Genomic DNA, 144,179 nt, shown 5'->3' on the forward strand with positions numbered 1-144,179 from the left:
TTTTTTGTTTTTGTTTACCGGCTTATTTCCACGCGGAGATAAGCTGGGGGATATGTTTTACTAGAAATATATTGCCGAGGAGAGGAAAACAACAATAGCTATAAAAATAAGTAGATCACTTTATATATTTTTTTTTTCATGTGTTGGGGGAAAAATTCTAATCATCGATAAAAGTAAAAACATAACTGAAATTCTTCTGGATATTTACGAGCTATGAACAACACTAACCACGTACAGGTATAGGTCCGGGGCCCATGGGCGGATATACGGGGGGGGGGGCGCCCCCCCCCCCCCCAGCGTCAAAGGTGAAGTTGACTGATCTAATGTATATATGCATATATGAATTGACATCATCATCATCGTGCCGCCCCAGAAATGACGACCGTGCCCCCCCCAGACTTCCAAGTCTATCGCCGCCTATGCCGGGGCCGTAACTAGGTTGGGCAACCGGGAGCATTGCCCTGGAGCCCAATGAGGGCTTCACAAAAATGTACACTTATTTTGCACAATTTTTCCTTTTTTTAAGGGCCCCCCCCCCCTCAAGGAATTATCTGCCCCGAGAAGGTACCCTATAGCCCTGTATAGATCTTTCAATTCAATTAAACACCAATATTTTCAATATTAAATCTGTATAACTAATAACATTTTGTTCAATCATCGCAAAAAAATATGGATTGCAGTTCATTAAATTCTAAAGCATATGCCTCAAACGGTAATTAATACTTAAAAAATATTTTAGTATTTCTTAACGTTTCATTACACAAGTTTGATTCTATCAAAACCAAAACGAAATTCAAAAAATACAGGGTCAAAGAGAAATAAGTTCTCCACTTTAGAGAGCTCTGGAGCGAGTTCTACCGAACCAAATGAGACAAAATTTGTAATACAGATAGTTCAAACGATGCGCTTGTAATTTAAAAAAATATATTACAAAAATCCGTCGATCAGCGGCACTGGAGTACACATAAATATTGAATGTGCTTACACATATAAATATTGAAAGTGCTTACACATATAAATATTGAAAGTGCTTACACATATAAACATTGAATGTGCTTACACATATAAATATTGAATGTGCTTATACATATAAATAGGTAGCACTAAAACTGCCCAATATATCTTCCTTAATTTTGAACGATGTGCTCTAATCGTACAGGACAGCATTCGGTGCCACGTTCTGGCTATTTCGACAGACTCACTGCGTTCAGCTGTGGAGAAATTGGTTTTGCGATTAGAGCACATACTTCAAAATGAAGGCAGACATATTGAGTAGTTTTAGTGCTACATATTAAACATTTATATGGGTAAGCATATTCAATATTTATATGTGTGCTCCAGCACCACCTATCGATAGATTTCTGTATCTTTTTTCATTTAATAAATGGCAAGTGCACTATTCGAACTATCCGTACCTACAAATTTTGTCGCATTTGGAGCAGTAGAACGCATTCAGAGCTTTCTGAATTGGGGAACTTATTTCTCGCTAACCCTGTACATGAGGTGTTTTTTACGTCGATTTACTGAAAAAAAAAATATATATATTTTTGAACAAAGAATGGTCATATACGGAGTGAATAAACAATTATGATTCACTACATTCTTTCGTGATTCCATTGTTAGCAAATCGGAATAAGATACAATAGAGAAAGATTTTAAAAAAAAATACGAGTTTCATAGGTATTGAAACTTTTATATGATATATCCTATTATTTCACAATGTATTTCCTTCAAATTATTTTCCAGTTACATTAGAGAAATCATCTCAATAACCAGTGTAAAGTTTTTCATTGATGTTACTAAGAAAATCAAGCGCGTACACAGGATCGACCTTTGTAGGGGGCGCAAAATTTTTCTTCTCGATAAATTTTGAGTTGCCCCCCTCCCCTTCAAAAAGCCCTTCACAGAAATTGGTTAATATAGGATATAAAGGGTATTTTTCTTTCGATATTTCCATTTTTTTTCACCGAAATAGTGATTTTTTTAAAAATTTTTGATCGGCTTGGGGAGGGGGGGGGGCACGGGATTCCTGAGCACTCCCCTGCGTATGCCACCGTTGGAAACTGCAGTTATAAAATTGAAATTACAATGAAAAATAACGGAGAAATATAAGACAACAAAAAAGTCTTCACAGATTCCGGAATTAGGCCGGAATTACACTATAAAAGTTTTAGAAAAGTTCATTCCTAAAACTTGAAAAATTCAACCAATAAGGTTATCGGTTTCGTTCGAGTAAATGCAACCGATGCCCTTATATTGGTTGCACTTTTCAAGTTTTATGAAAGCACTTTCACCAAACTTTTACAGTGTAATCCCTGCCTGAGTCCTATTTCAATGAACAAAAGAGATACAGTGATACTAAAGGTAACAGCGATACTAAGATACCGTGATGCCTAAAAGCTAAGGCCGGCATTACACTATAAAAGTTTTGTAAAAGCTCTTTGATAAAAGTTGAAAAATGCAACCAATAAGCGTATCGAATAGATTCGAGCGAATGTAGCCAACGGGCTTATTGGTTGTTTTTCAAGTTTTATAAAAGATCTTTTGTCAAACTTTTATAGTGTAATCCCGGCCTTAGTGTTCAAAACCTATGTGTAGTGTAATGAAAGTGCTACAAATTAATAGCATTATATGCCGATACTGACGAAAATAGACATAGTGCCTTAATACCTCCGGTATACAGACAGGGTCGTAGCGTGCCTTCTCGGGGACCAGGGCAGACTTTTTCTTGGGGTTACCTTGGAAGGGTTATGCTAAAAAAATGGAGGGGCTTGAGGCCCTCATTCAGCTCGAGGCCCCAGTTGCCCCAGTCCAGTTACGAGCCTGCATACAGATGTAGAGGTACACATTCTAATTGTCATACTTGGTAGAATATATAAATAAAAGACAGAAATTAATTTTTTGTAGCATGCAATTTACAATACAACTTAAAAATAGGTTCGGGTTGTCATTTTTTAATTCGATTTCCCCAGCTTCTTGTTCCTAAACAGACTCGAGAGATTTCGAAAACTTAGAAATTCAATTCAATTTTTAAAATTATTTGACCTGGCGGAAAACCTCTTTCAGTTTTCGTATTTCCACGGTGAAATCGGCATTTTCAACATTTAAAATTTCTACATCAATCAACCGGTGCTTTTCCAACACCATCTATAGCAGAAGGCCTCCGCGCGAAGCTCGTGACGTCACTGAAGAAAAACATCTCACATATTGTAGCCATTAAAAGCTGGTGATGATGATTTTGACGTCTCTATTCGAAAAAAAGCCTCATACTCTCCTTCACTAATATTGAATTGATCCAACATACCGATCACGGCGAGAACTTGAATTGGTTGCAACGTTTTATCTCCGATTACTTGTGAGTAGAGCCCGGATTATATGCATTAAAAAAGTGGCAAAATATGCTCTAAAAATATGCAAATATGCACTTTTTGCACTGCAAATATGCACTTTTTGCACTGCAAATATGCACTTTTTGCACTGCAAATATGCAAAAGTGCAAAAATAAGCATTAAAATACAAAATGTGCACTTAAAATGCCAAAATATGCACTTAAAATGCCAAAATATGCACTTAAAATGCCAAAATATGCACTTAAAATGCCAAAATATGCACTTAAAATGCCAAAATATGCACTTAAAATGCCAAAATATGCACTTAAAATGCAAAAATAAGCATTAAAATACAAAATGTGCACTTAAAATGCCAAAATATGCACTGGGAATCCAAAAATATGCATTAAACACCCAAGAATATACACTAGAAATCTTTAAAAGTAAAAAATTCCGAAATATGTGCAAAAAATGAGAAAATATGCATTAAAAAAAAAGCAAGCAAGCAGATGTGTTTTTAAAATGCATCTTTTCTATTTCTTAGTGCATATGTATTCATTTACAAAAAAATATCCCCTCATACACATATACCGCATATGCAAATAACTTCTACATATTTTTTAATCCAGGCCTTTTTTTAATTTTCAGTTTGTTGTAGCTGCTCAATAACGAAAATACCAGTAACAAAAGAATTTCGACACTACAGTATTTCTAAAAAAAATTAAATTCAACACTTTGACATATCTCTAAAAATAACCTTACAATAAAACGGTTAATATTCGTAAAATACTTTATATAAATATGTATTAATTCACTAAATTTTACCGGCGGGGAAAAAAACCGATGTTATGAAAATATTGTGAAGAATATTTATTTGAAAATTTATAAAAAAAAAAAATAAACCGTCAAAAATATGCACTTATCCTGAAAATTCTTTGATTTTAAGCATTTATATGCATTAATGCTAAAAAAAAGGCCAAAATATGCAAATGCATATGCACATATGCATTTGCGCATAATCCGGGCTCTACTTATGTAAGTCATCAATGTATTTTGGTTCACTTTTTATTCACACATACACCTCCTAACAAAATACAACAAAGGATTCTAAATTCTTGGTATTTTGAGAAAAAGCGTTTCATTTTCTCCAAGTGCATTCGCACTGTTGTGTTTTTATTCCGGAAAAAAAAACCTCAGCTAAACAAAAGAAAATCGGATAAAACCAGTTCCTAGAAAGAAAACAAAAGTTAAAAAAAATCCCACTATTTTCTACTGCTGCTTTGAACCGAACCTTATCGATTTTAGAGGAACAATTTCAAGATTAGAATGTGTTTTTTTGCTGAGTTTATCTGAAGACGGCTGAGAGAGAGAGAATCGTAACCGCAGTCCGAAGGGAAACTAAATACCGAAGGAGCAACTCTGAATATAGAAGTCAAAAGTCATTTAGTGAGTAATTAGATAAGTATCTTATAATCCCAGTTTCTTTCAGTGTGCTGCCAATAGAAACCTACTGTGTATTATGATGCATCGGTTTGACCCAGCCACTCTTGCAGGACCAATTTGAAGATTACAGTTACTAGTTTTCTGTATTCACAAGGAAAAGGTCCCAAGGAGTGACTTCTTTAAAAAGTTTTGGAAAAAAAAAAAAAAATCGCCACTGATTCCTCTCATTTAAATATGAACAAATGTTTAAAAAATTTTGGCGGAATTAGTATGTGCCAATAAAAAAATTTAAATATTAGTAATTCGAACGGCAATATATAGGCCAAGAAGGAATTTAAAAATCCCCCAACCCCCTAAAGTGTTAGCTACTTCACCGCACACCAACTGCAGTCATATATCGCCATAGGGAAATTTCCAACCAGTGGAGTTGGGTGGGAAAGGTACCATCCATCGGTGGTCGCTAAGTAAAGAACTTGTTTCGGATGTTCTTTGGCTTGATTCGAACCCAGGGCCAAGTGATTTTTCTGAGGCCCTACCAGGTAAATTCCAGAAAATTTCAACCAAATCTCATTTTTGTGAGGCCCCTCTTCTCTTGAGGCCCCCGGGCCCTGGCGTTAAGACGGCACTGTTCGAACCCATGGACCTTGATGGCAACCTTCGTAGCGGAAGACGAGCGTCTTACCACTGCGCCACTCGAGTGCCGCCAACACCTTCTATAGCAGAAAGCCTTCGTGCGAAGCTCGTGACGTCACTGAAGTCGTCCATTTCACCTTTAGCCATTGGGTATAGCAGGCCGACGTATGCTAAATCTTTACCATTTTCTGCAGTATATTAAAGGACTGTAGGTGAAATGGACGACTTAAGTGACGTCACAAGCTTCGCGAGGAGGCTTTCTGCTATGGAAGGTGTTGACGCTACCCTAGAGTGTTAGAGTGATGCCATTCAAACAACACATGATGAAGTAACAGCACCGACAAAGAAAGAAAAAAAAAAGAGAAACAACTAGTTTCTATTGAACAGAGAAGCTAGAGAAAAGAAAGTGAAAAGAATTTTTTTTATATAGATATCACTAAGAAACGCGAGAGGTGATGAGTAGTCGACTGTTATCATTTTCAATAATTATTTTGAGGCTTTAATAACTGCATTCCGCCTCTAATTTTTGTATTTTTATGTGTTTCTGGGTGAAAGGATGAATGTATTTGAATTTCTTCATAACTGTTTGGGGACGATACCTTGGGACCCTTCCCTTGTCAATGGCACCTTGCTATGTTCATAGACATGCTGACATAATTACCGAAAATTTTGCGTTGCATGCTCTAATTTAATCGCTCTACACAGGGAATATTTTTGGTGTCAATACCAACTTTTTAATCACCTAGTAAATGACGTTTTTCAGGTCCTACCATAGAGGAAAATTATCTTCAACTTCGATCATCCTTGACTACAATACAACACAATAACTAAAGTGCATATCAATTTTATTAATGGGTTATTTTTCTGTTTATCACGAGTAAGGTTTTATAGAATAACGCGTCACACACATCTGTTTTCGCTTCACACCTGTTGTCAGACCTACTGACCTATATATCTTCGCAGATATTCATTCTGCAAAGCATTAATTCCTTATTGAAGATCTGACCTTTTCAGGGTAAAAAAACAATGTTTTATTATAAAACAACAAGTTTTCATCCATCTGAACAAACTCCCATTCGATAAAGATTATTCAAAATTACGCACAAACCCGATTGTTTTACGGAACGCCAAATAAGAAAGTAAAAATACATTTAATTAATTCGTTTTTTCTGTACATTAACTCATCAGCAAATTACAGTCTGATGATCAGTCTATTGACTGAAAAGCATGTATACGGAAACGGTGATTGAGAAATCGCACCAATGGAAATAAGGAGGTTTAAAACTCCTTTAAGAACTTGAAGGCAGGCAAAGAACATCAAAATTGAATCATATTTACAGGGGTGGCTCAATCTTATCTGCAGCCTTGTTGCCAAGTCTGATTTGCTGCCCTTAAAAACGACCCTGGCGGGAGGCTGACGAGGCTTTGGCCCAGTTCACCCTGTGATAAACCTGATTTTTTTTTAGTACACAGCTTCACACCAGTGTTTACTGAATAGTTTACACATGACCATACGTCCCGCCTTTAAAGTAATGTGTCCCGTATTTAGCCTCAGGATTATTTTGCCGCTATAACGGGGCCCGCCAAAAATTCTAGCCGAGGGACCCCTGCACGCCAAATAACTTTATCCACATCACAGCTCTTATTCATGAGCCATCATTACCATGGCTCCCACACCCTGCAGCAGGGGTCCTTTGGCTAGGATTTTTGGCGGGCCCCTTTATAGCGTGAAAAAACAAAAAAATGGCCAGAATCGTCTGGGGTTGGAGCCTTATCAGTCCTGCCCTTGTGGGGCAGATGGCCCATGATAATTACTTACACTTATCACGTAAACAGGGGCGTCGGAAGAAATGATAAATATTAGTTTCAAGTACCGCAATTACGTTTATTAGGTTATTGTAATAATTAATTTTCAAACTTTGATTTGGTTCCTCTATATATCTACTGACGTTATTATCCGATTTATAGGTATCTTAGATTATTGTTATTATTTTTATAACTTCACAAGCTTTCATTTACTCTCGGGGTGTGAAAAAATTTAAAGTAGTTTAACTAAAAGGGCTCTTAACCTATGAGTTTTCTGTTTTTTTTAAAGAAAATAATTGTTTTTTTAAATATAAAATAAATAAAGTATTTTAAAGAAAGAATAGTTTCAAAATTTGAAATTAATGATAGAGAAATATGTACATAAATCCATAATTAATGCAAAATAATGCGAGAATCGGTGAAAGAAATTATTCGAAAATTAATAAAAATCCAGAATTGAAGATAGAAATAATTTTAGAATAAATGAAAGCCTTCCACCCTAATTTGGGGCCCTTTTTTGATTTGGGGCCCTGGTTCCATTCCCGTTCACTTATTCGTTAAGACGCCATTCACTGACTAAAGAAATTTGGAAACCAAAACATTTTATCATTTAGAAATATATAATGAGCACATTTCAAAATTCGAAATAGATCCAGAGGGAAAGTTGATGAAAACATCCAAAGTTTATGTTTTTTAAGTCGCGGCTAAAACAAAAGTTAAGAATATCTAATTTAAATTTGAGATTAAAAACTCCAACACACTAGAAAAAAAGCTTTAAAATTGATTGAGGGTTGTGGAAAGAATTTCCATTATCCGAATGTCTGAAGGTTTACAATGAGACTGTTTAAAAAGAAACACCCTATTGATTAAATCCAGCCAACTCTGTATTCATAACTTCACGAAGTATTCAATGTATAGCAAGTGTTCCGTGGACAATGTGCTGTACTTTTCGATTATAAGATCACGAAAGATGTCCAAGGACAAACGATGTTCAAAATGCAAAGTATAGGAGACATTTCGTATCATGAGATTATCACTAATTTCATTTAAAACCAAAAACCATCAAATCTATACATATGAAATAACATGCCCTGACTGACTGACTGATTCACTGATTCACCATCGCCGAACCGAAACCGTTGAAGCTATAAGCATGAAATTTGGTCAGTGGTTTTATTTCATGACGTAAAGACTCACTAAGGAGGTGATTTTCGAAATTCGACCCTTAAGGAGGTCATAAGGGGGTTCAAATGTTACATAGAGAAATCAGGCCGAGCACAAATCGCTGAAGCAACGAGTATGTAATTTGGTCAGTAGTTTTATTTCATGGCGTAAACTCTCACTACGAAGAGGTTTTTTGAAATTCGACCCCTAAGTTCGACGTATGTAGGGGGGGGGGGGGTCATAAGGGGATTCAAAGTTTACATAGAGAAATCACGCTGAGCCGAAATTGCTGAAGCTTCAAATATGAAATGCGGTCAGTAGTTTTATTTCATGTCGTAAAGACTGACTAAAAAGTGTTTTTTCCGAAATTCGAAGGTTACATAGCAAACATAGGGGTTATATAGGGTTACATAGTGGCGTTTATTTTCACCCAGCTAATGATAATACATAAAACTTTCACAGCCATACTGAACCAAGTCCATTCTTGAATAGAATTTTGATTGCCTCGTTACTATTTTTCATTAGATTAATCATTTTCAAGTCAAAATGAGTTGTGATTTTGAGTCTTCTGGAGAGGAATATGTTCCTGATTCATCATATGAATCATCGGATGATAATATTGTCAATGGTAGGTACCTAATATTGCAACTTAGCTGGGGACGTGTTTATAGACGTTTGAATAAGGATTTCATCGCATCAGTATACAGGCAGACATTACCCATGGAAACAAAATTTGCATTACAAACATTACTGATCACATAAAGTCATTTCCAGCCTATCAAAGCCACTATTCCAGGAAAGATAATCCTAATAGAAAATACCTTCACCCTGATCTTTCGATTCGGAAGATGTATGACATTTATGTAGAGGAATGTGCGGCAAAGGATAAGATCTCAGTGAAAGAGAAATTCTATTCTAAAATTTTCAGCTCAAAATTTAATTGACACTTTAAACCAACAAGTACAGACACATGTAAATTATGCGATGAAATCATTGGAAAAAGTCTTGAAACTAAACGAGAGCTCCACTTGCGGAAAGCACAGCAGGCTAGAGAGAAAATGAAAACGGATAAGGATAAAGTGGATAAAGCCTCGAATGACACATACTGCTGCACATTCGACTTCAAAAAGCACTTCCTTTTTTCCTAAGCTTTCAACATCCGTATATATAGCTTATTTTTTATAAACGCAATATATGTTTATAAAAAAAAAACTTGGGGTACATTCCTTCAATGATAATGCTGGATACATGTACGTTTGGGATGAAACGGAATGGGAGGGAAGAAGTTCTGAAGACATTTCTAGCATTGTTGTGAGACACCTGAGAGAGAAAGCTTCTAAATATATGTAACTTATTCTATATTCCGATACATGTGGTGGCCAAAACCGGAACATCAAAATGTTCTTACACTGTTGTCGCCTGTTCTGGCCTTGTATTGTATTTTTATCTTAATGAAAGAGTTTGGAATTGAGAGCAAAAAAAATCAGTTCCAATATTCACAATTAGAGGATGTTTGCTAGTCAAATTGTAGTGCACATGCTAATTATTTTGCGAAAATGTGTCCAAACTACTATCTGAACATCTGAACAGAATAATTTACATTCTCATTTTTTCATTATGACGTTGAGATTACAAGAACGTGCTCTCTCTGCTGGTTAAATTACTTTACGAACATGGGATTCCGTAGCAAAAAATATACACAGATATTTGGTCTTAAAAAAACAGCTTTGGAAATTCTCTCCATAACTTCATTAATATGTTCCTTGAAGTTTCAGTTTTTTAATATATAGTTGAGACTGCAGACAGCTTAAAACATGCCAACTTTGTTTTTTTTTTCTAATTTAATACATTGTCTAATTTAATTCAATAACTATGGAATGTTAAGAACATGACGCACAGAGACGCTGGTCCATTTCTTCTACGGGGTGGGCAAAATGTCCGTAGAAACTTTAAAAATGAATAAACACCGAAAAAATAACCGAAGTGAAAAACGGTTTGCAGGGTTAGCATCGCTAGGTCACGGGAATTTTTTCAGACAGAAAAAAATAACTGAAAAAACAGCCGATAGGTGGTGCTGGTACGAGTGACTTCGGTGGAAATATGCAAATGAGACGGTTATAAGAACTTAATCCACAACCAGCTCACCGTTGTTTGTAAACCGTGTATGTGGACCTGCAATGTGTTATTTTCTGTGGTGGTGGTCATGTGAAACACATACTTCTGTAATAAACAATTTGGAGGCATTCTGTTCGCTATTTACGTATCTTTTCTTTGACTTGTGTACATCAGCGCCACCTATCAGCTCTTTTTGAGTTTTTTTTCCTGTCGTAAAAAAGTTCCCGTGCCCTAGCGATGCTAACCTTGCAAACCGTTTTTTATTTCGGTTATTTTTTCGGTTTTTATTCATTTTTAAAGTTTTTACGGACTCTTTGCCCACCCTATATAATCTATAACTTTGTATCAAGACCTCATTGTGGATACTGTTTGGCATGATTTATTCGGAGAAAAGATACATTTTCAATGATTATGACACATTATATAGAAACGAATTTCAAAATTCAAGTAATTTGATATGTATTCTGGATAATTTGCGAACGTTTAATCGTGTAATCATTCCGCATCTTCCGAAAATTCAAATGATATTCCTCGGCTTTGAAGTCTCTTCCAAAGGGATGTCTTAGCAAATGCGACGCCTGGAGTAAGAACACCACCACTAAAAAAATAAAAATTCATCACATTGAATATTACTGCTTAAAGTTACAGAAAACAATTTTACACGAAAGATAACTTTTTTCTGCAAGAGATTTGCAAAATTTTGAAAATAAATTTCAAAACAATAGAGAAAAATATATGGGATCAAATCATACAATAGCGATCCAAAAATTCATCCACTTTAATCCCCACTCAATACAACAAAAGAGTTCGTATCCGTGAACACAAAGAGTGCGTACCAAAATCTGTGCGAATGTACAGCTATAAAAATACAATAGAATATTCCAAACCGATAATGTAATAGACTCTAAGGCCGAACACACATAGTGCAGCGGTGAGATAAGAGGTAGAGAGAGGCGAACGGCGAAAACAATTGTACTGTTTTGTTCTACCCCTCACATACTCGAGCAGCGAGACAAAGAAGAGAAAGAGGTGACTCAACGAGTTAAGGGAGTGGAACAAAAAAATCTGGTTTTTACCGCGAGGTAAGGCATTTTGCTCATTGGTGATTGGTCCGTTTTTTCCCTTTTTTTTTTCTCTCCCTCTTCTGCGGAGGCATCATCATCATCAAACCCTTCCATTTCAGAACCCCTCTGCTCATTTTCGCTGTCCGTCGCCTCCTCTAGTATATGCGGGCACCTCTACAAACACCCCGATGCATTTTCTCGAGGCTAGCCGCCCTCTTATCCCGCCGCTTCACTATGCGTTCGTATCGGCCTAAGCCAGGGCCAGAACTAGAGGGGGGCAAAGGGGATAACTGCCCCAGGCGGAAGAGAGTGACAAATTTACGGAGAGAACAAAAAAAATTCGCCATTATAAAATCATTGAATTTTATAGGGGACGCGACGAAACCATGTTCTACCCCACCTCACACAAATCCTAGATACTACTTGAAGCACTCGAATTTAATTTCTACTTTGATCTGGTACACGGGTGAAAATTCAAAGTACAGATATGGCTTGTTTTTGTCTTGCCGTGAACAAACTGACTCATGAGGTGAGGAAGTGAGGTTAAGGCATCGAGACCATGCATGGCCTCCATAAGGATGGGGATGACAGGGCTCCCCTGAGGTTTGGGACAATTACTATCATTTTTTGTTCTTCATGCTATAAATTCACTATAGAAACGTCCGTGAAGAGTTTGGTTTGGGGCACTAAAGATTTCAGCCTAGGGGCCCTGCTCAAGGATGTGGGGGGCCACGTATCCAACTACGTTAAAAACGCAATTTTGGGAGAAAATATCGACCTTTTTTTAAGTTCTTATGAAAGCCCTATTTCTTATGATTCCAAAACAGCCAAAGAGAGCAACAGACCTACAAACAGTACAAATGTAATTAAATCATAACGCATCACTCCACTTCTGAAATATAGATGGCAGCACGGAAAAATCAAACACAACACTACATACGCACTTAGACTGTTAGGTACACACACAGTTACACTTCCGGCACAACTCACTACGAAGTAAATCGCCCATAGATGGTGATAGACCTGGGTTGTGCTCGGTTTGAAAGAAAGAAAGATTCTAAAACAGGCCTTGTGTTTTGTTTATATGACGCTCAGAATCGAAGTTACGTCCACTTCAGTATTGCGTTTTGATATAAAAGTAATCCGTGAATAACAGCTTTAAACGCGGTTAACGGAGAATGCTATCTTTGACATTTTACTTGAGTTTGAAACAGGATTTCTAAAAATCTATTCATTGTATCATTATGAAATTTTAATATGAAATTCTGCTGTATATTTGTTCTTCAGGTTGTGAACTAAAACCTAAGGTCTGTCACATATTATATTTGTCTAATTACAGTGTTTTATAGACGAAATGTAAAATGAAATTTGAAAAAAAATTCACACGTGCATTAACAGATTTGAGTGTAACTTATGAGCATATCATACGATCCTTTACATTTTAGTTCATAACCTGCATCATACCAGTTGAATAAACAGTGAAAATAACAAAACATTCCCTTCATAGGATTTTTTCCAATCGTAATTGAAATATCACATGAATTTTGCTTAAAATTTGACATAAATATGACTTTTTCATAAAAAATGACATAGGTAGTCCAAAATATATTAGTGTCAGGGCCGTCTCAAGCGCATCATGGGCACCGGGTCAGGGTTTCTGAGGCCCTACCTGGCAAATTCCCGAAAAATTCAACTACTTCTTATCTTTTTGAGGCTCCCGGGCCGTGCCCGGGTGGGTCTATGCGTTAAGACGGCACTGACTACTAGAGTCTAATAACTACTAACTAGTCACCATTTTCCGTCTAGTTACTAGACGGAAAATGGTGGCAGTCAAAAAAAATCGCAGTGGATATTTTGAGAATATTATATGATTTTCGTTCACACTGTCCACTAATCTCAGAGTACCAGATTCGAAAACTGAAAAGGGAGGACGTTTTCCCGTGCCCCTCGCTAAAGTCACTCTTCCCAATTTCTCAACAGATGGCGCCACTATTCTAACAAAAAAATCTGCCGATACCATAATTTTTCCCAACAAGAACCATTAAACAAAAGGGGAAAAACACATACCAATTTCGTCTTTGAGGTTTAATGAATTGTTCACACAGTCTGGTCAGTTTTATTACTTTGCCTAGAGCAATTTTTCCCAATCTTTTCGATGTCACGGACCCCTTATAGTAGGGTTACCAGACGTCCTCCTTATCATTTCCAGCCACTGAGCTATAAGTAAACTTACTTATAGCTCATATATATAGTTTACTTATAGCTCAATGTTTCCAGCTCGTCCTTCTACGTTTCGGAAAATTCGTTCTTTCGTTCTCCGCTCTCTCTTTAGGGGTTTCCGGGATTATTTTTCTTTTTTATTTCCTCAGGAAAAGTTTTTTCCCACTTTGAAACATGTATCTCTCCATTAACATGAGTGTTTTTTCGGTTTTTTTCCATTGGCCAATAGCCTTCGGAATTCCCAGAATTTTTTCTGTTTTTTTAGTGGTTCTGTTGTTTCGACCGGTTTTATTGGTCAGAATAGTGGTGCCATCTGTTGTGAAAATTAGGAAAAGTGATGTTACCAGACCAGACCAGACCAGACTTAGAATTTTACGATGGTGTCTGGCCCTGGCGGTGAGGGCCATTAGCCAACAAAAGGACTGGGGCCCCTTGGGGACCCCCGATGAAGGGATAGACAAGTGAGTATCTGTATGTGTGAAGTGCTAGTGAATGTATGTGAAGGGAAGGGGTGGCGAAAAGGCTCTTTTTTTTTTTTTTTTAAATTAGTTAACCTCTTATAACGTAATGTATATAAGAGTGGTCGTTGGTCTGCGATTTTAAAAATTTCATAAATTCGTTGTGATCGTAAAGATACGTTGCAATGCGACAGGTAAAATGGCGGCACAACCTCACGTGTTAGTAGTTAAAAGCGAAGTGAGATAGCGAAGAGAGCTGTGAAGAAGAAGCGACATCTTGCTGATGGTGGTGCAATGCGATTGGTTTATTCATGGCAGGGCCATGATTGGTCGATGGTGAAGGGTGAGGGAGAGAAGGAGAGAGAGCGGGAGAAAAGTGTTAGTATGTTGGGGGGGGGGAAGGAGGGTGACAAAGGAAAGGAGGAAAGACAGTGGAGTACTGGAGTACACATGAGAGCAAGAGTACAAAAAGACAACAATACAAGTGGCCCAGTTGGGCGTCTCTCAGTAAGAAATGGGTGTTGAGATGTCGGTTCGTCTGAGGATACGACACAGAAGAGATGAGCATGAAGGAGACGTGATGAGCTGCCATCTATCGGGCAGTTCAGTGTTTAGAGTCTTTCCCAGTCAAGATCGTTTATTTGGAGGGCTCTTCGATGCGTCCATTTTTCTGCCGGATCGTAATCTATTATGTCCCGCAGATGCTGGTGTGCAGATGAAGCCATGCGTTCAAACTGGGAATTATTTAATTTTTTAATATATGAAAAAAGATGGGGTATGTCGAGGTCAGCTCGAATATTAATATTACGAATGTACCAAGGTGCCCTGAGAAGCCTACGGAGAATTTTATTTTGTTGTTTTTGAAGGGTGGCGATGTTGCCCTTACGGGCGGGGGTCCAGACGGGGGATGCGTAGAGCATCGTGGGTCTCAAGATCGATTTATAGAGTATAGTCTTATTGTTAATCGTGAGTTTTGCACTGGGGAAGGTAATTTTATTGAGCATTCCGAGAATACCGTTTGTTTTATTTCGGACTATGGCAATGTGTTCCCTACCAGACCAGACCAGAATTAAACTTTTACCTCCCGGGCCTGGTTCAAGGGAACCATCTGCGGGCTTACAAACTGTAGCCACGGGGACTACGTATGAAGAGAAAGACAAGGGAGTATGTGTAAATTAAAAGTGCATGTGTAATGGAAAGTTGTCAAAATTGGGAAAAATGATAAGGTCATGGTCCTGTTTAAATTAATATTAAATTTAAACGAATTTTGCAGGTAAAATGCCGGCAGCAACCTTCTTGTGTTAGTACTATTACGATTATGCTTCGCTGTGAAGAAGTTCGGAAGCGACAAGGTAACTTCGCCTCTGCTCGCACGGGATTGGCTGGTGCGATCTCGATCCCTGGTTGGCTGGACCTGAAATCGATATAGATTAGTAACAAGAAGAGAAAATTCAGAGATAGAATTAGTATGTTATTTTTCAAAGTTCAGAAAATGGTAGAAGTCAAAATAAAATAAAAAAGCACAATTTTTTTTTTTTTTTCCACAATTTTTAAGTTTTTTTGAAGAAGGGTTTTTTGATTTTTTGACAGAAAAAGATGGTGAAAGGAAATGAAGAATTAGAAGATTTTCCGATAAATAATTTTTAAGTTGAGATGAAGTCGCTTATTTTATGAGTATGTTCCCTGCTTCAGTCAGGAACTTATCCAGGATTGATCTTTTATCCTTTTTTGAAGCGCACTTCATAATGTCCTCCATGCAAGACTTAGCGAATTCAAACATGTCGTAAGTCGAATTTGAACTGGCCGCCGAGTCATCCGAGAAGGATATCATTGTGGAGCCGTCTTGGTCAGCTTCCTTGGCCGGCATCTGGGTTGCCGGTTTGGCGGAGGTCAGTTCTGCATCGGAGGGAATTTTTTCTAAGTTTTTCCTGGAGTCCGTAGATTGATTTTTCACCAAGTCCGTAGAGCGGGACTCTGTTTTTTCTTTGGGCGAATTTTGTCGGCCCTTTTTTCCGGGTTTGTCCTGCTTTTTTGGCGTAGGATTTGCGTCGGATTTCGCGGACTTAGATGACGTCTCGCTGATTTCTTTATCATTTTGCAATTTCCTGTGACTTCGGAAATTTTCCCACACGCTACGAGGAAGAAATGTCGTGTTGGTGTAGACTCTACCAGACTTTTCGTAGGTGGCAGTCCGCACTTCAACGCTCGATTTCTTGTGTCTTGGTTGAGCAATATTTCTGTCGTGGACATCCAGAGGTTTCCCGTATATTTCCGCGTGTATTTTTCCAAGAGCTTTCTTGTAGGCGGCACATCCACGGTAGTTACTGGGGTGACCAACCGTCCCGCAATTACAGCATTCTGGTTGATCAATCCCTCGCACCTTCTTACACGTCCGAACTGCATGAAAGTCCTTACATTTGAGGCAGCGCTGAGGTCTGTCACATGGGTTCCCCTCACATTCCCATGACTGGCACCGATAGCACTGTCTCGGCGTAAGTCTATTGGGGTTCCTTTTGAACCTAGAGATGGTGACAGCTACGAAGGCTAGCTGTTTAAGATCGAAGATGGCCTTTGACTCTTCGTTATCTGGCAGTTCAATTTTCCAAAGCGGGAGGTTTCGCATCCGGGCACGTCTCCTTCTAGAACGGAGTTGTTCGATGGATTTTGCGTAGAAACCCGCTTCCGCTAAGTCGTCGCGTAAGTCCTCTGCTGGTGTCTCCGGATCCATTCCTCGAAGCAGAATGTAGAAGGAGTCGGCACCAATTGCAGATTGTCTGCTCACCTCAATGTTGTTTTCTCGGAAAAATTTTAGAGCAAGATGACGGTCACCATCATTTTGAAACCATATTTTGTGTTGACCGCCACTAAATTTGACGCGGAAGTCACTTTCACAAATGCCACTGATTTTTTTCCCGATTTTTGACCACTGGCCATGGCATCGGATCTCAAGAAAAGATGTCCCGTATGCTTTTTGTGATGTCCCGTATGCTTTTTCGTGTTTACTCTCCGGATCGGGTGAAGGGGGTATCTCGTCCTCGCAGATCCATTGCGATTGGGTGATCAGGACGTCAGTCTCCGTCGGGGCGGGGCTTTCGCGGGCAGTCCCGTTTCGGCACCGCTCTTCTGGATTCTCCTTCCCGTCCCCTGATCGCTCAGGAGCGGCAGACGTGGGTACCACTTTCTCCGTCGAGGAAGGTGGGTCCTCTTTGGTGCTCTCGACGCGTGATTGGTCGGTTGGAGCTTTGGCTTCAGCATGGGCGGAGCCTTTGGGAGACTTTTCCTGGCTGTCTCTTGGGCTTGGCTTGGGTCCCTTTTTTCGTTTTTTTCCGGGAGTCTTGTCCGGGTTTTTCGCAAGAGAGTTCACAAATCTTTGGCACAACAGGATGTCAAGTCTGTGGAAGAGTGATGTCGTTTCAGTGAGTTTGCATTTATCGTGGACCGAAAGATCCTTGACAGTTTTCCATATCTTGTGGTTGTGCTGATCCCTTTTTTCTATGACGGGGATTTCTTTAGTCAACCAGATTAACTTGTCAAGGATGTTGTCACTGGAGCAAGGCTTGAACTTGTTCTTGCTGGTTTGTAGCAATCTATAGAAGGCTTGGAAGTCGTGTTCAGCTATATGTGTCAGCTGTTCTGCTGCTGCGGCTATGTCGTCAGCTTTGGCTTCCTTGTCCCAGCATAGCTTTTCCAAGTCGATCCATCTCCAGTTTTGGGGGTCCAGAAAAATGTCGTGAAAGTAACAATTAAAGTGGGTTCTATTACAAGTCATTTCTTATATTAAGTTATCCGACTGAGTACGGATTGTGTTTCAAGCTTAGACTGAAAATTATTTTAATTTAAGGATGGTTATTGAAAATTTTTTAAGTCCGATATGCTTGGCATCGGAGCGATTTTTTGCGTGACCGTCCCGTTCAATGGCTGGGACCTCTGTCTGTGTTCCCTGAGTGCAATGTGTTCCCTGAAGAGCAATTTCTTGTCAAGGGTACACCCAAGGTATTTGACTGTGTCTGCCGGTTGGAGATTCTGATTTCCAAAACGAAGGGGGAGCTGTGGAAGCTTTTTCCTGTGCGTGAACCACATAAATTTGCACTTGGAGAAGTTCATGATGATATCTGATTCACGACACCATTCTTCGATGTTCGCAGCTTCGTCTTGCAAGTTCCACAGAGCATATGCTGGATTTCTTGCCCCACAGAGGGCGACAGCGTCGTCGGCGAAGAGTGCAAGTACGAACGAACGAACGAATGGGGATTTCTGGCAGTACCTGTCATAGATGACACTAGCTGCCCTCATGCCAGCCCGCGGAGGGCCGATGTGAAGAGTAAGGCAAGGGAGCAAATGTATGTGTAATTGTGAAGTGCATGTACTAGGTCAGAGCCGGTAAATTTAGCCTGTTCCGGGAACTACGGTTTCAACATGTCCAGACCAGACCAGACTTAAAATTTTGCGAAGGTGACTGGCCCTTAAAACGGGCCATTAGCCAACATAAGGGCTGGGGCCCCTTGGGGACCCCCGATGAAGGGACAGACAAGAGAGTTATGTATGTGTAGTTGTGAAAGTGCATGTATGAGGAGGGAAGGTTTGGGAAAAAATCCTCTTTTTAAAGAAAAATGGTCAATTAATGGTCTGGCGATTATGTAACTTTTAACGTCGAAAAAATGCCTGAACTGAACTGAACTGAATTAAAGTTGGTTTGCTGGTCCCGCGGCACAATTTTTTATGGCCGTTCTACCAGACTTATCCGCGGGCCACGAAGTACGTGACCTAATTTGGCTCGTGTGCGTGAATGTGTGAGTAAATGTGTGTTAGATGTAGTGTAGAGTCAAATTCGGGATTTTAAAGTTCAAGTTCCAGCCATTTCGAATTTTCCCTCAGGTAAAATGCCGCCGAGTCCAACCAGCATCTAGAAGAGAAAAAGAAAAAATGCCCCGTCCAACAGCGGGTGCCATTGGCCAAGGGCTCGCCTGCGCAGGATTGGCTATTGACCTGTGGAAGAAAAAAAGTCCAGTGGTGAAAAGGAAAAAGAGAAGAGATAGGGAATTTTTTTTTTTCTTTTTTCAAAATTTTTGGAATTTTTTTTTTTGGGTTTTTGAAATTTTTTGCCTAGAAGAAAAATAAAATAAATAGAAATAGTAAAAATAACATTTAGAAGGGGGACGCTACAAAAGAGAAGAGAAAAAAGAAAAGAGGAGGGTCCGGCCGGAGACGAGTTTCCAGGAATTAAGCGTTGGAGTCCTTCAACGCTTTTTGTTGACGGTGCCTTTCCTGGGCCCGTCGGCGCGATTCAGCCAGCTTTTCTCTGGTGCCGGGAGTTGCTAGGATGGCCGCGACGTATTCCTGAGTAGTAAATAACGTCATTCGGACCTCGTTGATTGCATCAGTTCTGGAGTGGCCGTCGACCTCAATCAGTTTGATCATGACGTCTTGGTAGGCTAATTTAAGTTTGTCCATAGGGTCTATGTCTGATTCGTCCAGACTGGTGTCCGGCGAATATGAAGTTGACACCTCTGCTGTTGACGGGATTTCGGCTTCAGGATTAGGCTTGGGAGTTGACATCGCTGCTTCCTGGATACCCTTCGTGGGTTTTGTGCGTTGTGTCTTCTCTGCCTGCTTGAAGTTCTTACTGTAGGGAGAGAAACTGCAATTTTTGTAATTTGCAGTATGGAATTTTTTGCAGTTTACGCACTGGGGTTTATCGACCCCGCGTACGTTCGTGCATTGCTTTGTGGCATGAGGCTTGATGCATTTGACGCACCGCTCGGGCTCGGAGCATCCAGAAGAGTGGTGGCCCCATCTTTGACATCTAAAACACATGATGTGTTTTGCTGCTCCGCGAGGCCGGAATTTCTCAACCTTGACTCGGAGATGGTCAAGCGATGTCAGGTTCAGGATCGCCTCGGAGTTCTGAGACTGGGGCATGTCTACCCTCCAGATGGGTAGTTTTGCGCCGTCCCTTCTTCTACGTAGCTGTTGAACCTTGACTGCTATATGTCCGCTAACCTGCAGGGAGAGAATAATGTCCTCGTCCGAGGACGAGGGGTCTAGCCCCTTAATGACATATCTGTCAGGGGTATCAGATTCTAGGGTGAACGAGTGATACTCGACACCCTTTTCCGTGAGGTACCTAGTGACGGTACGATGGTCATCTTCTGTGGTTGGGAAGACCAGGACCTTCCCGTTCTGAATCTTGGCATCAAATGAATGACTGCAGATAAGATCCAGTTCTGCAGCTAGGATCCTCCACTTTCCATTCGCCGAGACGAAGATAGGAGGGATTTTGCGTCTTTTACGCGTGTGGTTCGTCGTGGTTGGTCCGCTCAGATCAGGAGGCGGGGCTTCTGCGTCTCCCTCAGGGGAAGGCTTCTCAATTGGCTGTTCTGGAATATTGGGCGGAGTCAGCGTTTCATCTGATGATGCCGCGCTTTCCTCGAGCAGCGTCGTATTTCCCGATGGCGGGAAGGGGACCGGAGAGAAGATCGGGGCACCGGCATCCTCTGGAGGACTTTCCGAAGCCTTTTTCTTATTTGGTTTCGATCGCTTCCTGACGACTTCGCAATGGGTCGCGTCCGCGATCACAGTCATGAGATAAAAGTTATCTATCAGCTCCGTTCTTGCGTTGATTTTCTCTGCCTCGGATGTCAGCTTTTTGGACTTCTTGAAGAGTTCATAAGTCGACCTAAAAAGGGAGAAAGTTTTGCAGGAGCGTTTGGTGGTAGTTGTATCCAGAATTTCCTCTATCTGTTCCTTACTCAGCCCAAACATGAGCTGAGCGATTGCCTCAACTAGTTCGGTGACTCTTTCGTTTGGCTTTTTGTCTTCGACATATTTTCTGGAGATGTCACCAAGGTGTCTCCAGAGGGCCTCCTTCTCCGGGACCAATCTAGCATGTAAGAGGCAGCATTGTAGAACGCCGCTCTTCATTATCCCGGTTAGGACAGGCTGCTTGGCACGTACGGGTCCGTGTACCTGAAAATAGAATAATAGGAAAATGCGGAGCAAAAGAATATGCGACCGCACTCCACGAGATGTACGCTTCCGAAAAAATGCCGCCACTGCCTTGCGTTATTAGTAATATTAGCTTCGCTGTGAAGAAGCCCGGTCGGGCAACGCTTAGATGTTGGCCAGGGCGTCTCTCATTGGCTGAGACGCTGACTCGATTCCCTATTGGCTGGAACCTGGAGAGATACATATTTCATACAGTAAAAAATAAGCAAAGACAGGGAAAAGCAGAGATAGAATTAGTACGATTATTTGGTTTCAACATGTCTGGACGAGCATGTTAGTAATTTTACTTATTAGTTTGGGCAGGAAAAGTGATCTGCTTCGTGACGTCAGCTACCTCGCGCCATGGTCTCACCTCATTGGTCGGTTGAGTGCCTCAATTTCTATTGGCTGAAAAAATGAAAAACATGAAATGCATTTTATTAATTAAATTTATTAGTTATAAGGTGAAGAATAGTGTTAGTAGTTTTAGCAGTTCAGAAATGACAGAAAGAATATTTTTATTTGATTTTTGGAGCCATTTTTAAATAATCAGAAATGCCTCGGTTTTTTATTTTTTTTTTTTTGGATTTGGAGAAGATTTTCTTGAAAAGGAGGGTAAAGGAAGGGGAGAAACAGACAGTAAAAATAAGTAAATCCGGAATTTTAAGTTTCCGGTTAAGGAGTTTTAATCCTCCGTTAGCGTAGCTCGCTTCTACTAGCAAGTTTGGTTCCAGCTTCTAGCACGCTAGAATAGTTCCAGCTTCTTTTTGAAAAGCCTGGAGAAGAGCTCTTCTATCCTTCCTCGAGCTTTTCTGCATGATATTTTTCATGTATGTTTTCGCCATATCATACATTAATTTAGCGGCCTCGTCGCTAGTACAATCGCCTGAGTCCTGTTCAAGTGCCGCTGGTTCGCGCGGCTGTTGTTCGGACTTCTTGGCGACCAATTTCGCTTCCGTGGCCGGGGCGCTAGTCATGCCGTTGGATCTGTCGCGATGTTCCGGTCTCGGGCTTTGCCTTGGGGTGCCGTTTGTCGTCCCGGTTTGCATCCTGGCTACGTCGTGCTTTTTCCCCGTGCTTGGTCGCTGCTCGGTGTGTTTGGCACTGAAGTCCGTAGAGCTGGACTTGTAGTTTTTCGCTGTATCGTTCAGTTGCTCTGGAACCGTAGCAAAGTCCGTAGTCAGATTCCGACCAATCGCGTTTGTGCTGGTTTTTTCAGCTGTTCCCAACGTTATGGCGATTTTTCTGTCATTATACCTTTTCCAGACGCTGTTGGGTAGAAAAGACGTATTTGTATATTTTTTCTTGGATTTTTTAAATGTTGCAGGCTTGATTTCTGGCACTTTTTCCAAGTTTTTTTGGGTCGGTGGTTTGTTGTCCCGTAATCTTTGGAGCTCGCGTTTATACACTTCGCATCCGCGAAAAATACTTGTATGATTTTCCCCACAATTACTGCAGGTTGGGGTATCAATTCCTTTGATGTTGCTGCAGATTTTCACATCATGCGGACCCGCGCAAACCATACATCGTTGGGGGTTCTCACATCCATCACCTCTGTGTCCCCATGTTTGGCATCGATAGCATAAATTAATCGATAGTCTGTTGGGGTTTTTTCGATATTTCTCGATCGATATATCGATTAGTAGAAGTTCGGTTATTTCGAATATTCGCTTCGAATTTTCATCTCCCGGTAGGTCGATTCTCCATAGAGGCAGAATTCTACCTCTTGTTCTTTTTCTTTGAGAACGCAGTGGCGAGATAGTCACGGGAGTGAATCCCTTTGCTTGGAGTTCGTCTCTCAGGTCTTCAACAGGGAGTGTTGAATCTAACCCCCGTATTATTACGCAAAGGGTTTGTGAGTCCGGTGAGGACTGTTTAGTGATCGTGGCGTCACTTTGCTCCAAGAATTTAAGAATTACTCCGTGGTCCTCTGCATCATAAAAGTCAATTCGATATTCGCCGCGCACAAGTTTCACTCTAACTTTCCCATGGCACGTACGTTTAATTTGATCAGCCACGTTTCGCCAGAGTCGGTCAGCCCGCACCGTGACCGAGTGCACGCGGCCCTGGGTTCGTGTGGGTGCCGGCTGTTCGTTGCTCGGCTCTCCAACGAGATCGTCCTGGGCAGGCGGGGCCATTTCTTCCCTGCATGCGTGCGATTGGTCCGCTGATGCTGGATCAGCCGGCCGGGCGTGGTCATCCTCCGGGTTGACGTTTCCGTCGGCGCTTCCTCCGATGTTTCCATTTTCCCCGGCTTCAGTCAGGGTAGCATTCGGCTGCTTTGCGCTGAGTTCACCGTCGGATTCATCCGGTGTGGGCGGGGCTTGTTCATCGCAGCTCCCGTACGATTGGTCGTCCGGAGACGAAAGATCTTCGACGTCAGATTCCTCGAGGATGGCTTCTTCGGCTGCTTGATGGTCTTGGGTCTTTTCACCTTCATCCGTTCCTGTTTTTTCCTGGATTTCCATTTTGGGAGCCGTTTCCGCATCATTTCCTGGTTGTTCCCAGATTTCCTCAGTGGTATCATGGTTCAAAGCGTCCTGTGTTGGTTTACCTGGTTCAGCGTTTGGTTCTTGCTGTTTCGCCTGGCCAGCTTCTTCGTTGCTATTTTGGGCTTCAGGTTCAGCTGCTGTCCGTTTTCTCATGTAGATTGGGATTTCATCCCATTTCTTGGCTCTTTTCCATATGTGGTTGTTGATTTCTTTGCAATATTCGAGCCAGATGCCCTCGTTTTCCTCTTCGTTAAAGAAGCAGTCTTTCCCTATTACGAAAGCTTGGCTGATGTTCCATCTCAGCTGCTGCTTGAAGAGTGGTGTCTCTGGGTCATCTGGTTTGTCCGTTATCTTTTGGTAGTTTTCCATTGCTTTCCGTAGGAACTCATCCCCCGTGCAGTAGTACACCTCTGTCTCCGGGCGTCTGACTCTTGGGTGAGATAAGTTCCAACAGTCGAAGTGGTCCTTGATTGAGTCGAGAAAGGCTATGGCAGCTCTGTTTAGGTCGGCGTTTCTCACCTTCCTTCTGCTGAACTTTGTTGCCAGCTGATGCCAAGCTTCATTCTCATTGTCATCTTCAAGGATCGCCTCGTGCAGGAAGCATACTGGCTGTTGTGTATAAGTTTTCCTGTGGGCCATGTTGCAATATTTTAGTTAAGTTTAGTTTTTCCGCTAAGTCCGACTGAGTACGGACTGTGATTGCGATAAAAGTTTTATTTACTTTAACACTAAATGAGCATTGCTGCCTTTCTATTGCATTATCCGACTGAGTACGGACTGTTGAAATGCCGTTTTTTCTAGCATCTTTTGGTTTATCCTAGCATGGTGATAATATTAAGAGCTCAACAGAGCGTGCTTACTCTCTCGTAGCTCGGACGAGAATCCTTAAAAAAAAAAAAACAAGAGTGCAAGTTTTCCGTTTCGGGGTTGATGTTATTAAGAGCGCGCTCAGCCGTCCTCCTTTCTCAGTTTCCGCGAACTTTGTAACCTTATCTTATAGTAAACGTCATTGGCGTACGAAAAGTGCGAATCAGGTGCGACCATGACGACGAGATGTCAACGTCACGAAGCAGATTACTTTTCCTGCCTAATATATTAACAAGTAATATGACTAATATGCTCGTCCAGACATGTTCAATTTAAAAATTCCTAGTTAATTAAATGAAACACTTTAATTAACTGTGGGTTCCCCACTAGACAGTGCTCCCAATTTCTGACTGACATACATGCACTCTACACTTACACACACAATGCTCCCTTGCCTTTCCTTCACACTGGTCCTAAGCGGACCTGTTTTGAGGGCGGCAGATGTCTGCAAACAGATAGGCCCCGCCAGAAATTTTTCTCTTCAAGTTCAAGTACGAAAAGAGGGGGTTTTGGGGTTCTAACCCCCCTCTTGAGCCAAGGTTATGGTGTTATTTTGCAGGAAAAAAAAGTAATCCCCCCTCAGAAGGAAAAAAATCTGAAAACCTCCCTCGAGAAAATTTTGCGTGCGCCTACGGGGTAAAGGTCAATGCTCCGCGGACCCACTGTAGCCTGTCAATTTTGACGCTACTCTCCCATAAAATCAAAAATGCATTTTTTTTTTAAATTTGCATAACCACCACAAAAAATTTAGTTAGAATTTCATGCACAAAACGTGTCATTCATGTAATGGTAGTAAATAAAAATGGCCTCGCGGACACCTTACTCCGGACCACAGATAGGGACCAAGATAAGAGATTAATGAAATAGCCTCAGAATGTTTTTTTTCTTTCGGAAGCGTTGCTTTTTTGCCAGAAGCGATTTTGCCATAGTAATCAGCATTGAATGTTGTTTGCATCCTCATTTCTTTATGGAAGCTAATGCCACTTTATTACGCGGCATTAGCTGTTGGTGAGCAAACAATGGTGTTCTCAAAATAGATATTGTGGGTTTGTTCTTCCAGAGCTGTTTTTCAGACTATCTTTTCATATTATCCTGGAGCAAGCTGGACCACGGTTAAAATAGCATTTGCCCTGCTTGGAGGCAGCTTATTGGTTCTTGTACTCTGGGAATTCCAACGGCTATTAGTCGAAGCGTGTGAAAAAATTTGTGAAAGAAAAACCAAAAAACGATATGTTTTTTATGAGTGAAAAAAAAAGTTTCTTGTCTTTCTCTTCATCGGGGGGACGCAAGGGCTCCCAACCTGTATGGTGATAAATGGCCCGCTTTAAGGGCCAGGCATCCCCTTAAAATTCTAATTCTGGTTCTGGAAAAATTTCTCCAGTAAAAAAGAAAAATAATTTCAGGAACCTGAAATAAAAGACGAAAGGGCAAATTTTCTAAAACGTAGATGATAGATAGAACCACTTACAACCAGGGCCGCAACTAGGTGGGAGCAGGCGGGCGTCGTGCCCGGACGCTGGACCAGAGGGGGCACAAATTTTATTCTCAAACCTCTCCTTCAAAATTACTAGTTGGCACCAAAATGTGCACTTGCCCCGGGTGACCAAACATCTAGTAACGGCCCTGCTTACAACGCCGGACTGATGCAAAACACCTTACTTCCGTTACCTTAAATGAGGCAGAGTTGTGTCGGAAAAGTGAGCAAAGATTTATAGCGGTGGTTCCCCTTGCCCCGTGCTCACAAGTTTCGAATCACTCGCGTCGTTCTCCCCATGAAGACAGCCAACCCGATGCAATGTACAAAACATTTGACTAAAACGTAGGAGGATTCTTGAAATGACATCAAAAAGGACGTCTGGTTTTACTTACTTTAGAGGATGTGTAGGAATGAAGAGAGGGAAATGCTATTTTTTTGGTTCTGACTGTCAAGATCACGTGACCTATAAACGCTCTTTTTCCCCCCCACGGTCATTCTCTATGTGTTTACCATAGCCTTTCGCAAGTGCTGTCTGTTCAGTGTTGCATTATTTTTGGTAATAATGGTGTTTTCATGCAGTACCTATGCTTGTTATGGAAAGCATGTAAAGAGGGGACGAATAAAGTTTTACAAGAATAAAAAATTGCTCATTATTTTTATATTTTCTGGTAGATATTAGTTATTACAGTTTGCGATGCAAAGGTACGTTCATTAAAACTTGCGTTTTCCCACTAAATAAGCTGCACAGTCTTGCTAATTTTTTAATAAATATTGAAATTTAGTTCAATAACCAAGAGGTTACAAATATTTCTTCACTTTTGAATAAAAATTTAGTAAAATTTTAATCTATTTGTCTTTGTCTTTCGCAAGCATATTCATGAAAACTTATAAAAAAGTAAATTAAAAAATCTATAAGTTATTTCTTTCGAAAATTCTGAATTTTCATCAGGTTGTTCTGGAAACGTTTTTCATTAGTTCCGAAATTATTTCTTTCATTGATTCTGAAATTATTTCTTAATTCTAAAATTAATCGACTTTCATTGTTTACATTTATGTTCTGAAAATGATAGGTGGGCCTTGACATAAAGCTCTGAGAGCAGGACCGTAGCTTGCCTTCTCGGTTCATAAGGGCAGACACTTTCTTGGAGGCGTTTTGAAAGGGTTATAATTATGCAAAATAAGTATACATATTTTGTGGTGTCCCCCATTAGGATCGGGGCAGTTTCTCGGTTGTCCCAGCCTAGTTACAGGCCTGTCCGAGGGCCTAATGACTAACGCTTAGAAATTCTGATGATCTTCGTTACAGCCAGAGTCAAGCACCTGTGACGTTGTGAAGTGTACCTCCTGCTGCTATGTTTGGCAACTTATCGCCAAACCCAGCGTGTATTAACGATTTCACTATTATTTTGTCATTACGTCTCATTTGCAATGATATAATTTAACAATACTATAATATTACGATCATAATAATAATGATATATGTTATATAATAATAATTATATTGACATGCAATAAATACAGTGGCTTGCCAAAACACAGGCTCTATGTTTGGTTTTCTAATGAATCTATTATCATTATTATTCAATAAATGATAGCAGGGCCCAGCTTCGCTGGGCGCTCGCTTCGCGAGCCGTTATTATTGTCAACTTGATGCAAGTGAACCACATTTGGATTAAATCTTGGACTAAATTTTTTAGTGATTCAATAAACGATAACTTATTGGACGAGGGTGCCCCCCCCCCATTCCCGTGCATCTGACAATTTGTGGTGAGTTATAATATAATAAATCATATTTATATTCAACGGTTAAAAGAAATTCAATTTTTCAAACGAAGATGTTAGGAAAAAAAAATTGATGGGTTCGAAGGGACTCGAACTCATAACCTTCGTTTTAAGAGTTTCGTGAACTTCCCACGGTACCAATCCTGGTTGTCGAGCTGCAGTTGAATTTAGTATATCCATTATGAAATGTCGCCAGGAAAGATTTTGGCGCCAAATGGATCAAAAGTTGCGGTAGCCTCGCGGTCTACCGTGACGTTTCTATGACGTCACAGTTGACTATAGTTCGTTTCAGGTTAACTTTGCAGTGAAGAGGAAGCTGCGAGGGAACCGCATCACTCGTTGCTATGACAACGAAAGCCTCTTAACCTATGTATCGATGCGCGGCCTCGGTAAGGTATGGCTGATTCTCGCCAATCTCACAGAAAAAAATATTTTTTACGTATAACGTAATGCTTGTAGAAAAAATTGCAGTCAGTTAGTAACAATTAGCTAATGGAAAAAAAAAACCCATCGTAGATTATTTTCAGAAATTAAAGTGCGGTTTTTGAAATCTTTTTTTTTTAATTGAAAAGTATCTTAGTAATTCCTATTAACCCGGTTTTCACGTTTGAATTTGGGTATAGCCCCAAATAATAATAATAAAAATGATAAGGAAAAATTTGGAATTCTTTTACTCACTTTTCTTGCCGAAATTTCCGTCGCTCACCCACCCGAACGCATATATGTCGAGGCCACTTGTTATCACTACAGTTTTAGTCATTTTTTACGGATTCCCATTCTATGGAATCCTCACTTGAAGTTGTAGAACTATCGGATTCTCTATTACTTATTAATTTTTGCTTCAACATGTGTTCCATCAGGCCATCTGCAATCCAAACTTCCTTCCTTTTCAATAACGTGCATTATGCATTATTGCCAAAAAGAACGGAGAACGTTTTAGCGTGTTTCTATCTCTGGTGAAAAGAAAGATACAACTGTCACAGAAGGAAAAAATACACTGCAAGCCTAAACCATTGTGGGTCTCTCTCTCTCTCTTGCTTATTTATATTTATCTGGAGAGATACCGAAGGGGCATCTGGAGGAACAGCCTCTGCTGTGGGGGAGAAGATGGCGTGTTGGTGTGGGTGCAAAAGAGACATTACTTATGTCAACACCCTCCGCTATCGGCCGCTAGGCCTATAACTACATGCAAAACTGAATGAAAAATTGTATCTATTGGAAAATTCAACAAAATGACGATATAATATATATATATACATATATATAATTGTGCAACCAAAAAAAAAAGCACGACAGTGATATTGGCGGGGAAAATTTCTTGGAAATCGCGCCAAAGTGTTCTTGAGCTCGCCATGGATTTTTGATAATGGTAACCCATACTTTTTCTAATTTAAAAATTTTAAACGAATATACATTGGTTCAAAACGGTATTTTTTCAGTATCTTTTTCGAAATCATAAAAAAAATTTAAATATTCTATATAAATGATCATCAGAAACCTCCGATGTATGGGAACTATATTTAGTGGCGAAGGAATACACTCTCTACCTTTCTCTTCACTGCAAAGTTAACCTGAAACAAACTATAGACTCTGATTGGCTGGTAATGTTAAGATTGTCAGAATTTCTAAGCGCTATAGGCCTAATGTCTGAAGTAAGGTGTACCAAACATGAACTCGCGAAATTATGAATCGCATAAGATAACCGCCAAACATGGCAGCTTTGCCACTATAAGTCACGTGTCTCACTCTGAATATCCAGTCGGAAGAAGGCGTGAATGGTTGCTCCTACTTCCATACCTCCTCTACCCACTTAAACGCTGCTGGTTTAAGTGCGCCATCTGTAGGTAGGATTTTATACTAACACCCGGACAGCTTCCTAACTATTTTTTTTTGGCCTGAATTACAAATCCGCTGCCAAAATTAGTGGTTGTTTAACACCAATCTCTCTCAGTCCATTTCTAAGATACACTATAAATACTGCTCTGATAGGAATAATCCTAGGCTTACTTGAGAGGAAATTTATCGGTTTCATCGAGAATAGTCAAACCACAATGTACCATGCAGATGGAGGTCAAGAGATAAGCAGGTTCTGAAAAACAACGTAATTGAAAAAAAATCAAAGAAATAATTATGAAAAAAAAATTCTATGACGGCTGAAGAAAAATGGCAATGGCATAAAAATGGCTTGCCGAAAATATAACAATACTGTTAAAAGCCACCATCACCTGGTCCCTGAATGACAAGTTTCATTTCTTGATCAGGTGCTTCAGGGTGTTGATCTGATGGCAGAGGCAGTTTATCTCTCCAACCTTTAGCAACAAGAGTAAATTTTGTTGATCCCATTTCAACCTGGAAGAAGGTTAAGGTCAAAATTGTGCAAAAAAAATTGTGGTTTTATGAAATTTAGAACTTTATATTTCCACTAATACAGTATATCATGAAGTTAATCAAGATCATTGAAAACTAATCAGAGAGATTTTGGTTGTCCTCTTGTGTGTGGGATAAAACTCGCTAGAAAACTTTCATATTGAGCCCACAGCTTACTATTATCAGCTTCTCAAAACATTGATAAACTAGTTAGCTACAGAACGCATTTCTAACATGTTCGATGATTGATACTTGCATGTCTGCGGAATACGGCCTGTGAAGAAGCAATATCCCTTCAGTTGTGATGGAAAGATGGATGGATCATATTTTTGATATGTCAGCGGGCATTGTCCTATTGCAACGTTTCTCAACTTTTCTGAGCACTAAAAATTTCAGAGATAATTTGATGGTATATGAGCTCAAGTTTTTATTCGAACCTATCTGGATATCAGTAATATTAGTTATATAAAATCGAATAATTTTCATTTAGTTTAAATTAAATTTTTAAGTCTGCCTGCTGACCACCCATTCCATCTTCACGGAAAAACCTCTGGTCCGTGGACCATAGGTTGAGAACCACTGTCCTATTGGAATCATGCTTCAAAACTGATTTGAAATAAATGGTTCTATTTAGCTCTCTACAATGTCTTTGACGCAGTGGTTGCCAGCTGCAGAAGCAATGCCTTCATTCAGTCACCGACCTTCAGATTTGGATATATCAAGATCTGGGTTAGAATCCTAGAAGAGGCATGGGTGCCTACCAGTTCGCTATCGTCTCTGAAAACTAAAGGTTTTCTAGTCTAAACTTCTGTATTTCATTTTTTAATAAAACACCGACATTTATATGATTGTTACGAGAACTTTTATCTCTCTCGCAACTTCTGTAATAAAATGTCCACTAAAAATGTAGAGTCATCAAATGTATTATTTTCATACCTGTTTTCTTGTGGGTCCTTCTTTCGAGAAGATTCCAAAAAGTAACTGAGAAGGGTACTGTAAAAATAAACCACAGAATTAACGAAAGGGAACGTAGGCTTAACTGACATGTAGAATAAATATTGAAATCTCACCTTCTTAACAAGGTATCTTCCCAATGAGAAAAACGACAGCAGAAACATAATGAAATAAACGAATATGTTAAAGAGAAATGATGTATTACGAGGGTTCTGTATGTATTCTCTGCTGTGTACCTGAAATGAGAGAAAATCGTTGAATATTTTGTTAAAATAAAAAAATTTCTTAATACAATGAATCAAGGCTAGATTTTTACGATCCATGAAGATGGTGGTTTGTGGTGAGATGACTATAAAGGGAAGCGGACGCATCCGCACTTTTGTCCAGAGTCGATGCGAATAGAGTTGTCACACGAAGTACTGTCTCAAGAATGATGCCCAAATTTAATGCAAGATTAGGATTTATACATAGTATCTAGAATGATAACCAAAAACAGCGCGATGGAAGAAGCTTATTTCGAGTCATCCGATGGTTACTGAATATTACTGAAACTATTATTATCATCAATGAATGTTTTGCAATAAAACATTTTCAAGTCTCAAACCATGAATGAAATAGGTATTTATAGTTGCTCTAGTTTGTGGTGGCTTTTATATGTAACTAGCTATAATATCCAGCGCTGTCCGGGTTTTCTTCAATTACTGGGAGGATTGAAAAAGTGACAAACCATTATAAAGGCATAAACTATTATACTTAATACTGGCAACATTAAAGAAGTGACAAACTATTGTAAAGGCATATGCATGTCTGAAACGCATTGCTAGGGAACCACGGTAACCAAAGTAAACATTCCGAAAGTGATTGTTGAGGCCCAGGAAACATTGTTCCCCGACTATTTTTTGCCCATTTCGGGCATTTGACCAGCTCTAACAAACTTTTAAAGTAGCCTATCGTTCAAGACGGGCCCCGTTTGCAAAATTTGCAAAATTTATTTGCATATGCAAAATTTGGCGACGATCCATCTAAAATTGTAGATTTGTATAGAGAACATACACACACAGATAGAAAATCAATTTTATAAATATAAAGAATCAAGCAGCATGAATGAACGCCAGAACTTTGTCACTGGACTTATCCCGTTACCGAGATCTCTTCCAGCCCAGCTTCGTGGCAGAGTCCGGAAAACTTTATTTTGAGTCAAAAAAAAGAAAAAGAAAAAATAATAAAAAGCATACACACACAATTTTTACAACATATTTTCCCCGGACAATTGGGTACTGTCGCGATTAACAAATTTTGTGGTGATTACAAACGAGATGGGGTTGGGAGTTGGAGAAAAAAACAGTTTTGGGGTTTCTTTAAGAAGGATGAATGTACATATATTAGAATGAAGGTATACTTTAGAAGCAATTGGAGGGGGTCCATGCCATCTCATCTGTTATCTTACACTTGTCATATTATGTACACAGGATACAACAAACATACACGAAAATCTTATTGCAGAATATAAAATATCCATCGGAGCGAACCATCTCGCTCAACATATTGCTGGTGAGCAAGTGGGTTTGATAAATTGTGGACCAGCATCAGTTTTAATGGGTTGAGTTCCCTCGCTCCGGTGGATCTGATGAAAATATACAAAATAAAAATATTGTGTGGGGTAATATATCCAATTAGGGATCACCCGCGCCATCTCGCTTAGCACCTTATTCGGCGAGCAACATGAATACGACAATATGAGTACGCACGTGTGTTGTGGACATGAAATGCATGAACAACTTGAATAGAGGAAAGAGAAATACCCATATACATACATATATATAACTGCCAGGCCGAATCGTCTCGGCCTATCTACATAACAGGACACGGCCCATTCCCTTAATATCTACATGAGCGGAAACGCCACCGAACAGACAAATGTGCCTGCGGAATGGTGGGTACTCCAGTTCACTATGCCACAGAGTGCAAATTTACAAAACATCTGCACATGTACAAATATTCCGAAAACAATAGAAAACAATGGTTCACTCAAATAATCAAAAACAAAAACACAGCAGCAAATTACAAGCCTTGTCAGATATATACACGCCAACGAAAAACAAAAATCTGTCCACCAGATTTATCTTATACATAAATGTGAAAGTATATATCTATGTTTGTTCTTTGTACAAATCAACAATTTTAGACCGATCGTCGCCCAAACAGGACCGGGATTGAACCATAGGCTACCTTAAAAATTCGTCAGAGCTGGGCAAATGTCCGAAATGGGCGAAAAACCGTCGGGCAACATAGTTACTGGGCCCCAACAGTCACTTTCGGAATGTTTGCTTCGGTTACCGTGGTTCCCTAACAATGCGTTTCAGACATACATAGCACATGGCTTTACAATGGTTTGTAACTTCTTTGATGCTGCCAGTATTACAGTTTATTCTCTTATAATGGTTTGTCATTTTTTCAATCCTCCCAGTAATTGAAGAAGATCCGGGCAGCGCTGGGTATTATACCTAGTAAAATTATGTTTTTACAAAAATAAGGGAAAAACAGAAATAGATAAAAACAAAAAAAAAAACAAAAAAATCACATCCACTAATAACTGCCACTACTAATAAAAAACCATTGCGTGTACTAACGGGACCAAAACAAGAATTTTTATGATGTTCCCGTAACAATGATGTAAATGTGATAACCACAAGTGTCCTCCATTCATCTCTTCTAGCGGGTGCTAGGCGGGAGGGGACACGAATGGTTTCATAATAACCATTACATGTAGTTTTTATTTTATATATAATATATTGTTCCTTTTTTTTAATTATAAATATAACCAGCGAGAGCGAGTCAACCAAAACAACAAGACCGAAGCTAATCCTTAGCTAAGGCTCTCTCCAGACAATCCCCCATTTAAATTAATCCTACATTGCCCACCAAAATAAGTTTAGAGAATCAAACAGCAGTGATCGAGCAAATTATTTCTTGATTATGTGTTGAGGGGCAAGAAACTTCGAAGGTACATCACAGGGTTAGCAAAATGTTCGAAAGTGGAGTTTGAGTTGATAAGGTTTCAGGGAAAGGGAGGTTTCGGTTATTAAAGTTGGTGAGAAACACCACTATGTCCAGAAAGTTTGAATCAATGCCGTAGTGAACGAGGTTGATAAAAGTAAGAATATATTACTGTATACCATAACTGCCAACTTTCGAGAATAAGAATTTGGGAGGTTTTCGCGGGGATCCGAATTCCGCACAAAAATAAATATAAAAGGGATCTTTTGAAAACATTGCAGGGATTTTTCATTATTAAAAGTGAAATTATGAGTTCCGCCCCCCCCCTTACAAAAACGTGACACCGTGCAAGCCATCGCCAATCATGGCCAACCAGTTAAATTGCATGTCATTACTACTCTCAAAAAATCAAATCTCGCCAACCAAAAAATATCCATCGGGCCCGAAACGAGACGTACGGATTCTACGGAGGATATAGTCAAAGCAGATACACGCGATCAGGCCAGTTTTGGATGTCGAAAGGCAGATTATCGAATTCTGTTTTCTCCGCAAAATGAAATTTATTATATTTTTTGTGACTTGATGCAATAGTGACAATTTACACAATGCTTGTGACGTCACTTCACGGATCAAAAACGAAAGCAACGAAAAACGTCTTTTTTTTCGGGTAAATTCTTTGAGAATAGATTTTTTGCCCCACATATGTAGGGATTTTTGGAATCACGTGCGGAGAATTCAGGAGATGTAAGCATTTTTCGGGAGTCCGAAAGATTTATTAGAAATCCGGGAGACTTGGCAGCTACGTTATACGTAAGACGACTTCATATACGTGTATTAAGGAGTTCTAGTTGTACGTAGTTGGATTGTGGGTTTTGGGCATCGTGACATTGAATCAAATTTTTTCTGCACGCATCGAGAATGAACTCCAGCCTTGGCTCTCGCAACAGCGTTCGCAAATCGTCTGTAATAAATGGTTAGCATTTGGCTAGCTTATTTTCAGCATAACAGCTCAATTTCTCAATAAAATTTGCATCAAGTACTGCTATCAGATACAGTGATACCTGTATGAAATAGAACGTCAAGAGACTAAAATAATATTTCATTTCAGACAGGTTTTCGTTTTAGTTAAGCATTAATCATCGATGATATATTTTGATTCCGTTCAAGACAGGTTTCCTTCCAAGGGCGTAGCTGGGAGGGGGTGGGGGGAACTTGGGGGTCTGCCCCCCCCCTCCCCGAAATGTGAGAAGATAACCGAAAAAAGGGGGGAAAATGGCCAAATCTATTGTTCTATCACTTTGGTCCCCCCGAACGAAATAAACAGTTTGAAAAAATAAACAGTGATTTTAATGGAGTTCGCATTCTCTTATGAAATATTGTTTAATTAATATACGTATCACAATGTTATTTACGTAAACACGGTATGATAAATTATTTTTTTAATTAATTCCTGAATTAATTTATTTCTTTCTGAATTTTTATTAAATATTATTGTTCTTTCATTAGTTTTGACTTTTCGTTAGCTCTAAATTTTCATTCATTATGGAATTATTTTAATATCAGAATTCATTATGGGATTCATTACTTTCGAAATTTTCATTGATACACCAAATTCTCATTAATTGTGTGAATGTTCAAAATTCTGAATTGTCATTAATTCTGAATTTTTATTAATTTTTATCCATCCAGAATTTTTTATTAATTTTTAGAGAAAAAATATCCACTTTATTTTTTTAATTAGCCTACGAAATAATTTTCATTAAATTCATGAATTTCGCTTTAATTCGGAATATTCATTAATTATGATGTTTCATTGATCGATGGAGGGATTATTTTTCATTAAGTCTGAAATTTAATTAATTTCACTAATTCTGGTGTTTCATTAATCTAGTTATTTTTCATTATTAATTTCACTAATTTTGGTGTTTCATTAAATCTAGTTATTTTTCATTAAATATGAATTTTCAGCAGTTTTAGAATTATTTATTAATTTTAAATTGTGACCATTCCTTTCATTTGTTTCGACTTTTCACAAGTTCCAAATTTTCATTCATTATGGGATTTTAAATTAATTTCGGAAGTTTTCATTCATCCCAAAATTTCTATTAATTATATAATAATATATAATCTTTATTCAATTTTATTAGTTGTGTGATTCATTCTAAATTTTTAATTTTCGTAAATTCTATAAATTTTCATTAATTTTCGTAAATCTTGAATTTTTATTAATTTTTATCCATCCTAAATTTGCGTTAATATTTATATCCCTCTTCAATTTTTACTAATTTATGTAAATCTACCTTTAGTTTTTTAATTACGGAATAATTTTCCTTTACTTCTGAATTTTCATTAATTATGATATTGCATCAGTCAAGGAATAATTTATCAGAAAAATCTGAATTTTCAATAGTGTTTTAATCATTCACCAATTTCGAATTGCCATCTCAATCCTGATTTTGTATTATTTTTTGTGTTCACGTTTTTATATACGGTATTTTAATAGATATTTTTCAGCATTCCCGTACTTTATATATTTGGGAAAGAACAGCGTTAAATGCGGGTAAAACGATTTTTCCGCATTTTCTGGAAACTTTTTGTAATTGCAAGTATACCTCTAGGATCAACGGTTCGCCAGTGAAATGCCATATCCCTGTTTGCTATGCGCCCTGTATAATTACTGAATAAAGAATATTGAAACTTACGGGTCTTTCATTGAAAAATTGATATCCAAACATCTGGCTCCTCATCAGTATACGAGAATCTGGCATGAACTTATAAAAGCTTCCGCACCAATCATCAACTTCACGGCAGTAAGAAATAGGCATTCTAAAAATTTTGTAACAATTATAATAATAAAAGGGTTACAGAAAAACCCATGATTCATATTCAAATCAATATCGATTCAGATGGATATTTTTAGCTTAACAATAGTGTGTGTAAACTATTGATCTCATTAATATCATTTTTATCAAAAGAAATTTTTGACATAACAGTGGGATGTATTCCATCTTCCAATTTGAATTGAAAACTGTCAAAATGTGCTCGCGCATAGATGTCCCAAGAAGGTCTTCCTGATTTTAAAATGTAATAAATCGGAAACGGCGATCGATAGAAGAATGAAAGAAGCGGTATGTTTATTCTGAAAGCCGTAAAAATCGTATATAGAAGTTTCATAATTAGTTACAAATATTGCCGACAGGGGCACTGTATGCTGTAGTCGAAGTATAGAGTCCGAAAAATAGGCTACAAAATGTCCTTTGCAAGCAGTCATTGCAATCACATCACATTATTCAAAAATGTACACCTTTCGCAGCACAGAAGATGGCGCAAACAATCACTACTGAACGGCACGTTGCGGTTTTGTAACAGTTTTCATCTGAGTTGGAGGATCCACGATGCATGTGCGTTCATTTCCGTTGAGGCACTACAGAGAGTGACTGAAAGTTTCATTCTCGTTTGCGTCCCCTTTGTACTGCGAAAGATGCACATTTTTGAATCTATTGTGATGTGGTTGGAACCATTACTTGCAAAGGACATGAATGAATGAACGCCAGAACTTTGCCATTGGACTTATCCCGTTGCCAAGATCTCTTGCAGGCCAGCTTCGTGGCAGAGTCTGGAACACTTTATTTTGTGTCAAAAAACAATAAAAAAAAAACGAGTCCTCCATACCCTTCCAAATTGTTTGATTTCCAGCTTTGCTATTTCATTCAGTCTTTTCACTTCTAAAATTTAACAGCTCCGGACTATATCCTCTTGAATGCTCTGAAGAAGGTAATTCTTGTGCATCGTTCACTGACGATTATGAATTAAAGATTGCCGTAACAGTAAAATAGGGGATATTTTACATTAGAGGATATGTTGAGAAGCGTCATAGAAGCCTTTCCGCATTAGAACAGCGCATTCAAGCTGAAGAAGACATAATTTTCAAGGCGCATTGATGCGTGTGTTGTCTATATTATGTATTTTATTAATTGCCTATGTGTGTGTACTCTCTTTTATTATATATATATATATATATACACAATGACATGTCCTGACTGACTTGATTCACTGATTCATTATAGACGAGCCGAAACCACTGGCGTTATGAATATAAAATTTGGTCCGTAGTTTTATTTTATGACGTAAAGACCTCGCTAAGAAGGGGTTTTTCAAAATTCGACCCCTAAAGGGGTCATAGGGGGGGGGGTTCAAAGGTTATACAGAGAAATCACGAAGAGCCAAAACTACTGAAGCTATATTTATGAAATTTGGTCAGTAGTTTTATTTCATGACATAAAGACTCACTCTAAGGTTTTTCAAAATTCGACCCTTAAGGGGGTCATAAGGGGATTTAAATGCTATGTATAGGGAAATCATGGCGAGTGAAAACCGCTGGAACTACAAATTTGAAATTTGGTCAGTATCTTCATTTTATGATGCACTCGCTATAAGAAGGGATTTCTCAAAATTCACTCCCTAAAGGGGTCTCAAGGAAAAATTTTCGGATTACCAAATTCACGCGAGTGAAGCCGCGGGTAACACCTAGTGTAGCCATATAAATTTACTACAGTCAATAACTTATTTTCAGGTCTTGATATGAATCTGGTGCTCACATAAAATACGTGCCACCATGTAGTATAGAACATGGCGAGTCTTTAACCCTTTATTTGACAGTGTTGCTCTCAAAAAAGCAACATAAGTTTCTTATACTTTTCAAAAGCATTTTTGTGTATATTTTGAGCTCGTCTCGGCATTGATGCTTCCAAGCAACTCTTAAACATTCGATTTTCACTTGTGAGCTGTCTATGAAATTTCTATAATTGCCAGCAAAATGGTTCAAAGGTACACGTGTCTCCTATTTCTTGGCAAAAACGATTTTTGACTCTTCCACTCTTTCATTCTTCAACAGTGATAGAAAAGTTATTTGTGTGGCAACAAATGACATTTTTATACGATTCGAATCTATGTCAATCATATAAATACAATGTGTTCCCTGAAGTGATATTCCATATTTTTTTTAAATATTGACAATAATTTTTTTTGACATGCAATAGGATTGAGGGTATCTACAGGGTGATTATAAAAAAACTATCCCGACATATGGGCCCCTAACTATCATACCATTCACAGAAACTGAATGAAATTTTGGCATAAGATATTTTGATGTATGCGCTCAAGAATGATATGGAAAACAACAGTGTCACTCTAACAGTTACGGCTACAGTGAGAAAATTTCGAAAACATCAAATGGCAACACCAAGTTTTTTGTATTGGAATGTGATCTCCATTGTGAAAAACCCTAATTAGCGTTCGAACGGCAACTGTAGCATGAAAATCACCGGCGGTAGGTAGGCTAAAAGTGAGGACAACCAATAAGGACAGAGAAGCAGCATAAAATAAAGCATTTTATTGTGTTTCACAAATTTTCCACATGACCTTGTGGAGGACTAATCAGGCTGGGATCTCAGCCGAAGAAACGGTGTGACGAATGAAACGAACATTAATGCTCTGGTGCACGGCAAAGTCCTTTTTACTTGCCTAGCTCCGGGGATTTTCGTGCTACAGGTGCCATTCCAACGCTATTTAGCGTTTTCCAGTATGGAGATCGCATTCCAATACAAAAAACTTGGTGTTGCCATTTGATGTTTTCGAAATTTTCTCACTGTAGCCGTAACTGTTAGAGTGACACTGTTGTTTTCCATATCATTCTTGAGCGCATACATCAAAATACCTTATGCCAAAATTTCATTCAGTTTCTGTGAATGGTATGATAGTTAGGGGCCCATATGTCGGGATAGTTTTTTTATAATCACCCCGTATATCTCATTTGCTTAATATATAATTCCTCAAAAATTTTCTCCTCCGGATATTTCAATGTTTTCCATGTTTACCAATTAAAGGGTTAAAATGGATTAAAAACTCTGATATGTAACATTATGTCGGGTGTTTTTTGGAAATCTTTTTAGCCAGCACGATCGCTAAACCTCTCTAACGGAGAATCTTCAATAATTTGTGTGCACGTGAAGGACCCGGAGAACGAGAACGAACTATGGAATTTCGTCGGCACCCCAAGGTCGATCTACAGTAACTCACCATTGTGCGATAGTGTGGTCATCATGCTGGGCACTCTGGTTCGAGACCACCGTTGACGGCATAGTGGTGGTCAGCTGAAGATGGCTTACTGCGGATTTCCGAATTCGAGGCTCAAATGTGAGACCCCCCCGTTCTCCATTCAATTTTTCCCCCAAAAGGTCCCAATTTCTCCCATTTGAAAAAGTTTTCTGCATAGAGAAGCGGACCTATAACATGATATTTACATAACATGAAAATTCAAGCCCTTACCATGTTCAATTAAAAATACACAAGATACACGTTTTTTTTACACAGATGAGCACCAGTAAGAATAGGAAATAAGAGCAACTCTCACAACATCAATACGTTAGGGGCCACACATACACTCAGAACACACATTCCGGCATGTACCCATTCGAAGGACCGTCTTAAAAGCATCAGAAGCCCTTGGGCAAGTTGATTTTTCTGAGGCCTCTGACTTGGCTAGAAATAGCTGCCTACCACTTTACATATTCACTATAGAAAATTATAATCGGATCTCGTGAGACGCCCGGGTGAGCCCATGTGTTAAGACGGCAGAGCCGATTCGTTAGAAATTCCGCAGAGGAATGTGTACGAGGTGCATAGCTAACAGGGATTATGATATTTTACTGGCAAACCGTTGATCCCAGAGGCATACTTCCAGTTAGAAAACTTATCCATATAACGTGTAGTACTCAGATATGTCATTCATGTTGCAAAGGATTATAGTCATTAAAATATAACTGTTAATTTTTTATACGAACATCCTCTGCTCAAGAACCAATCACAAAGTTGTTGCCCTGTCTCGCTTGATGCCAACAAAAAAAAATTCCCGTTTCTAAGTGCAATATTGACTGAGATATTCAAATTCGAAAGAAGGCGAAAAGTTGGGGAAAAACAGCGTTAATTGCGGATAAAACGGTTTACCCGTATTTTATGCTTTTTTTCCCCCAACTTCCCTCCGTTTTTCGAATTCAAATATCTCAGTGAATATTGCACTTAAAAACATGGAATTTTTTTGTTGGCATTTAGAGAGGGCAACAACTTTGTTACTGAGTTCTTGAGCAGAAGGTGTTTGTATAAAAAGCTAACATTTATATTTTAATTATTATAATCCCTTGCAACAATGAATGACATGTCTGAGTACTACACGTTATTTGGATACTTTTTCTAATTGGAAGTATGCCTCAAGGATCAACGGTTCACTAGTAAAATGCCGTACGCCCTGTTAGCTATTCACCCTGAATACAGTATATACTGTAGTTAGCAAGCAAGGCTAGAGAAATTGCAAAAAAAAAAATGTAGCCACCAGAAACATTTTTAGGCACCAAAATGTTTTTTCCCGAAGAAAAAGATCCAAAATAATGCTTCTTTTGACTTTTTCACACATAGTAAACCTCTTACATGTTGGCAGTTAGGCTGCTATAAACTCCAAACATTTTGTGCTGCTCTCAGCCTGCAATTTAGCAACCACACAAAGAACATTTTTAGTGCCAATACCAATTGTTTAGTCGCTGTAGGAATCTGGCTCCTAGGATTTGTCCAGTCCTGGTAGTACCTCATTATCATAACCATTGTGGTGTCTCATTACTTATTAATCTAAATTCATGGAACAAACTTTAAGAGGTGACAACTCTATAGTCTAATACTCCTAAACAAACTTTTTTGGTTATAGAATGTGTGGTTCAATCGCAATAGCAAAGGCGGTAGTGGGTGTTTCTAGAGAGTGCACTACACCAAAAGCAAACGTCATATTTTTCTGACGGATTTGCTGCAATAAGCACAATCAACCAATCGAGGGTGCAGGGTAATGTAATATGGTAGCCCTTTTTATGGTGCAACCTGGGTAACGCAAATTCTACAAGTCATTATACCACTTGATCGTCGTCTGGTGCAGCATAACCTTAATGGCCCTTGCACCAATAAAAAGCAAACTCTAATCTGATCCGAAGGTGCATATGCACTCCAATGGTTGACAGCACATATCGCAGCAAATCCGTCGTAAAAATATGATACGTATTTGTTTTGGGTGTGAAATGCTGTTATACAATCTCTAAAAACAATCTGTACCGCCTTTTCTATTGATTCGACTGCACATTCTATGATCAAAAATGCTTGTTTAGCTGTCTTATATCACCTTCTAACCCCTTCGCGTACAAGTTGCTGGCGGTAAATTTGAAATGATCTGTATTACACGTATAGGCGATAAATGTGGTAGCCTTGTTCCACGTTAAAAAAGGAAGAAAGGGGTAGAAAGAAAGAAAGAAAGAAATGAGGGTGGGGAGGGGAACAGTACAGAGATAATTGTATAAGAGAGTATTGCTTTTTCGCCCTTACCTACAAACTTGTTTTGTATTTTTTTACTTGTTCTCTTTCTCACTTCTATAAGCAGTATATATTAGAAGGATTAGATCTGAGGAAGATATATATTGTATGTATATATTATATGTATCTGGGGGAGGGGATGCCGTGGAGAGCGAGAAAGGCGGAAATGCTGAGGAGAACCGCCACCAACGTTATCTCAGTCGCTTGTTATCAGTTGATCCCTATCTCGTTGCGATAACATGATGGTGGTGAGAGAAGCGGGGGGGGGGAAACACTCACAACTTTGTTTCATATGGTTACAATAAACCTTCGCTATGGGGAAAAAGAGGTTGAAGAAACAGTCAGATAGATCGAATTCATTCCACTGGCGTTTGGACGCAATATTACGTCCCTGATCATAAAGTGGTTAATCCCTATAGCGGCAACCTCGAGATATCTTGTCTAACTTGATCCGCTTCATTTTGGCAATCCCGAAATATCTCGGCGCTTTTATATCTTAAAACACTTTTATTTCGTCAACCCCGACTCAGATACCACTGTAGGTTCTTCTCCTGATAACATGCTTTCCTTCCTGCCCTCGTCCTGTCAATCGACTGCCATTGGACGGAGTCAGCTTTTGTTCAAAGTCTGATAACAGAAGGGGAGAGAGAGACGATGTTTTTCTGTTTCCCCCGAGGTAGTATGTGATTATTGCGTATAGCAAATATAACAGATAACGATAGCTTTTTTCCTCTTCCTTGTTTCTTTTATTACTATTTTCGGTGTTGGGGGGGGGGTGAATTATTTATCAGTTCACGCCCGATCAAAAAAAAACTTATTTTTCAAAATAGGTGGCAATTTCTAGAAGGTTTAGGGATTTCTACTGTGGCAGTTATAATGCAGATCAGGAAAATGTTAAAAACCGCTTATCACTAGAACTTAAAGGGTTAATTTTGTCCCATGAATTTAGAATCACTCTGTATTTGGCAGACAGGCGATTGTAAGATTTCAAAATTGATATCACATGCTTGGAACGTGCTGTCCGCCCTTCACAAATTTGTTAATATGGTCAGGAATTTTCGATGTTAGGCACAATACATCAAATAAAGTACATGGAAGCTATATTTTATAAAAATATCAAATTTACCTATATGGTATGTGAAATGAGCTGAAGGGTGGTGTTCGAGTATAAATGTGTTTCACGATGTCTTTGAACCGCCATTGGAAAAAAACATCAGGGAATGAATCCACGAGAGACTCCATTGTTCCAGTATGTAAAATTATCCCCTGAATAAATGAATATGTAATAAGAATGAAATTACTATCCGTTGCCAAATATTGAACTATACTCATGCTCAAAAGTTAAGCAACAAACTGATAATTTTTCATTGTAACGGTGTGATGATCTGGACGGAAATTGCTTTTGGCGATCGCATCGCGACCATGTCTTCATTAGAGGTTCAGAGACGGTAGTGCACTATCGAGATGACGTTCTTGCACCCTATGCTCGCACCATTTCTTTCTGTCACCGGACCTGATCAGCACCTCCTAGAGATAGAAGGCCTCCGCACGCTGCTTGTGACGTCAGTAAGTAAACCATTTTCCCTCAGAATATTCAGGGAAAAAATTCCCTACTCGTGCCAGTATCATCGTTGTGCGGAAAAGAAATTATCGGGCTCAGAATTGGCGATTTCTATGCCCCACATCCAATCACTATGCGGTATTTGTGAGCCAATTAGGAAGATTCTACGGCAAAATAAGAAGAAACGAAATAGAATGCTGTGTTTCCAAATGTGGCAAACTTGCTAGGTAGTCTGAATGACGTTTATGGCAAACAGTGCAGAGGCCTTCTATCTCTAGGAGGTGCTGACCTGCTGCCATGTTTATGGCCGATAATGCAATTGTACGAGATCAGTCTGAAACGCTGACTCGTATGGAATAATGACCCATTGCTTTTAACTTGAGACCAATAGAGCAGAGTTTCTCGACCTATGGTCCACGACGATGGCATAGGTGGTCCACAGGCAAACTTGATAAAAGTATTCACACGTTGTAATTGATGTTAGTAATATCCATATGGGTTCAAATAAAATTATGCCGTTATACTTAGTTTCACCATACATCATCGAGAAAAAAGTAGAAAATTGCGATCCCAAATGCGGAATATCATTAAATTTTGCCAAAAATTGCAATTTATTGCTGTAAATGCAATTTCATAATTGCTGCTAAAATTACTGAAATGTGTGGAAATAAAGGGTTGTTACAGATCCAGTGAACAAAAAAGTGTATTTTACGAAAAAAATATTCAAATCCTCTGATGACCATATTTCACTGATATACGGTAAACAGGGATCTTAAATAATTGTCCGTAAAATACGGGACATAACCAATTGCCATCAAAAACATTGTCAGAAGTAGGCACAATCACCAATCGTAATTAAAATTCCAAAAAAATGCGGACAAAACGTTAAACCTGACAAAAATGTGAGCTGAATATTTATAATTTTTGCCATTCAATATAATTTATATTATGGAAACGCTGTGTATTCACACGAATTTAGTAAATATTTATCGCTGACAAAACAAGACAAATGTACGAGAAAAATCGGAACAACGAAAATTACAGGAATGTCCCGTAATATGGGATATAAGTGGTAAGTCAAATTGTTTCAGGCATTTTACTGGTCCTTGTTTTCAGAAAGGTTGAGAAACACTGATATAGAGAATATATTAGACATCCATGGGAAAACATACAACTGCTTTCCATGACCCTTCCGAAGCTGCGAACACGTCTGTCGCTTAAATAGAGCCCGATACCGCACCATCGATAATCTTATTGCAGTAGAACCTCTCGATAGCGGACACCCATGGGAACCAAAGATTTTGTAGCTAACGGGGAACGTACACTAATGGGGAAGTACGATATACAGTGGGGCCTCGTTTATACGACTTTCACATTTGGACGGCGTTTCGAGATGCAATTTGTCCCTATATATTTTAATGTTAAAATGTATACGTTACTGCGTGCGTAAAAGGCATCACCAATCGTCTCGATATATATAAAAAAAGTTTGATGAAACTTCGCTACATTTATCACTTTTGGGATTGTGCATAGTTCTCAAATGAAGGTGGAAAGTTTGATAAATGTTGGAAAATTTATAACCTTTCTTCTCTTCATGAAAATAATTAATTATTTTTACCCGCGTATTATACGTGCACTACACATATTTTGCAATAAAAATCAAAATAAGTGTGAAGAAGATAAAAACAGTTTCATAATAACATTATCAGTATTGCAAATGTTGGCTTTCTGCATGCGTATTAACAAACAAAACCAACATTACACCATTCGAATTCACCATCGTGGAACATAGTTATGTCCAGTTAATTAAGTAATTAATTAACGATTTACCAAATTTACCAACACGAGCTCGGGATAAAACATAATCTTAGTTGATTATGATAAATCTTGGATTACGACCAGAAATTTATAGATTAGAGTTTAGAAAAAAATTAGTTTGCCTGATTTTACTGTCGACAGTGTTCGCTAACGGGGAGTGAAATACATTAAAGCTCTTTTCCACAGGACCGGAGATCAGAAAAGTGCTTAACGGGGAGTGCCCGTTAGGGGAGGTTCCATTGTAGTGGTATGGATCGACGTTGTCGATACTACTGTGCATCCAGCCAGCACCTCCTAGAGATAGAAGGCCTCCGCACGCTGCTTGTGACGTCAGTAAGTAGTCCATTTTCCCTCAGAATATTCAGGGGAAAAAAATTTCCCTGCTCGTGCCAGTAACATCGTTGTGAGGAAAAAGAAATGATAGGGCGCCGAATTAGCGATTTCTATGCCCCACATTCAATCACTATGGGATATTTGTGTGTCGATCAGGAAGATTATACGCCAAAATAGGAAGTAACGAAATAGGATGCTGTTTTTCAAAATGTGGCAAACTTTCTAGGTAGCCTGAATGACGTTTATGGCAACCCGTGCGGAGGCCTTCTATTTCTAGGAGGTGCTGATCCAGACCACCTGTGCGGTCATATGCCATATTGGCCGACCTTCTCTATTGAACATTTTGTGGGTCAATATATGATTGTTCTATCCTACTCCAGTTGTTTTGGATTTTCTATTTTCTTTGTAATTGCACCAGAGAGTGTCCTTTGCTTCTCTCTCTCTCTCTCATCATATAATCTGTATAAACTCCAACAAAAAAGAATTAAAATATGACAAGTTTTCATTGGCTCTAAAGTTGCGATATTTAGGGACAACATACAGATTAAATGAACTCAACCATTTTATTTTTTTCATTCACAATAAATAGCAATTACATTTTTTTTTACAATTATTTTCATAATTAAAGAATTTCTACAACTTTGAATTTAATTCACGTTTCTCAATTTGTGGACCACACCCTCAATTCACGGGTGACATAATGAAAACTTCAAAGCCTCCCCGTTAATATATTGCATTTAAAAATATGAATTTTTTTCTAAATGATTTCTACGAAATGTAAGAGCCGCATTAACATTTCCTTAATTGGGAGTTTTATCACACAGGGTCTCTACATCAAGGTTGCTCAACCTTTAGGCCACTTCATTGGTTTGAAAACGTGTAACAGGTCATTCGATTAAGTGATGTGGAACAGCACTTAATTGAGGCTTTGAGGAATGAGTGGTAAAGAATATAATGGGAGAAGGGCGACAAAATTTGTGTAGCCCAGAGGTGAAAAATAATAAATCCGCGTCTGGCGATAACCTATTGTTGTTTGTGTGTGTTGATGTTTATTATATATATATATATATATATATATATTATTTTAACTAAAATAATAAATTCACACATACTTCTGGAGCGGGGGTAATGTGCGAAAATATCTCCACTGAGTTTAAGTCTCCTGAAATAGAAAAAGAATACATCAGTTTAGACTAATATTTTGCATGTTACATGCAGGGAAAAAAACATTGTTACGTAAAACACATGCTGTCCCAAATTGTTTGCGCAGCGGATACCCCTGCAAGTGTTGACTTAAACATATAGGGTGGTCATAAAAAAATTGGCGATGTAAGAGCCCGTGTAGCGGCAGCTAAATTCAACTAATACTTAATGAAATTCGAGATACTGTATAGGTGTCCAAGAGTATGCGCTCAAGAATGAGATGAAAAACAAAAACCTGGCTCTTGCGGTTACGAAAGCAGAAATTTTGGTGCTGTAACCGTAACCACAAGAGCTTGGTTTTTGTTTTTCATCTCATTCGTGAGCGCATACCCCTAAAGCAGTGGTTCGCAACTTTTTCAAGCCCGCGGCCCGGTTTCATTAATTTTTGAGTCGAAGGCCCGGTCAAACATACGATCAACTCAAAATTCGACATAAAAATGACTTTCTCATAGAAAATGACGTAGGCAGTCCACAAAATTTATTATTATTTCCACTTTGGGACACTTTCTATCAAAAATATTATTAAAGTTCACTCCAGTACCATTTTAAAGAAAAGTTACGAGAAAGGTAATCGGAGAGAGAGAAGATATCTTAAGTTATTGCACGTCATTTGAAAACTTTTTGTAATTGAAACTATGTGTTTCTAAAGAGAGATATTTGCTGTGCAAACAATTTAGGACAGCCTGTGTAAACTGTGTGTATAATTTATAACAAACCTGGAAACTTTTCTTTCAGTAGCGATAAGCCATAATCAGAAGGGATCGCACTGTATCCACAAGGAGAAACTATGTATGTATGGTTTTCTTTAGCGCTGTAGAAATATTTAGCTTGCATGGTCTCATTGAACTGAAATAAGGTTATAATGACAAGATAAAATTATTATTGTCTTTTAAAATGTTCATCATTGATGTCTTGAAAATGTGCATGGTTTCGTATCAGAAGCTATTAGAATAGATTAATCCTTTAAGCGGTTTTTAAAATGTTTCTGATTCGCATTATAACTGCCCCATTGGAAATAAAAGCGTGTTAAGAACCCGAGATATTTCGGGGTGACCGTAATAAAGCAGATCAAGTTTGACGAGATATCTCGGGATTGCCGCTATAAAAGTTAAATAATTTGGAGTTTTTAACCCTTTGTGGTGTAGAACAGGAGTCTTGTTAATAATAATGCATATCATGCGTTCATAATGCATGGCCCACGGGCCACATTTGGCTGTCAGAGCTTTTTGTCGTAGCATGCGAATTATTATCAAATGAAAATATCAGGGTCGCCCTTACCAGACGCTGGGCCCGGTGCGAAACTAATAGTGGGCCAGAGGCAAAATATTGTCTGAGAACTAATGGAAATGGATCAATTGGAAATAAGGAAAATAATTCATGGTGATAATTCCAGCACCCATGAAAATTCAGAATAAATAAAAGAGATAATTCCAGAATTGATGAAAATTTTCAGAATAGATGAAAGGAATGTTTTAGAATTGATTAAAATATTTTGAAAATAAGTGAAAGAAATAATTTTAGAAATGATGAAATTTTTCAGAATTCCAGAATTGGCGGAAAAATTCAGGGTTTATGAAAGAAAAAATTTCAGAATTGATGAAAATGCAGATTTCCAGAATTGATGAAGATACGGATTTTCCAGAATTTTTTGATGAAAATTCAGAATTTACGAAAGAAGTTATTATTACCCTAAGTGCCGCACCGCAGATAAACGTGGGGCCCGGTGCGACCGTACCTGTCACACACCCCAAAGGGCAGCTCTGAAAAAACATTAAAAAACGATTAATTCTAGAATTGATGAAAGAAATAATTCTAGAATAAATGAAATTTCTTTCACAAAGCAAAAATGAAGTTTCTTTCTTCCAGTCACCGGTAATAACGGAGGGAAAAAAAATTTTGCCACATAATCAGGCTGACCATATTTCTTCGAGAAAAATGCGAGAAATTAGGATACCAGTGTTGGAAAAAGAAAAGAAATCGCCAATTACCTCCATAAGTTGAGAAAAATTGCCAATTATTACTAAAATCACCGGAAAATTACCGAACATGAATAGACTAGATAAATACCGTTTTCAAAGAGCTCAGACACCCTTCAGAATGTAGGGTTTTTTTTAAAAATATTAACGTTCCATCGAGGAGTTGATTTTTATTGCAAAGTTAAGATTGTCCCAAGTATTGACACTTGACTCCATTGACTTGACTCCATTGACTTGATTCCAATTGACTTGATTCCAATTGACACTTGACTCCATTGACTTGATTGCAATTGACACTTGACTGTACATCTTAATTTCAATGACCCAACATTCAAGACAAAAGCATGATTAGTAGTGATGAAATTATGTAATTTCCCCTTCACCTCTCAAGTTTTATAGTCTGGGAAAAAATACACACATTTCCCTTGTCATTTGTCTCATAATGTCTCAGTTAATATTTATGGGATGGGGGAGGTGGGGAGACCGGGACTAGTTGACATAAAAGTCAAGTTGACATATAGCTTCTCTGCCCATGAATATCTTGAAGCGTTTTCAACAGTTGTGATGGGTAGAGTGTTCAATAACGTTTTGTATTCTAGTGCTGAAATACTTCATGAAACTTTTGTGGAACAGCGAGGCAGCTAGCTGTCTTCTGTAAAGAGTCATGTTGGGGCAAGTAGGCATTCCAGCTGAGGGGCATGTTGGAACATAGTACGCGTGTCATATATCAACTTACCGGTTCTGTATGACCACAGCAAAATTGTGCGAAAACTACAACCGCCAGTTCAAGTTAGTGATCGAGCTACTTTCTTGGTGTACATGAAGCTGTGAATGATGACTTCCTTGTACTCTTGGGTTTTTTTCGTAACATTTCTTTTTACAAGTACAGTATAAGTTGTTTTCTTCTTCAAAATATTTGATGCTTAACATGCACATCATTTTCTTTTCTGCATTTTTGTATTGAAATACATGTTTTGTAGTTACTTAGATCCTATCAACCATCATGCTATGCCAATTTACCCCAGGGGTTATGCTAACTTGTCCAACATCTGGTATAGTTTTTGAACTGTTTTTAACAGATTTGACGAAATAAGCATACAATTTTAAGTGATATTTTCATCATTAATTTGTAGCCAAGGAGTATCGCTATATCCGCAGAATCGGTTACATTTGTTGTAAGTATTACAGCAGGTATCTTCCACCGTTGCTCGCGAGCACCGTGGTGCTCCCTGAAGCACCCAGGGTGCTCGACGCTCGTGTCCAATTTTGTGCTCGCGAGCACTAGATCAACGTCTCAATTAAATACTTTGTACAAATTGCATTAAAGGATCGAAATCACCCTGATTCCATGCATTCGCATGGTAAAACTTGCCTTAAGGGTGCTCTTCTTTTGGTGATGCATAAAGGCAGCGCTCGTTGCTAGAAAAAACGTCTGTATTACAGGAAAAAATAGAAAAGACGTCTGTATCACAGGAAAAAATAGAAAAATCAAAAAGTAAAAAAACTTTGCCAACTAAGCCCCGGTCTCCCCGTTATTATGTGTGGTGAATTTTATATATATACATACCAAAGTTTTTCATTAAAAAAAATCACTTCTTTATGGTTTCAATGAATTCTTTCGCTTTGTTTATACTTCTTTCATTTATGATCATAATTTTATGAATGATTTTAAAGAGTGATCACGATCAGAAATGCGTTCGATTTGCCCCACTCATCGAGGGAAGTGGAACCCTTCGCTAATTGGGAAACAAAACTAATCTTGAAAAAGGAACATGCAGAAAATAATTTTTTAAACATTAGCCCTAAAAAAATCATGATATTCAAGAAACTTGCTATTATATTTTCACGAAGTTCCGTCGACTTCTCCAACGAAGGTGCTAGATTGAATTTGCACTAATGAAAAAAAAAAAGCGGTTCCACTTACCTCAGTGGAATTTAATTCTTTCATGGCTATATGATGGAAATGGTAACTTACCTTTATTTCTGCGCTCAAATCAACATAATGAGTTTTATTTCTTACACATGAGGCGACGACGACTTCACCATATAATTTATACTAATTGAAAAAATGTTAAAAACAAAATACATCAATGCAAACATTTTTTAAAGCATGTCATAAATTCAACATAACAAAAAATGTTTTCCTAAATATCCAATAAAAATCCAAAAAACTAAAGATACAAATTTCGTAATAAGCCGTAACGCATCTTTTTTATATAATCAGTATTAAAAATTTAAAACACAACTAATATTGCACAATGATTGGCCGGAAAAATTCCCAAAAAAAGTATTTTTCTCCCATGTCACATTCATCAAAAGGACTGTGCTCCAATTGCTCATGCGTATGACTCATCAAAAATCGGAGTGTCCTTTAACGCATTACATTGGCGTTTCTCAACTTATGGTCCGCGGACAGACTCGATAATTTAATTCTAACTGAATGAAAAGTTATTCAACCTTTGTATAATTGATATCAGGTAATATCCATATGGGTTGAAATAAAAAGTATACCTTAATACTTAGGGGTTCACCATACATCATCGAAAATGCGGGAAATAGTGATCCCGAATACGGGAAAATGTAAGAAATGCAGAGGATACTTATATAGAAGAAAAGTGCATATCTTATTCACCATAATCAGCAGATATCCCATATCTGCTGCTTATCATAGACTTATACCATATGAAGAAAAGCTTAAAGTATTTATCTTTTGCTCAATAACCTTACATGCAATATGCTCAGAACTTGCTGTATAACCCAACAAAAAGCACTCTACAACTTTATCACTGGAAACTCAGAGCTGTTGCACTTTATTTTTTTAATAGTCAAACTCAGTTATAACGACATCGAAGATTCTGTGAAGTTTTGCCGTTACAACCGAGGTTGATGTTAAAACCTTTCAAGTGTGTGAAAAATATACAATACAATACAAAGATGCAATCAGATATTGTATGTTCAGTTGAAAGTTCATAGCGATTAGGGTGACCATAATTTACCTAGAAAAATGTGGGAAATCGGGATCATAAACACGAGAAATTGCCAATTGTCAGCGAAATTGCTCTTTGTTGCCCATAAACAGCCTTGGCACTGATAAAGTACTGCAAAACGTATTCACGAGGAAAAAAAAGATTTAACACGTAGCATTTTTTTAAAATAAATACTGTGTGTATCTATGTATATATAGTCATAGTATAATACATATTCTAAATCATGCATAGTATCTTCATCTCCGATTTTAGTAATGATTATAAATTTAAAAAAACCTCTTCGTAGAAAAAACAAAAAAAAAGGCCATTTTTATAAAATGAAAATCGGAGGAGAAAAATTACGGAAATAATATATACGGAAATGTCCCGTTTTACGGGTCATATCAAGTAATTGAATTTTTTTTCCCTGTTAGCTATCACTATTTTTTTTCGTCTATATATAAGCGCTTTTTTTAACGCTTTTTTCACTATTATTAGAATAACAGACAATCATTCCTTGAATGTGATCAGCTCTAATTCTCGGAATTTCTTAGGAAAATGCCATAGAAACGGAAGCAAAAGCGATAAAAAATGTGTCGTTATATCCCGGGTCGTTGGTTACCAAACCAACCCAAAGACGTTATGAGCAAGGTTCATTAACATTATTTTCTATGTCAATCAGCCGCGACCACCAATTATTGATGTTAAAGTTGAGGTGTCGTTGAAACCGAGGTCGTTATAACCGAGTTTGACTGAGCTTTTTTAACTCTTCATCTAATCACAATTTAATTTTATTCTACCGAGCACATACTTAAAGTGAAATTTTTTACCGGGCCAACACAATTCAGAACAAGTTTTGTCCTCTCACACATGGCATCTATGGATGACTCGTTTTCTACGTCAGCTTCTATGATGGGAATTTCAGAGATATCATTGTCTGAAAATAAAAAAGAGCCTTTTTTCAAAATTATAGAAAAAAAGTGACAAAAACTGGAAAAAAGTAGTTATGAGTAGCGCAAGTTATATTCATCATTTTTGTCGCACCGCGGTTATTTTCTGCACACGAGGGCTAATTAGACCGATACCTACAATTTATTGTCGATTCCGAACGGCAGGTTTGCTTTTTTTTATACTCATCGAGAGGTTGGTGCGCTAACCCCTCGATGGGGGAACTCCCTGCGGTAGCAATTTTTTCTGCGGTCATGTCACCGTTTCTGTTGTACCCCTGTGTCAGGAAAATTTTCTGACAAGGACGAACAGGGTATCGAACTCACGGTGCCTCTAAACATCCCTTGGTACTTTAGGCGAGTATCTTATCGACCTGGGTTACCGCGCCCTCGTAAGTTATATATGTACAAGGTTGTTGTGAAGTCACACAACTTTCCCGCCAACGACCTGCGCACCGTCGCCAAGAGGCTGTTTTGGCGTAAAGGAAAACCTGTTCCGGAGAACGGGCAGGAAAAAAAAAGAGAAAATACAAGTTTTTCCTTCTTCTGGTTCGAACGGCTATCGAGCGAGGTTGTCTTTACCCCGGCTCTGCTAATTGAGACGATGTACAATGAGTGATAAGAGAGCCATGCGTTATAATCCTAAAATGTAAAAACGGACTTGAAAGCTACCGTAAAGGCAGGAAATAAAGTAGGGAAATGGGTGAACACCCTATTCTAATGGACTGAATCACGTTGAGTTGTACGGCGAGCCCATAGGTGTCACGATGGAAAGAGATGACTTCCACCAGGCGGTCCGTCCACTGGTTCCGAGCAGATGATGTCCCAACGGTGCGACCACGATCTACCTGAACCTCGTCATCCATGGGTCCTTCCTCAAGAAGTATGACGTACTTGAAGTCTTCCGTGCCCCGGGACCCTTTCTTAGTATCACCACTCCGGATCTTCTCTTCGCTGGCTTCACCGAGGTAACCGACTAATATTGACAACCAGATCTGGTACGTGAAGTATTAATTTAAATTTCTAAGAGCTCTTAATTCGATCCCCTAATCTTACCATGCATAACAAATAGTTGTTAATTATGTGACCTGAAATAGCTGATATTTCTGAATATGTACCCATTATGAATACCTGGAATATTTGAAACATTAAAACGTCTTAAGCTCTGAATCTTCCCATGTGAATTATTGTTTTAAGATTTTCTTTGATTTGTCTTCCCCCTCCGCTCATGACTATTCATGACAAGGTGTAACTAAACCGATGATCAGATCTGTAAGGTGTGTTGAAGTTTTATATTCTGCTGGTTTACAGAATGGCAACTCCTCTGTTTTGTTTATCTTGTACAATTTACTTTTGATATGAGTGGCAACTATCAGTCTTGTTTACGCGGACATACTGTACGGTTGTATCTGTCTATCTCTCTATACAATTAAACTTATATTACGGGATTCCCTGCGCCCAGTCAATGTGTTTGACTATGAATTAGTTTCATAATTTTCACAGGTTATGTCCCCAGACCCTGTTGACAAGTTAATTGTAAGTTTTGAGGGATTTGTGTTCTTTGTGAACAAGTTCTAGTTTCCGAATCCGTTGGTTTACGTTTCGACTACCACGATGGCTGCAGTTGAGATTTCGTCAATCAACAAATTCGACGGCTCGAATTATTCCCAATGGAAGTTCTTGGTGAACTGTGCGTTGAAAGCTAAAGGAGTCTACCACGTGGTTGTAGGCGAGAATGCTAAACCGGATGCAGGTCCTGCCCTCGCACGATGGGAGAAAGCTGACGCAACAGTGATGTTTGTTATCACCTCGGCGATGGAGATGACCCAGATATCCTTGGTTCAGAACTGTCGTTCCTCGAAAGAAATGATTGACAAACTAGACTCGATTTATCAGCAAAAGTCCGCCTTCAACAAAATGTTATTGCTGAACAGATTTCATCAGCTGAAAATGGAAAGCAGCGAGTCAGCTGTGGAGTATATAGCGAAAGTTGAAAACCTCGCTCGTCAAATCACGGACGCCGGTGAAGAGGTGAGTGATGTTACAATCACAACGAAAATTCTAAGTACTTTGCCGACAAAATACATGAACTTTCGTCAAGCCTGGTTGTCTATGGATTCAAGTAAGCAAACGGTCGCCAATTTAACGGCACGTCTCATCGATGAAGAGCTTTCGATTTCGCGCAACGAACAGAGTGAAACTGCGTGTGTCTCAGTTTCTAAGCCGAAGAAGTACTATTCGTCGAAAAACAAAAATTTTCAGAGTCATGAAAAATCCGAAAAGCGTCTCGACAAGTCGAAAGTGATCTGTTATTCTTGCCGAAGGAAAGGGCACTATGCCTTCGAATGTAAACAACGAAAGCACGACTTCAATCGTCGTTCGTCCGAAAATGATGGTGCGTCCAATTTTACCGATGTGAATCATGATTTGCTCAGTGCTGAAAGTGTCTCCAGCGCTCTTCAATCAGGTGAAAATGAATGGATTCTTGACAGTGGCGCATCTGCTCACATGACGTGTATTAAAAAGTGTCTTAGTGATTATCAAGAGGCAGATGGTCAAATTAAGCTCGGCAACAACACTGAATTACCCGTTCTTGGTAGAGGTAAGGTTTTGATTAAGAAACTCGTGAATGGTACATGGAGTAATGGGGAGATCCATGAAGTATTATATGTCCCTGGTCTAAAAAGAAATTTACTGTCGGAAGGTGTACTGGCTGCTAGGAACATGAAGATAATTAAAAAAAATCACTATGTGAAAATTTATAATGACAATAGATTAATTGCTGAAGGTATTCGTACTGAAAATAATTTGTATAAAATGCTTTTCAAAGTCATATTTAGTGATGAGGTAAATATTACAAGTAACAACGACTTGCAATTATGGCATGAAAGAACTGGTCACATAAATATGAAGGCTCTTAAAGAGCTATGTGAACGAAATATTGTGAAAGAAAATATTAATTTTTCTGATGCCGAAAAATTCTTTTGTGAGGCTTGTCAGTATGGAAAGCAACATAAGCTATCTTTCACAAGAAGGGAACATAAATCGACTATCCCAGGTGAACTAATTCATTGTGATCTTTGTGGACCGATGTCTGTTCAATCGGTGGGAGGAGCAAATTATTTCATTCCTTTTAAGGATGATTTCACAGGCTATCGTTCAGTTGCTTTCATAAAACACAAAAGTGATGCGTTTGAACAGTTCAGAAAATTTGTTCATCTCTGTGAAAACAAATTTCAACATGTTGTCAAAGCAGTCAGAACTGACAATGGAACTGAATTTATCAATAACGAGTTCAACAATTTCCTTGCTCGTAAAGGCATCTTGATGGAAACAACGGCACCATACACACCCGAACAAAACGGTCGTGCAGAAAGAGACATAACTATTGTTGAAAGTGCCAGATCAATGCTGTACGCAAAACAGCTACCTAAGTACTTGTGGGCAGAAGCAGTGAATACTGCAGTATATATTTTGAACAGAACACCAACGAGTCAAGCTGCAAATTCTACCCCATATGAACTTTGGACTGGAAAGAAAAATTGCCTGAATCATCTCAAAATTTTTGGAAGCGAAGCGTTCATGCACGTTCCGGACTCTCAAAGAAAAAAACTGGAACCCAAAAGTAAGAAGATGATTTTCGTGGGATATGATAGAGACTCGAGCAACTATCGATTATTCGATCCGAATAAAAGAACTGTGAAAGTGTCGAGAAATGTCAAGTTCAATGAAGTCCATGATGTGAAGATGCTTCCCTCAACATCCAAGGTACATGTCATTCCGGATGAAAACAATGATATAAGCCCGAACTGTGATGAAGATATGCAAGATGATATGTCTGATCGCGAATCTAAGAATCCTGATCCTGGAAGAGAAACCCATAGGTACAATCTTCGAGATCGATCTGCAATAAAGTCTCCTTCTTACTTCGAAGCGAATGTGATGGAAATCGAAACACCTGTTTCATATGAAGAGACGATGTGTTCTCCTCAGTCACAGGAATGGAAGAAAGCAATTAAAGAAGAAATCGATGCTCTTGAGAAGAATGAAGTTTTTGACTTTGTCAATCTACCAGATGGCAAAAGGACTGTAGGTTCAAAATGGGTATTCAAAATTAAATATTTCCCAGATGGAAAAATTAAGAAGTTCAAAGCAAGGCTGTGTGCAAAAGGCTTTTCGCAGATTGAAGGAATTGATTACTCAGAAAACTATTCACCAACTTCAAGATACGACACGATAAGGGTTCTGTTTGCTATTGCTGTCCAACGCAATCTCAAGATAATCCAATTTGACATAAAAACCGCTTTTCTCCATGGTGAAATAGAGGAAGAAATATATCTTGAGTCACCTCCGGGATTAACAAGCGATGACAACAAGGTGTGCAAACTAAAGAAATCTTTGTACGGTCTGAAACAAGCTTCAAGATGTTGGAACAAGAAATTCTCAGACTTTCTAAAAAGTTATGGTTTCGTACAATCAGTTGCAGATTCTTCAGTTTACTTTGGGACATTCAAATTAAAGACTGTGTTACTAGCCCTTTACGTAGATGACGGTTTACTATTTTGTGAAAATGAAGACATCCTCATCGAAATCGTCAATAATCTGAAGAACACTTTTGAAGCTGTGGTGTGTGAAAAGGGACTTTTCGTTGGTATAGAGTTCATTGAGAAGAAAAATTCCATCTTCATCCATTCGAAAAGTTATATTCATAGAATGCTGAAACGATTCTCTCTTGAGAATGCAAATCCTGTCAGTGTTCCTGCGGATCCCAATGCTATAATCTCTGCAGACTCAACACCACTTGAAAAAGGTTCAGTACCTTACCGTGAAGCAGTTGGGACATTAATGTTTCTAGCTATCACTACTCGTCCCGACATAATGTTTGCCGTTAATATCGTGAGCAGGTACCAAGAAAATCCTGGATTGTGTCATTGGAATGCCGTCAAAAGAATCTTTAGATACCTGAAAGGTACATCATCGTACGGAATCGAGTATACACAACAGAGCTGTGATGAATCAACCTTGGTTGGTTATTCCGACGCTGACTTTGCGAATGATGTGGACACTCGAAAATCGACATCAGGGTATGTGTTCAAAATTAGCGATGGAGCTGTGACATGGGCTACCCAAAAACAGTCACTTGTGTCTACATCAACCACAGAAGCAGAATACATCTCTGCTTCGACAGCTGTGAAAGAAACTCTGTGGTTAACTCAACTTCTCAAGGATTTTGGTGAAATTATTAATGCCGATGGAGTACCCTTGTGCATTGATAACCAAAGTGCCATAAAACTCATCAAAAACCCGGTATTCCATAAGCGAACCAAACACATAGATGTTAGGTACCATTTCATAAGAGAAAAATATGAGGATAAATCCATCTGTGTGAAATATGTTAAATCAGTTGATCAAATAGCCGATATTTTCACCAAACGCCTTCCAAAAGAGAGGTTTGAAAAATTGCGAAACATGCTCAATGTGAAAATTTCATGATTATATATATTTTTTTTGACAATGTTTGTTTTATATATATATTACCTGTAAACCATAGAATTGGTGGGAGTGTTGGAAGTTTTATATTCTGCTGGTTTACAGAATGGCAACTCCTCTGTTTTGTTTATCTTGTACAATTTACTTTTGATATGAGTGGCAACTATCAGTCTTGTTTACGCGACCATACTGTACGGTTGTATCTGTCTATCTCTCTATACAATTAAACTTATATTACGGGATTCCCTGCGCCCAGTCAATGTGTTTGACTATGAATTAGTTTCATAATTTTCACAGGTGATAGAACTCGCCTAAACAAACAACTTCCACCTTAAAATGTGGGATCGGAAAGCAAGCGGCGAGCCGCGAGAGGGTGCCTGCGTGGTGAAATTTGAGAACACAGTAAAGACGAATAATAAAGGACAAAGAATCGTTATTATCGAAAATTTTGCAATAGATGCTCAAATGAATGACCACCAGACGCAATACAGACGATACATCGGTGACGGAGGGAATCGCGTACACCGTTGGATTCCTGTCATTTCACGAACATCTGCAGCTGTGACGCTTAACCCCAATGATGGTCGGCTGAAGTTGGTTTTCTGTGGTTTCGCAACTTCGAGGCGAGAATGCGAGCAGATCTCCCCGTTAAAAAGTCTCACCACGGAGAGCAACAGGCCTGCAACGGTAAAATCTTCAATCATTGCACTTCACTCATAGTTCGAAAAATAGATGGCAAATAGCAGCACTATAACAAGCATTACACTTGGACACTCATTCCAACATGTACCAATTCGTTACAAGTTACGCAGAAGAATGCGAACGAGGTGCATGTGTGGTTTAGTAGTAGCAGCAGCTGCGACGCTAATTCAAGTGACAAGGTCCTCTGGTGACTCGACAGGCGTCTCGTAAACGACGTTATTTAGCTGCCCCCAGAGAAAAAAAAATCTAGGGAGGACAGATAGGAAGATCTGGGAGTCCAAGCGACGGACCCACAGCGGCCAATCCATCTGTTCGGAAAGACTCCATGTAGTTCCACAATATCCTGAAGAAATGTGCTGGAACTCAGTCGTCTTTTAACCACTTTACGATCAGGGACGTAATATTGCGTCCAAACGCCTGTGGAATAAATTCAAACTAGCTGTCTCTGTTTTTTTTCCTCTCTCCTCATGATCGCGAGGCTTTGTTGTTAACCCTACTAGAATGTTGTTCCTTTTTTATTACCTTCCTTTTATTTCTATACAATTATCTTTTTCCCCACATATGATGTATCCGTCTACTATATACATACAAGAGCAAAAGAGAACAGGTTGGGTGAGAGTGAAAAGAGAAATCTACTTCGCATACCTACTCTCTCTCTTTTCTCTATACTCTCTCTTATCTGTTCTTAATCATTTTATACTCTGTTTTCCTTTCATTCGTTTTTTTTTCTTCCTTTTCTTCAACTTCTTTCCCTTTTTCTAACGTGCGGTTAAGTTAGGACAGGGTTAAAATATTTATCGTCACGCATTCGTCAAGTAGAGATCATCCGAATTTCTCGCCAATTCCTTGTACGCAGGTCATGGGTTGAAAACCTCCGGTTTAGACACTAATTGAGATCACACTGTATCCGAGAAATACTAATTGCAAAATAATAATTTAATTTCCACTTATTGGGGTGAAAATGTGCTTTATTTTTGCAAAATAATAAAATTGAGATTGTACTCTTTATATGACAAAATACGCTCATAATGAAAAAAAAAAAATTAAAAACAGCATACAAGCAATCGATGAAAAAGTTCAGACGAAATTACATTTTAAGAAAAATAAAAATTGAAAAAAAAACTTCTCAGGTGTTCCTTTTCCTTAATAAGTTCGTTAATGCAGGTTTGCAAGAAATGAAATCTTGCATTATCTGCGACTGGAAATTACGCCAACAACTCCCGATGGAAGCTGTACGATTATTTACAGACGAATACTGGCGATAATTTTTATAAACTTTTCACCAAATGAATTTCGCATGTCTGTTGCTAAGTGACTTTTCTTTCTCTCCAACTTGATGTAACGATAATCTGTGAACCAAAAAAATATACATATATCGTTATAGAGGGATTATCATTACATCGAGAGGCATCAGTTTAGCACTGGAGTATAAACGTCTGGTTTGGAAATGTTTATGTTTATCAGTGTTAAACTGATGCCTCTCGATATAATGATAATCCCTCTATAACGAAATATGTATATGTTTTGGTTCACAGATGATCGTTATATCAAGTTGGAGAGAAAGAAAAGTCACTTAGCAACAGTATTGAATATCGTACTAATTTTTGGCTTGCGTCAACTATTTATCAACTTATACTAAACAATTATTACCTTTTAACTCAAGGACTAGGGTTAGAGTAATTGCTTTTAATCTTATAAAGGGAAGAACTTATTTCATATGGATGAATTAGTGTTTAGTCATGCAGATAACTGAAAAATATGTAATCCTATGTAAGAGTAACATTTTTTACTGCATTTTCTTACAGCATTTTGTTCTCACTCCAGTATACAACTGCCTGCGGATTCTTGTGGTGACTCAACTATTCTTTATTAGGGAGTCATTCCGGTCTTAGGCCGGGATTACATTATAAAAGTTTTGAAAAAGCTCTTTGATAAAACGTGAAAAATTCAACCAATAAGATCACCGGTTGCATTTGCTCGAATGCAGCCGATGTGCCTATTGGTTGAATTTTTCAAGTTTTATAAAAGATCTTTTATCAAACTTTTATAGTGTAATCCCGGCCTTAATCACGGATTCGATGTATGTGAGGATATTTCGAATGAATTGCTAGTTTATGTTGAAGAACAAACAAAAACAATAGCTTTTTTGTAAAAGAGCAAATTCATTTGAATAAATATACTTGAACTCACATAGCTGTTCTCTACATATTTTATAATTTTGTGTGTTTACTTCTTCACTCAATATGTTCCTATGCATACAGATATTTATTAGTAGTTAACCTGCATTAATTCCTCATGCACAAATTATTCGAACAATAATTTCTGATAATATCGTCAGTCCTAGTGCAGAGCAATCTGAAGACCAATCGCTACTGTAAGTAGAAGTTTATTACCTGAATGAGAATCACTGACAAAATGTGAAGCTTCTAATGGATGAAACTAATCTCAGACCATTCTTTGATTTTAGTGGTGGGGGGGGGGGTTGCTACGAGAGTGACACATATTTTGAATTGTGTCTGAAATAACTGAATCAACCAGAAAAATTGTAAAATTTCTTTATATTATCCATATTTCGGGGAGGGGGCATCGAAAAATCTCAAATGTGCTGCAGCCGCAACGTTGAGAAAATTGTGTGATGAATCAAGCAACACAATTAAATATTGCCATAAACACTAACTTCCATACATTAAATGGGAATTTTTATAAGTTTTACTACTTTCTGTGTGAAAATTATTTCTAATATGATGTTTGTGGCAATTTTCTACAAATTTTATCAATTTTTTGAATAAATATGCAAAATTTTTGTAATTTGAAGTGAACAGTGTTGTTTTTTTCTTTGCTTCCTTGCTTTATTTTGAAGTTATCAGTTCAACTATAAGACCTGTAGAAAAAGTGATGTTTATATTTCATCTTATGGCTGATTTATATTAATTTTTGTCTAGCTTTGCAAATAATTATTTTGTATTTATTTTTAAAATATTTTTCTGATCAGAATAAGAAGATATATTGCAAAAACTTAATTTTTTTTCATGATTAAGGTAATAAGTTGGAATTAAGAGCAAATACTTTTTTAAATTAAAAAAAAAAAAAATCAGTGCAAGCAACTGATTTCATAGTTTGTTTACATCAAGGTAATTTCATGCGGAATGCGAGAATTTTTTTGCCGAGTCCTGCCCTCGGGGCTATTACAGCAGCTTACAAAAGGCCTGGCAGGCTGAAGTACGTAATTTCATGAACTTCAGAAATCTGTAAAAAAAATTGATTCAGTATGCTTGAAAGGCAAGATATTATGAGGGAAAGAAAACGGTCGTCCCCGCGATCAGCCATTACCTCCTACTGTATCTCTAGGACAGCGGTTCTCAACCGGTGCTCCGCGGCGACTCGAGGAAAATAAAATGAATCAGTAAATTTGATGGATAAGTAAAGAAGAGAGGTAGGTCTACATGATTCTGCCATAAAAATTATGTGCAAAAAAGGGCTCCTCGAGTCAAACAGGGCTCCGCCGAAAAAAAATATTGTATACTGAAAAGGGCTCCGCGAGTCAAAAAAGGTTGAGAACCGCTGCTCTAGGAGGTAATAGATCTAAGACGCCTTCATATACATCTGTATTAAGGGGTTCTAAATAGATCAGCCTCCACACCGTGACGTCACGACTCGTGTTGAGGACTATTTCTTATCTATAGGGGGTGTTGCCTATAAACCCCCAGACATGAATATTATTGAGCACATATGGATAATATTGTTGAGCACACCTTGCAACATACAAAATCACCTCGCACCGTTATAGAATGCGGACTGCCCTGAGAGAATCATGGTATGAATTGACTTTAAGATATCTTCACACATTAGTGGAGTCCATTCACGCCATGTATCAGCAGTTCTGAGTGTTCGTGGGGGGCAGTTTTTCTGGCACTTCAGTGTTGTTCTGAAGGTGCAAAAAATAAAGATGCAAAGAAACCCCCATAAATTAACAATTAGAATTACATGGTTTAATTACCATTTTTACTGAAAACTGCTTACCTTCAAGGTACTGTTGAACTTTCCGTAAAGAAGCTCTCAATCTCTCCTTGTTTCTTCCAGCAACTGCCCACTTTCTGTCGCTTCCTTGCAAAACTTTGGCAAGCTCTTCCACAACATACTCTCCTGTATAACCAGTGGCTCCAAATACCACAGCATCAAACTCCTTGAAAAATTTCTCGGTCATTTTAATGCTATCGGTAAAATATCCCGATAATCAGAGGAATATAAGTTGGTCGCTGCTGAAGTATAGAACAAGAATAAAATAATCATATAATGCTAATATTTCTCAGATTGCATGTGTTTAAACACTTCTAGGCACTATCGAATTCTATGATAATGTACCCAGGTTATCTTATTGTCTTTATCTTAGTGAAATACAAAAAACATTTCACATCAGATCGATGATAAACTTTGACTTTTTATTAGAACTTTACAAATATAATCTGTAATCTGCTACGAAGCGGAAATGACTATAAAAATCACACACACACACACACACACACACTCTCTCTCTCTCTCTCTCTCTCTCTCTCTCTCTCTCTCTCTCCCCTCCCTCCCTCCCTTTGGGCACTTGATCTCTCGCGCTCTTCTGGTCGCTCTTCTTCTGACCTGGTCCCTTGATCTCTAGGTTACTTCCATAAACAGAAACTCTCTAGGTCACGTTTTTGGTCACTTACTGACCTAGTCACTCGCTCTCTAAGTCACTCTTTTTATTGTTTACTGACGTGCTCCTCACTCTCTAGGTCACACTTTTGTTTATTCACATGCTAACACACACTCTTTTGGTCACTCACTGACCTGGTCCCGTGATCTTTAGATCACTCTCACGCTCAGAAATTCTCTAGGTCACTTACTGACATAGCCACTCGCTCTCTAGGTCACTCTTTTCTGGTCATTCGCATGCAAACACACACTCATTGACTTGGCTCTTTGATTTCCAGGTCACTCCTTATACTCAGACACTCTCTAGGTTCACTCAATCTTTTTGGTCACTCACTGAGAGGTTTTTTGCTCTATTTGTCACTCTTTTGATCCCTCACATGCTTGCAAACCCTGTAGTTCATTCGTTTGGTCATTCACTGACCTAGTGTCCCGCTCTCTAGCCAGAGGCAGACTTATGGTTTTACTGCTTGTGGAGTATATAAAACATTTTTACCATACTTCTCCCATTCTAATTATTTTCTTAATCACTCATTCCTCAAATCTGCCGCCCCTCCGAACATGTCGCCTTGGGCTAAAGCCCACTAAGGCCCCCCCCCCTTAAATACTCATCTGGAGCCAGGGTTGGACGTTAATCTTGCTAGTACTTTTTGTACGGCAGCACAGGTTTTAGTACCGTCATCAGTTAATTTTTTCGATTTTTTTTTCAATAAGAGAAAATTTTACAAAAAAATAGAGATATGGAAATCAAAATGTTCAAAAAAGAGAGCTGTTATTACAACGTATCTACTGTACCTATAAAATATCCATCCAAGGCCCAAACAAAACTGAAATTATTTAATTGGTTTTGCCGCCAATTTTATGAATTTGAACGACGACTTACCTGTAGTTTGAAGCAAACAACAAGTGAAGGCACATCCAAAATTTTCTAAGAAATTTGAATTCACACCTGTTGTGAGTCAGAGGTAGGACGTACAGGGTTTTTCAGAAAGAACTCCTTAACTTTGATACGACATAACACTTGGACCTTTGAATAAAACTATAATCGAAAATTTACTCCGTTGCCTAGCTCTTGTGCAGGGCTTATTTCCCGACTTACAGACTAGGCCTTCGTTGAAGGACCCTATAAAGGGAAAAACGAGTCTGTATGCGCGTGAGTTAAAGTTTAGTACATGTAATGTTAGGAGGAAAGAGAATGTTTACTAAGTTGGTTCTTTTGGTCTTGGCTCATAAACATCTTCCTGTAAAAACGCCGACACAATTAGTCGCATTAAGTAATTAAAGCAGCGGAAAAAGGCTTTTTGAGGTGATGCAATACCGTCTCGCCACTGGTCTGGTCTCACCTTATTGTCTGGTGTGTATGGGTACGACTTACACGTTGACTGAAAAATAATCGATTATTGTAGAGACAGGAAATTTCAGTGTCAGAATTAGTAGCATTATGTAAAGCAAATTTTTACAACGTGAAAAAGCTCGCGCGGAAAATTGAATGTACAGGGTGTCGCAAAAGTCCGCATTCTCTGTGCGGAACAAGATTTCTCACTTGTAGTAGATAAAAAGTGCCTGAAAAATATATTTGTGAACCACACATAATGTGACCATATGACCCATATTTTGTGGGACGGAATTATTTTTTTCATAATACTCGGCTATTTCATCGTTTTAGTAAAAACGTTAATTTTGTCAAGATTTCTAAAAAAACTCGCTTTGAAATTTTTAAATCGTCGTTATTTTAACGAGCTATGCATCAATTGAAAAAAATACACGTTTATTTATTTTTTTCTATTTCATTTGGTCATCCTAGTTATACACAATACCAGTATGGCCGATTTCTCGTTTAAGTATTCACATTATATAATTCACGAAATACAAGAAGATGTCAATAGAGCAAGAAAATAGTAAAAAAAATGTTTGATAAATGGTCTTTAGCGGTAAATAAATAATATTAATATAAGAAAATACACAGAAAAAAAGGGGAAAAAATTATTACTCAACTGTGTACTTGGTCCGCCCGGTCGAGTGTGAATTTTGGCATATGCTTTTCTCATTCGAAATGTAGAACAGATGGCTGAAGAAAGAGTGAATTCATCGCCCTCCCCCTAGTGCGGCATCGCCCAAAGCGATCTAGTTCTTAGCCGATCGTTGATGCGCTTTTCCAGCCAAATACCGATGTCTTTAATTCGCCGACCTACGGTATTGTCAAAAACTATGTTTCCAAATTACCTTCACCGCTTCAAAAGACGAGGAACAGATCATTGCCTTTGTGGTGAAATCGGCACTCCCGTCCATTACTTGACAACATGTAAATTAACTGCACATCTAAAGCACATGGCTGTGCCCGCTGCTGAAAATGCCACGCTCTGGATCAGAGAGATTTTTTGAAACAAAAGTAGAATAAATAAAGTCAAGAAAATAATTAGATGGATTGAAGACAATGAAGACAAAGTGATCCCACAGACAGGGCCGGACTTAGGCAGGTGCGAAGGGTGCGGCCGCACCGGGCCGCTAAATTTTCGAGGGCCGCAAAAGGGGATAATGTTTTGAGGGGGGATAAAAATGTTTTGATTACATTTTGACTTTAATTTCTTAACAAAGCAATAACTTAAAATTCAGTCCAAGATAGAGAACCTCTAAGGTTGAGGGCCGGGGTAGATACAGTCGGTCCCGCTTACAACGTTTTCTCGCTTAGTAGGACTTATTTTCGTGGTCTTAACTCTAACAAATTCTCATTAAGATTTCCCGTTTGAAGCGTTTTCTCGCTTACAACGCTTTTTCATGACGATTGTTTGAAAAACGTTATAAGCGGGATCCACTGTGATCGTTTTTCTAGCCCTGAGAGCCCTGCCTGGGGCGCACTCGCAATTTTTCACTGGGAAGCGGACACATTTGTCCGTATTTACTGCCAAATTACATTTTTTTTTACGACCACAAAGTAGTTTTACAGTCGTTCTCGGACACCAGTGTGAACCTGGTGGGCATCAGGGTACCCATGGATACCTTGGGGTATTGGAAAACCTCTGTGTTCAGAGGGCCGCAATTTTTTTTTGCACCGGGCCGCAAAATAGTTAAGCCCGTCCCTGCCCACAGACACCATGTCAGCCAATAGCACAAGTACAAACTGCATCACCTCGCCGTTCACAAAGAAAAAAGAAACTGATCAACTATAAAGAAGACTGACTGATAGCACAAGAACAGTATAATGCCGTGGAAATCGAACGATTTAAATTGAGGATGAAATCGATTATGAATTTTATCTGATTTATTATTGATTTCAAGATGCGATTTAGGATTTTATATTTGAATTAAGATTTAATATGTAATATAGTATTATATGCTTGATTTCCAATTGTATACGTAGATTGTGATCTCGCAACTGATTTTATACGTAGATTATGATTTTATACGTAGATTATGATTTTATACGTAGATTATGATTTTATACGTAGATTATGATTTTATAGTTATGATTGTAATGTATATTTTGGAATGTACGCTTTTTTATGAATAAACTGCCAGAGGTATCCAGTCCGTGAGGACAATGAGCCGATATTGCCATATGGCGATGTGGCCTGGATATCTTTCTGTTTGACGGTATTGTCAGCTAATGGAATAGATTTGAGTTCCTTAACCTGTTTTTCTTCAAACAGTCATTTTGCAGCTTCTATCATACATGCCTTTACTAATTTCTCACCAATTGTGTGAGATTAGCCAGCGCGGCAAATTAGGTAGAAAAGTCGGAAAAACACTTCAAGTGGTTTCCACGGTTTGGCGGCAGATCCGCACGGTGCATTTCCGCATAGGGGAGATTTTGGACACATTTTCGCAAAATCAAGCCCCTTCTTAAAAACAGTAAAACCTCGATAAGTCGTCACCGCAAGTTATCGAAAAATTATGACGCTTAAGCGGAGTGCCGTCAGTTTAAATGTGCAATGTTGTGAAAATCGTATAAATTTAAAGTAATATGAAATTTATTAAAGTATGAATCAAAATAACAATATTAATAAAATTTGTAGATTGCGAAAGAAAAAAATAATTGCAAATTTTTACCTTTTTCATCTCCTATTACTTAAATTATTGCGTTAAAATGTACTGTACACTTTGATTTATACTAGTAATTTTTAATTTAGACTAACAGAGCAACTGTTAGTCTAAAGATTTAAGTAGCTTTTCTTCATAATAGAACTCTCTATTGCACATTAATTTTACATAGACACCAAATTTAATTTTAGTGTTTTAATTCTTCACCAGTAGTTAGTTCATGATACAACTACAAAGTAATCTCGAACACTTTTGACTCGGTGGAGGGGCCCTGGGCAGGGAAAAATAAACAGAAGACCTCAACTTGGGAAAGAATGTCTAATTTTTTTCAACAAAGATATTTTGTTTAAATTTCAAGCCCTAAATTAGTAGAGTCCATGCTTTCTATGTTTATTTACTGTATTATCCGTGCCCGCGCGTTGCACTTTGACTTGATTAGTTTGATTCTTCGATTTACATAATTTTTGATTTCCTTGCACTATGTGCACTATATCTTTGACGTATCAATAAATTTTGGTTTTGCCGGAGATGCCCTGGGGGGCCGAAGGCCGTTGCTTCTTGCGACAGAGCCTGGGTGTCTCGCGGTTTCTCCAGTAGAGCCCATGCAGAAATGAGATCTAGCTTGAACAGTCCCCAACGTTCCAAAAACCTTAGTCGGCAAATGAACTTCCCCAGCGTAACTTTCGTTACTTAAACTGTTCCGTTTGTGTATATAGGATTTTATGGTGACTTTTAAGCATATGGCAATGCTGTTAACACACAAGCTCTTTTTTTAATGGGAGACATAAAAATAGTCTGTTCCACTTTCTCAAATTTTTTCATAGTGAAGAGTTAACCGAAATTAGCAACGAGTAAACGAGGGTTTAATAACATTGTTGTCTGTGGGAGGTGGAAGGGCCTGAAGAAAAATGGCGACTTAACCGGAGTGACGAGTTATTAGGGTGACGACTTAACGAGGTTTTACTGTATATCTTCTTTTTTTTTCTTTCTATCCCCTACTTTCTTTTATTGCCTTCCTGAAGTGGATAGGAGCTGTATAGGGGCTGTATCCACATTAAATTGGTAATTTACTTCCACCATTTTTTTTTATCATTCGAATGTCGAATTTTTTTTAGAAAATTTCAGGACCACACATGCAGTCATCAAATCGCAGCTTCTGTTGAGACAACTCAAGGTCTTTCGCAAGTTTTTCAAAGTATGACGATGAGCACGTGCTGAGATTCAAGTTCATAGGCTACATTCGAATGCAACCCATAATCTTACTGGTTGAATTTTTCAAATTTCATAAAAGAACTTTTAGAAAACTTTTATAGTGTAATCCCGGCCTTAGTAGAAGCTCCACTAAAGCTTGTATTGATATAGTCTACCTTCAACCTCTCGCTTATGCCAATGCCACTGAACTTTTTCAAGTGAACTGCACCCCCCCCCCCCGTGTCAATCATAGTTCCGCCTAGGAAGAGGCGTACGCAGGGAAACGCAGGTACGTCTCAACGTCGGTGAAAGAATCCATAGACACACATTATGTATAATATAAACATTTACTACACATAATAAAGTAAAGCGGGATTATAACAAAGATACAAACGTGCGTACGGTACGACGGCCAAATAGCAACTGACAAATAGTCCACATTACCGTATGAGGGCGCTGAGCTCAATACGGAAATTGCATTCCATAACATCAACAGTACGCAATATCGAATAAAAATACCCTTTATATGCTATATAAACCAATTTCTGTTAATTTAAATGCTTTTTGTAGGGCGGCAACTCACAATTTCTCGAGAAGAAAATTTTTGTACCTCCCTCCAAGCCTTTTGTGCCTCCTCCAAAGGTCTATCCTGCGTACGCCCCTGCGCCTATGATTAACAAGATCCATCATCACATAGGATTTTACGACTATCACGAATACCCTTTCTTATCAGTTTCTTTCACAACCAAAAAATTCCAGATTTAAGCGAAAGAAAATTAATTTACGTGTTTTCTTTTTACTATCATCGTAGAAGATCCAGAAATAGTGAGTTTTTGACGTGAATACGTCTTACCGAACATTTTATATCCTGAATTAATTTACCAGTAACTTTTTAATTATATTTTTGCATCATTAGATAAGTTTTGTTGCAGAATAACCTTAGGGAAAAAAAAGAGTAAAATACTTTTTACAGTGTTTTAGTGATTAATTATGTAGCTGGTACTTAGAAGTACCGACGGGAATATGGGTAATGTGTAAGGGGGAGAAAATCAAACACGTACACATTTTTAATTACACTACTCGAGATGACACTTCTGTGAAAACAATTCTTTTTTCCTTTTTTTACAACAGAGAAATACATTGCAAAATGAACATTTTGAGTGAAGTTCATCTCACATCTTCCCCTCTGCTGAACAAATGTAGGCCAATCAGCTCCAAGAAATTGTTTCCTGATGTCTTTGGGCACAGAAAAGTTACTCTTCTCTGCTTTTGCTGTTCTGGTGTAGTGTAGTATACGTCTTTCTTCGTCCCATCAGGAGAACCTCTCTTCTTTACTAGGCTACTTCCTTCGGCTATGAGTCTCATTGCCAAGTTTCTTCGAAACTCCAATAATGAAATTTCTCCATGTATTTCTTTATAAATGACATACAAATACAACGCCACAACAGGCAAATTGACCAACGAGGTGGCTGACTTAAGAACATCATGGATCCCCGAGCCATTTTTTTTGGAGGCCCTACCTACTACTGCTACACCACACATGAACCCCCCTATTATAAGAAAAACAAATTACTCTCATTTCCTGGCGGTACTTTGTAGTACCGGCACACATTTCTGACCCTATGATAAAAAATAAAATAGTAATTTTCAAATAAAAAGTAGGGAATGCTTATCTGTACAGTATAGAAGAGAATAAAAAATAATAGCACGAATAAACCGGTAATTAGTCACTAAATTTAATTAAATAAACATTATGCAAATCAACTCTACTGCAAAACTTCTTCCTAATACTACATGACAAAGATAAAATGCCCACAGCAAAAAAGAAAAACGATTTCTGCCTTTACTGCCAGCTACTGGCTGCTTTGTCAAAATTACACTCATCGTGCCCTTGTAGATACCGTCAGTAAAAGTGGTCATATTACGAGGATATAAGCGTTTGATTGAAGTGGTACTTTAAAGTACCGTCAGGATATAAAGGGTTAAATCATCTGACGATACTGGGAGCATTCGCAAAAAGTTAGGTGGCGAAATTCTTTAAACGCTCATATCTCAGGAAGTACACAGCGCAAGTCAAAAGAAATGGTATCCTCATACGCACGTTGTAAAGACCAATCCAATGATATTACTTCGGTTTCAATACCTCTTCCCATCTGGGCACCAGGCCGCTTTCCTGATTCGTAACAAATTGTTTTCCGCTTTATATCGAAGAGGTTTGACTGTAATTCACAGACGCCGAATCGAAGATGATTGACTTGGTATCAGAGTACCAGAAGTACCAGAAACCTTCAGGAAATTCAACCATCGGCAGTAGCGTATTTACAAGTGGGCTTAGCGGGCAGAGGAGCGACAAATTTGAAAAATGAGTGGGCAAAAAAATTTGTAGAATGGGAGAAAGGCGGCAATAGTTGTAAAATCCTAAATAAATCCGCCTCTGCCGAGACAGTGATGGACTAGGTCAGTGAGTGATCAAAAGAGTGACCTAGATAGTTTGCAAGCACATGAGTGAGTGAAAGAGTGACTTCGATCATGAGCAAGCATGCAAATGACTAAAACAGTTACCTACAGAGCGAGGGATTAGGTCAGTGAGTGGCCTAGAGCATGTGAAAACATGTAAATGAACAAAAAAAAGTGATCTAGAGTGCGTGCAAGCACGTTAATGACCAAAACAGTGTGCAAGCACATGAATAACTAAAAGAGTGTCTTCGAGAGTGTGAGAGCATAGAAGTGATCAAAAGAGTGATTTAAAGACATAGGCGTGTACTTGCAGGGGGAGAGGGAGTTATAGCACAGGGTGGCGAGTTCGAGGTAAGAGTGGTCAAGAAAATTAGACTAGAATGGGGGAAGGGCGGCAAAACCATAAATCGTTTTTTACTGGGTTGTGTGATAAAATAAATAAATAAAAATAAATAAATCCTTCTCTGACCATCCGTGGTGGCTTCTGGGAGCTACCGATGATTGAATTCCAGGTTGAATTCGAAGTGGTATATTAACCTGCTAGCGAAATTTATGTCAACATATGATAGACTTGGTTCTGATATTATACTAAAATGTAGTTTATTGTTAAGTATGTGGACACACAGAATACAGAGAGATTGCAAGGGAAAATAATTTAATTTCGGAGACCATTTTTGCAAATCATATTACTGCATATTTCAGAAAATACGCATGTGTTCTAGTTGTTTCAGGGATCGGAAGCTCAAGCTCTGTATCCAGTTGTTCCTCGGAAGGTGCAGTTATCGAAATTCGTATCGACGAGACCAGCTCTGCTAATATGTACTTTGTCCAAAAAGTCGTAGATTTTATCTTTAGATTCATGAGAGAGGGTCAAGTTTCGAGACATGATCCAAAGATTCTCTGTAAAAATACAAGCAAGAAAAAGAAAAAAAAATCAAGGAACATAACATACACACAAAAACTTCAGCCTTTAATTTCAACAGGTTATGTCATTTTTTACGTATAAAACAGTATTCAAAATGTATATTATATCTGAGTTTTCATGTGAACTATTAAAAATTGACAGATGATGTGCTACCAGGGGGGAGGGGTTCACTATATATATATATAAATTATTATTTCAAATGTATTAGCTGGTGGCAGGACGAACCTATTGGCCGACATGCCCGGGGCTAGAAAGTTTTGACCGGGCATTTATTTTTTCTACTGCATGCCCGACGCGTACATAGAAAGCCAGGTCCACACTCGTAGAACTCCGCAGCGCAAAAACCGGTCTTGAGGTGTGGTGCGGGCGATTTTAATGGCTGAGTTTGCGTAGCCACACCCCAAAACCGGTTTTTTTGCGCTGCGGAATTCTATGGAGTTCTACGGGTGTGGACCCAGCTTAGGAAACACAGAAAATTTAAATGTTTTCGTTCTTTATTTTTTCCCATTGGTTATACAAATCAAGTTTTCCTACACACACCAGCGGTTTGACTGATTTTAGTTTTTTAATTGGTACCCGTGCTACTTCTGAATCATTGCGTTTCTCTCAAAATTGATTTGTTAAAGTATTTCTACATCACTTTTGTGATATTTATAAGAATTATTTTTTTTGTGAATAAATTTTTTTAATGTAGTTTGATTTAATGGAATGTATTTGTCGAGCATGTAAAATATTTTTTTCAGACATGTAATATTTTAAGTTACATGCCCGACTGGACGTGAACTTTTCGAGGTTTCTCCAGTCCTGGCTGGTGGCCACGTTGATTCCACTGGCACGTGTGCCGCACGTTCGCCATCCCTTGTATACTGATTATGAACGTCGTTACAGCACAACGCAGACTGCTATTGGCACAAAACTTTCTCTCCAAATTGTTAAAAATTGAGTCGACTGACAAAAATGCATAATATTATAATTTGTGAAAATTTTTTATGATGTGATGAACATTTAAATAATGTGCGTAAAATTTTTGCAATTATGAGAATGAATTTTATGTGCAAAAATTTGAATTTTTCCAATTGTATGTGCTGTCTTCATTCAAGAATACCAATATTCATTTTATCATCTTATTGGTTCGCGCCAGCTGTAATTGCATATACCGGGTGTCCACTCTTATAGTTGTCCAATGGCTATCTCCTGAACCGTTGGTTTTAGAGACAACTTTCAATTAGAAAAAATGTTTCAAATGATGCCACCCATTATCTTAAATGCCGTTTAAATGAAAAAAAATAACAGTAAAAAGTTACAAAATTTCAATTTTTATACGGTCCCATCTAGAAAAATATTCATATGAAATGAAAAAAGAATTTTAATTTTACGACCAACACTGACCGAGTTATGAAGCATTGAATTTAATCCATTTTTGGCACTTTGTCGTATCGAGTGAAGCATCATTTCGGCAAAACCGGAAAAATAACCGAAATAAAAAACGGTTTGCAAGGTTATTAGCATCACTAGGTCACGGGATTTTTTTTAAAGACAGGAAAGAAAACCTAAAAAACAGCCGATAGATGGCGCTGACGTACACAATTCAAAGAAAACGGGCCGTTCGAATATTACGTCATCATCGATGGGGGGGGGTTTCCGATTTGCTAACTGTTGATGACAAGGGGGAGGGGGGGGGTTCGGATAATGCTTACGTCATCAACCACCCTTTATGAAAATATGAGGGGCAGAGCTGATGACGAAATTTTGCTGACAAGGGGAAGGGGGGGGGGTCAAAAATGGCTAAAAATTTGCTTACGTAATACTTGAACGGCCCCTTAAATTGAAACCCAACGATAACACATTTTTTTTTGTAATTTATATCAATGTGTCTAATATATAATCAGGAAATAAATATCACCCATTCCCCGAAACGGTAAAAAATATACGCATATACATTCAAGAAAAATTTGGCTGTCACCTAACTTTTTTTTTGTTTCAGATTTTCCTACTCTAGTTTAGACGTAATTATTCGAAATTATTTGATTTCGTTCAGATGAGATTCCAAGTGTAATGCATTACATCAGTTCTTTATGAATCGAAGTGAAAATTAAGGAGCTAAAGATATATATATATTTATTTAACATTTTCCAAAATATTCGATTTTTTCAACACATGGTCATCCGTCTCCATGTTGTCAGACAAACATAAATCCAAGAAAAAAAATTATGATGTTTTCAGAAATCGCACATGGAAAATCTAAGGTATTGGTCAGTTAAGGGGAGCACTGATCTTTGCATACTCAAGAATAAATCTCTGATAGACATTAATGCTACCCAGGAACCTTTGAAGTTCCTTAATGTTTTTAGGTGGTTCAAATTTTTCTATGGTGACAGGGCCGGATTAATTGTGCGGAGGAGGCTCTAAAAGAGATACAGATCCCAGAAGTAACAGGGTAAATTTTAGTTTTTAGTTGCGGTCGTGAGGGTGACACAAAGGCAGAGAAACTAATTTAATTGCGAACAAGAACTCGTGTCAGTGCTCAGTTTTTGGATTAAAATTTTGCTCTATTTCTTTAAAGAGCAAAACGCAGAGCCGTCTCAACAGCATCATAGGCCCCCGGGTATGAAACTTTTTCTGAGGCCCCCAGCTATAAACACCTTGTTTACTAATTTGCATACTTACTCTCTCCAAAACTTCAACTAGATCAAATTGTCATGAGGGCTCCTCGGCTTTCGAGGCGTTCGAGCTAAATTTTTTTTCTCTGAGAATTCCCCCCCCCCCTTCCACTTAAAAATACTTCCTATGATAAAAAACGAATTTTACAAATAAATGACAAACACATGGGCGGGGAAATGGGGGGGGGGAAGGCATTGACCCCCAGCGTCAAAGGTGGAGTCGACTGACCTAATGTATATATGAATTGACATCATCATCGTGCCCCTCCAGACTTCCAAGTCTATCTCCGCCTATGGACAAACATGCTACGAATTCTAAATCCCAATCAGAGATTTTTTAGCGTTACTCTATACATGCAAGGTAGGTTGTAGATTTATCTTTTATTATCAGTTTGATTATTTAAAAATATATTTAAATATATTTAGCACTTCGTTATCAAGGAAAATGTCAATCAGAAATAATGGGAGAAAAATTTAGATCAATATTCCATGATTCCCTGCACATCTAGAAAACGGAAATTGAGTTTTCTATTTTCAGCAGCGCCATCTGTTATGCTCCGTAATGGTATGAAACCTATACATTTAAAGAATTCGTTGAGTTCAAAATTACATAGTATGCATTCTTTTAAATTTTTAGATGCGTTATTTATTCAATACTAATATCATATTTATCATATTATGCTAAAAAATACAGAAATATAAATAACATTTTAACTATTGAATTTTCATAAAGGCAATGTTTTATTTATAATTCTAAATTAGCAACTTCATTATGAAGGTGGAGAAGTACTTCAAAATTTCACGAAACCCAGTTGGTTATTCCCAATTGGGATTTAAAAGTAGCATACGGAGTTTTCAGGCGATGCGGACGCCCGCAATTTTGAAGTTTTCGTGCAGGTCCGCATGTGCGAAAACTTAAGTGTGGGCACCGCATTCGCACATACAGGTTTTGTAGATTAGGTTATATGGAGCTATTCACGTGTCCTAGTCAAACTCACCCGCATCTTTGGCTACTTTTAATGATTTTGCCATAAGCACCCTTAAATCGTTCGTCAATCGATGTACCCACATACGTCTATCCATCCGTTTCCTTCTGAGATACAGGAGATAGGGGCCGTTCAAGTATTACGTAAGTAAATTTTTAGCCATTTTTGACCCCCCTCCCCCCTTGTCAGCAAAATTTCGTCATCAGCTCTGCCCCTCTGAATCCTAACTCATATTTTCATAAAGGGTGGTTGCTGACGTAAGCGTTATTTTTAAGTAAAGAAAACATTTATTTTTACTTTTTTTGGAAAATTTTAATTCCCTGAAACATTAACAAAAATATAGAAGCCTTAAAACACGAAAATATAAGGCTCTTAAAATAAATAACACACTATAAATATAACATTCATTTCTTCGAATCCATTACAAAGTTGTTGTTCCTGCCAATAGGTCAAGGTTTCTTGATGTTCATTATGATTCGGCACCTCGGATGTACCAAATTTTGTCAGCTGGGTCAGGCCATGAGTAAAATTTGCCAACTTTCTTCATTGTTATTACACACGCCTCCCCAATATGATCAAAAACGGTGAGCATCTGTTTGTTTCTTACCACATTAAGAGCCTTTTCAAGTGTTTCATTTGAGTTATTGCGAAAGGGTCGACAACCCAGCTTCAACACATACACTGCTCAAAATAATTAGGGGAGCACATGGTATTAACAAAATTACGCGAAGATGTATACTGATAAGTAACATAAAATGAATCATCCATAATTTAAAGCCTAGCAGGAAACGGAAGAAGAAAACTTCATATGCAAATCAAAGTTCATGACGTCAAAAACCAGAAAAAGGAGATAAGGCCATAAATCGGGATGTTGCAGAAACGTCTGTTTTACTGCCGTAACTGTGAAATTCGATTGCGCAGTATTTTTTTTGAGACAAGGTGACTTGAGGATGTCTCAACAACGTGATTTACCGGAATCCATGGCATGGCGTGTTATAGGCAGACTGGAATCCGGGCAAACACAACGTAGTGTCGTGGACGCTGTTGGAGTCGCCAGAAGTGTTGTTGCAAGGCTGTGAAATCGATTCCAAGAAACAGGAAATGTTCGACGTCGACCAGGGCAAGGTCGGCCACGCGCCACTACAGCAACTGATGACCGGTATGTACGGTTAACAGCCCGTCGAAACAGAACAGAGAATGCTATGCAGCTGCAAAGACGGTTGCTCTTGGCAACAGGACGAAGGGTGTCCAACTAAACAGTACGTAATCGGCTTCATGAGGGAGGGCTCTATGCACGTAGGCCAATGGTCTGCATTCCGTTGACCCCACGCCACCGTGCGGCCCGAAGAAGATGGGCTGCTGAACATCGAGATTGGGAGCAACATGATTGGAGCCAAGTGCTGTTTACAGACGAGTCCCGATTCAGGCTGGAGTGTGACACCCGACGTGTTCTGGTATGGAGGGACAGGGGCACTCGAAATAACCCCGCATTCGTTCGTGAAAGGTCACAATACAGACGAGCTGGTTGGATGGTATGGGGTGGAATCAGCATAGGCGGACGTACGGACCTGCATATCATTCGGAATGGCACTTTGACGGCCCGAAGGTATGCAGACGAGATGCTGCGACCTCATGTCATCCCTGACGCTGGAGCCATTGGAGATTCCTTTGTTTTCCAGGATGATAATGCCCGACCGCATAGAGCTCGTCTGGTGGAGAACATGCTTGAAGCTGAAACAATAAAGCGTATGGAGTGGCCAGCGTGCTCTCCTGACCTGAATCCAATCGAACATGTTTGGGACATGCTCGGATGACGCATTGCTGTGCGACCAAGGCCGCCTGTTACTGTCCGAGACTTGAAGATTGCACTTCTTGAGGAGTGGAACAGTATTCCCCAAAGTCTGATCGATAACCTCATCGCATGCATGGCAAACAGGTGTGAAGCAGTCTTAGCTGTTCGAGGAGACAACACGCCCTATTAAAACTCATGCATCCTGTCTAAACAGTACCTTTTTTTATCGTTTACATGTAACCAAATTGTTGCCCTAAATCATCTTTTCATGTTTTTTTCCATATTTTCAAGGAATTAAAGCTTAATTCCAAATTTTTTTACGTCTTTTTTCTGTATTGCGCATTGATACGCGTGTACTATCCATTGTATGCCAATACGTGGCTGTCTCGCACGGTTTTCTTCACTTTTTTGCTTGCTCCCCTATTTGTTTTGAGCAGTGTACTTGCGAACCATTGCTAGGACAATAACAAGCTAGTGAAAAAAAGGGTAAAAAACCCTGAAAAGACAGGTGGCACAAAGTCACCACCTGAATCCCCATTTTTTTTTGTTTACGCGTCATATTTCTGCCAAAATGCAGTGTTTTTACAATTCAAATAACTATTTCTTATCGTAAGTAACTTCTAGAGAGAAATATTAAATTACCAGTGTCCACGAAGCACACACTGTCTGCACCAGGAGAGGTTTACACGCACTTGAAAAATTTCGTGTAAATCACATTATATATAACCTAAAAAATTCTCTAGACAACAGCTGACAGCAGATGATACAATAAAGGCTGTCGGTGAGTCACCTACAGCTCCTGAATCGGCATGAAACATTTTGAAACCGATTGTTCATCCATACGCTCCCAGGAAGCGCTTGCGTCCTAAAATCCGTGAATAGCACATAGTCGGAACCTTGTCACCAAGTCACCCCAGTTTACGGTATGTAAAGTGCTGAGAGACACAGAGTCTCAAGGCATTTGAATGAGTATGTTTGAAAAAATGTTCTTTATATCTAACAAAAACTTAGTTTTGAGAAAAAAAACATTTTAGGGAAAAACATTAGCATGTGCCTGCCAGCAATTCATATTAAAATATTTTAAAAATATTTTTAGTACCTTCCTTTTGTCCATACTTCATAAATATAATTTTTAAATAATAAAGTAAAACTAAAAAAATTAAATACTATAAAAAACACAACGCGCTATTCACGTACAGCGTTCACTGGTTGAAAACAAAATGAGAGAGAGTGTAAAGCCCGCAAATATGTGCTCGTGTAAAAAGGGATGCGGGTCCGCTCCGTGTGTAAGGGGCTTAATAAGAACGTTAATCGGCAACAAGTACTGGTGCAGTTAATACAGCACAGGACTCGCAATCTAGAGATTACGGGTTCGATTCCAGCTCATCATATCTGTTACATTTTGAAGTAGAACTTCTATAGCGACATAAGAGTGACTTTCTGTGAGAGGATCTTGAGCATCTTGAATCCAATGACCAGGGAAAAAAATTGCACGTGTGCCCAGTGGCACATAAGGGCTGGAGACCGCAGCTTGGGATTTCAAAAGAAGTGAAGGGAAGACTTGTGTGGCAAGTTAGAAGATGAAGTTGGCATGTTGAGGTGGAAGATTCGAATGATCTAAATACACAATACATACAAAATATATACAACGCCTCCACTGTGACGGGAAATGAGAAAACAAAGCCTCCGTCCACAGTGCTGAGCAGAGTTTTGCTTCCCTTTCTTTTTACAGAATATGCAATATATGCGCACACAGATGAAAACACCGAGCCTCCACTGCAAAAATACTAATAAACAAACCAAATAAACAAACAGCTTCCTTTCAAAGTGATGGGCATTCACATTTGAATTATTTACAAAGCATAAGTATCCCTTTTTACATAATTGGGAATGCACATAAACATTACTATAGATACAATACATACTGGGAGCAAATATTATGTGCTCATACAAATATTCATGGTTACAAAATTATAATCATTCATACGTCAGTGTATATACTAAAACATTTGTATTATTCTTCCGGTTGTTTACGACAGGGTCGATGAGTGTGTTGCTTTTTAAATAGGGTGTGTGTGAAGACATTAATTCTTACTTCCAAAAATTGCTCTTACACAGATGTCCTTGATTCCAGATGATTAATATATTATGGTGTAGGAGCCTAAGTTGGCCCATTTAACTTGAATCTGCTTCTATTTCAGATTCTACTTCCGAATCACTAGTAGTTTGTTCACTGCTTCCAGTTATTATCAAAACAGTTTATTTATTATTGGGGCCGTTCAAGTATTACGTCATCATGGATGGGGAGGGGGTTTCCGATTTGCTGACTTTTGATGACAAGGGGGGGGAGGGGGGTTTGTATAATGCTTACGTGATCAACCACCCCTTATGAAAAAATGAGTTAGGATTCAGAGGGGTATAGCTGATGACGAAATTTTGCTGACAGGGGAGGGGGGTCAACGTTTTGCTGACTTTTGCTGACAAGGGGGGGGGGTCAAAAATGGCTAAAAATTTGCTTACGTAATACTTGAACGGCCCCAAAGATACGTAAATAACGAACAAAATGACTCCAAATCGTTTATTACAGCAGTATGTGTTCCACATGACCACCACCACCACAGGGGATAACACATTGCAGGCGAGTCACAAATTCAGCAACGGCAGAGTGCAGTAGGTCCACATACACAGTTTACAACGGTGAAGTGGTTATGGATTAGGAGCGCAAGTTATTATAACCGTCTCATTTGCATATTTTTACCGACGTCGCTGGTAGCAGCGCCACCTATCAGCTCTTTTGTTAGTTATTTTTTTCCTGTCCTAAAAAAATTCCCGTGACCTAGCCATGCTAACCCTGCAAACCGTTTTTTATTTCAGTTATTTTTCCGGTTTTTTAATTCATTTTTAAAGTTTCTACGGACTTTTTGACTATCCTGTACATGTAAGCAACTGGTGGTAAAAATATAGACTTTTAATGGTTGCTGTTTAATTAAAGCAGTTATAGCGTCCATACTATATGAATATGGTATTTTAGAAGGAAAAATGGAAAATAAATAAATAAAAGCAGATGGCAACCAACAAAAAGTAACAACCTACCCTACATCTGGACCCAAGGACTGTAAAAAAATTTCATCTTCGTAATTTTTCGATTAGCCATTTTAAAAACCATTCAATTTAAATTTAATGATCTTTAATATGGTGTGAGTCAACATTTGAAACATTTTTCTATATTAAAATAGTTAAATGTAATCTCTTAGAATTGGAAGCACTTTTCTTACACAATCGAAAGTTATCTCTGGAACAAACAGTTTAGAAATTGAAAAGAGAAGACAGGCTTTCACGGCCGGAGTTTATAATAAAGTTCATACTTTCGGGGATGTTATGTCGTGTTCCAGGCTTCTTTGAAGCGGACGTTTCGTCCACTACTGTGGTGGACATCTTCAGTGAAGATTTCGACACGCGAGGAGACGAAACGACCTACTTGGATGACAGTTATCCACTGACGCTTTTGCGCTGAAGACGAGGAAGGATCAACCTCGTGGGTGTAACGTCGAGCAAGTGACGTGTCGATGTTGATGGAACGTGGCGGCTTCTGATCGGATGGGTGGGGATCGGAATCTTCAGATTTCAATAAGGCGGAAGAGTTGATTTCCTAACCATCTTGATCGTGGTATTTCGGATTGTTGGGGGCCATATCTTCCTCAAGTGCCTCGACCCTCGAGACCCTTTCTCATCGTCGGGAATTTATAGGATTCCCTGTACATGTGGATCTGTCTACATCGGCTCCACTTTGCGCTCAAAACTCGACTCACCGAGCATCAACAACACTGTCGCCTGGAGCAAACAGAAAAGTCTGCTGTCGCTGAACATGCCTTCCTCAAGGACCATGACTGAACCGCGAAGCTACTGAGTTAAGCACAAAGATAATTTCAACAGGAAGAAATAAAGGCTGCACTTGAGAAAGATATGGCATCCGACAATCCAAAATACCGAGATCAGGATGGTTAGGAAATCAACATTTCTGAATTCCGACCCCCATTTAAATCCATGACTCCGATCCCCACCCACCCAATCAGAAACCACCCCGTTCTAAGACGCCTTCATATACGGAGTATTAAGGAGTTCTACCCCGTTCCATCAACATCTGCACGTCACTTGCTCGACGTCACAACTACGAGGTTGATCATTCCGCGTTTTCAACAAAAGCGTCAGTGGATAACGGTCATCCAAGGAGGTCGTTTCGTCTCTTCGCTTGTCGAAAACTTCACTGAAGATGTCCACCGCAGTAGTGGACAAAACGTCTGCTTCAAAGAAGCCTGGAACACGGCATCAAAGTATGAACTTTATCAGTTTAAAGATTGACTTCTAGATTTTAACGGTAAGAGAATGGGCACCCTATATATACCTTCTAAACGCATTAGTTCGAGTTCAAAGATTGTTTTATGTACCCTAACAGCTCCTAATGTCTCATTAAATGAAATTTAAAGAAAACTGTATCGGTTCATTACAGATATTAATGTATGTAGGTCTACTGCTACTTAAGCTTGGCTAAAATGGTGCGAAAAAATGCCAAAATGCGAGAAATACAATGCTTTATAACTCGGTCAGTGTTGGTCATAAAACTAAAATTCATTTTTTTATTTCACATGTTAAAGCATGAAAAATATTTTTCCAGACATGACTGATATACAACCCAGAGACCGTATACAAATTTAAATTTCGTAACTTTTTTATTAATTTATATATTTTTTCATTCTAACAGCATTTGAGAGATGATAGGTGATATCACATTCGAAACATTTTTTTCTAATTGAAAGTTGTTTCTAAAACCAACGGTTCAGGAAATAGTCATTGGACAACGATAAGAGTGGACGCCCTGTATGTCATTTCATGAAATGAATTTTGCCTTTATTATGTGTCAAAGCGTGCCCGATGACACGTTGAGAAAGCTGTGAAAGGCCCTCCGAGGGATAAAGATCCCTGTATACTTTCGGGTGGTATAATTTTGTTACATGGGGGGGGGGAGATAATGCTTGTTGTCATGTCACTACAGGTTTAGTCGTGAATATTGTGCAGGATGCTATAGCACGAAAAGGGTTGAAACATTGCTTCTCAAACTTTTTGATACCGCGGAGCCCTTTATAGTATATAATTTCTGTGGCGGTACCCTGTAGACCCTTTTTTCGTTTTTAGTTATTTATCAAATTGCTGATTTATTTTATTTCATTGGAGCTGCCACGGAGCCCCTGGGAAGTGCACTCAGAGCCACAAAAGTTCCACGGAGTATCAGTTGACAACTGCTGGATTAGAGGCTCTGTACCAATTATCCTATTCTTTGATCTGCCACTATGTCACTTTCATTTATTCAGACCTTGAGAAGCTCGAGAAAAATATTCATCAATGAGGACGAGCACAATCGAGCAACCAAATGGCATCATAAAAAAGCGTGCTGTGTCATTCAGTCATGATGAATTTAGCTACAATATGTAACTGGTCCAATTTGTCTTTATAGTGGACTAACTAAATTACATTTACAGGACATTATCCACCATCTCTTTACGAAGTTGAAAGCCTGTCCGAGAGAGAATGCTTATAGTAGCTTCTTCTAAGGCGCATTCCACACTGCGCACTGGTTTTCAAGAGGAATTAGTACGATAGGGATCACATACAAACAATCAGGAAACTCATAGAGAAATACACAATGACAATTCGTATTCCTTGTGTAGGACCTTCATTGACTTTGAAAAAGCCTTTGACTATCTTCGCATTTGATGTTGTTGAAGCTGTAGGAGCAACTAGGATAGAGAAGATTTACATCGATATCATTAAGAAAATCTATGACGAAGCCCTTGCAACCACTCATTTGGATAAAGGAAAAGCAAAGGTTATACATGAGAAAGGTCTCCGACAAGATGATACTATTTCGCCAAAATTATTTACTGCTGCATTGGATGAAGTATTCAGAAAACTGGAAAGGGATGAGAAAGGAATCAAAATAAATGGGCAATTTCTCAGCCAGTTACGTTTTGCTGACGAAATAGAGATGGAAGAAGTGCAAAGCTACATGTACTTTGGACGAGAAATAAACATGGACAACCAGGATCGGATGACGCACTTTTGGCAAAAACTGTTTGATTCAGAAGTGTAAAATATCGTTATGCCTGAAAAGAAAAGTATTCAATATCAATGTGTGCCACCAGCACTGATTTTTGGAGTTGAAACATAGACACTCACAAGCAAAACCATACAAAGACTGCAGATAGCACAAAGGAACATGGAAAGATTTACGCTAGGCACATCACAAAGTCAATTTGTCCTCAAACAAGATGAAGCAATAAGATCGAAAAGATCGCTGGAATTGACTCGATAGCAAAATCATCAGACAGAAAAATGGCCCTCTGTTAAAATTTACTCACTCATCTGAAGTACTAAAAGGTTTGAAGCTCACGGGGCTTTTCAACACACACACACACCTATGAGTTCAGGTTCAATTGAAAACTTAACTCCTCCAGAGAGTTGTAATATGAATATCAATTAAATGAATCTCACATACCTGTATGTCCTAAAATTTGGCTGTACTTGGGTGATTCGAAACACCCCCAGACCACAGCGTAATCATCATAATCGGTATCAATTACACGGTACTGAAGAAATAGCTGAACTAGATGGAAATATTGGGAAAAAAACGAAATAAGCAAATAATGGTCCTCAAAAGCAAGAATAAACATATGAATACATTTTGTTATTGACCATCATATAATGATGACACCATATTGTATAATAGTTAATACATATATATACTGCAATATACCGATTAATGTGGGATTCTTATACTACAGGGTAAAGTAGTTATGGAAAACGTGTATATAAGCTGATTATATTTCAATTGTGCGCCCCGATTGTGAGAAAATTGCCAATTTATTGGGAAAATTGCCAAGGGGTAGGAAGAGTGGATTTGTCATGCGAAATATTCGAAGAAGGAACAGGTTTGCCTCTCCAAGTGATGTCTTGAAATCGTTGATAAAAAGCAGAATAGGGACAGCGATAGCAATGACATTACACGTTTTTTACTCTATGATGTCAGACTAATCTGCCTGGGGTGTCATGGAACCCTAGCGTGACTGAGTCTTGAGGTGGTTTTCTGCTACACTATATAGCCATAAGTCAGTGGACACTTTGGAGCTGAAAATTTAGTCATGGGTGAATTTAGTGGGGGGGGGGGGGACCGACAAAAACATTTATAAGAAAAAGATGTTTTGATCAAACCTGTATCACAAAAAAAGTAAATGATTTGTAATTTTAACAAAATGTTTTACTTATTTTTTTCAATATTTGAGTGAATTTTTTGTAAAAATTGCACGCGTATTCACGAAGATACGGATGTTTCTTTTAAACATTCTAACCCTCCCTCCAAAAGATGATTGAAAAATTTAAAATATTTTTGTACAAAAAATTAAAATATCGAAAGAAAATATCTTTGTATATGTTATTAAATCAATTTCTGTTTATTTGAAGGCTAATTACTCAAAGTTCCTCCGGAAAGTTACCAACGAACTCGAAAATGTATCAGAAGGAAAAGGTACCCAATGATGTTGATTAACCAAAAATATAAGGTACTTATATATAGTATTGTGGCTGTCAGTTCAGTGGTTCCTTCTGAAGCTGGTTCGAGAAATTCTATAAAGCAGTCAATGTGAGAAAATATCTTTGAATGTTTTAAAATGACTATAGAAAGTTTCCAAACTTTTCATTTCATCGCCCCCTTCTTCAGAAAGTTTTTCTCTCATCGCCCCCAACTCAAGTGAACCCCATGGATTCTATATTAAACCCGTAGCTTCTATCGCCCCCCAATAACATTCCATCACCTACTTTGGAAAACACTGGACTAGAATAAAAGGTAAGAATCTCAGTTCTGTCTTCTTCGAAAACATGAAATAAAAATTCCAAAAAGTACAGACAGACGGACATGACCGCTGACCGCCCAGAGAGGCCATCTTAGAATGGTTTGCGCTCTTTCCCAAAGGGATGGGCGGTCTCGGAGAGTCCAAAAAATTTACACTTGGAAAAATTCAAAAACAGCGATAGCAACATTGACTTGCGTTTCTTTAGTTTGTTCAATTCAACAAATAAAAAAATTCTAATAAGTTTTACATCCTAATTACGAGAAATATCGAATAAGAAAAATTTGAATGAAAAAAGCTACAGAAATGCAATTTTGTCATTTTCAAGTCAGAAATTTGTCAAGCACCGAAGAAAAAATTTGCAGAACATTAAAGAGGCTTGATGCGCTTCATCTCAACTAAAAGTACAAGCAGATGCGTAATGTGGCATTGATTTTGACGATGCCATCAAAAAATTTGCAAAACTAGAAGAAGGCGGGGGTGGACCTTTCAAATATAAATGAAGTGGTTGCGTAAAAATATTTACAATTATTCACAAATATTCTGCCTTAGATATTATTTACTTCCTTAATATAAATTTCATCCAACGTGTTTTTTTAGGCGAATAGGTCTTTTAAATCATTTACCGGGTGCATTCGCAAAAAATTGCGAAACTTTTCGGAAACAAAATAATTTAAACGCTCATATATCAAGAAGTATTCAGTATATACATCGGTGATTTTGGTGTCTGCCGGTAGATCTCGTTAAAGCAAATCCAATGATACCCGTCTAGTTCTAATACCTCTTCTCTGGTCTGGGCACCAGGCTCGCGGTCCGCGTTCATAACGAAATTGTTTTACGCTGTATCTCAAAAGGTATGGAATGCATAGTTAACATTAGTCGTCAGTAAATTATTTCACACAAATCTGATGATACCAATTTAATTATTTCATTACCTACCACGTGATTTAAATCACAAAAACGTTTTCACGTCAAAACTTGGGGTCGTGTCTACCCTCCTTCCTTTTGAATTCATAGGTTCAGTAATGCATTTCCTGGTCACTTAAGTGACCTTCGGCGCTTTCAAAAGTCATTTTAGTGACCCACGACATATTTACGGATCACTTGAGTGACCCGCGGCACAGTCTCAGATCGCTCAAGCGGCTCGCGGCACATTTACAGATCAATTAATAGACCTGCCGCGCTGTTCCACATCACAAAAGTAAGTGGCCCGCGACGAGTTTTCAAACCAATGAAGTGACCCACAATCTCCTAAAGGTTGAGCACCCTTGCTGTATACAAATACAAATACAACGCCACAACAGGCAAAATGCCCAACGAGGTGGCTATAGTGTATGTAGTACAGGAACCAGTTTTTACCCATTTATATCTTGAATGTGATTTTCATCATCTACTCAGCCTTGAGCGTGAATGATGGTGATCTACCATAGCTGAATATTATCCAAAAGAAAGGGTCACATGAGGGCTACCTGGACAACTTAAAGTAGCTGTTGGAACACTGTCTGAATACTGTTGGGACTGTTTCGAAGATATCCGTCGTGTGGATTGGATTGGTTTGACAGTCAAAAAAGTCAGAGAAACAGATAAACTAATTCCTCTCAAATTTTAATTTTGGACAACTTGAAAATTTCTTTGTGTAACATGAAATGAGGAGCTCATTTTCAAAAGGAAACATATCCACCTTTGCTAAATTTACAGTAAAGGTAAAAAACGTATTCCACACGATTGCTTTACAAAAGTAAAAAATAGTTCAGAAAAAGAATTAGTGGAAGTGTTACATTTTTGTTTAAAATTTGAGCTGGTCAAGTCTGAAAAACTAAAAGTTTCTATGTCACCTGGTGGTTCCAGAAGGTTTTAACTAGCCCAGGAAGGTACCCTTACTGCCCTTTCGTCGTTAACATAAGGGACACGATCATTCTATGGTGGAACCTCCCAAAACAGACACTTCCGTTAGCGGACACCTCCACTGACAGACACAATTTTGAATCATTGACGGGACTCTCAATGTATCTTACTATCCATTAATGGTCACTCCTCGTTAGTGAACAATATTTTCGGTCTCATGGGTGTCCGTTACCTAGACGACGGTTATCGAGAAATGAAAAATACCGAAGTGTATGAAAAAATTGGACACGCGCTCCCCTTTTGATAGAAACGATTACCTTTACATTGTAATTTCTATCACAAATATTCGCGTTTGAATAATCCCGGTTGCATAACCTCATAGAGTTTATCCCAAAGATTTATAAACCGTTAAAAAGTGCATTTCGGAAATTTTTTTTTGAAAATAAGCTCAAATTTTATAGAAATAAATGTATATTACTTACGAGGACCCATCACTAGCTCAAGTCTTGCTGGTTCTTTCATGTCTGGTGTATGAAGGTACCCTCTCATCAAAGTAACACGTCGATTTCTGCAACAGCAAATAAAAGTTGAAACTTTGACATTTTTCGAGAAAAACACATCTAAAACTTGGACTCGTTTTTTTTTTTGTTATTTTTTAAATTATTTTTCAAAATTTGCAGAAAAATCTCTAGAACAAATGATACCTCGGATAGGGTGCGGACATAGTGCACCATGGTTTCCGATTCTGCTATTTTTACGTTTTTTGGGTTGCTAAAACCAAAATAATCCTAGTTTCCCCCCATCACGTACAGATTTCTGGCCAACTGAGGTTGGCTTTGTAGTAAAAGATACGCTGGTAGAGAAAGAAAGGGTATTTTTTTATCACGATAGGTAATGACAATATAAAACCGTCTTAATTTTCATAAACACACAACATTTCTGTTAGTTTGACAGTATTGAACGGATGATCTGTATTCATTGCTGTTGGCTGCGGGACCTTTTTTAATTGTCTTTAATGCTGCTTCGTCTACATTTTCGTTGCTTTGTGTTTTCAGTTTCCCGCTTAAGCATCCAACAATAGCTATAGCTATTTTTCTCAAAAAGTAGAGCCAATATGACAAAACCAAATGACAGAATCGGAATCAGTGCCCCATATCACCTTAAAATCACTTAATTATCTTTGGCAGTGATTTACTCTATTTGTTTATAATGCACAGTTTGAATGTGATTTGTATGCTGCTTATGTATTACCATTGAAATTTCTGTGGTGTTTTGTCAGAACATAACTCCAAAATCACATTTTTGAGATATAAGCATTTTCATTGTCATTTAAAAATCAAAAATAAAGCATACACACAGATACAAATGAAAATATCATACATCAGCATGTTGTTTAGTCGTACGGGCACGTATTTGTGCATTTATCTCACTTCTAATCAGTTGTAATTAGCAAGACTTACTTTTAGATCAAAATGCCATTTTTTGGAAATATCACGTTCTGACCAAACACCACAGATTTAATTTTCACTTTATCTTAAAAAATAGACGTAATGGATTTTTTTAATTATTTTTCCATTAATTAGCATCCCAAAAACTATAAGGCACATTAATTATTTTTAAAAAAGTTGTTTCATCACACACAGACCTGTGTGTTATTTATCCATTGATTTATTTCAAATTTTTACCACATATATTTGATTGTGCATGCTATCCTATGCCAGTACAAAATTTTACATATCTCTAATACTTAATTTTTTGTAAATTTTCAAAAACATACATTGAAAACATATTGATTTCACGCAATTTTATCATGCGCGCAATGTAATGGAATAAAAGATGATTCAAAATAAAGGAAAGTGTTCAGTTCATAAAGTGATGAAAAATAATGAGATTTTAACGTCTCAATCTTATCCAAAATTAAATTTTAAAACTTTTAAAAAATTCAACATTTTTTTATGACCCAAGTATTTATGAATGGATCTCAAACCTTTTCGTCATTTTATGAACTGAACAGTTTCCTTTATTTTGAATCAATTTTCATTTAATTTCATTGATGTCGTGTTATTTTATCATGCTCTCAAGCTGTTTTTAATGGGGTTCTTTAGCTCAGTTATCACTGTATTTCAGATTCATCAGAAACGACTCGATATCACGGTCTAAAGGCCGAAACACACTACACTGACGTGACATAAAATATGTCACTTCATTGCAGTGAGTGTAGGCCTTTAGGCAGGGTACACACTGGCGCGATGCAGCATGAAACTCGATGTGGATTGGTTGAAAACCTCAATTTCAAGTTTTTAACCAATCCACGTCGATGTGCATGATGCGACGCTTGCCGTATCACGCCAGTGTGAACCCGGCATAAAAGTTTATTCAGTGTCTCTACCAATGCCGTCTTAACGCATGGGCCCACCCGGGCACGAAACGGGGGCCCTCAAGAGAAGAGGGGTTTCACAAAAATGAGATCTGGTTGAAATTTTAGAGAGTAAGCATGCACACTTGCCTGGTAGAATCTAAGGAAAATCACTTTGCCCGGGACCCCATGATGCTCTTAAGACGGCACTGGTCTCTACACGAAAAAAAACTTCGTGAAAATGACAAGAAAACAATGGAAAAACTACTAACTTACAGGATGTTTACTCCATTTCTGCGGAATGTGGCTCTCATTCTGTCTTTATTAGCACTGCTGATGTGTGTAGTGGCACATTTCAAACCTCCTTCTACCCAAGCGAATGTTCGTTGTACTTCATACCATAATCCTTGAAACTGAAATCAGTTGTTACATAAAACTATCAGTAAAATAAATAGGTACGATATTACTCGGCACACAAATATTCATTTAAAATCATATACAGAGTCTCATCCAAAAGTCACGCAACTCGTTATAAAATATTTCATTTTCAAATGTTACAAAGAAATTACTCGAAAAACTATGATTGTTCTAATATACGGGAGTGAAGGGCATGGTGGGAGGGGGGGGGGCAATGGCATCCCCCAGCGTAAGAGGTGGAGCCGACTGATCTAATGTAAACGTGTATATAGGAATTAAAATCATCATCATCATACCCCCTTCAGCAATCATCATCGTGCCCCCCCCCCCCAATACTTTCCATTCTATTCCCGGCTATGGTTCTAATGAAGCAACATTTATCGATACAAACGCAACATTTGAGACAAAACATCACAACATAGAGTCAGAATGTGCACCTCTTTCACGGATAGAAGTGCGAATTCTATTTGTCGAGATTATGGACACTTTTCTGAGGGTTAGGGCACTTACCCTTTCAATCGCTGATTGAATGTTCCACCAGAATTTGCGGTACACCAAATTACAGTGCTGATTCGACTATATCGGGGGTCTTAACCTATTGCACGCTGGCCAAATGTGGTCCTCCGAGCATTTTGCTGTGGCTCCCCGACCATTTTTAGAAAATAGCTACTTTACATAGAAAAATGATTAAATTCCAAAAAAATTCGTTGAAGAGCTCTTTCCACTAAAATCTGTACGGCTGTATTTGGAACTGTGGATACTTTACAGATTCCATAGTAATACTGTGCATTCGAAATATTAAAAGGGCCACCGTAATGAATTCGGGGGGACCCTGAATCAAAACAGTATTGTGGCTTATGACTTCATATAGGCTACATATTCCGAGAGACCAAATTCGGCATCCAAAAGGTATACATAATTACAGAATTTACAGAAATGTTAAAAAAACACCTTATATATATATATAATAAAAGAAATAATTTTAGAGCTGTGGAAAAAAATATATTCATAATGGATGAAAATTTATAATTAATAAAAAATAGTTACAGAATTACCGAAAGAAACAATTTCAGAATTATTGAGAGTGATTTTAGAATTAAGAGTAAAATTTCAGAATTTTTCAGTGTTTATTACAATTATCAAAAATTCATGAAAAATATTAAGAATTTTCGGAAAAGAAAAAAATATTTCATAAAAATTTGAAATTGATGAAATTTTTTTTTTCAGAACTATTGGGACAAATTTCAGATTTAATAAAGCAATAATTGATTAAAAAGAATTAATTAATGAAAGGAAGTTATCTGAAAATAAATGAAAATTTAAATTTAATGAAAAATAAATAAATTCAGTGTGAATAAAAGTGTTTAATAAATTTGGGGAACCTTGTTTAATAACCGAAAATAACACGGTATGACTAGGTGGCCCGTGGACTTCTTGGAAAGTTTAATTTGGCCCGTAATGTGTCTGTAAGGTTGAAGACCCCTGAACTATATTAACGTAGCCTGTCAGATGAAACCGTCTTCATACGTGAAAAACACAGAATCAAGTTTATATCAAATGCCATTTTCATCAATGGACGATCTCAGCCACCGATAATTACTTGGATGTTTACCTTTCTTGTCACTTTTCTTTGAAATAGTGCGGGAGTGAACTTTAATAAGTTTTTTTGATAGAAAATGTCCCAAAATGATCAAAACAATAATACATTTAGCACTACCTATGTCAGATTTTAAGCGAAATTCATATGATATTCCAAACACGATTGCAAAACATTCCACGAATGGAATTTTATTATTTTCACAGTACATTCAGCCGGTAATGGTGCAGAATTTAAAGGATTGTATGATATGCTCATAAGTTACACTCAAATCGGTTGATGTATTTTTGGAAATTTTGTTCTACATAAAATCGTCTATAAAACATTGCAATTAGACAAATATAATGTTATAGACCTTAGATTTTAGTTCATTAACTCGGCAATATATAGCAGAATATCATATTAAAATTTCTTAATGATACAATGAAATAATTCTTAGAAATCATGTTTCAAACTCAAGTAAAATGTCAAAAATAGCATTCTTGTTAAACACGTTTAAAGTTTTTATTCACGGAAGATTGTATGTATAAACGCAACACTAAAGTGGAAACAATTTCGGTTCTGAGCGTCACATCAACAAAACAAGGCCTGTTTTGGAATTACAAAGAATAGGGCTTTCATAAAAAAATTAAAGTTTTTCTTCAAAATTAACGTTTTTCTTCAAAATTACGTTTTCAACTAGTGGGATACCTTAACACCGCTACAAATGAAGGTACATATACGTGTACCTCTGCAGCGAAGAGGTTATGAAAATCGAATTTGAGTTCTTTTAGATGACTATTACGTGCCAATGACGAATACGGAAACGTTAAAACAGATTTATCAAAATTTCCCTCAATATATGAATATTATAAATGGATTAATTACCCTTTGAATATCGAAGTCTTCCATGATTTGCGGCTCGGGACAACTGGACGGATACAACGATAAACCATAGATTGCATAGCGGCATATTAAACAGGCGAAAAATAACACAGGTAAATGTAACGATTTCATGGTCATTTTTCAAGGGGGATTAGAGCATATAGCTCTCTTACATTTGCTGAAGAAATTGCCTTCTTCTAGTCACTGCTGTCAACTAGAGGCCAAGTCACAAGAACCAGTTCCTAAGGGCTTTGATCGCCGGCCCTTCGGACGATAACCCCTTGCATATATATTACCGAGCATCATCCAACATCAATCGACAGATAAAAAAAACAACAAAAAAAACCGTGTTCATAGTTTCAAACAAGATATTATCTTCCAAGTCCATTGTTTCAGTCAGATTTATCCAGGAAGCAGCGCAATCCTTTCAACAATTGAACGTCTGAATTGAAGTAACCTGGCATTTTTTATTCTTATTTTGTTTCCTTTCGTTTTTGCTTCAAGACGCGACATTAAAATTCAAGTCAGCATAGTGATACGTGTCTTTGGAAAATGCCAATCGTCATTTAGAAGTCCTGAGATCATTAGAATGAATCATCCTGAGTTTTGCCGACAGATATGTGGCTATTTTAGAGGGACAGTAAAAGTCTGATATAACGAGTACGGCTTATACCAAGTCAAGGCCCGATTTCAGCATGGGCCACATGGGCATTTGCCCAAGGGCCCAAATTTATAATATACCATATATTTTACTCAAATTTTTTTTATAAATTTTATTTGGTAAAATTTTAAATAAATCAAACAATTTCCCCTAAATCACATCAAACTATTACCAAAGTGCCCATTACTAGCAAAATATCAATTTTAATATTATATCAATCAGTAATATATTTACACAGCATTTACAACACACCTATTGCAATAGTATTAGCTCCACGACAAAAGTTTGTTTCAATGTGTCACAGTCTTTTGTTCAATTCCTCAATTCACATCTTTATGACCGTAAAATGATTTATGAAACGATGACAAAAAAAGTTTGCATGTTTGATCAACACGAAATCCTCAAATCTTCATGAAGATTCTGTATATTTTCAATGCAAAACTTCATGCATCTGATCTTGCAAACACTTTCTCAAACAAACTGCAACAATTTTCAGCGTTGGTTCAGGTTGGTGACACAATGCCACAAATGTTAAATAACGCTAGAGGGGTTCAGAAGAGACGTTTCTAATTGTTGAGACAGCATTGACATCATCATCACCAGTATCAAACTGTTTCAGAGAAAGATCATTCTTCTTTATTAAAAAGGATAAAATCATTATTTAAAAAGGATAAAATCATTATTTAAAAAGGATAAAATCATTATTTAAAAAGGATAAAATCATTATTTAAAAAGGATAAAATCATTATTTAAAAAGGATAAAATCATTATTTCAAAACTAATAAAAAATCACTATTTAAAAAAGAATAAAATCATTATTAAAAAAAGGATTCATTAAAGTTCTTTTACAAGAAAATCTCTCATTTTTCTAGCTTTATTGGGCATTAAAGCTGATATATATAACTCAAAAATTAGATTTTGATGACGTTATCTTAATGATTTTGCTCATATCAGAGAGAGGGTACGAAAAAAAAGCATTTATTGTAAGATATTTCATGGAGAATTTTACATTACATTTCTCATTTAAGGGGATTGGTGGACGCCAATTTTCGAAAAAACACATTTTTCACAATTTTCAAATACTATGAAATTTTCTGCGTCTAACTGTGTTCAAATTTTTGTTCTACCTGTACTAGAAATATTTTTAAAATAACTATACATATAAAATAACATGTCCTGACTGACCGACTGATTCACAGATTCATCATCGCCGAGCCGAAATCGCTGAAACTATATTTATGAAATTTGATCAGTTTTATTCCATGACGTAAAGACTCACTAAAGAAGGGTTTTTCGAAACTTCCACTCCGCAATGGGGTTTAAAGGTTATATAAAGGCATCATTTTTATTTTGTAATGTAGAGACTCACTGAGAAAAGTTTTTTTTAAAAATTCAACCTCTAAATGGGTCCAAAAGTTGTTTAGCAATCGTCGCTGAGCCGAAATCGTTGAAGCTGTAAATATGAAATTTAGCCAGTTGTTTTACTTTATGATGTGAAGACTCACTATACAAATACAAGGTCACAACAGGCAAAATGCTTAACGAGGTGGCTGAGAAAATGAGGCCCATAACAAGGGCGGGGGACTTCTCAAATTTCAACCTCTAAGCGGGTCATAAGGCGGTTTAAAGGTCATATGGGGTAATCATGGTGCTGGGCTGAAACCGCCAAAGCTATAAATATGAAATTTTGTCAGTTTTATATATTTTAATGTAGACGCCCACTAAGACGGGAAATTCAACCCCGAAGGGGATTATGATAGGTTGAAATGCTATATGGGAAAATCATCACAAGTAATTTTCAGATTACCGAATCCACGCGAGCGAAGCCGCGGGTAACAATTAGTTGTAATATAAACTGCTGGCAGGCATATATCCGAGGATGATGTCCCCTTCTCCGCTACCCATACAAAGGTTTTTTAACACCTGGCTGTGCGAAGATATATTTTGGAAAGAGAGAAATTTCAACTGCCCCTGCAGGGAATCGAACCCACGTCCTTTCACTATCCGGGTGAATGCCCTAGACTACAGAGGGATCGAATCTCTCAATCTTTCCTCGGAGAACGAGTGCACTGAACGGGACCGTACATGGACGGTCGGATGGCATCTGGTGGCATTGTCAGCAATTGTGAGCTTTAGCCTCAACTAAAGTTTGGCCTGGGTAAAGTCCGACACGACCGTCCATGTACGGTCCCGTTCAGTGCACACAAACTCCAAGGAAAGATTGAGATATTCGTTGCCTCTGTAGTCTAGTGCGTTCACCCGGAAAGTGAAAGGACGTGGGTTCGATTTCCCGCGGGACATTTGAATTTTCTCTTTTCAAAATATATCTTCGCACAGCCAACTGTTAAAAACCTTTGTAGGCATTATGTATGTGCTAATGTTTTCCACTAAAATGCTCTTTTCTCAAAACTGAGTTTTTTTGTTTTAGATAAAGAACATTTTATCGAACACCACTCATTTAAATGTCTTGAAACTTTGCGCATGTCTCTCAACACTAAGGTGTTACATACTTTTTACTCGGGGATTTTTTATTAAAATTATTTAATGAATTTTTATGGCGCAAAATATGGGTTAATTTTGGTGATTTTTCAAAAAGTCACATGTTGTCGAGGTAAAAATACGAGAAAAAATAACCTACAATTAAAATCCTAAAAGCTCGTGTTAAGTTGTATAAAAATATTCATAGTATTTGAGAAAATAAAATTGAATGCCTAAGGTCAAAAAAGCGAATAGAATGCTCGGTCTCATTTTCAAAAAGGTCTCTTCGCATTCTCCTAAAGTCATTCTTCCGCTTTTTCGAGGCTTAGTTTGTCCTGGACTGGAGTATGCTGTAAGGTTTTGGAGACCATACCTACAGAGGGACATAGACTTGGTTGAAGGGGTGCAGAGAAGAGCTACGCGTGTCCTTATTGGCGCACGGGGCTTGAGTTATGAAGAGAGACTTCATTTTTTGAATTTTACAATGCCCATAAAGTATATTATCGTTGCATATAGAAACGTCCTCTCCACTTGTCAATACAAGATTCATCGAAAGACTGGTTATTTGTGGAGATGAAGATTACAAGGAAGAAAATTCATCACTGCCCCCACGGGGACTCGAACCCCGGTCTCTCACTTGCCGGACGAGTGCTCTACCATCTAAGCTATGGAAGCAGGTGGAATATTTCAACCTTGGAGCGTATATATATATGTTGAAAGGCACCGTACACGGACGAAAATTCATCACTGCCCCACGGGGACCCCGTGGGGGCAGTGATGAATTTTCTTCCTTGTAATCTTCATCTCCACAAATAACCAGTCTTTCGATGAATCTTGTATTGACAAGTGGAGAGGACGTTTCTATATGCATATGGCCATCTGGTTGGCCTTTGTCATTCACGAGATATTAGTTGATTGTTGACGCCGTCCGTGTACGGTGCCTTTCAACATATATATATACGCTCTAAGGTTGAAATATTCTATCTGCTTCCATAGCTTAGATGGTAGAGCACTCGTCCGGCAAGCGAGAGACCGGGGTTCGAGTCCCCGTGGGGGCAGTGATGAATTTTCTTCCTTGTAATCTTCATCTCCACAAATAACCACTCTTTCGATGAATCTTGTATTGACAAGTGGAGAGGACGTTTCTATATGCAACAATAATATACTTTATGGGCATTATATGACATTTCTCACGTGTATATTTTGTTTATAATTTTTGTTAATTGCATTTTTAATTGGGTTGCTGTATTTTTGAAATATATGACATCCATATTTTTATGGACATCTTTTTCTCAGCCACTTCGTTGGGCATTTTGCCTGTTGTGGCGTTGTATTTGTATTTGTATAAAGTGAATAGAAAATTTTTAAATGTTCCTTAACCTCTTTGTTCCAGAGGTACGCTGGGGCAAAGAGATTAAGGAGGTTAAGGTACCTTCATTTTTAACGGTTTTTAATGTTAATAATGATTCTTTTTTCAAGTTGAAAAAATTTTAGTCTTTTCTTTCAATAGTTCTTTTTTCAATAGACTTGAGTTAAGCGTAAGGGCACCTAACTCAAATGGTCCTAGTAAAGATATCGACCCAAATTAATTAATTAGATAATTTTTTTTCCCTCTAAAGAGCATTTTGACGTGCAATCACTCGAATTTTTTATTTAATGGTTTTTTGTTTTGGCTCAGGTTTGAAGAGGTTAAAGGAAGATTTTTTCCCCATAGGAAAGTATGGGAAGCCAAGATTGTGCACCAACCCCATTAAAATAGCGCATACCCTTTTTTTGATGAGTTTAGAAATAATATGTTCTATATTTGCTGATGTACAAAACTTTTTCGACCACAGTCGAGAGCCCCCCCCCCCCCAATACTGCTTCTGCCCCAGGGCCCCTCATTCAAGTCCATTCCACGCTACGGAAAGGTTAGAGCACAGAATTAGAATAATCTTTAGTCTATGGGTTAGAGGAAAAATCTAATCGATGGTATATATCCGGAGGCAAAATGTAAAAGCGCGCACATAATTTGGCTTTCAAACACTTGAAACTATTGTACAAATCGACACTAATTGTATCAACACGTTCACGCATAGTTTTTGTTGAAAGTGTTCTCGTTTCTGAATATATATATTCAGACGGCTTTAGCCGCTAAAAATGGAATCCGAGTCCTAATATTTCGGAGATTGTCAATGTTTCCCTCCGTTGACTGGGGTGACCATACATACCGTAATTTCGGCCATCCCGACCTTTTTTGTAAAAATGTCCCGTTTTTTCACGTATTTTCACCGAGGCCTACTTGAATTTTTACTTTATTGAAATTACTTTCCACACACAGCTCATAAATTATATTTTATGATAATTACAACTATAAGAATATTCATTTCACAAACTGTTTTATTTTTTGCATGGAATTCATTTTACGAAGGTTTTTAACAGCTGCTGATGCGAAGATGAATTTAGAAAAGAAAGAACATTCGACTGTCCTTGCGGGAATCGAACCCACATCCTTTCACTTGCCAGGTGAGCGCCCTAGCCTACAAAGGCAACGAATTGCAATCTTTCCTTAGAGCTCGTGTGCCCTGAACTAAACTATACGTAGACGGTCGGACCTAACTCAGGCAAAGCTCACAATAGCCGACACTGCCAGGTACGGTTTCGTTCAGTGCACACGAGCTCTAAGGAAAGATTGTAATTCGTTGCCTTTGTAGGCTAGGACGCTCACCTGGCAAGTGAAAGGACGTAGGTTCGATTCCCCGCAAGGGCAGTTGAATGTTCTTTCATCTTCGCATCAGCCAGCTGTTAAAAACCTTTGTATGATAGCGGATGACGTCATCCTCGAATTCATTTTAATCCACTGCAATTCGCATTAATGCTTCATTTCCCGCTATCGGCGATTTTTTTTTTTTTAGTGATTTATGCAGTTAGAAACTTTACTTACATTTGGCAATAATTGGTGATGTTCGTATTTTTCCGTTTCCCAGCGTTCTCCAAAAGTGCGTCGTGGCTTCTAGGGGCGTCGCGAAGAGTGTATTGACGTGTGCCCGTTCAGTGCTTTGAAATGATTCTTTTCTAGACTATTCTAGCTAGCTGCAATATCCAAGGCCAAGGGCGTCGTGGGTGGAAAAAGTTTGAAAACCACTGCCATATACGGAATCCCAATTTTTCGGGGACATGAGGTCAGTCTACTGTTATGGTTTTGCAAGCTAAGGAACCTAGGGACCAATTTTCTTCCGTGCTAGGGCTGCTATGCTCGTTACGATTCGAATGAATCGAAGAATGCTTTATGACAGTTTATATCCCGAAATGTGCTGAAGTCACTTTTCGAAGTGAGAAGAAAGCTCTTTTCAAAAAAAAGTATCAAACTTCATAATTACATTCAACAATTATTGCCACATCAGTGACACTGAAAATCAATGAAATCTAATTATTTGGATATTATAATGCGACTATTTTATTTTTTGAAACGTTCTCAAATTGCATTTTATACTTATTGGTGAAATTGTAGGATAAGAAATGAAAGATACCATATTCCAGCTCAATTAACGTCCGAGTGGCGCGATAGAAAGATGAGAGTCTACAACCGTGAAGGTAGCCATCACGGTCTATGGTTTGAATTCGGGGAAGAATATATTCCTCTTCCTCTAGCGAGCTTGAGGCGACCATCGATAGATGGCGCCTTCATTTCATTAATGGCAGTAATTTGCGATATGGCTGTTAGTTTTTGGTGTGAAGTAGCTCAATTCTATTACGGTGAAACCCCTAAGATGCGGTCACCCGTTTTACGGCCAAATAAAAATATCCCTATTTAAATAATATATTTCGAACCCTTGCTTAACGGTCACCCTCATATACGGTCATGGACACCATTTTCCTCATATGCCTCATTGTACTAAGAACCCCCAAACAGATACCAATAGTTGAAATTTTGGTTCAAATTATGTTCACACGTTCCAATAGCTGACCTTTTAAACGAAATTTTGACTTGTTAATGTTTGGCAATTCTGATGCTAATTTTTTGGTTGTGCTCATTTACTTTACAGGATTTCAAGCTGTTCAACGCTAGGTATCGTCTCATTCTATCACTGAGAGAAGAGATTCCGAAGAGAAAAAAATTGATATCATTGAATACAGTGAAAAATGTTTTATATAGGAGTTTGTGTGCAATTGAATTCAATGTCGAGAGAAAACGGGTACGAGCAAAACTTTTCGGCAAGAAAAATGGCTAAAAAAACGGAAATCAAGCTAGGAAAAATATATTCCAAGCTCACAACTGTTGTGAGCTTGGCCGTCCATGTACGGTCCCTTTCAGTGTACACGAGCTCCAAGGAAAGATTGAGAGATTCTGTGCCTCTGTAGTCTAGTGCGTTCACCCGGAAAGTGAAAGGACGTTGGTTCGATTCCCCGCAGGGGCAGTTGAATTTTCTTTCCGAAATATATCTTCGCAACAGCCAGTTGTTAAAAACCTTCGTATGGTAGCGAAGAGTGACGTCATCCTTGTATAAGGAATATTCAGCTAATCCATCCAACCAGGGGATGGGGAACAGCTGGGCCAATGTTTGAGGAAGAAATCGAATACACCCAGTAAAACACACCAAACATCGATTAATCAGTTTTTCCAAAAAGATTTGAATTAAGTATCTAAAACACTACATATTTCTTTTATAATTTTAATTCTGTATCTGTGGAATAATTATATCTTCGTCACATTGAACGCATCTTATGTCAGAATTTCGTTCATTTGCAAAAGTATATATAAAGAACCATTTCAGTTATTTTTCATACTGTATTTGGCAGTTTCAACAGCAACCCCTTCCGATGCGGTCACCCCTCTTTTACGGAAAATTTTTTTGGTCCCGCGAGTATCCGCAAAAGGGGTTTTACTGTATTGTGCATTTTCAAAGTGTTCACCGTAATAAAGTGAAAAGTAAATCCTATCTTCTGTTAAAATTTCATAAAATTTTATTCAGTAAAGCAACAGTATAAAAAAAAGTATGAAATGCATTACCTGTTGCACACATAAAAAGGCACAATTAAACAACGGGAAGAACGCTAAAATTCTATAAAAGGTATGTAAAATCGTCCCAGATAAATATGACATGCATCTTTATAGAGGGAAATGAAACAGTTAAACAGTCTAGAGAGATACAGTTCAACAGTTAAAAGTAGGTTCATGTAGATAACAAAAAATTTTACACAAAATGTACGGTATTAAAAATGAAAAATGTTACGCATATTTCCAGCATATGCTAAATAAAGATGTCTTTTTTTTTTTATACGATTAGATGTGCAGAGGCTCACGGGGGTACCAACACGATGAGGCTCAATATAAAAAGGAACTGGTAAGAATTGGCTAAATTATTTCGTACGTGTGCAACGAGACACGCACAAACGCCAGTTCACTCCGATTGCAGTTTACGATAAACCATCGATTTTCATACCAATCGGAGCCCGCACGTCAAGTCTATCTCACAGGCTCATTCAGTCTATTTCATTTCACTTCCTTCATTCACTGCTGTTAGGAATTGCAATTCAATCGTTTTGCCGACCCGGTTGATCGTGATACGTTAACTCGGCTAAGTAATGGTCAACAAAAACATGGTTTAACGGATGTAGCAATCAATTGCAAGAGAACTCCATAATGAAAAACGCTTCTTCCCTTCAGACCTTGTTAACAAGTAGAGGTGAGCGTTCATCCAGCTTGTCTTCTCTCCGAGGAATGACCCTGAAGTATAATAAAAAAAATACAGTAAACTGGGGTAACTTTAATTTCAAATATGAAAATAATGTTTGCCCTAAAGTGAAACCTCGATAAAACGTCACTCACGTCATCGAAAGTTATGCTTGAGCGAAGTTTAAATTTATGCGATTTTCCCGATGTTGTAAACTGACTGTAATATAACATTTACAATATCAATTAAAATTGCTATATTAACAAAATTTATAGATAACAAAAGAAAAAACGATATTTTTACCTTCTTGGAGTTTTTAGTACAGGGCGTCCATAATTAAAAGACCCTATTTTAAAGTAGCCTACAGGCGGAACTAGTCATCACAAAATTGTGAAATTTCGTGGAGGACTTCATGAAGCGATGGGAATTAGTTTCAGGGGGAAAAATTAGTTGCACATGTCGCTACCAGAGGGCGTTTTATTAAGAAATAACACATTTAGGCAAACGTTTACAATTTTAATAATTGTTAAACACTTTTAGAATTGTTACTGCAACAAAACATGTTCCACATGATGGCCATCATTTTCAGATACCATGGGAAATCACAAGATGGCATGTTCCACAACTGACCGAAGTGTGTGCGGGGAAATGTTCAGCACGTGGCGTGAAACACTGCCTTTAAGGTCAGGTAAAGTTCTTGGATTGTCACGACTTACCAGACGTTTCAAATGCCCCCAAACTAAAAAATCCCATGGATTAAGGTCCGGGAATCGGGAAGGCCATAAATTAGGGAAGTCTGAAAACACGTTCTTCTGTGAAATGTGTTTTAAGAACATCATTAACACTCACTGCAATGTGTGGAGGAGCTCCGTCTTGCAGAAAGATTGTGTCTGCAAGGCAGTGACGTGCTTGCAGAGCCAGAACAATTTCGTTCTGTAACAGCAATGCATATCGCTTCCCGGTGATCGAACATGTCACTGGACCTGTAGAACGTAACTCCTCGTAGAAGTAGGGACCGAGAATAAATAATGCAGTAAATCCACACCATACTGTCACTTTTGGTGAATGCAACGGAACCTCTAAGATAGCGTGCGGATTTTCTGGTTCCGAAATTCGGCAGTTGTGAGTATTGACTGCACCATCCGAGTGAAAATGAAATATCCTCTGGACAGACGAAGCGCAAGGCCATTCTGAATCGACCTCAACGCGAGCTAAAAACTGCAGTGAGAACTGGAGTAGAGCGTCATAATCATGTGAAAGCAACCGCTGCGTCAGTGATATTCCGCATGATCTTATGGACAGTTAAAAGTGACCTATCCTACACGAATGACACTTGTGCTAACACAGTGATGGTAACCTCTTCCAGCAAAATTTCCCTTTTGACTAAATTTTTCCCCACGCATTCCAAAAAATGTGCTGTCATCTAGCGGGAAAAATAAGTAATGAAGTATTTGACAATAGAAAAGTATTGCACTGCATTAATTTCTATTTTTTTCGAAAAATTCTTTTGTTTAATGAACTCGCAAAATTTTCCATAAATGCTACGAAATTTCCCACTTGGGAAAATTTTGGCCAATTTTTCCCACGATTATGGGAAATTTCCCATGAGTTACCATCACTGTGCTAACACGAGAATTTGAAGCCCTGTCCTCTTCCACCTGAGCGAAACCTGCTTTACTGCGTCTATAGAAACGGGTTTTCTTCCTGTTACAGGACGAACAGCCAACAATCATGTGATTTCAAATTTCCTTATCACATTCCGAAGGTTTTTAACATTCATTGGACCTTTTCGAATCCTCTTCCAAGTCCGATATTTCCATAGAGCGAAGTTGCTGTTTTGGTAACACAATTTGACCAATAAAGCGCGGTCTCGTAAACTTTATCGTCATTGTGAGCAGCGAACACATTGAGAAACAAGATCTCCGCGAATGTTTCTACGTTTTATAACAGCTGCTGCGTGACATCACATAAATTTACATGTTTACTACAGGTATTAAAAGTGAATCCCCCTCTGGTAGCGACCTGTGCAACTACTTTTTCCCCCCCGAAACAAATTCCCATAAGTCCTCCACAAAATTTCACACTTTTCTGATTACTGGTTTCGTCTGTATGCTACTTTAAAATAGCGTCTTTTAATTATGGATACCCTGTATTTAACTTATAATGGTGAAATTCACTGGTACACCTATGATTTATACTAGTGCTTTTTAATTTAGACTAAACTCGTGAACTGTTAAAAATATTTGATTTTTTTTTACAGAAGAACCATTGCGCATTTATTTTAAATGTACACGACATTTAGTTTTAGTGTTTTTTGTGTTCTTCATCCACCTATAAGGTAATTTCGAACACAGGGTACACTTATCATTTGAAGGGGCCCTGGGCAGGGAGCAGACATTAGAAGGCCTTAACTTAGGAAAAAATGCCTGGTTTTTCAACAAAGATATTTCGTTTAAATTTGAAGCCCTAAATCGGCGGGGTCATGGAGAAATCGGGTCCAGCTCAAACAGTCCCTAACGTTTCAAGAAATTCTGTTTTACATTCGGTAAATTAACTTCCTCAACGTAACTTTCATTACTCGAGCTATTCCATTTGGTACATATAGAAATCATCTGTTACCCAAACTCTTCCCATAGTGACGGGACAACCGGTATTAGCGACGAGCAAACGAGGGGTTTACGAACACTTATCTATCAAAGCTAGATGGGACCGAAGAAAAACGACGACACAACCGGAGCGACGACTTAACGAAGTTTTAGGCTGAGTCTTTGGTATTATCGCCACGTTCTTGAACTAGAATCATTCACAGCAATTAGTAGAATGCGCTGAGATGCTTAAATTCAGTGCAATCTCGATAACTCTGTATTCTCTCATTCCAAAAGTTGACTATATTCAATGGAGAAAACCTCTCTACCACACATCTCGCTTAACCGTTTCAGCGGATATCGCCAAATATCTCGTCAAATTTGATCTGCTTTATTTCAGTCACCTTGAAATATCTCGACTTCTAAAAAAATGCGTTGAAGTTGTTTTTACAGTAAAACATGTTTTCCTTCCCACCTCTCCAATCAAGCAGCTGCCGGTGGGTGGAGTCAGCTCTTCAAGGTTAGATAAGAGAAGGAGCAAGAAAAAGGGTGTTTTTTTCGCCCCTTTCTTTCAGCACTGTAACGAAATATACGCTCAGTATAAATAATACAATTCTTTTTTTTCCAAAAAAAATATTCTCTTCCTATGCAGGTTTTTCTTCGTGCCATAACACAGGTTATGGCAGGTGTTTTTGTATCGTAGCGAGGAAAATAAAAGCGATGGGTGAAGTAAATGATCTTGCTGGGGGCAGGAAGCAGTTATCAGCTCGAAATCTGAAAAAAAAATTCTTCAAAATAGGTGGCAATTTGTGAAGGTTTCGCAGTTTCAAATGTGGCAGTTATAACGCGGATCAGGAAATGTTTAAAAACCGCTTAAAGGGTTAAGTCGACTACGATTTATATTGCGTTATCACAATTCATTTTCATAAATCGCCCACATGTGTTCATCAGTTCGAAAAATTTTGCATTACTCTTGTATGCTTTAAAAATTCAGTTTCATTGTTCGTCGTTTATTTATTGATTGATTGATATGAGTCGAAGATTCTCCCTCACACCTTTGGATTACTTTCGGTTATTTCTTTTGTAATCCACATGTTGAATTCTGAAATTTATTATCGAGAGAGAATATCGAGAAAACTAGATCGAAATTCTTCAGTGAAAAATGTTTATTTTGAACAAAAATATTGCTGTTCATTCACAAATAACAGTTCTTCCGGCAATCAAAGTATGCCCTTTCGACCTAATTTGGTATAAATCGAAATTACGAAAACTTTTGATCGAAAATTGCAGATCAAAATATTTTATGAATTTGCAGATGGAGTATAGAATTGTGTAATTTACACACACACCTCCACAAATAACCAGTTTCTCAATGAATCTTGTATTAACAAGTGGAGAGGACATTTCTATATGCATGTGGCCATCTGGTGGCCTGTCATTCACGAGTCATTAGTTGATTGCTGCTGCCGCCGTCCATGTACGGAGCCTTTCAACATATATATACGCTCCAAAGTTGAAACATTCTATCTGCTTCCATAGCTTAGATGGTAGAGCAAAATGAGATCTGTTTGAAATTTTTTTAGCCAAATCAACACGTTTTTGCCAAAATGTGGCAATTTATTTACCTTCACTAACAAGTCAAATTTTTTGAGGGAAAGTGCATGCAGTGCGTACGTGTTTACTGCGCGATCGTTATTTTACGTTGTCGTTTTAATCAGATTACATGTTGAACAATAAAACTTCAACATTTCTTTGAATTTTTTTGAACTTTCATCGAAACTGTTACGCGTAAAAGGCTTCAATGAAGGGTGTAAAAATTATAGCTTGATGAATGTGTGACTGGTGGAAACAGTAAAATAACGATTTTCAATCGGAAACTTTTAATCAAACTTATTTTATGAATTGATCTATTCAAAATTTTTGGTTTCGAAATTTTTCTATTGATTACACTACTTAAATGCTGATTTTGTCCTAAAAAAATTTCAGTGATTTTAGGGTGCTTTTGGGGCACCGATTCCGAATTTGGTATTCGTTTTATCAGATCGGCTCTAGTTTTTGGGATGAAGTGAAAGTTGAATTTCAATGATAATACCGTAAGCCAGGTGCACATCTATGGGGGAAGTGATCGGTGTGATCACACCCCCCAAGCAAAACGCGATAATTCATGAAAACTTTTATGTGATAATATTGCAATCAATCCGTTGAAAATTACCAGTATAAAAATTTTTGATTATTATTTATGTTATTAGTTATTTAACAAATGCAAGAAAACTGCGACTAAAAAATAGGAAAAACCAGTACATTTCTTCAAAAAATTCGGGAAAGAGAAAAACAGGAAAAATCGGGACTATTCCAGAAAATACGAGACAAAATGAAGGATGTATGGTCACCCTATTCACAGCGTATAACCAATTTTATTTATTATTATTTTGTAAAATCATCCCTCCCAACAACGAGCTCTGGATCAGCTCATGCCACAAGCAGCATACAAATCACATTGAAACTTTGTGAAATGTAAATCATTAATAAACTTGTACTCAATACATAAAGATCACTGATGTCTGGTAATGATGTGTTGAATAAAAACAGAAAAGTAAATAAAAAGTTAAGAAAAATTTCCATACAAAAATTAGTGGCTGCAGACTATATTGAAATATCGATGTTATGCATTATCTCAAAAACTAGAGCTGATTCGGAAAAACCAACACCAGTTTTGAAATCAGCAGCCCCAATAAACCCTAAAACCATTAAAATTTACTTTGGGAACATGAAATTTTTTTTTTCTGGCCTAAAATTTCGCTATTTTAAACTTCAACTCACAAACGTTTTATGGTAGTTATTAGCGCCAGCGTATTATTTGAAAAAATAATTTTGAAGAATAACTTCATCCTCTCAAAAATTTTTAAAAAGTAGTTCAGCGTACAATGATCTTGTATGCTTTGAATGCCATCAATTTAGAAATTATAACCAAAAAATAAAATACACTCGGTACTTTCTGGAGAATATAAAAATGACTAGAGCAAAATGAGACTAAAGCTTATCTATAACTTCAGTAAAGCTGGCGTTGCGAGATGCAAAGAACTTTGATTGACTTGTAAAAAAAGTTTTCTGGGAAAAACTCTCTCCCGTTTTCAGGATTTCTGTGTGGGGGTTAATGTATTTTTAGCATTTCCAAAAACACCAAGTTGTACGATTGGTGAATTTGGCAGAATTTTGAAGTGATGTCATCAATTTTTAGTGTTATAACTCATTAGTTATGGGTCGGATCAAAAAACTGAAAACGCTTTTCCATATTAGTTTTTCACAAGAAATCACGTGCGTAATTATTGGGAGGTCGATAGTTAAAACCTTGTATAGGTACGTATACAAACAAACGATTTTTAAATTTTTTTTAAAGGCAAAATGAAATATAACCTCGCACACTTGACACCTGCTTAAGTCGACATATTTATCGATCCCCTTGGGGTATCCAGTGATCGAGGTTCCACTGTATATTCTGAAGGATACTTCTGATTATGTGCGCCTTGATACCCAATGTGGTTACCATCTGCGGTCTATGTGCCAGACCTGCGGCACACTTTGGAGTGGAACTGTATCTTGCTGTGAGTTGTTGACGAATATCACCCTATGTGTCGCAAGTGGAGGGATGCCAGCTATGCCCTTAGCCTGTGAACAACTATTTGCGACCACTCGCTGTTTCTTGTATTTAGTGATTATCATAGCTTTGTGAAACCTCTTAAAATTTTGATTAGTCAAAATCGTGCGTCACAAGTGAAAGCAATTATTAAATTCAATTTTATAGTTATTAGAGTTTCCTGTTTGAATTATTTATGTATGTGTGTTAATTAGGTATTTTTTACTTAATAAAATGTAAATATATTACATTTGGCATAACGTCAGTCAGTAAGACATAGCTGTCAAAATTTTGTTTAGTTTAGAAATGTAAAATTCGGTGGAAGATTCTACCCAGGAGAAATAAATGTCTGACTCGGAATTTGAAGATAATTGTATGGAGAAGGCTGGAAGATATTGGAAATGGCTAAACGAAGAGGACAAACTTTGATACCCTGCTACGAATTTGATAAAAGACGGCTCGAGCTTATCTGCCGCCTGGGTGCGAGCCTGGTGGCCGGGGCAGTCTTAAGAGCATCATGGGGGGGGGGGCCCAGGCAAAGTGATTTTTCTGAGGCCCTACCTGGAAAATTCTCGAAAATTTCAACCGGTTTTCATTTTTGTGAGAGCTCTTCTCTTGAGGCCCGGGTGGGCCCATGCATTAAGACAACCCTGCCATGGCCGGAGTAGGCTTCAGCGAAGGGGATTCTCGAGGTATACCAGATTTTTTCTTTCAGAAGAAAGCTTCACATCATTGATTACTGTGAAAATGTGCGTGACCATACGTCCCGCTTTTGAAGTGTGTGTGTATATATTTTTTTTGTTCACAATTATTTTACCGTTATTAATAATGCCAGATAACTTAATCCTTGAAATAGCACTTATTTTTGTAAGGCATCGTCACCTATCCTCTAATGATGACATATAACTAGGTTATTTTTTTGCTAGGAATTGTTTGGATAAGTTGTGAGGGAGGGCTGACAGGGCTCCAACTTGGAGTTTTTTCTTTTTTTCTGTAGAAGGGGACCCATGGAAAGTCTGGCGAGTCCCGCGAAAGAGCCATGGGCCCTGACGCAGGATGTATGAGCTATGGGGGGAATAGGCAGGAAGCACAAAATATAAGTCCGACACGGGTACAGATTTTGTCTCGAGCCGCCTCGATAGTTTACATTCTTGTTTCTGGTATTACGGTCAGAGGCCCTGTTCATTTTCTCAACGTTCCCTTTGCCGAGGCATGACTCAAAAGCGTGATGTCACGTGAATTTTTACTGTGTTAAATTTTGGAGAACTAAAGTCTACGGTGCCGCCCGGGTGCACCCAGTGCCGTCTAAACGCATGGGCCTACCCGGGCCCGGCCCGGGGGCCTCAAGAGAAGAGGGGCCTCACAAAAATCAGAACCCATTGAAATTTTCGAGAATTTGCCATGTAAGGGCCTCAGAAAAATCACTTTGCCCGGGGGCCCATGATGCTCTTAAGACGGCCGTGGGTGCACCGCACCCTTTGAACCCTCGCTCTTAAGCCCACCCCTGATAAAAGAAATTCCTACACCCAAAAAATTATGTGGGATTTGTTTTAGTCGACATGAAGAAATAGGTTTCATTCAATCTTAATTTGTACAATTTTCACCTATTTCTATGTTTCTATAGAACGTTGTAAATAAGTGAAGAATTTCTAATCTTTTACAATTTCCCATCATCTGCATTTCAAGAGAAAGTAGCTTAAAACTTGACTTATTTTTTTTCAGGTTTGTTTCATTTTTTACATAATTCTAGTTTTTAAACTTCAAAAAAATATTTTACTTTGAAAAAACTAAAACCCAAATGATTGTTTTAAGATACAATCGAAAGAAATTACCATTTTTAATTGTAAAACTCCTCCTGTAGAATTTTGACAGGCTAGTATTACCGGGTAGCAATCAGACAGGAGTACTAATATGGCTTTCAGAGTGGGGGAAAAAAAGGCTTGCCCTAAAGTTACCCCGCATTACGGAGTGACTTGAATACAAGACAGTTCTCCCTATTTATTTCACAACTAGCCGTTACCCGCGGCTTTGCTCGCGTGGATTTGGTAATCTGAAAATTGCTTGGTGATGATTCTTTGCAATAAAATTTGAATCCCTCATGACCCCCTTGGTTGTTGCATTTCTAGGAATCCCGTCTTGGCGAGTCTCTGTATTATAAAATATAATACTGACCAAATTTCATATTTATAGCTTCCAGCTGTTTGGGTTCAGCGATGATTGCCCCATACAACCTTTGAGCCCCCTCATGACCACTTTGCGGGCCAAATTTCAAACCTCCCCCTTTTAAAGGGTCTTTACGTCATAAAATAAAACTGAAAATTTTATAAATATTGGCTCTAGCGGTTTCTCTGTATAACCTTTGGACCTCCTTGGGGGGGGGGGTATAATTTCGAAAAACACTTTCTTAGTGGGTCTTTACTTTATGGAATGAAACTACTGACCAAATTTCATATTCATAACTTCAGTGGTTTTGGCTCGCCGATGATGAGTCGGTGAGTCAGGACGTATATAAATTAATTTCAAATAATCGGGCATGGTAAGCAAGCTGAGGGTTCTGGCTATGTTTTTTCCACAAAAATTATATTAACAATCACAGTACGAATACCATCATATTCAAAATAATTGTGCAATACTTGTCCTAAAGTTACCCCAGTTAACGGTATGCTTATTTGCCTCAACCCTTTCAATGCTTATTTACTCGCTCCTAGTTTTTCAATGAAATGCATTTTTTTTTCTTTCCCCGTGGAGAGATTCACCAGAATTGAAATCCACGATTACAAGAAGGGGGGAAAGAAGATTCATGTTAGATTATTTTTTAGCTTGCATGCACAAGATTACTTACGAACATCTAAGAGATCGAGATTACTTATCAGCATGAACTAAAAAGGTTTCCAAGGGAAAAACTTGGTTTTTATTCACACTCCCACAAAAGATTCATAGGGTTACTTCGTTTAACTAGAACCCGGATTATATGCATTTGCATATTTTGACCTTTTTTTAGCATTAATGCATATAATCAAAGAATTTTCAGAATAAGTGCATATTTTTGAAGGGTTATTTAAGCTCAATCACTTTTTTAAAAATATTTCGAATAAATATGATATTGTGATATAAGCAAATATAAAATATGTAGAAGTTATTTGTGCATATGGCAGTAGATACATATGTGGGGATTTTTTATGTAAATGAATATACACTAAGGGGACGGAATTACATTATTAAAGTTTGATGAAAGATCTTTTACAAAACTTGAAAAGAAAAAACCAATAAGTCGAATGTAACCGATACGCTCTTATTGGTTGAATTTTTCAAGTTTTATAAAAGAAATTTTCTAAAACTTTTATAGTGTAATGCCGGCCTAAGAAATATAAAATATGTATTTTAATAACATGCTTTTTTTTGCATGGGGATTTTTTTAATGTATATTTTCTCATTTTCGTACACATTTCGAAATTTTTAAGTTTTTCAGGATTTTTGTGTGTATATTTTGGGTTTTTTTAATGCATATTTTAGCACTTTAAATTTATATTCTGGCATTTTTAGTGCATATTTTGAAACCTTTTTAGTGCATGTATATAATCCGGGCTCTTGTTGTCATACACTCGGTATAATAGCAGCAGCAAAAGAATGGTGTTTTGTATTTCTTCCATGCAACTCCGACGTAATATTACTTCAAAACATTCAACGGATTACCCGAGTTGATTTGATGCAGTAAAACATGATTTAGTCATGAATGCAACAGTCTTGTTTGTTTTGCCAAGTTCAAATTTTGAATTTTTTTTTATTTTATTTTAAACACAGTGGTTATTTGAATTTTTATCAACTGTCAAGGGTAAATTTGTTCCTAGCTAGAATGAAGACATCGAAGTTTCACGGGAATAGGGATAAGCATGTGTATGCAGGTTTCAGAGAAAATCACTCGGGTCTACTCATGCGGAGGGTTGCTGCTGTCGTAATGTTCAGCGAGTACCGTGAATTTGCCCTTTTAGAATATTTAGACATCTTAAATCGGGGCCAAATGATATGTGTCCGATGCATTTGCCATTCAATATCCAAAATTATTGTACTTCACGCGTTCGACGGTGTCCAGAACATGGCGAGAATACACGGATAGGAAAAAAAAAAAGAGTGAGAAAACTGAAGGACGATTAGTGAGTGATTGGAGACAGCTCAGCCGCATCGTATGTTGGCATCGATTTCAGACATATCTCAGACAACCGCCTAGCTGAATGAGGAGCGGCAGTCGAACAGTCAGTAGATTTCTCACGCAATACACATTTCAATGATGGCTTTTGGGGCGCGAAGGTCAACGTCTTGCTTGTTGCCCTGTCAGAGTAGACCCCTGACAGGGCATGCCCCAGGGTTTGGGGCATTTACTCTTGGCAGTATTTGAAACTTTGTGCACATGTTCGAATAACTCTCAAAGCCGAGGTCACACTTGCGTTCAGCTTGGCCCGATACGTTTCAAGGTTGGTCATAGACGAGTAGTGTGGCCGCTCCACCACTGGCAATGATCGTCAAATGTTGGAAAGTATTGGAAGTCTAGACGAAGAGAGCAATCAGGAAATTCCAGCTACTATACCATAAGAGTCAAAACAGCCGCCTTCCTTCCCGATCTTCCCATCTGTCTGGCCACATATTGGTCAAAGTATTCTAGCAGTCAACAACACGGAGTGTGTTCTGGAAGCTAATATTCACCAAGGAACATTGAGCCAGTGTATAGCCAGCCGCTGGTGCTTCATTGCAGCATGGGAAGGCAAACATAGGAAGCAAATATTTGGGAATGACTGTTGGACCAAGCTGGACATGAACGTGGCCTTAGCTTTACAGAGTTGCTGGCCCATGACCTACAGCATTCATTCATGTTTGTCATGAATTCCTAATGGACGTGAAGTGGATCAGTAAGAATAATGCTCTTCTCGGTTTCAGCTAAGTCATGCCCTTATTCTAGGGGCATTCCGCGGATTTCCCTAATGAATTAGTCACCAAGAGATCTGGACGGTAATCCTATTGAGCAAGTCTTCGACACTGAAGAAAGGAATGCATGCATATCACCCCGAGACCAGAAATTCTGCCTGAATTATAGACAACTGCAGCTGATGGTTTGAAAGCAATATCACTGGCAAATTTCTCCTAGAATCCACGGATTGTCATTTTCAAGACAAGAGTTGGCCGTAACGCGTTACTGGATAGCTATTCCTTATCAAGTGTATTAACATGGAGTTTCTTAACCTCTTTGCTTACAAGCGAATTGGCAAGAAATTCGTATGCTCTCTATTTGACGAATCGGCAATAATTACAGCACAAATAGCCTTGTCCTAACCTAACCGCACGTTAGAAAAGGGGAAGAAAAACAACACAAATATAAAAGAGTAAGACACAGTATAAAAAGATAAGGTGCTAAAAGAATGTAGGTACAAAGTTATATTTCTTTTCACCCTCACCCTACCTGTTCTCTTTTACTCACATAAGATAGATACATCATATGTGAAGGAAAAAATTCACAATCAGGGTATACAAAAAACCAAGAAGAAAAATTGTAGGGTCGCAACAAAGCTTCGGGATGGTCAGGAGAGAGGAAAGAAAAGAGAACTTGTTTGAACTCATTCCACTGGCGTTTGGACTCAATATTGCGTCCTTTGATCGTAAAGTGGTTAAGAAAATTGATACAGCGTGTGACATTTGCTCAGCATTCTTATCAAACTTAGGGCGACCATACGTCCCATATTTCCCGGGACAGTCCTGGTATTTTTTGTTTTTCTGGCCGTCCCGACTTTTTGACAAAAGTGTCCCGGTTTTTACCGTTTTTTACACGAAGCCTACTTGAATTTTTGTTCTTTATTGAAGTCAAAGATTGAAATTATTTTTCAACTCATAAATTATATTGTGATGACTACAACTATAAATAAGAATTTAATCTTCCACATTTGTCTTGGTGAACGTTTTTTTTTTCGTGGAATTAATTTTAATCCATTTTAATTTGCAGTAATGCTTCATTACCCACCATTGTGATTTTTCCGTAATTTCACTAATATTTGGCAACTTTGTTTAGTTTTGGCGTCATTTTTGGTGATAATTGGTTATGTCCCGTATTTGGAATCCCAATTTCCCGTATTTCTCTCGAAGAAATATGGTCAGCCTAATTAAACACATGAACAAAGCAAACATTTTAAAGAATCTCACCTTACACCGCATGCAAACAAAATCAACGAGACGACGATGCTCGTGATAGGATCGATAGTCCAAACCGATGGGTGATAGAAATACAGGCTATCACTTATCGCTAGCGTCAAGGCAAGGAATGAACTCAATAGTGTATTCACAGCTGGAGAAAAAACAGAAATAGAACAATTGGAATAATAAAGAACTCTTAACATTACAAAATTCATTGTAGAATTAAATAAGAATTCTTTCATAGTCGATGAACATGGAATAGAATTAATAGAGATAAAATCAACCGAAAAATTGCTCGTAAAGCACGAATACGTGCGGGTCAACTCGGTGTTTCTCAACCTTTGTGTCCTTCTGGAACTCGTGAAATAATATCTATACTACTACATTCAAAAAGTTCCGAGACTTATTTTATTACGAAAGATGAGTACAGATAGAACCTTTTTATTTGATGTTTCCTTCGAAGTAACTACCCTGTGCAATTATGCATTTTTGCTTTTGTTCATACAAAGATGTAAATGCGGATCGCAAGCCTTTTTTTGTCACATACTTCAGTTTTTTCGTCGCTGCTCGGTGCACTTCTTCGGAATCCGAGAATCGTCGCCCCCTTAAGCGAATTCTTAATCAGAGGAAAAAGGAAAAAAGCAACGTGGAGCAGGATCAAGGGAATAAGCTGATTGTGGAAGTAACGGAATGGTACGTTTTGACAGGTAATCTGACACCAGGAGGGACTTGCGAGTCCTTAAACGTCTGCATGATTCGATGAGACGCACGCGACCAGAGATTTGGAAGGCCATGTCGTGGGTGCTTCATCACGACAATGCGCCGGCACACAGGTCCCTTCTGTTGTCAGATTTACCTGTGAAAACATCACATTCCAATTCTACAACCAGCTTATTTCCCCCCCCCCCTTCCACCCCGATCATGCTTCATGTGACTTTTTCCTTTTGCTTCGGATAAAGAATTTGCTTATGGGGCAACGATTTTCAGGTTTCGAAGTGCGGCGAGCAGCGACGAAGGTATTGGAGAGAGCGACAAGAAAGGCTAGAAATCCGTATTTAATTCCTTGTATGATCAATGGCAAAATACGTAATTGCCCAGGATGGTTGCTTCGAAGGAGATACCAAATAAAAAGGTTCTATCTGGATTTATTCTTCCGTAATAAAAAGTCTCTTAACTTTTTGAACGTAGTAGTACACTAGGCCATAGGTTTCTAATTGTTGCTGCGTAGTTCCATGGCATCGGAAACTGTATAATGTGCATTGGGAGAATCCAGTAAAGTATATTAGAGAAGTATTTATGGGTGTTTGGTTCCCGTGGAACAGTCTCGTAACTATCAAGGATTTTGAGTGATTTAAACGTTGGAAACCTATGTTTTAGGAATCTATCAATTTATCCCTGGTTCTCTAGAGAATCCTTGAAATAATATCCATATTCTAGGAAACTCTTGAAGTAATTTATATGTTCTATGAAGCCTTGTTATTCTTTCTATTAATTACACTTTCTCATGCAGCTATATCTCGACGAACACCGGTTAAAAAACACTTGATTAGCCATAAAAAATTGTAAAATAACTTGAAAAGCATAAATTTCAAGAGAAGAAAGTGAGTACCTCTTGTAGAGCTGAAGAATTGAATAATTACCTTCAAGGATTAAACAAGGGCTGCTCATTCTTCTGCCTAAAGTATATTTGCCGATCCCCAAGAAGAAATTCATTACTCCTCCAACTCCGGCCAATATAAAAACGAACATCAACTAAAATCAGAAAATAAATTACTGATTGCTTCAAAAAATGATGCATGAATATAATTGGCAATCATCTTCAAAAATGAATTTTTAAACGATTTTCTATTCAAAAATAAATTTTCAAGCAACTATCTTCGACAAACTGATATTTTAATTCTCGTATAAATGAAAATATAAAATATACTGGGCGGCTCGTAAAGACCACGTGTGAACTCTAGAGAACAAGTCATCATAAAATACGAAAGTATCAAAGAACCATTCCACTACGACCCATAGTTTCAGGAAAAACGTGCAACAAAATATCTCTCTCATTCCGGCTGTCCCAAAATGGTACAACAAAAAAACGGCGACTTGACCGCAGCAAAATATTGCTACCGCAGGGAGTTCCCCCATCGAGAGGTTAGCGCACCAACCTCTCGATGAGTATAAAAAAACAAGCCTGCCGTTCGGAATCGGCGATAAATTGTAGGTCCCGGTCTAATTAGCCCTCGTGTGCAGAAAATGACCGTGGTGCGACAGAAATGATCAAATGATCAAACCAAAATGGAAAAACTATAGAAATTGAAAACTCAGGCGAACTCATAATCCGCTTATATTGTGCACTGTGACGTCACTTATCGCTACACAGCCAATAGCTGTTCTGTATGCTGTTTTTATTTAACAAATAGACTTTACTTTGAAGAGAAAACTGGTTTCTCCAGTTTAGCGAAGGCAGACGCTAGGACAAGTGTGCTGAACCTTTTGGAAAGTGTGGTCTACTTAATTAGTGTGAAAAAGTGTCGCGGGCCACTTGAGTGATCTGGAACAGTGCCGTGGGCCGTTTAAGTTATGTGGAATTGCACGACGGGTCACTTCAGTGATCTGCAAATGTGCAGTGAGTCCCTCATGTCATCTAGAAATGTGCCGAAGGTCGCACGAGTTGCTTGTAACTGTGTCGAGAGTCACTTAAGTGATCTGAGAATGTGCCACTTGGTTTATTTTGCAAAATTAGGTTTGAGATCACGGGTAACGTCAGATGACTCCGTGGGCCATGGGTTGAGTATTTATGCAAGTAGTTCTCCAACTTTTGTCATCCGCGGCTTCCCAGAATAGTTTATAATGTATATTTTGACTTACAAAATAACCACTCCGAAGCATAAATAGACATACAAATTATCTTCAGCTCTCCGCAACACCCCTAGGAGCTGCGACACACATTTTGAGAAACACCGTCACTAGGGTATATAGTCACCTTAGCAAAAACCAGTGTCTCATGAATCGGTTGAATAGATAATGCCTACGAGTAGAATTCCTTGAAATACAAGACACTGACTCATCCACCGGCTTTTTTGCAAAAGTGTGATTTAAATATCTCTACAGCCAATCCTGCTCTCTTTATTCAGCAATCAGACATTACTTGGAGCGGCAAACCATTTTTTTCGTTCAAGGATGTAGGACGAGTCCGTTCCCCTTTATAGGTGCCTTACGTACGACTTTACTCGAAACTGGCCCTATTCGCTTGCTCTAACACCTATACGCAAGGTGCTTGGCGGCGTGACGATGGCAAAAGTAGGCGTTCCCGAGTTTTAGATCACCGTTTCTTTCCAACCCAACTCGCTCGGTAGTGAATTTCTGTACGGTGATATGACCGGAGTTGGTATAGTAAATAATATACATGCTTTGCTTTCGAAAATTTTGACCAGATTTCATTTACTTGAAAGTCCCTCTGAATCGGGTTGAAATTTATAGAATTTACCAGGTAGGGCCTCAGAAAAACCACTTGGCCCGGGGGCCCCATGATGCTCTTAAGACGGCCCTGAATCCGAGGCTTCTGGACCGTGTATTGGTGTGCTCATGCATTACGACGGCACTGCTCTGAACTTGTCAAACCGAATGGTAGTGCACTAACTACTGAGCTGCCATTCTTCCCTACCGTCACAGGCAAATATAATTACAGTACCACATTTGTTGGGGTATTGGACGTATATATGATCTCTTTCTATTGTACAAGGATGGTTATAAATAAACTGGCACTACTCAGACGTATGTAGCGATCATTCTGATGAAACTTGGTATATAGGATGTATGAAAAATAGGGGAAAGATTCAATAAAAAAAATAGTTGAATTTTGAAAAAGTGGCGCTTTTTATCTCAGTTATCTTTTTTTCAATGGTCCAAATAGCGTATTTACCAAGTTTCAATGAAATGCGTCCGCCACAACGGGCGCTACATAGGTCGGAGTAGTGCCAGTTTAATTATAAACTTTGCTCTATAGAGTTTTCCAAAACTTAAAGGGGAAAGGAATGAAACGTACTACCGTAGTGTATGTAGTTGCGTCGGAGCCAGGGGTGCTGTGGGTGCTCGAGCACCCCCGAGTAATTTGCGGCATGAGACCGAGAACTCCAGAATTGATTCAGAAATCAAAATTTCCTATATGAAACTAAAGCTACGAGCACCCACAGGTTTTAAACACTACCGCTGTGGTGGTCGAGTGGTCATAGTAACGGATTCGGGTTCGAGCCCCATCGTCGCCACAGTGGTGGTCGGCTGAAGTTGGTGTCCTGTGGTTCCCAACTTCAAGGTGAAAATGCGAGCCGATCTCCCCGTTAAAAAGTCTCGCCACAGACAGCAACAAGCCTACAAACAGTACATATATTCAATCATTACACTTCACTTATGAAATATATATGGCAGCACTGAAAAATCAGACAATACTAGACATGCACTCAGACTGTTAGGTACACACACTCGCACTTCCGGCACAACTCATTAGGTAGTAAATTGCCCATGGCGGTAGACCTGAGTTGTGCTCGGTTTGAAAGAAAGATTCGAAACACTTTCGACACCCGACTGCATTTGATTGGATAAATACGTGTATCCAAAAATAAATCATGAAAAACTGGGAGCTATGTTCACTTGCCTTTTGTGGTGCATGCTGCCCAATCAAGTCATAAACCGCTTTACTGATGATTCCAATGGACGCCATGCAGAATAAAACTCCAAGGGAAATGCAAGTGCTGAAATATTAAAGGAACGTATGTCAAAAAGAACATTTTTATTACTCTAAAAAATACACTCAAGTACCAAATATTATGGGATAATAGTACAAAAATTTTGACGTGGTGCCAACATCGCAGGAAATGTGTATAAATAGGCAGTGCTTTCAATTGCACGTACTCCTGGGAAACGCGCTCTAACGTGATCTTGGCTACATGACGAGAATTATAAAGCTCGTCATCAACTAGAAGCTGCTACGAGCGATAACAAAACGCGTGTGTGCGCAAGACTACTATAGTAGTCTAGGGCAGGATACACACTGAACTGATACGACAAGCAATACGACCGTGACGCGTATGAGTCCAACGTGCGTCCTGCCATACGCATACACGTAACTTGTCGTCGAGAGTAGTAGCTTCCAGTGGAAGACTAGCGTTCCAACGTGAAATGATAGAGAATAGGAAACTCTCTCTCCGTTTTTTGAGGTTGCTCGGTCATTTCAACATTCCCCGATCCACAGTGTCAAAAGTCTAAAGACATTCTACTGAAAATATTACCTCCCACTATATGACCAGCAACGTCTGCCCAAAATCATTAGTACTGACAGATGACCAATATTGCGTCAAGTAACACCCATATTCAACGAGGGACGTACATATGGAGGTCAGTGCGGCAAAATTCGGCATTGATGGGAAATGGCAGAAAAACGTTCAGAATGCACGCTATTGAAAGCAGCGTCTCTCTTGAGCTCATGAGCACATTAATTTGTCTGATGAAACGTAGCTAGATCAAATAAGTGGAAAATTCCAGTTGGTGCAAGCTGGCGTAGGATTCGCATACGGTACAGACGCCATGGAAGTAAGTTGTCAAGGACTGCGCAAGTTGGTGTTGGCTTTGTAATGCCATGGCATAAAATCTGGTCTTATTAGGCCTGGGGATACACAAGCTACTGAGTAGCACGAAAGCATGCCACTTTCGAGCTTGCTGGTTGGCATTCGAGCAAATGTTACCAATAAGTTCATTGGCTGCATATGTGCTCGAAAGTGCCATGCTTTCGTACTACTTACTAGCTTGTGTAATCCAGGCCTAAAACCCGTCCTCGACTAGGGATCGCTATGTATAGCTGTATGGTTATCACTTGAAAGCCTTTCATGGAATTTGCGTATCCTGGAGTCGACACCCGCTGCATAGCGGAAAACAGGTTTTTGAATAGTGAATTGCGTATCCCCGCACTCGTTGGAGCGAGCTCCACAGAGAGTCGGTACATGAAAGAAATAGGCTAATTCTTGTGCATTCTGTTTGGACGGAGTTTTCGTCTTCCGACGCGCATCGCTGTCTGGTACTGTACTAGTGCTCGCTCTACATGGAAAGCTGCTCGACCACTCAAATCTAGCTCGGTTTGAAGTTCTACCCTCTTCTGCTCCGTTTTGAACCGCTATCCGTTTTTTGCGCGCTGCGATGTCGCGTAGCGCAGTGAGTGTCAACCGGGCTTAACACTTTTCCCAGGATGTCAAGTTGCTAAACTTCGCTATGAAAAAAGTTCAGCACAACATTAGCCAACTATCTCACGACTTTTGAAACTTTGGTGTACAAATACTTTCATTGAAATTTTGAAAGTTTAGCATTGTGTAACCTTTAATCAGATATTAACTTTTTAAAAGTATTCAAAAAACTTGTATAGAACGAATTTTTAGAATTTTACGTAAAAAACAAATTTTAAACTTACATTTTTTCCTTGTCATTCGAATATGCTGAATTTTGACCGTAAAACCTCCAAACAAGGAAAGAGGCAGCTACTGCATCCAACAAACAATCTACCTGAAATAAATTTCGTAGTACTGGTTAGGGCTTCCATTTATAATACACTTGAAATTGTATTATCAAAATAATATGTGTTCCATAACTAACCGTATGATTAATTTTGGAATAAATTTCATAATACACGAGGAAAACACCGTCAGTTGATACTCGACCATAAGCTTGTAGGTAATTAATTCCGTGTAGGTTTGACTGAGTTGAAGTGAACTGTCAAGATAGTATACTGGGCAAGCAAAGTGATTTTCTTTGTTATAACTGATTATCAAAGCAAATCCAAGTCCTTGTGGAACAATGAAAAACTACATAGAGCTTACAAGAATCTTCGGAAGCTATCAAAAACGAAAGTTCTAGATCTGAAGAAATTTGAGACCCGAGACGTTCGGCTCTCGATGCTCGTAGGAAATGAATTATTTTCATGAATAGTTAGATGTATCAGATATTTATAGAACTAGGAACACCTAGTTTCGAAATAACGTGATTGCTTCTCTAATTGCCAAATGGCCTACTTATTTTCTTCTTAAGACTTCATATCCTTGATATTTCCCCAAAGAAATTGGATCTGCAAATCACGTCCCCCGACTATCAATGACGCTATAGCTAAGTGCCGAAGCCTTCTAAATGGAGACTAGATGCTTTGCGGATAAAGCAGGAGCCACACTCATTTCCAGCATGACCGTGCCCTTATCCTATTCTAATTTTCTTGGCCACCCATTCCCCAAATTTGTCGCCCTGAGCTATAGCCCGCTAAGCCTCCCTGTAAATACACCACTGGGGTTATCATGAAAGAAACATTGCTGGGTTTGAATATCCCTCATATCATGTATATGCCCTTACTACGTTGAAATAATCTAGGTTTTTACATTTTACAATTGTACTGAAACAGGGGTGTTGGAAATGTTTTATACCAGTGGGTGCTCGTCTTGAGCTTCATGTTGAAAAAATCAGATTTTATTTATTTTGTAAAACCTTATGAGAAGTCCAAACAGAAGTCCCGAAGCAAAACTAAAAAAATAATAATTTGAATTTTACACAATGTTTTTCAAAGCGGTTTATTTGTTTGTAGTCTATTTATACAATTACAGACTATTTTATAATTTACAATAAAATAAGTACATTTGAATATCGATTAAAACCCATTCTGTGAGGATACGAGTAGAGAAGATTGAATTTTATATGTAACTTCTATGAACTACCCTATAGTATAAATAAAGTACCCATTCAAATTTCAGGATACAATTCAAATAATATTCATAAGTACATTATAAATGTGTTTGTTTTCCATTTTGGTTCATGTCTATGAGATTATTGTAATGTTAGAGAATGGGAATTTTTCACACCATAGACAAAGTTATCAAAGATATTGGTGGGACTCCAGTTCAACATTTCAATACATACCTATTTAATGCTATCAAAATTTCATGAAATATTGTTGGGGGCTTGAGCCAGCGAAAAGTTGCACCTATGTGATTCATACTCATAAAATATGTCTCTAATGTAAGCTATTACCCCAATATTCTCTTAACAAATATATTTTCAATGTTTTATAGGTTTTGTCTGAAATATTGCTGAAATTTTTTGCTGGCAGGAGGCGGGCAGTCCCATGGTCTTACATTCGTCTTTTTGTATAATCTTACCCGAAGCTTCCGTACACATGCATCTTGTGAACATTCCTCTGGGGGAATTTCTACGAATTATCATGTAATCTCTATCATTGGAATCCCATAGTGATTCGAATAATTATTGATATGTCTAATTGATATTAATAAACAAAATTCTTTAAAAACTTGTATATGGAGCAGTATTATAAATAATGTCTAATAATTTTCTATTTGTGCTTGTTTTATCTTTGCTCTCATTTAATCTAAATAAAACTGGTTCTAGTTTTCTGTGAACAGGTCATGTACAATAAATAACTGGTGGTGTGCTCGAATGGCCCGATTCTCTAGGATCTTAAACGTATATAGTGTAAGGTAAGCGCGGCAGTAATTGAAATATGTTTTTTTAAAACTTAAGCCTAATCAAAAGTTATAAGAGAAAACTCTAACCTTTTGACCATATACCAAGTTATATTCTTTCAGTTGTCTTTTGGTGTTCAAGCTGGAAACATGTTTTGAAAAAAACAAGTGGGGAAAAGAATGTTGCTTTGACAGATTATTAGCACATTTCATTTTGCACTAAAGAGTAATTATTTCCATACCATTGTATTCTGAATACAAAATCGATTGCGATTTAAAGGCATCAAATGGAATGTACAGTTGAAAGGTTGGCCTATTCTAGGGTCAATCATTTTCACATTATTACAATTGTATGGCATGTGGCAATGGATGTTTCAATGGGATGGATAGGATGGACCATGAACTTTTAGTACACCGCCAATCGACTGCTTTTACAAGGGGACACCAGTATCGACTGGTGAGGGACAATGCGAGGTTATGGTGTCACAGAGAATTTTTCTCTAATAGGGTTGTTAATAAATGGAATAGCTTACCCCCGGAGGTAGTAAATTGTAACACAATTGACACGTTTAAAAAGAAATACTATAAAAATGTTGGTGTAAATCGAGAAGCTATCCATACTTAGAATAAGACAACAATATTATTCTTTATGGGCATTGTATGACATTTATCACGTGTATATATTGTTTATAATTTTTGTTAATTGCATTTTCAATTGGGTTGCTATATTTTTTAAATATATGACATCCATATTTTTATGCGCATCTTTTTCTCAGCCACCTCGTTGGGCATTTTGCCTGTTGTGGCGTTGTATTGGTATTTGTATTATTGCAATTAGGATTGCCAATCTTGCTATGTGTATATCCTCCTCCTTTGTGAACAATCTTAAATATATTTTTGCCCCTTCAAGCATACTATATCTTTTAAGAGAATTCTTTTCTATCCAAATATGGAGATATTAAGACAAAAAAAGAATGAGGCTAAATTCCTGCAGAAGCAACTTCTCAAATGCTTAAATATAAAATAAAGAAACAATGAAAACCGAACAAGCAAGAATTAAAAAAGAAAATAAGAATAAATGAAACAACTCAAAAGAAAAATTAAAGTTTCATGTGTTTGCCACTTTTAGATGTAAAAAGAAATGCTCTCTCAAAAATGCATATAACTATATGCGTGTTTCAAAAAATAAAATAAAAATAATTGATCAAGGTTTGAGATTGACAGGAAATAATAGTCATGTAAAACACATAATTTTATACATGAACATGTTCAGATATTATTGCATCATTTCCACAGTTCAAAATCGGAAGAGCAGCACCTTGTTTATTCTTTGGATAAAAAAAAATCACCAGTGAAAGAACGCAAGAAAGTCAAATTTTCATTTTAAATTATTATAGCAGAGACCTATTCCACTTATTATATTTCCCATTTATGTTCTTTTAGTTTTGTCAAGCCTATTACACATATTTCATTGCTTTCATTCAATATTTAGGTGGCCCATTACTGGTACATGGACTGTAAATATTTTACTTATATAATTCTTTACCGTCAAAATTTGATCTAGTAGCAACAACAGATGAGTTTGAATTATAATAAAAAAATTATACAAATAATTACTTCAAATATGAAAAATAACTGATTTGAACCGAATTAACTATTTTGAACTGGCTCACTATTGTTACATTTGCCTTTTGTAACAGTAATGGGTAGTATATGGAGAGAACAGTGAAGTTCTATTTTTTACTTTCAGAACACATGAGTGTTGTGTAGTAGTATTCATAAACTAAATTCTGAACTTGACTAGAACTTTACTTATGCATCAGAGTTTTTCAACTAGTGTGCTACGTGAGAATTGCAGGTGTGCCATAAAAATTGTTTAAGGAAATTATCAGATTAATTTTTAAAAAGAAGTCTGAAGTCGCAGATATTGATTATATAGTATCTGAGTACTTAAGTGCGAGAAATTTATTTTATTTTTTCAAATTAGATGTATATGTATGAGGGGAGATTGAGCAATTAAGAAATGAGAAAAGGCAATAATTAAAATATTGGCCATGGATCATTTCTGTTATCACTTAATGAAAGAATTTTCAAGAATTACATAAGGAAAAAAGGCATAACGAGAGCAAAAGCATTTCTCTATCATATTTATACAAATACAAATACAACGCCACAACAGGCAAAATGCCCAACGAGGTGGCTGATAAAAAGATGCCCATAAAAATATGGTTGTCATATGTTTCAAAAATACAGCAACCCAATTAAAAATGCAATTAACACAAATTACAAACAATATATACACATGATAAAATATTATACAATGCCCATAAAAAATACTTATGGTTGTCTTATTCTAAGAATGGATAGCTTCTCGATTTACCCCAACATGTTTATCGTATTTCTTTTTAAACGTGAAAAAGTCGTGGAGGCGCCGCATATTTATGGAAAGCAATCTTTTCTGCACTTGACACTATGGAATACACAGAAATCTATTAAAAATAATGAATCCTACAAGATATTTAAACCCTATGCCTACCCGAAATTCAACCTAGCAAAGCAGACATTGTAAACTTACTTCGAATTTAACGTTAAATTAACAGCAGAATGGCCAAGAGTTTTTGAAATTTAATTTATTTTTTTGAGACCAATTGGTCGCAATTAATAAATTGTTTTTTTAAAAATAATTTTGTGACTAAATCATAAAAAAAAAATTATATTTCATTTGAATTCAAGTGAGCCGCAGGATGAAGGGCTGCCTTCTCGAAATAGAACTGGGTTGACATGTTTTATATTGTAAGTACGTAAATCATAGATAACGTAATCGTAAACGTCGAACTACGTCAACCAAATGTATGGAATTTTTATGTCGGACGATATCGGGTCAAATATAGTTCGACGTTGGATTCTCTACGTCGAACTATACAGATAAATGTATGCCATTTTTTCGTAGAACGGTATCGAAATCTCTACGTCGTTCTATATCGATGTGCTACTGGGGAGTGCGGGCCACTTGATTGTCAACTACGTGTGGAAATGTGCCGCGAGCAGAGCTGCTCTTTGGCCGTGCAACCCATGCGGCAGCAAAGGGCACTACTCTAGGAGGGGCACCAAATCCGAGTTGCAAGGGCAAAAAAAATAACTGAAAGAAAATGGTCGGGGGCGCCAAAAATAAATACCACATGGGTAGAGAGTTTTCTCTAAGGGCGCCATAAATAGGTCCCACGCAGGTAGAGATTTTTTTTTCGAACCTTCCCTTGACCACGGGTAACATAAGTGATGTGGAATTGCACTGATGGTCACTTAAATGCTCAAACTGTGCCGCAGGTCATTTAATTAATCTTTAAATGTACCTCGGGTCACTTAAGTGATCTGTAAATGTGTCGCCAGCTGCTTGAGTGATCTCAAACTCTGCCGTGAGTAACTTGAGTGATGTGGAACTGTACCGTAGGCAGCTTATGTTCTCTGTAACTGTGCCGTGGGTTACTCAATTGATCTGGTAATATATCACTAATCCCTTAAGTGATCTTGAAATGTGCCGCAGGCTACCTAAATTGTTTAACTGCACCATGGGTCATTTAAATCTGTAAATGTGGCACTTGGTTAATTTCTACGAAATTAGGTATGAGATCGAGGGTCACACAAGATGAATCTAAGGGTCACATTTGGCCCACGGATCATGGGTTGAGCATGTATGACGCTGAGGATTGATAAAATGTGGAAACACAACACAAATAGAGTTTAGATTGCATTTCATAAAACGTAGTGCTCTCGATGCTCAATAGCTAGTACAAAAAGAACAAGGCCATCGTGCTCTCGATGCTCAATAGCTAGTACAAAAAGAACAAGGCCATCGAAAAATTTAATACGGGAATCTTTTGTTCAGAGCGAAAAATATAGTACATATCAAAATTAAGGGCGTTGATACACGATCTTGACTTCCCATGCTTTCTTATGGGGAAAATCTCCTTCCTTTAAGGAGCATTTAAAATTTTTTTTTACTCGCTTCTCTCAGCCACTCAATTTTTTTCTCAAATACTATGGATATTTTTATACAATTCCACGTGAGAATTTAGAATTTTAGCTGGTTTTTTTCTTCTCGAATTTTATCCTCAACAACATGCAACTTTTTCAAGAATCACAAAAAAATTTACCCATATTTCGTGCCGTAAAAAATTATTAATCAATTTTAATAAAAAAATCCCCGATTGAAAGTATGTAACCACCTTAGTGTGGAGATAGACACAAAGTTTCAAGACAGTTGGAATGAGTGGTGTTCGAAAAAATGTGCCTTATCTAACAAAAAAAAAAAAACTCAGTGTCGAGAAAAGCGAATTTTAGTGGAAAACATCAGCATATATATAATGCCTGCCAGCAATTTATGTTGAAATATTTTTAAAATATTTCTAGTACAGGAAGAACAAAAACTTGAACACAGACGCAAAAATCTTCATAGTATTCGAAAATTGAAAAATTCGAAAATGTGTTTTGTGGAAAATTTGCATGTTCACCAATCCCCTTAAATCAATTGTAAGTTAAAAATTTCACAATTCGGATTATTACAATCGTAATACACTTTACATATTCGTAACTACCCATTTGAATCATTAAGTTTCAATAGCGAATTCTCATAAAAAATGCAGTCTCTATGGTCCTCTTTCATCTATAATTAGTGTCTAACATTTTTTCATTGACAATTTCTGCAATCATTACAGACCACAAAAATCATGCATAAACCATACCACGCATCCAAAATCTGGAAACACCTGTGAGGAAGGAATGACATCTATAACCAAGACCGGCTATTCAATCTCTTTAACGCATTCTCATAATTCATTTCATCACAAGTCATCAATTATATTTGCAACTCATCAAATGACACTCACCGCAAAAGCATATCCAGCGGAACTATCTGTTACTGCCGCACATACTGTGAAGGAAATATAAAAATTAGATCAAGCTTTCGGTGTTCACACGATTATCAAAACAAAAATTGAAGACACATCGAGAGAATCAAATTTTTGAAAGAAATGACAGAAAACTTACTAAAAGCGGCAACCGTGAGGCCAATGTCAAAAGTAACGCTAACAATGCAAACTAAGAGAGTTATCAGCCTCCGCTTCTCGTATTGTTCTACTAGAGTATGCATCTTTAGATTCATCAGGTATCCATCTGCAACTAGAAAGAGCATGAAAAGTTTCAACATGATTGACGAATGTACAGGTGAACTTGGCTAATTCGAACTTGGTTAATTTGAATTTTCGATGATTCGAATTTTAGGAACACATTCCGCTTGAGTTTTTCTATTCAATTCAACGTTAAAATTGCTTGTTTAATTCGATCTTTTCTCCTCATGTTTTAAATAAATCGAAGTTTGATTCAGATATTTCATTTGCAAAATGTCTTTTCTCAGAATTTCTGGCTAAATTTGGTCATCCCTTTTTTCTTTATTCCGTTGTTTTTTTACTGATCTTTTCCAGAATATAACACATAGCCAACACTGAAAAAATTGCAATCAACAATATCTAAACTTTTATGTTGTGGCTTTAAAGCAATAAATAAGAAGCATTTTTTTACCAAGTTCCACGCACTAGCTTTTGTCTTTCCGTAGGCAGCTGGAGTTTTATCGGTTCTTGGATAACTTCAACTCCTGACAAGAGCAGATGCAAATGCCACTACTCGGGAAACACGAAAGTTAGTGAGTGAACGGCCATCTTTACGCCAGACGGAATGTTTAAAAGCTGGAGTGTTGAAATCCCAACCACTTGTCTGATAAAATGTGTTGCACATCCCTCTAAAGTTATTCTTCGATTATTTTAGAATATCCATGTTCGCCATGTCCAACCAAGGCTCAGCGGAAGAAATTGTTGTTGACTTAGGCAGCGGACATATTGGTGAAGTATTAAAGAATAAAGTCGCATACAATCTTCTCAAAGAGGAAAACGAACTCTGTCCAGTGCACCATCAGTTTACGAACTTAATTCGTTCGCAGCCAGAATTATTCGTAAACCTAACAATTTTTCCCATAAGAATCAATGCGAAGTGAATTAATTAGTTCCTGCCGACCCAAAGTTTCCTAGTGGGAATTTTTGCAGCAGCTCCTGTGGATAACGTGAGACGAATGTAACCCATTAAACAATAAGTTACCAAGAAAATAACCACAGTATGAAATAGACGAAATGAAACAATGCTAAGCCATGTCTGGTTTCATTAATATGTATCACCTATAATACCAGTGTCAAAGCCCCAAAATCTCTGCCCGCAACACAATCTAGCCACAATATTCTCCAAATTCATAGTTCTGTAAAATATATTTCCTGCTAAGCTTTGTCAGTGACAGCAAATGTAATAAATAATAAAATAATTTCTTTCCGAGTTCCCCTCAGCAAAATATCAAGAATGTTTCCTTGTCACCGAAAGCAGTTCGTCACCAGTGAGTGACAATGTGTAACCGAATGAGTTAGTAAGTGGATGAGTCAGTGGTTTAGCGAGCGTGTGGGTGAGTGACCCTATGAGTGAACTAGTGCTTGCTCTTCAAAGTGATGTTAATGATGATTGACATTCTATGCGGAAAGCCTCAAGTCTTTTTCGGTTTCCCGCTGTCATTCTCAAGCCGGATCCACACTAGTAGAATTCCGCAACGCAAAAACCGGTTTTTAGGTGTGGCTAACCTTATATAGCAGAAATCCCTCCGCGCGAAGCTTTGACGTCACTGAAGTCGTCCATTTCACCTGTAGCCATTGGATAAAGCAGGCAGACGTACGAAATCTTTACCTTTTTTTGCAGTATATCCAATGACTATAGGTGAAATGGGCGACTTCAGTGACGTTACGAGCTTCGCGCGGAGGCTTTCTACTGTAGGTGGTGTTGGGCTAGTACAGTGTGGCGATTCAAAGGATCGATTTTCCTTAGCCACACCACAAAAACCGTTTTTTCCGCAGCGGAATTCTGCAGAGTTCTGCTAAATATAGAACCGGCTTAATGTTCTCTTGCGCGATTATGCTTCGAAGCAGGGCCGCCCTTACTTGATGCAGGGTCCAGTCCAAAAATAATAGCGGGGCCAGAGGAGTCTTAATAATTTTGGGGTATCTCAGCCCTGATTGTTTATAATTTGTGTGAAACGGGGAATCGGCACATCCAAAATGCTAAAAAAGTTCCCTACAAAAAATATACACAAATTTGAATTAATAATAAAATTTTATGAAGATTTTTAACTGAAAAAAATTTTAAATTGATGAAAGAAATAATTTCAAAACTAATTAAAATTGCCTAGTTAAAGATATTGTCTGAGAACTAATGGAAATTTTCCGAATCGATGAATTAAAAATGAGAAAAAAAATTAACAGATAATCCCTGCTTACATGAAAATTCTGAATAAAATGAAAACTTCCAGAATGGATGAAAATCCAGAATTCCAAAACTTAAGAAAATTAAAAATTTACGAATGAAATTATCATTACCATAAGTGCGGGGCTCCTCAAAATCACTGGGCGATTCACCTGTCTCGCATAGGAAGGGGGTTGCAATGGTGCTTACTTTTATAAAGGGTGGTTGATGACGTATGAAGTATTCTTAATAACATCTTACTAGGTGTGCGAAAAACCTCTCCCTATAGTTTGTGGGTACACACCTGAACTAACATTCTCCCTATTGATAAGTCCTCTACAGCAGTGTTTCCCAACCGCCGGGCCGCGGTCCGGTACTGGGCCGTGACATCATTCATACCGGGCCGCGACTGATGTGCCGTTTCCTTTTTCCCTTCAGGTTCCGTTAATCATGTGTTTGACCGGGACTTCCACTTACAAAAATAAATGACACCGGGCCGCGGGCTTCCAAAGGTTGAGAACCACTGCTCTACAGAGCCACTTTAGTGATCTCTAAATGTTCCGTGGATCCTTCAAGTCATCTGGAAATGTGTCGCGTGACGCTTAAGTGCTCTGGAACTGTGACGAGTGTCACTCAAGTGATCCCTAATTATGTCGCGGATCACTTAAATAATATGGTAATGTGCCGCGGGTAACAGGAGTGATGTAGAACTGAACTGGGGGCCGCTTAAGTGTTCTAAAACTGTGCACACATGTCGCTAAAGGGATCTCTAAATGTGCCAAGGACCACTAAAGTGTTATGGAACTGTGTCGCGGGTCACTTAAGCTATCTGTAAATGTGCCGCTTACTTCAATTTTACGAAATTAGGTTTGAGGTGGCGGGCCACATCAGATAGTTCCTAGGGTGACATTTCAGTGGGCCATGGGTTTAGCATATATGGCTTAGAGGGTGGGTCCAAAGAATTGCTTAAAAATAAATTTCGAGTTCTTAGCCTTCAAATAGTATTGACCAGAAATTGATTGTAACATATAAAGGTCCAGTCAAACCTCGTTAATAAGTCACTCTTGGGAGACCAAAAATATGACCTCATAAGCGGAGCGACTCGTTAAACGGAGTAATCCATGACCGCTCGCTATCGATTCATTCATGCAGGAAAAACCTCATTTTAGTTATTCAAACGAGTTCAGTCATGAAAATTGATTACTGGATTTTCTCTTCATCAATTAACATTTATTTGCTACATAATTACGCATTTGAACATCACAAAATACAGTCAAACCTCATTAGTGCGTCACCCGGTTAACACGTCACCCCGCTTACTGGGTCACTTTTTGGAAGTCCCAATTGTCCTCGGGCAGGAATTGGCACAGCTATGGCTAACTCCGTTTAACGAGTCACTCCGCTTATCAAGTCATATTTTTGCTCTCCCAAGAGTGACTCATTAACGAGGTTTGACTGTACTATCTTTCTTGAATTCTCAAATTTTTCCGCATGCTTATGGAAATCCAAGTATTGTCGTCTTCTGTATGGCAGTTTAATTTCTAAATTTTTCTCCAGTTCTTTTGGAACATCATAAATGAAAATGAAATATTGTCCACGGGCTCGAAAATTAAAAATTGTAGGGCAAAACGAACCGGTGAGTTTTGTCTGTGTGGAGTTGGAAGTTGAAGAAGCGGTCCTTTTCTGCAAAGGGGCCGTTCAAGTATTACGTAAGCAAAATTTTTAGTCATTTTTGACCCCCCTCCCGCCCTTGTCAGCAAAATTTCGTCATCAGCTCTGCCCCTCTGAATCCTAACTCATATTTGTGGGATCAGAAACGTACACAGGGAAGCTCGTGGCCCCCGACCCCCCGACGATCAAAAATTTATTTTTTTTAATGCAAAAACATTTTAAATTGAAATTTTTGAAGAAAATACCTTTATCTTATTATAATCAATTTCTGTTAATTTCAATGCTATTTGAAAGCTATGAACTCAAAATTTATCTTTAATAAATTTATTGCGACCCACCCTCAAAGCCATATAGTGATAAATCGCATAAAGGCCCTTAGCGCGCGGACCAAATATGGCCATGGGGGTTATCTGATGAGGTCCCCGCCTTCCTCAAACCTAATTTTGTAAAAAAAATGAACTAAGCGGCACATTTACAGATCGCTTAAATGTCTCGTGGTACAATTCCAGAGCATTTAAGCGGCCCGTGGTACATTTTCAGATCACTTAAATGACCCGGGACACAGTTCAAGAACACTTAAGCGATCCGTGACACATTTAGAGATCCCTTGAGTGACATGTGACGTAGTTTCAGAGCACTTAAGCGAGCCCCAGTGCGGTTCTAGATCACTCAAGTTACCCGCGGCACATTCTCAGATTATTTAAGTGAAAGAATCTGTCAACAAGCCTGCAGAGAAAGGGGGGGGGGGAGGGTTGAGGCTTTAGTAGTTTGTGTTTGAAACGCTAGGTGGATATTTGACGTGATAAGAGTGAACGTCGAACTTATCGTGTATATTGTACGAAGAGTTTCCGCTTTGAATGGTAAATTTTCGAAAGAGCGTTTTCACAAAAAGTGACTTATTAAGCGGAGTGGGGTGACGCATTATCAAGAGTTTAATAACATTGGAGCCCCATAGAAGACAACTGAGATTTCCAGAAAGTGATACAGTAAGGGGAGTGACGCGTTACCCGGGTGACGTACTAACGAGGTTTGAGTGTATTTGCTTCTAATTCTTTAAATATTTTTTGCATCAAAAAAATAAGTTTTTGATATGTCTGGGGGAAAGGGGGGGAAACACATGAGCCTCCCTATGTCTCCCCCCCCCCCGCGTACGTCTGATCCCAATATGCGTTAGGAGGGGAGCAGAGCTACAAAATTTTGCTGATCAGAAGGAAAAAGGGGTCAAAAATGGCTAAAAATCTGCTGACGTAATACTTGAACGGCCCCTTTACATAAGGGTTTTCATTTTGACATTGGTGGGTAAAATCAGTATTAGGCCGGGATTACAATATAAAACTTTGATAAAAATTCTTTTATAAAACTTGAAAAATGTAACCAATAAACACATGTTACATTCGAGCGAACTTAACTGATCCGCCTATTGGTTGCATTTTTCAAGTTTTATAAACGAACTATTATAAAACTTTTATAGTGTCATCCCGGCCTTAGTGGAGTTATTTTCTTTACCTCAGCCACGAATCGCCAGCTGAAGCTACGAGCGTTTCGGATGCAGAAGAGATTGAAGAAAGAAGTCCAATCACTTCTGCCAGACTGGTTTCCTTGGCCCTCTATCGACATAAATTTGAACTTATTTTTCCTGCAACGGAAAAATTCCCCCTTCTTGGGAATAAATTTTTCGCTAACCGCATTTAAATACAGTCAACCCTCGGTTTACGAACAACGAAAAATATTTGTTTACGAACACACTGAAAGGGTGATCTCGGGGAAAGGATGTTGAAGTCTGTGGTCATTTGACTATTTTTTTCATTTGAGAGAAGAGTCGGTTGAAAATTTTGATTTCATATCCGAGTAATGTCGCGCCCCCCCCCCAAATACGACGCCCATTATCCACCCTGTGATCCGTGGATTAGCAGGTAATTTTCAACATTCAAGAAGCTCTACATCAGAGAATTTTTTCAAAAATATTTTGCAATACTTTTTGGCATAAAACCAACACTTATTGTAGCCAGATTGTGTTGCGGGCAGAGATTTTGAGAGTTTGGACACTGAGTACAGATGATATTAATGAAACCAGCCTATTGGTTATTTTTTCAATAACTCATTGTTCTAATGATTTTCATTGGTTTCACATTATGCACAGGGGCTGCTGCAAAAATGCAAAAATTCACACTAGACAACTTCGGTGTGCCAGAAACGGATTAATTCATTTTACATTGATTTTTATGAGGAAAATATATTTAAGAACAATTCGGCTTACGAATGGACTTCAAATACGAATTAACCACTTGCCTGATTTGCCAGTGTCAGACACGGGCACCCGCCTTTATCCCGAAATTGATTTGCCCACGTCTAGTACGCGCATCGTGTAATCCTTGCCCCTAGAGGGAGCTAGCTAACTTTTAACGAAAAGTAAAAATTCAATTAAATCTGCACAAACGCTATGGCTTCATACGACATTCGACTGCAGATGGTGACACTAGATGAAGGGGGTACGGACTGCTATTATAGCGGTATTTGGGATCCCGATAGACCAACTATGGTTCCGGTAATCTTTTACGCTTCTGTTCCGATTTTCCAGTGCTTTTGTTTTCGTAATCTTTGCCCCTAGAGCGGGCTAACGAGAAGTAAACATTTAACTAAATCTGCACAAACCACAAAGCTTCATGTAACAGCAATATAATGATACAGGGTGATCAGCGAATAAGCCCTTATTTCAAAATTAAATATCTCTACAACAAAGATCAATAGAATTATGCGGTAAACGGTACGTTTATTAGCAAAACTAAGAATTTTGTACAGAAATTTCGAAAATTCGGTTTTTTTTTTAATTTTTTAAAATTTAAAAAAAAAACAAAACTGGAGATTTTGGGGTTCCGAAAATCCTCATTTGTGTGAAGAGAAACCACTGCATTCGCCTAAAGTTACTGCATGGGCTGCGGTATGCGCCAGAGGCATTATCGGCCCCTTCTTCGTGCGAGAAACGATTACTACTGAACGTTACAATTTTGGAACAATTTGTCAGCACACATGGCGCATACCGCAGCCCATGCAGTAACTTTAGGCGAATGCAGTGGTTTTTCTTCACACAAATGAGGATTTTCGGAACCCCAAAATCTCCAGTTTTGTTTTTCTTTTTTAATTTTAAAAAACTAAAAAAAAAACTAAATTTTTGAAATTTCTGTACAACATTCTTACAGTTTTGCTAATAAACGTACCGTTTACCGCATAATTCTATTGATCTTTGTTGCAGATATATTTAATTTTGAAATAAGGGCTTATTCGCTGATCACCCTGTATCTAGATGCATAATCTTGTAATGTAATTACATAGATACAAAATCTAGTTCTGTTACATAATCTAAAAACTATAGATTATTTATATCCCATGCAAAAAAATTCCAAATATTATCTTTTGAAAGAAATGAAAGATTAATAAATCAAATTTTTTAGATTTTTAAATTAAAAAAAATGATTTTTCTGTAGTTGTACTTTTATTCCTAGTCATAGACATATGATTAGAATGAAACAAATGAAAAAAAACACGAAACCTTACATTTTTCTGAGCAGAGAAAAATTGAAATCCAGTCCAGCAAGTGGTTAAGGTATCCGACTGCGTTGAAAACATCATTTTGGAGAAGAAAATACAATATTTTCATTTTCTATATGAAAGCCCTACTATTTGCGATTCCAAAACAGGCCTCGTTTTGTTTATACGACGTTCAGAACCGAAGTTACGTCCACTTTAGTGTTGCGTTTTAACATAAAAGTAATCCGTGAATAAAAGCTTTAAACACGTTTAACGAAGAATACTATTTGACATTTTACTTGAGTATGAAACATTACTGAATACCTTAATTTTATCATAACGAAATTTTAATATGATATTTTGCTGTATATTGCCAAGGTTATGGACTAAAATCTAAGGTCTATCATATATATTTGTTTAATTACAGTGTTTTACAGACGAAATGTAGAATGAACTTTCAAAAAATTCACTAGTACATCAGAATTGAGTGTAACTTGTTAGCATATCATACAATCCTTTACATTTTGGTTCATAACCTGTACCGTTAATAGCTAAATGTAATGTGAAAATAATAAAACATTCCATTTACGTAATTCTTTGCAATCGCGTTTGGAATATCACATGAATTTTGCTTAAAATTTGACATAAAAATGACTTTTTCATAGAAAATGACATTAGGTATCCAAAATTTATTTTTTTCATCGCTTTAGGACACTTCCTATCAAAAAAATGTTCATTCCAGTACAATTTTAAAGAAAAGTGACAACAAAGTCGAATACCTCAAAGTTCGTAAACCGAGGGTTTTTTGACTGTATGCCAATTCCTTCAAAATTTAAGAATTTCCCAACTATTCACGAATTTATGGGACACCCTGTGTAATTGTAGCAAGTAAACGTGGCTAATTTCATGAAATAAAACAATAAACTTTTTTTCTCGTAATAAAATGTTATCAAATAACGTATTATTATCAATCATATATGACCACCCAGATTATGATGAAATAACTTCATGCACAGTATGCGATTTCATCTGATCGTATTTCTCGTCATTAAAGATCTTGAAAACGCAAATCTCGGTTATAATGAGAAAATTTCGCGGTATCGCGCTGTCGTTATAACAGAGGTTGACTACGTATTTCGGAAAATTCCGAACATTTTGGGACTATTTTTACGGCGCACTTGCTACGTCGTGTTTTTCTTGCAAGACCAATAAGGTCCGGAGTAAAAATTTTCTGGCAGAAGGCTCAAAATATGCCCTGGTGGTAAACAGGAAATGTTAACTCCTTAAAACTCGTGTTATCTTACACATTTTTTGGTTTTAAAATATATTACTTTTTTAAATCTATTTTTACTCAGTTTTTCTACCCACGTAAATTTTTGTTCCCCGGCTCACATTTCAAAATAGTCTCGTCTCGCATTTCAGTTCTCCAGCCAATTCCATACAGTTGTCTGAAATCAATCAAGTGTTCCAATTTCTTGGTCGGTGTCCTCAAAATTAATGAGAATCCAGTAATCGGAAGATACAGTAAACGAATCGTATCCAATTACTTGACAATTGAAGTAAGTAAAAATATTTTCATAACTAGAGCCCCGCACTAGAAAATGGGTGAAATATGCTCTTCAAATATGCACTAAAAAATGTAAAATATGCTCTTCAAATATGCACTAAAAAATGTAAAATATGCTCCGAAAATATGCACTAAAAAATGTAAAATATGCTCCGAAAATATGCACTAAAGCCAGAGTGTTCAACCTTGTGGAGAGTGCGGGCTGTTTCACTGGTTTTTGGAAACGTGTTACGGGCCACTTGAGTTATCTGGAAATGTGCCTCGAAACACTCAGGTGATTTGAAAATTTGCGTGGCCAATTTAGTAATGCACTTCGAGTCACTTACATGATCTGGAAGTGTGCTGCAAGCCACTGCAATAATCTGCAAATGTACAAGGACCTGTTAGCGGCCGCGACGTACCAACAAGATCGAAAACATTGTTTTAATTTTAAAAAAATTCAAATAATTTTTTTAAATAAAAATTATGAAGAATTTATGCCAAAAAATTAAAGGGCAACGATAGCCATTCATGTATGAAATCAACGTGTTTGCATAAAATTCCAATTTCTTTTGGCGACGGTTCCTTCTTAAGAAATGGATGATAAATGATGCATAAAATGTGTCTTAAATATATGCGAGCATTTCATGATATTTTTCATACAGTGACGACATACTGTGATCCGAAAAATAGCAGCAATAGGTGATAATTTTCGTGACGAGTTGGAAGTAATATCCTCAAATGTACGGTGTTTTTCAATAGCCCCCAACGAAATTACGGGTATTTAAGACGTGGCTAAAACTCTTTCTCCGGACTTGCGATGGCGATATGATTATGATGAATATTAATGAAGAATTTTTAGAAATCTTTTCTATTCACAAAACCACAACAAAGGAGGATATTTCAGACGTCGTGGCAAAATGTATCAAATTATATATGCACTAGAAGAAAATATTAATTTCCTTTGAACAAACTCGTAGTAGTGAGAAAGGGTGGTACGCGTCTGCGATAGCTATGAAAAAAAATATATAAATTTTGCTTCAAAGCTCCAACAAAAATTGCAGGAAATGTGTGTAGAAATTCTTAAACTGCAATTTTTCCTTTGCGTTATTTGTCAGCAGGTCCTATGTTGCAAAGAGTTGAAAATAAGCAGCGTTTACAAGCCTGTGACGTACACTTTGAACTTCACCTGATCCGGGGGCCTCAAGCAGCGTTTATTCCCGCAATTTCTTGAAAACTTTAGAACTAATTCGATGTGCTACCTCATTACATAGAAATTCGTTATTGTCTTGTCATAAAATTCTGAAAACTATTTTTGTTTTTGCTAGGGCTGCTCCGATAAATCGGGCCAGTTAATCGATCAGTTGTTAATCGCCGTTAAAAAATTTTAGTTGAGTTTAATCGAATCGATCAATCCGATTAAATTTCGATTAAAGTCAGCAGAAAAATTTTGCAACTTTATTTGACGAAACCGATTTTAGATGTGTCTTAAATTAATGATCCCATATACATTTATATAACATTTTAAATGAGTGACCATATTAAAAATATTTGGATCCATATATTGATCAAATTTTTCGGAATTGGGAAACATTCATATCGATTCAATGAAAATTGGTGATACAGAAATTTCAGCTCCAAATTGAGTTTGATGGGTTCAAGGACAAGACCAAAATTTATTGTCTCCACCATGAGAGCAACAGTTTTCACATATTCCGTATACATTTTTATTTGCATCCATATTTTTGTGGGCTTTTTTCCCAGCCACTTCGTTAGGCAGTTTGCCTATTGTGGTATTTGTATTTTTGTACTTGGGGAAGCATCAGCTCCTCTCCCAACAAGTACTATGCGGCAAGAGTTTCTAGGAAAACAAGTAACAGGATGAAGATTGGAAGTAGTTTCGAAATCAATGACTAGCCTTAAATAACTGATTTGAATGACAAGACAAATGCGAAAGAACTCCAAGATTTTGCATATATGTTCAGAATGAATGCAAGAAATGATTCCATCAAAATTCAGAATAAATGCAAGAAATGATTTCAGCACCATAAATAATTCCAGAAAAAATGGTGAAAATTCCAGAAATCGGTTAAAATTCAGAATTCCGGAAATCGGTGAAAATTCAGAATTCCGGAAATCGGTGAAAATTCAGAATTCCGGAAATCGGTGAAAATTCAGAATTCCGGAAATCGGTGAAAATTCTGAATACATGAGAGAGAAATACGCCACAATATGCAAATACATCGGAGTTCTAGTCATATCCATTAAAACACGCACACAATAAATTGTGAAAATTGCCTTCATTCCCGCAGAGCTGCTCTTAGGGGTCTGCGACGGGTGAGGTCGCGCACCGGGCCCAGCACTTACACAGTAATTATAATTCCTTTCATAAATTCAGCAATTTTCTGCATTTTCATAATTCTGAATTTTCATCAATTTCTAGAATTATTTCTCTCATTTATTCTGATTTTATAAAAGTATTTCTATCATGTATTCAGAATTTTCATCGATTTCCGGAATTCTAAATTTTAACCGATTTCTGGAATTTCCACTATTTTCTGGAATTATTTATGATGCTGAAATTTCTTGCATTTATTCCGAATTTTGAGGAATTTATTTCTGGCATTTATTCCGAATTTTGAGGAATTTATTTCTGGCATTTATTCCGAATTTTGAGGAATTTATTTCTGGCATTTATTCCGAATTTTGAGGAATTTATTTCTGGCATTTATTCCGAATTTTGAGGAATTTATTTCTGGCATTTATTCCGAATTTTGAGGAATTTATTTCTGGCATTTATTCCGAATTTTGAGGAATTTATTTCTGGCATTTATTCCGAATTTTGAGGAATTTATTTCTGGCATTTATTCCGAATTTTGAGGAATTTATTTCTGGCATTTATTCCGAATTTTGAGGAATTTATTTCTGGCATTTATTCCGAATTTTGAGGAATTTATTTCTGGCATTTATTCCGAATTTTGAGGAATTTATTTCTGGCATTTATTCCGAATTTTGAGGAATTTATTTCTGGCATTTATTCCGAATTTTGAGGAATTTATTTCTGGCATTTATTCCGAATTTTGAGGAATTTATTTCTGGCATTTATTCCGAATTTCCACGATTCTCATTTTCTGAATTTTCGATCATTTTCAGAATATCTTCTCAATATGGAAACCTGGGACTAAGGTGGAGGGGAGCGAAATTATAAAGACGCCTCTGGTGCAGCGTGGGTGGCCCTGAATTCCCAATACTGGTAAAGATTAGGAATTAATGCAAGCTTTAGTGAAAAAACGAGACATTTTTATAACAGATGAACATTTTCAGGATTTGATCAACTCTTCTAATTCTAATATTCTAATCTCTCTGAAAACTTCTTTAAAACTTAAACAAAAGTAACTAAAAATTTGTCGTTATATCCGATTTGGTTGGTTTTCTTCAACGTTATAAGAAAGGTTGATTAGCATTATTCTCTATAGCAGGGGTCTTCAACCTTTCAGTCACGGTGGGCCAAACTGAAATTTCCCACGAAGATGGGGATGACCAAACTTATGTAGTAATTTAGTGACATCTTAATAGAAGAGCCCAATGGAGTCGCGAGTTAAACCGGAACAAAATTGACTTATTTATTTTCCTGAAATTTCTTTTATTAATTATCAATTATTTCTTAAATAATTTTTTCACTAATTCTGAAATTAGTTTTTTTTCAAAAATTTTAAAATTTCTCTCATTACTTCTGAGTTTTCATCAATTTGTTTCGATGTTCCGTGAATTCCAATATTATTTATTTATGAATTCCAATATTATTTATTTATGAATTCCAATATTATTTATTTATGAATTCCAATATTATTTATTTATGAATTCCAATATTATTTATTTATGAATTCCAATATTATTTATTTATGAATTCCAAAATTATCTTTATGAATTCCAAAATTATCTTTATGAATTCCAAAATTATCTTTATGAATTCCAAAATTATCTTTATGAATTCCAAAATTATCTTTTTTAAGAATTCCCAAATTATTTTTCATTAACTCTAGAATTAATCATTTTTCAGCATTTTCATCAATTTTCTGAAAATGATCGGCGGATTTGCCCCGCTGGTCATGTGTTGAAAATGCTTGCTCTATAGCAGTGATTCCCAACGTGGGCGGTAGAAGCTACGGGTATAACATAGGATCCTATGGGTTTGATTGCGTTGGGGGGCGATGGGAGAGAAAAATTTCTGAAGGGGGCGATGAGCCAATAAAGGTTGAGAAACTTTGCTCTATAGAAATCAGTCTGGACCTCCAATTATTGACGCTATAGTCGTTTTACTATAATCAAGATTAGTCCTCGCGTGCGAATGTAAGATAAGAACATAGCATTATATCATTGTTTGTCAAGATGGTGTGTGTCTGAGAACATTAACAACTTATGATAACTTTCGACGAGATAAAGAAAAACATCTTGAGAAAATCCTTAAAAAGAAACAATTGGCTCCTTAAGAAATTGCATCGAAATGTTGGAGGAAAACAATGCTTCTGGAACTTTCGTATCGTTTTGAATTAGACTGATGCAATCCATAACACTTTACACTTCTCCATACTTGTTTTTCGAATAAGGGTTGCTACTTATGTGTAAGGGATAAGTGATTTTCGAGAGATTGCGAGGAAACACGTGAGCTATCGAACTTGGTTAAGGCATAACTTTCTCGTCGCTTTTCTATGAAATGGTACTTGAGTGACATTGCATCAGAAAATGTTATTGAAGTGAAGTTATCTGGAAATAGTTGCAAATTTTGGTGTACTTATGTCATTTTCTATGTCAAATTTTGAGCAAAATTCATGTAATATTCGAAACACGATTGAGAAAATTCCATTGATGAAATTGTTTTCTCAGAATGGTCACGGCCGACTATATCCAAGGGCTACGAAGCTAGAGATCACGTGATTTTATCCATCCGATCTCGGGCATGATCGACTCGATTTGTTTGGTCCCGTGACGTATTTCAGCTGACTCGCTGGCGATGAACGTAGGGCTCTAAATTAGGAAGGGCTTTGAAACCGATCAGCTTATTCGTTGTATTTTTCAAGTTTTATACAAGCACTTTTACAAAACTTTTATAGTGTAATCCTGGCGTAAGACTACCTAGCAAGTTTGCAACATTTTGAAGCACAGCATCTTATTTCGTTTCTTATTTTGGCGTAGAATCTTCCTGATTGGCTCACAAATACCGCATAGTGATTGGATGATCGCCAATTCTGAGTCCGATCATTTATTTTCCGCACAACGATGATACTGGCACGAGCAGGGAATTTTTTTCCCTGAATATTCTGAGGGAAAATGGACTACTTGCTGACGTTACAAGCAGACTGCGGAGGCCTATCTCTAGGTGCTGGTTGATCGAAGGCGGGAAAACCAGTTTTCTTTTTAATATGACGTCAAAAGGGAAGTCTGATCGTTAAAGAAAAAGGCATAGAACAGCTATTGGCTGTAGCGATAATACTATGTCACAAGGCGCAGTAATGACGGATGATGGGTCAGCCTGGATCTTTCCAATGTCTATATCATGATCTATCAGTGGAAAATGTATCACAAAAATGTCATTTCCAGCTAAATACAGTCGAACATTGTTTAACCTCTTTACGAGCACGAGCGTAATGTTACGTCCAAATGCCAGTGGAATAAATTCAAATAAACAGTGAACTTTCTTTCCTCTCTCTTCACTATCACAAAGCTTTATAGTAACCCTATCAACTGTGAAGTTGCTTTTTTTTTCCCTCCTTTCTTTCTATACTCCTGTTAATTCCCCCACACACACATGTAAGAGCGAAAGAGAATACGTGGGATGAGGGTGAAAAGAGGACTCTAAAAAAAACTTATTTACCTTATCTCTAATATTACATTTTTTCCTTATATATATATATATATATATTGCTTTTCTTCCCCATCTCCCTTTCTCTAACGTGCGGTTATGTTCAGACAACGTTACCAGATTTATCGCCAATTCGTCAAATGAAGATGATCCAAATTTTTTACCAAAAGCTTGTAATAAGTGGGTTATTGCCACAGGCGGAGAGAGACTTGAACGTCGGGGATGGTATGATGTCAATTCATATATACGCATATACATTAGATCAGTCGGCTCCACCTTTGACTTTGTACGGGGAGTGGGAATTGCTCCCCATGCCAACACCTTCTACTGCAGAAAGCCTCCGCACGAAGCTCGTGACATCACTGAAGCCGTCCATTTCACTTATAGTCATTGAATATACTGCAAAAAAATGTAAAGATTTTGCATACGTCGGACTGCTATATCCAATAGCTACAGGTGAAATGAACGACTTCAGTGACGTCCAAGCTTCGCGTGGAGGCTTTCTGCTATTGAAGGTGTTGCCCATGCTCCCGTATCTCTGTCCATGTTTATGACTCTTTTTATGCCGCCCATCACTGCAATGCATAAAACTGGGGTGTCATTCGAATTTTTCGAAATTTTGTTGCAGTACCCATATCCGCGAAAGCTGGATTTTTGTTTCTCCTCTCATTCTCTAGCACCTACATGTTCCTCCCGTGGTCCTAGGAGTCATCTGATGTGGACCGCGACCTCAAACATAATTTTGAAAAAAAGGACTAAGCAGTACATAACCATATTCCTTAGATAACCCGCGGCACACTTCTACGCAGCTTAAATGACCCGCGGCACCTATACAAACCATTTAAGTGACCTGCGGCACACTTCCAGATCACTTAATCGATCCTCCGTCCATTCCCAAACCACTTAGTGACTCGCGGTAGATTCCCAGGCTACTCGAATGGCACGCGGAACATTTACAGGACACTTGTTTCCCGCAATACGTTTTCAAACCAGTGAAGCGGCCCACAACTCTTCAATAGGTTGTGTACACTTGATCTAGCGCATGAGCCGAAACATCTACAGGGGTTGGACAAAATAATATGCACACTTGTTAAATGAGACAAAATCTTTATTAATAGGCTGTGGCCCTTCTTTTTCATTAATTACAGCCTGTATCGTCGTGGGATGGACAAATACAATTCCTGCACAACAGCCACTCCTCCTGCAAAAAGGCCACTAATTCAGAACGTGTCTTTGGAGGTGGAAACAAACGTACTGCATATTTTGGAGTGCAAAATACCCCACGAAGGTTCAATTATATTAAGATAAGGTGACCGAGC

At 37.9% G+C, this 144,179-nt stretch overlaps 3 protein-coding genes and 1 non-coding gene across 8 annotated transcripts in view; 1 reads left to right on the forward strand and 3 right to left on the reverse strand.

The window, feature by feature from the left end:
- Window positions 1–10,854: 10,854 nt before the first annotated feature.
- On the reverse strand, window positions 10,855–63,870 carry LOC149074176 (saccharopine dehydrogenase-like oxidoreductase). Its single transcript, XM_089246679.1, has 12 exons — window positions 63,572–63,870; window positions 53,243–53,349; window positions 51,422–51,502; window positions 48,187–48,316; window positions 47,380–47,429; window positions 43,682–43,821; window positions 36,855–36,978; window positions 31,272–31,391; window positions 31,138–31,194; window positions 30,060–30,183; window positions 29,842–29,923; window positions 10,855–11,088 (listed from the first exon to the last, which is right to left on the reverse strand). Exons 1-12 carry the CDS (start codon window positions 63,753–63,755, stop codon window positions 10,986–10,988), a joined length of 1,302 nt encoding a protein of 433 aa, XP_089102805.1. The 5' UTR covers window positions 63,756–63,870; the 3' UTR covers window positions 10,855–10,985.
- An 8,622-nt stretch (window positions 63,871–72,492) lies between these two features.
- Window positions 72,493–93,641, reverse strand: LOC149074177 (apolipoprotein D-like). Its single transcript, XM_089246398.1, has 5 exons — window positions 93,261–93,641; window positions 90,656–90,792; window positions 88,506–88,591; window positions 84,831–84,938; window positions 72,493–72,817 (listed from the first exon to the last, which is right to left on the reverse strand). Exons 1-5 carry the CDS (start codon window positions 93,393–93,395, stop codon window positions 72,660–72,662), a joined length of 624 nt encoding a protein of 207 aa, XP_089102524.1. The 5' UTR covers window positions 93,396–93,641; the 3' UTR covers window positions 72,493–72,659.
- A 3,741-nt stretch (window positions 93,642–97,382) lies between these two features.
- Window positions 97,383–97,454, forward strand: TRNAA-GGC (transfer RNA alanine (anticodon GGC)). The gene has a single exon. It is a non-coding gene; the product is annotated as a tRNA-Ala (tRNA).
- Window positions 97,455–101,319: 3,865 nt separating this feature from the next.
- The window catches only part of LOC149074179 (transmembrane protein 163a-like), a 58,558-nt gene continuing 15,698 nt past the window's right edge, over window positions 101,320–144,179 (reverse strand). For 4 of the 5 annotated variants that reach the window (XM_089246702.1, XM_089246701.1, XM_089246699.1 and 1 more), the window contains 7 exons: window positions 127,979–128,110; window positions 127,819–127,862; window positions 120,889–120,980; window positions 119,086–119,182; window positions 116,084–116,195; window positions 114,453–114,594; window positions 101,324–102,103 (listed from right to left, as the gene is read on the reverse strand). In XM_089246702.1, coding sequence (XP_089102828.1) covers window positions 102,040–102,103; window positions 114,453–114,594; window positions 116,084–116,195; window positions 119,086–119,182; window positions 120,889–120,980; window positions 127,819–127,862; window positions 127,979–128,093 — 666 coding nt within the window. In that variant the 5' untranslated portion in view covers window positions 128,094–128,110 and the 3' untranslated portion in view covers window positions 101,324–102,039. Of the gene's footprint in view, window positions 102,104–114,452; window positions 114,595–116,083; window positions 116,196–119,085; window positions 119,183–120,888; window positions 120,981–127,818; window positions 127,863–127,978; window positions 128,111–144,179 lie in introns of all 5 variants that reach the window. The other variant, XM_089246700.1, reaches the window with a different exon arrangement.

This window comes from Pholcus phalangioides, unplaced genomic scaffold, assembly GCF_987345545.1.
Source record: "Pholcus phalangioides strain wild (caught in Gottingen) unplaced genomic scaffold, Ppha-v1.0 ptg000017l_1, whole genome shotgun sequence".
Lineage (NCBI taxonomy): Eukaryota > Metazoa > Arthropoda > Arachnida > Araneae > Pholcidae > Pholcus > Pholcus phalangioides.

Excerpts from the sequence above, each read along its gene's own strand:
- LOC149074176 (XM_089246679.1), bottom strand. The coding sequence starts at position 63,755 with ATGACCGAGAAATTTTTCAAGGAGTTTGATGCTGTGGTATTTGGAGCC. Across the intron at positions 53,350-63,571 it reads AGTTCAACAGTACCTTGAAG|ACAATGATATCTCTGAAATT; the intron begins GTAAGCAGTTTT and ends TTTTATTTTCAG. Across the intron at positions 51,503-53,242 it reads TTCTGAATTGTGTTGGCCCG|TATAAATTATATGGTGAAGT; the intron begins GTAAAAAATTTC and ends TTTTTCAATTAG.
- LOC149074177 (XM_089246398.1), bottom strand. The coding sequence starts at position 93,395 with ATGACCATGAAATCGTTACATTTACCTGTGTTATTTTTCGCCTGTTTA. Across the intron at positions 88,592-90,655 it reads AGAAATGGAGTAAACATCCT|AAATCGACGTGTTACTTTGA; the intron begins GTAAGTTAGTAG and ends TTGCTGTTGCAG. Across the intron at positions 84,939-88,505 it reads TGAGCTAGTGATGGGTCCTC|TTCAGCTATTTCTTCAGTAC; the intron begins GTAAGTAATATA and ends ATTTCCATCTAG.